Here is a 144,179-nt window from a genome sequence, read left to right as displayed (position 1 = left end):
TTGGAATTGGTCTTAACACACAATTATTTTTTCTTTCACAGCAAGTTTTTTCTACAGTTGCTGGGTACCTCAATGGGTTCTAATGTTGCTCCAGCCTATGCCTGCTTATATATGGACCAGTTGGAGGAACAAATGGTTTATACTGATCCTGAATTTGTAAATTGTTTGGCATGGTGGCGTTACATAGATGATCTATTTATTGTATGGTGGGGCAGCATTGAATCCATTGAGTCATTCTGCAACAGAATACAGGAGAGGTCACCTTCTGTTAAGTTTACTGCAAAATATCATGCTAATCAAATTGAGTTTCTTGACACTTTGGTTATGCGTACTGGAGATCACTTTGAGACAGATATCTTTAGAAAACCTACGGGCAAAAATGCCTTATTGTCCTGTCAGAGCCATCACCCCCCTAGGGTTAAGAGTGTACCCAAATCACAATTCCTTAGGGTCAAGAGAATAGTTTCCAATTCCTCGACTTGTTCAATAAGCTTAAATGACATGCGTAACAGGTTTCAAGAAATGGGTTATTCCCCTGAGGAATTGGATGCTATTGACCTTCAACCTAAGGCTAAAAACCGGGTTACTACTAAAACGGCTTTTGTTTCTGAATTCAATAGTATTAGTGTTAAATTACACAGAATTATTTGTAATAACTGGTTCATGTTGAGGGATTCCATGCCTAAATTGAAGAGTTTAAACAGCCTTCTTTCTCAGCTTATAGAAAGGGTAACTCATTGGGAAGACAGTTAGTAAGGGCTAAAATCATGCCCCCTAAAGTTAAAAAGAGGTTGTTCAGACCCGTAGAGAATACTACTTTTCCCTGTTTAAATTTTTCTCATTGCCACAGTATTATAAAGGGCAATGTGATTAGTCACCCGTTTACTGGTAAACAATTTCACAATAAAGGTCACTTTACATGCCAGTCTTCATATGTGGTGTATCCGCTTAAATGCCCTTGTGGCTTATTGTATGTAGGGGAGACTTCCCAGATACTAAAAGAGCGCTTAACCCGACATAAGTCTACTATTAGAAACCCTAAGATGAGACACCTTCCTTTTTTTTTTTATTTTTATCTATTCTTGCCAGGAAGCTACCTACCTTGTTCCCATATCTATAGTATTGTGTACATAGCTTTATATTCTCTTTGATTTCATTTTGGATAAAGTAGTTATCCCTATTTTTTTGCCTGAATATATTTCTTCCAGTTATCTACAGTTTTTTTCGTGGATATATTTAGAATACTTATTAATTAGACAATTGGTTACTTGTTGTCTATATAAATTCATTTTTTTCTTTAATCTTATTACAAATGTCACGATTTCGCCTCTAAGTACCGCTTTTGCGGCATTCCAAAATATATGGGTTTTCTCAAGGAAGTCACTATTGAAACTATTATAATCTGCCCATTTCTCTTTCAGAAAGTTTATAAACTTAGTATTGTTTATCAGATATTTCGGGGGGAAAAAGTGATTAGTCTTCCTCTCCTTTTGTTTAGGGTTCAATGCGATTATGATAGGGGTGTGGTCTGAAATTGTTATCATGTCGATGTGAGCTTCTTGAATACAATCAGCTAACTTCTCTGAGATAAAAAAAAAGGTCTATCCTGGACAAAGTTTTTTTAGCTCTCGAGAGACATGTAAACTCCCTTTCGTCTGGATGCATATTTCTATAAATATCTAATATTTTTAAATCCTGTTGGAGTTTTTTTATGGCATGGCTTTCTCTCTTTCTTCTTGCTAGTGTAGTTTTATCTAATATCTTCTCCCCTAATAGTTGGTCAGTACTTCCTCTACTTCTATCCAGAGTAGAATTTGGGGCCATATTGAAATCTCCGCCTATAATTATATTATTACCAGGGTACTTAAATAATTTGTCCCGAATGTTCTGCCAGAACCCAATGTTTTCCTCATTTGGTCTGTATATGTTACATATAACAAATTTTCTATTTCCAATTTCTACTTCTATTATAATATATCTGCCTTCCTCATCTCTTACTACATTATCTATTTTGTACTCTAGTGTTTTGCTAATGAGAACAACTACACCTTTATTCCTTTGATGACCTGGTGTATATATAACTTCTTTAACCCATCCCCCTTTCAATTTGGCTGCTTCCTCCCCCTTCAGGTGTGTTTCCTGTAATAATAAAATTTGAGCTCCCAATTTTTTAGCATATCTCAAGATAGATTTACGTTTGATCGGGGATGTGACCCCCACATTCCAAGACACAATTTTAAAGTTAATTTAATTTTATTAGAAAAATTACTGTCTCCACTAAGGGAGGCCTTCTAAAGCAAGCAGCAGAGGATGAGGGGGGGGGGGGGAGCCTCGAAGAGGGGGAGGGATGAGGTGGGGGACATTAGGAGGGGATAGAAGAAAAAAAAACAACAACAAAAAACACCCCTCATCTCTTCCTTCAATTTTATTCTGTACATTTATATTCTTAAAAGCATAAAATAAATACATTACTACCATTATAATGATACAATCAAGATCCACAATCATTATAGTTTCTCCAGACTATCACCATAATTTTTCCATTTTTATGAGAGGGGACATCAGGTGAATCAACTTCGATTTATGGTCCTGGATCAGGTACTTAGGTGAACTATAGGCTTTGACAGGGGTAAAATGTTACTTAGGAAAGAGGCTATGTGGATACATAGACTTAACACTATGCATCCTAAGGGCCTCAATAGAGAATACAATTTGGCTAGTTTACTTTAAAGATTAAGAATAATTGCTAGTTGGAATATTTTGTCTGTTAGGATTTAAATTCATGGGATCAGTAATAAAAATAGATATTTCACATTACCTTAAAGAGTTATTTAGAAGGTTATTGTCAATATTAAAATAACACTAAAAATTTAAGAATTAAAAATTCCTTCATATATTTCTTAGTCTAAAGATTATGTGTTAGGTCATCTCCCTTCTTCCTCCTTGTATATGAGTTTTAGTTATTATTTTTGTTTGTTTACAGGGATTGTGAATTATTATGGCACGTTAAGTGTATTGATTACCTACGGGTGATTATGATGTCAGAGAGGGAGGGGGCAAGTTCTTTCGGCTATTTAAGGGTTGGACAGTGAGTCCATTTGTAATGAGCCTGAGGAGGGGGTGCAAGCCCCGAAACGTTGCTCTGTTCTACTGCTGCCCTAAATGAAGTAAAATATTTGGATTTACTTTGAACTTAGAGTGTCTGCCTATTTTTTCTACTATATATATATATATATATATATATATATATATATATATATATATATATTACACTGTCTTGAACGCACATGAGAAGGGTGTGGTTCTTTTTTCCTAGTTATTGTTCAGTATGCCTTCATTTAATAAATAAAAAACGGCTTTATTTTTAGAATGAGTAAATTAAATATATATATATATATGTGTGTGTGTGTGTGTGTGTGTGTGTATATGCAAATATTATGCGAGTAATGCCTAAATTAACCAAATGAATAACATAAATAACAAGATAATGAAGCAAATTCAGTTTTATAAATAAATGTGTAATTATTTTTTTAAAAAAATATGCTCTATCTACATCATGAAATTAAACAATTGTGTTTCATGACTCTTTAATCAAATAATTTTGCCATATAGGACTAGCCAAAGTACAACATAAACTTACCTTCAAATACTTTTGTCCCTAAAGCAGACAAACTATAAATGTTCTCAACCAATTAAAATGTGGACTTGCACAGAGACATAAACATTTGATGAAGTAAATTTTACTGTGTGGACAAATGTTCTTTCTAGATTGTACCATTGACATTAGAGTGCTGTCCATGTTTCAGGGTCATGGTATGTAATATATATATATCTTTTTTTCTATCGCTTTCACTCTCTAGATCTCTCTCAATATATCTTTATTTTTTTCTAGATCTCTCTGTATTTTTCTATTTTTTTAATCTATCCATTTCTATATATCAATCTCTATTTCTCTCTCTCTCTACATATATCTTTAATGTTCTCTCTTTCTCTCTCTATCTATTTTTATCTTGCTCTCTCTATATCTTTATTTCTCTATTTCGCTCTTTCTATCTCTTTTTTTTCTCTTTTTTTCGCTCTCTCTTTATCTGTTTTTCTTTCTCTCTATTTTTTTCTCTATCTCTTCTCTTTCCATCTCTATCTCTTCCATTTTTCACAAAATTAGAAAACAAATATTTAATTAAAATTGAGATTCACAACGTAATTATTGTTAATGATGCTATGGATAGCAACATTTCAACATAAAAATAACATCAACAACTTTAAAGAAAGTAAATATAGAAATAACAACTTAACATTATTTATTTAGATGGATAATTTTATTATATTATTTTTTTTAAATTGAATTGAAAAATCAATTTATCTTTGATAGCTTGATATCTTCATTGAGATCTCAAATTCAATTACTTTATTCTCTGGTTGAAATCAAATTTGAGAGGTCAAAAACATGGTAATAGTTGTTATACAACCTATAAAATAGCTTTAAAAATATTCTTATCCAAAGCAGATCATAACATTAATTATAGCTACCAAAAAAAACATAAATTTTCTATAATCAAAATCCATTCCAACCTAACAAAAAATGTTATATCGAAATAAATAAAAATAACAAAGTTAAATGTCCCTTATATAACATAACTTAAAACAAAAACTAATCGAAGAATTGCAGGACCATCAAATTCAGCAGTATAATACCCCATATAAATTTGGTCTGAAGCTGGATAATAGCGCCTGATAGTGTTAACAACACATGAGAGTATGAGTCTGCAGTTGTAAGGTCCCAGATAACCGTGTATCCATAATGTGAACTGTCGATAAGCAATTTTTCTATAATCCCTGTAATAAAAAAAAAAATTAGTAGTAGTTTAAAAATCTAATAAATAAAAATGCAAACAAAATAGTTTGAATATATACCGTTCCTGAAGATCACGTACACGTCTTTGACCTGTCTGTCTATTTGCTGCCCTGTAGAAATGTAATCTTTGAAATATTATCTGTCTTGAAGTCGATCAAAATATTGGTCCGTGCAAATACACCTTTGGTCAGGTGATATCCTGTCATAAATATTTGGAACCTCTTTGCAACGTAGAGATTGCAATTTGATTGGCATGATCATGCATCTGCCACAGTCACACCAGTCAGTGTTCTCAATCCGCTGAGATGCATAGGATGAACTGCTACCGTTACTTAATTGAGTTGCAAGTAATTTATATCTCTCTACAATTGGATCCCAAAGATGTAGAAGTGATGGATCCATAGGAAGTGGCCTACTTCTTTCAGCTTTATTTTGCTCTCTCTAAAATATAAGCAATTGAGAGAACAAATAAATATAATTATATTGGATGTTTCAATAATATTTACCATTCGTCTTGCATCTTTAAAAATTAATGATATTATTATTAATTAATTTATGAGTGAGGACATGTAGGGGGTGATCAGCATTGGTAATGGCTTTGTAGGTCATTGTGATATCTTTTTATTTAATTATGCATTGAATGGTGAGTCATTGTAGAAAATCAAAGAGGAGTACAGCAGAGAAAGAGTGTCGGTAGAGGTGGATCTGAATAGCATAGGCATTTAGGATGGATTGAAAGTGGTAGAAGCAGGAGAGAAGAAGACTAGTTATTAAGTTATTACATTATTCAAGCCTGGTTAATAATAGTGAATGGATTAGATGTTTATAATTTTCAGCACTATAGAAAAGGACTCATTTTTGAGATTTCACTTAGTTCGTTGCAAGAGAATGAGGATAACTTGTATGTTGGTTATGAATGACATATTGGATTAAAGTGTAAGTACTGGGCAGCGTACTTTTGGTGATGGGGAGATATTCATGTCGTAAACAGTGATAGTACAGTTAGAAAATGGAATATAATTATATGAGTGTATTAAAAGATGCACATTTTTGAACAAGTTGATTTTTAGGTGTTGAGGGGCCATCCAGTAAGAAAAGACAGTTAAGAATTCTATTATTTTACAAAGGACAGAAGGGGAGAGTGTAGTGGGGGATCGGTAGAGATGAGTATAATCAGCATTGAGTTGATAGTTGAAGCCATAGCCACTGATAATTTTACACATTGAGGAAGTATAGATAGACAAGATTAGAGGGCAGAGAACAGAGCTTTGAGGTATTCCAAAAGACAGAGGCAATTAAGAGGAGGATTGACATGAAATTGAGACTGAAAAGGACTGATTAGAGAGATAATAGTGGATCGAGTAGAGGGATATGTAACAGAGCCCAAGGGAGCTGTGAGCCCATAGGATGTGGGTATGGTTAAAATAGTTTCTGATATTAGCAGAGTCCCATAAACGATCTGCCAGGCTCCTTGTTGACTTAAGTCTGTGCAATAATTGTATAGGACTGTCCTGAGGAGATACCGTACACCTTTATTTATGACTTGCTGGGGTGAGTGTCGAGGCAAGCATCTTGTCTGGTCTTCACAGACCGCTTGTGTAAAGTTACTGGCATAGGTCTGAACAGGCACTAATAAGTCACACCGGCTTTCCTCCTGACTCAGATGCAGCCTATACTTGGTAACATCTTTCTCGTTCTGACAACCGTCTTATTCTCTTCGCTAGTCGGATTACTCAAATTTGCAGCATGCCTCCTCTCTCCACCCGGGTTATTTGTCGTCACGATTGGTCTGTCAGAGGCTTCAAACAATAGGTCATTGTGCACTTGATCAAGCGGGTGTATTGCCTTACTTACAAATATTTCAGATACCTCCTCGGACTTAGGCGGCTAGGTCTCAATTCTCCTTGTAGATCACTGCTCCAGCTTTCCAGATCTCTGTAGCGGGGATCTGCTTCAAGCGTATAGATCTGTTGAACCAGCTGCGTTTCTTGAACGCTCGTTCCGGCAGTAAGATGTTCCTGTGTTTGGGTGGGTAGGTGCCTGTCCAGTGGTGATAGTCTCTGACCCAGTCGGCACCTCCACAACACCCTGTGTAGACAAAAAGGACCCCTCTGTAGCCCACTCAGAGGGAATTACATGGTATGACGGTATTTTGAGGAGCATAGTGCTAAGATCCTTTCATGTTGCTGAAAATGCTGTGTGATCAGGCTCTGTATGGCTTGTCCCTATATTTTCACTGCCTCCATGTTACTTCTGTAATTGGGGTTACGATATCCTGAAATAGGATAAATCTTCAAAGTTGAGAGGGGGATAAGTTTGCAGAAGCCCCAGACCTGTGCTTCACACCTCACACCGGCCTTGTTTCTTGAGATCCTCGCGCTGCTCAAGCTCAGCAGGTTGAAAGATGGCTTCTAGGCCTATGAAGATGAGTGTCGCACAGCTGTCTCAAAGCGCATAGGAATAGCACTGTCAGATCATCCACTCTGAACATCTTTCGAATCTCAACTAAACAAATGTTGACATAGGTATGAAATAATAGAGATTTGCCGTAGAGAACCCACAAAAAATCTTTCATATTTCAGGAGCTTCACAAAGACGTTACTCTCCGCAATGAGAGCAGGCCCCATATATTACATTTTAAAAATAAATAAATATTTGATTTCATGAATTAATTACAGCATGCATTTCAAAGAAAATTAAATTTTTAATACTAATAATACATTATAAAATCTATAGTGGATTAAAATGACATGCTCTATCTGAATCATATCATATAGGAGATCATGGAAAGAGGTGATATTATAGCAAATTGCCAGTACGTTAAAGGACTTCTTATAAATGATGCAGTGGGTATTCAATACAAACTTTGAAATACTAATCAAGAACAATGCGTCATAATTTCAAGATGAAGGCTAGTATATTAATGATTATTTGGAGAAAAAAAATATTTTCTGAAAGAGTGATAGCTTTATGTAAAAAGGTTACTCAATAGTTGTTATAGACAAAACAATGTGGAGAATGAATCAGATAGAGCATGCAATTTTAGGCAACCTTAAAGGGACAGTCAAGTATAAATTAAACTTTCATTATTCAGATAGGACTTTTAATTTTAATTGACTTTCCAATTTACTTTTATCATCAAATTTGCTTTTTTCTCTTGGTATTCTTAGTTTAAACTAAACATAGGTAGGCTCATATGCTAATTTCTAAGCCTGTGAGGGCTGCCTCTTATCACATGCTTTTTAAATCTCTTTTCAACACAAAGAGACAGAAAGTACACGTGGGCTATATAGATAACACTGTGTTCAGGCACAGAAAGTTATTTAAGATCTAGCACAATACAATGCTAAATTTAAGACAATAGATAATAAACAGTCACAGTCATGTGATCAGGGGGCTGGAAGAAGGTTCCTAGAAACAAGGTAATCACAAAGGTAAAAAGTACATTAATATAACTGTGTTGGTTATGCAAAACTGGGGAATGAGTAATAAAGGGATTATCTATCTTTTAAAACAATAACAATTCTATGGTTGACTGTCCCTTTAAATGTACTGCTATTATAAATATTCTTCGTTCTATTAGTATCTTTATTTTACAATGAAGAAGTTAAAGCTTAAGGGCCGGCCTATTTTAGGTTCAGCACCGTGGATATGGCTTGCTTATTGTTGGCTACATTTTGCAAATCAAAAAACAAACATAACCGAGGTTCAGAATAAAAAATGGGCATGCTACTAATCTTAAAAATCATGATTTTTAAATAAAGATAGCAAGAGAAAAGAAAATAATTGATAACAGGAGTAATATATAAAGTTGCATTTATATAGCACTCTTTTGACGTTACACTATAAGTGCACATCAATGAAATATTAACTGTCGCCTGACAGCCTATGAGAGACTTTGATTGACTGCTTTATAGATAGTCACTGACCAAGAAAGCTTGAGTGCAACAGTAATTATCAGAAATAGATTGAGATTGACAGTCACTAACAGTGACTACTTGCTAAATAAGACAATGCAAGAGTAATAGTCACTGATATAGCCTAAGACTGACAGTTAATTAAAGAGGACGGTTAAGAACAGGCAGCTTGAGAGAAACAATGACAGAGGCAGATCAAGAGACATCTGTGACATATTTTGAGAGAGGCTATCACTGACATTAATAATAACAGATGAGTGAATATCATAGATAAAGACAGCTTGAGAGTACTAAACTCTGAAGACCACTTGCGAGTGATTGAGAATGACAGTCAATGGCAAAGAAAAACTGAGCATGAAAGTGACATTGAATGACAAAAAAAAAAAAAATTGACAGTGTTAATCACCAACAAATAAACAGACCAAGCCAAAGTTAAGCAAATTTTGTAAAGATGATTTAGAAAGATCAGTACCATCAGGGGGACTAAATCAAACTAAAATCTGTGATGCTCATGCAGTTAAACTATGTAACTAAACCAATTATGTATATGCCAAGTGTTATAAGGTTAGAGGTTAAATACTATATACGGATAAGCAGATTATTTAATTCTAATATTGGAAAGATGTATGTATTTAAAAATATTTAATTAGCAAAAGATAAAAAACACATGTGATAATCAAATTAAAAAACAACAACACAAGAACAGGGACTTCCGTTTGGGGGAGGAGCAAGCAAGGTGCTGCACGTTGGGCTGCTCCTGCTTACAGCTTGAATCAACCACTCCCGCCTTCAAATGGCCCTTGGCCGTGGATTTCATTCCGGCTTGGGCGTAGGATTTTGGGATCCACGAAGTGGAAGTCTGTTATTGACGATCCTTATGCTTCGTGGCGGAAGCAACCTGCTACAATGTTGTTACTTGGTATACTGACTGGCATAATCAGAATGTAGTGGCAGTTTTCTTAACTGTTGCAAACAACACCTGACTACCTCTACACAGATTTGATACTTTGTAAGAAGAATGTTATGCCCTGCAGCGGCCTGCCTTGTTCTTTCCTGATAAATCTGCAAAGCGTAAAAAGTCCCCTAAGGAAAAGTTCACTGTGTCTATCTGTTTGGTGATACTTAGGAGGAGGAGAGAGGCCGGCTGGTTCCCTGGTGAATTATCGGTGGTGAAGCCCCTGTTACATTGGCTCATAAGCAGCAGTAGCGATATCGGGTAGGACGGCCTGATGGGATTAAGGCCCCTAAGGAAAGCAAACAAAGCTTGGACCTAATACTGGCAGGAGAAAGCCGGTGAAAGTCATATCTGAGCCTGGGGTTGTGTGCCTTACCTACCTGTATGCTGGTGGAGACGAGATGCCTGGTGGCTCCCTGGTGAGCGTATAGACCGAGGCGACAGTGACAAAGCCGGTGGTGGTTTGGCGGATGAATCCAGACGTCCTGGAGCGCTGCGACGGTAGCGTGAAGCGTAGTTCCAGTGGAGAGGTATACCCCACAGAGAGTTGGTAGCAGGTCTGGACTACTGAACGGAGGAAGTCTGAGGGCATGTCAAGTAAGGCCTTGTGGGCAGAAGGTGATTCCCAAAAGGACACAGTCTGAGACTGAGTGCAGGAAGGTCTGGCGATAGTACACCGGAGTGCTCCCGCCTGTACAACCAAGGTACTTTGTTTATGATTACCGTGATGGCAATGTAACTCAAACACGAGCCCTGAAAGTAGGATCAGTAGAAGGAAAGACGCTTGGCCCTCTTGGGGTGCGTGGAGCACGGGACATATTGAAGGGGTAATATTCCTGCATGGTGACTGTATGAGTTAATCATTATTGGGGGGTCAAGATTACATCATGTCGATAGGAGACTCCTCCTGAGTATTCTTACCACATCTGTGTTGTATCTGAAGGTGGATGGGAACTTTTTTGTTGCCTTCATTTGCAAGTTAAAACGCAATGTATAAAAAAGTATCATCTGGACCGGTGGACATTTGAATATCCAAGTCTAAGTAATTCTCAGTAAATTGTTTATGTTTATAGATACCTAGTACTGTATGGTTCCCTCTAGGTAATCTACCTGAAGTCGTTACTGGATATCTTTAAATATGTTATAGAATATTGACATAAGAGGGTAATGTTTTTCCTATAGGTCCAAGATTATAGTGTGTATTATAAATATGGTTTAAGTGGGATAATCTGTTGTTTAAAAGCTAAGGATAGCAGATTATATTGCAAACTATGGTTAAATGACATATTGCACTGCCTGAGGGTATATACTTAAACCCATAAATAAGGTCTTTAGTTCTCTGGAATATGATTCTCAGCTAAGTCATATTGCTTAAACTGCTTGTTTTTTTGTTTTTTTTAAGTTCTTAGTGTGTATGTCAGGAATACTAATCAGGTTGTAAGATTCTTTCGTTATTGTGTCAAGGCTAGCAGATACAATTGAAACACTGTTAGAAAACTAATCTGCTAAGATAAAACTACAAGATTAATTATATGGGCTAACCTGGCAATAGATATGTCTAAGTGCAAACGTTGAAATCTTGATGCTAATAAATAGATATATGCATAGAGAGCTTAATAACTTTTAAATCAACATTAGTTGATTCCGTAATATACTTACTCAGGAGGTTAGCGGTATTTATAAGTGGGATTTAGAATAATTCAAACTCCTTAAAAAATTATAAATACTTAGAACCTAGGAATCTTTCAGTTAGGTCACTCCCTTTTTTTTGCACTCTTCTTTTTCTTTTTTTTTCTTTCACGTAGACAACGGTCAGTTCTATCTGGCTCAGTAGCACAGGCACGTGTTTTTCACTTTGTCTTTTTTTTTCTTTCTTTTTTTCTCTTTTTTCACTTTTCTCTATTTATTACACGTTTTTAATATATATTATATTATAATATATAATTTAATATAATATCTGTAAATTTTGTGGCACAGTCACTTTGAGTGGCCTAGTAGTGAGTTTGGGTAAACTTCTGTATATATGGATAAATTTATACTTACAACTCGGAATTCTTCTCCTATTATGCCTGCTAAACAGAAAGATAACAAAATGGCTAAACGCACTGACCAGACACTAGACTCATCACAAACTCAGAGCGAGATACACATTGATATGCAGGAACTCGTTCTCCAAATTACTAAGTCAATTACACCACAACTGGATAGTATGAAATCAGATATTAAAAACGATATTTGTAGTCTCACGGCAGAAATAAGGCAATTTTCTACAAGATTATCAGAGGTGGAGACTAGAATCTCAGACATTGAGGATAAACTTAACTTGGCTGAACCTAGTACTGTTGATTATATGGCGTATATGGCGCGTGTTGATAAGCTGCAAGCTAGAGTCGAAGACCTGGAGGACCGATCCAGGCGCAACAATCTTAGAATTATCGGTCTTCCAGAAAGTGACACTTATCAAGATTTGATGTACTTTGCTACGGTCACTTTATTTCAGAGTCTTGGAATTAATTCACCCACGCCAGTACTTATAGAGAGGATCCATAGAATAGGGGTAGCACATTCTGTGAGAAAAGATAACAATGTTAGTAGACCCATTGTACTGAAGTTTTTAAATTTTCAAGATAAAGTAACTTTCCTTCGGCAGTATAGGAAAATGTATCCACTTATGATAGACCAACACAAGATTTTAATTTTCCAGGATTTCTCTAGTGAGACGGTAGCAAGGCGCAAAGAGATGACCCCGTTTTGTTCTAAACTCCTAAATGCAAATTACAATGTCAGGATGATATACCCGGCTAAGTTAGTATTATCAATAGATGGAACTCAGAAGGTATTGAACAATTACAAAGAAGCGCAGGCTTTCTGTAAGGACCAGGGTATACAATAAATATAGTGAATCAAAACATACTATTGACAGGTAGTCAGGCCCTGATATGGAAGTTAAGACTGTATGGAAGATAGTGAGTTTATGGTTGTTTCTGTATGTGGTTCATTGGTATGTGGATGTGTTTGGTATGTATGTAGGTGAATGTCTGTGGTATAAGGTTCCCTTTTTTTTTCTCCCCCTTTCCTCCTGCCTCCTCCTTTTCTACTGCCTTTATGCTTATTTCCACTGATAGTATTTTGAGACTATATAGCTTAATTATACAACTAAAGGAATGAAGGTGGAAATGAGCCCTATAAAACTTCTCTCATGGAATGTAGGTGGGATAACCTCGCCAATTAAGAGGAAAGCTATTATTAGATTGCTCGGGACATATAAACCCGATTTAGTAATGCTGCAGGAAATCCACCTAAAAGACTCTGAGATTACGAAGTTAAAAACAAAATGGGTGGGAGAAGTTGTTGCATTGGCAGGGGAAGGCAGGAAGAAAGGATTGGCAATCTTGATTAACAACTATTAACGTATGAAATATTTGGCACAGAGCAGGACACTGGAGGTAGATTCCAAATCATGAAGATAAAAATTAATTCAGTCTGTTTTACAATTTGTAATGTATACGGGCCTAACGTCCTAGATACACATTTTTGGAATGGTTTAATAAATAAGTTACTGGGATATATGGGGCAGAATTTAATAATTGTGGGAGACCTTAACCTAACACCCCTACCTAACTTAGATAGAGTCGGGAGGAAGGAATCATACAAGGGGGACCGGAAAACACGAATATTCCAAAAGTTATGTGCCCAACTTGGGGTGAGGGATATCTGGAGAATCCATCATCCAGACACTAAGGCATATACGTGTGCGTCATCAAGTTTTCAAAGACTCTCTAGAATTGATATGTTCCTAATTGCAGAGAATTTGCTTGGCACTGACTGTAAAACTGACATTAAAGATATTGTGCTGTCAGACCATGCTATTATTTCTCTGGAGTTCGGCTGTAATGTATTTAAAAGGGAGAGTAATAACAACTTATTCTTCCCTAAATACCTAGTAACTAACAGTGGATTCCAGAATTTCCTTAAAAATAAATGGACTGAGTATCACAGTTTTAATGAGAATTATCTGGTGAAAACTGAAACCTACTGGGAAGCAGCGAAGGCTGTTCTCAGAGGGCACATTAAAGTTTATTTAGGCATATTACAGACAGAGTTACAACTCTCAAATACAGTCAGGAATTGTTATAATACATATATAGCCCTCAGATCCAATGATAATTGGAAGAAGTATAGTGAGGCTAAATCTCAGTGGAACATTTTTTTAAAACAGAAGGCTGTGCAAGAGGGTTTAAAACAGAAAGCGTTATATAGAGGATTTACCGGTCGGGCTGCAAAGTATCTGGCTAGAATTGCTAAACCAAAAGATAGTAACCGGATTACAGCTATCAGACAGAATAGCAACAGATATACGCAGACAGAAGAAATAAAGAAAGTGTTCTATAAATATTTCCAAGGAATCTACAGGGCAGACCCTCCCAATTATGTAGACAGAGAGGTATTCTGGTCTAGGTTAAAACTCCCAAGAATCTCATCTGAGGAAGCTCGAGATTTAAATCTGCCAATTACATTACAAGAAATAAATACGGCAATTAAACAAGCTAATCTGAATAAAGCTCCTGGACCTGACTGTCTCCCGATAGTTTTATAGAATGTTACAGGAGGAGGTGACCCCAATTCTATATAAATTATTCAACAGCTACTATGGCCCGCATTCAAGTTGTTCTAGATACTTCATAGCATCCAACATCTCGCTTATTTTAAAGAAAAATAAGGACCCGGAGAGAGTTGAATCATACAGACCTATATCATTATTAAGTTCAGACTATAAGCTATTGACATCGATTATAGCTACTCGATTACAACCTGTCCTTAGAAATATTATACACGAGAATCAAGTTGGTTTTATGCAGGGGAGAAACCCAGTAAAAAGTATTCGTAAAACTATGCTGATTTTAGATTATTTTTGGAACAATCTATCAGAGAAAGTAGGGGACAGGCTGAGTGCTGCAATAGTGGCGTTGGATGTGGAGAAAGCATTCGACTATATAGATTGGGGTCACCTGCTCACGGCGATAGATAAATTTGGAGTTAGTGGCCATTTTGTTAATTTTATTAAGTTGATATATAGTAACCCGGTCTCCTCTATCATTGTAAATAATGTATCTACAGATTTTTTCTCCCTTCATAGAGGTACAAGGCAAGGATGTCCCTTGTCCCCCCTCTTATTTAATATATCACTTGAACCATTGGCTATATTGTTGCGTGATCAATTAGAGGGTATCTGCATCCGGGGGCATAAGTTTATTCTCTCACTATATGCAGATGATTTACTGCTTTTTCTTAATAATCTGGAGGCTAATCTACCGATATTGCTTAAAATATTGCATCTGTTTGGTTCAATATCAGGTTATAAAATTAACTCAAGTAAATCGGAGTTACTATGGATAAGGAAACCATTAAAAGGTAATGTGACGCATCCTTTTAAAGAAACCAAGCATATAAATTATTTAGGCATAGTCCTTAGTAATAACCCGTCAGAGTGGTATACTTTAAATTTCCCATCTTGTCTGCAGGAAATACAGAAACACTTGGATAACTGGATAAATCTTCCGATTTCGCTTATACCACGTATTATGTTAATCAAGACAATCTTATTCCCTAAGCTATTGTATTTGTTACAGAATATTCCTGTCTTGCTTAAAAGTAGAGATATCGTTAGATTTAATCAGTTATGTTCTAAGTTTATTTGGAAGGGGGGAAAGCCACGGATCACGTTAAATAGGTTAATGAATGTTAGTTTGGCCGCTGGCCTGTCGTTTCCTAATATCAAATATTATAACTGGGTCACAATATTAAAATATGCTATTGATTGGATCACTGAAAAGGAGTATGTCACCCTATATCAGTGTGAATCTAGTATTGTTGCTCCATTTGACCTAAAAGCTATATTGCACTGTCCAATTAGAAATCTCCCCTGTAATATTGATAATTTGATAACGTTCAAAAATATTGTCAGGGCGTGGCAAAAATATTGCCTGGAAATTAAGGTTATTCCATTTGCGACTGAATTTCTAACAGTCCAAGGAAATCCAGAATTTCAACCGGGGTACCAGTCTCAAGTTTTTCAGGGTTGGCGGGAGAGAGGCTTAAGATATGTTGCGCAGTTAGAACCTGGTTTAATCGATACATTTGATACTCTTAGACTTAAGTATGGAATACAGAATAAGGAGTTTTTTGCCTATCTCCAAATACGGCATTATTTAACCTGTGTTCAAACAGAACTCAAGCCTAACTGGACTACGGGTCCGTTAGTGACTGGGATAAAAATCTATCAAGCGGGAAGGTTTTCAATATCTAACTTTTACAAGATCTTGAACGCCAGTATTAAAACTAGACAAATTAAGTATATACGGTGAATATGGTTAAGATACTTCCCAGAGATAGATATCATAGATATACAGAATAGTCTTACAATAATCAATGATTCCTGGGTCCCCACAGTGTGGCGTGAATCCCAGCTCAAGGTACTATATAATGTATATATTACTCCAAGTAAAATGACCATGTGGTATAAAAAAGTACATCTGTGTACAAAATGTAGTCTAGAAAATGCTGATATTATGCATTGCTTGTGGTCCTGCCCTAAGATTATGCAATTTTGGAACAAGATATTTTATTGGATTAGGCGTGTAGTTGATCCTAGAATAAATGTAGGTCCGCAAGATGTAGTGTTCCTTACTACACGGTCGACTGGTGGTAGGGAGTATAAGCTTATCAATATATTATTGATGCTAGCCCGTAATATTATCCTGAAAAATTGGAAGGCTGCGCAGGCGTTAAAATTCTCTGATTTTAAGAAAGCAGTCATCATGCAAATCAAGCCTTCTTTCATAAATGGGAGGGTATTATTAAGTCTCTCCCGAATACTACTCAAATCCAACTAGTTCGCCCATTGAGCAACTCCATCTTTGTTCTTCAAAATATACTCTCAGGGCATTATCCCAGAGAATGGTCAATTAGCTAAGAGAGGATGCTGAGGTCCCCCTTTTTTTTTCTCTCTCTCTTTTTCACCCTTTTTTTTATTGGTGCGCTATCTGGAACTTGGGTTGACTGGACTGATATGATTGTGTGTGTGTGGATGGTTGTTGACTGTAGACATGATACTTACATGGATACATGAATATAATTCAGTATAGATCTTGGTTAAAGCAGACAGAAGACTCAGATAATCTAGTGTAGACGACATTTAATTTAGACAGAAGATGACCTTTTTTTTTTCCCCTTTCTCCTTCCCTTTCCCTTCCTTTAAGTAAGGCATGTGTATTGAGTCTTTAGGGTTAAGTAGGAAGGGACTGGGAATTCATAATTGAATATAAAGTTTTCATCAAACTGATTAATCCATTTTGTTGTATCAAGACGATATATTGTTTATAAAATGTGACAAGTCTGTGTACTTAAATGTCCATGTGTTTGAAAATCAATAAAAAAAGAAATAAAAAAAAAAAAAAAACAACACATTTAAAGCTTCAAACCATAAAATCACATATCACAAAATGCAATTCATAAAAAGTAATTCATAAACATACTTCATACAATAAAATAGTTAATAAAAAACAGCAATAACCTAACCACCGGGTTACAGATTATGAGAGGAGTGCCCAATGTTAGACATCCTACACAAATGAGTTAAATAAAGTGCAGTAAGCAAAACACAGTCTATTATTGTGTTTATAAATGTTGATGTATGCAAAAGAAGAGAGATGTCGCAAATATGACACTTACAATGTCTCTGGCGTTAATGTTGCTCCGGCAAAGGATAATTCCTATGCAAGAGAGAAGAGACAAGAAAGACTTGTCACAAGCGGGGTAAAGTTTCCAAATAAGGTTATTTACGTCTTACTTACACCAGGTGGTGTCAGACGTCTCTCAAAGTATAGTCACCAACTGGTTCCAGACTCTTGCAGGCGGGACTCTTTAGGGGTAGCATAGACCGCTGTTTGGTTTAAACAAGAACACAGACGATTTTGCCGTCAGCATCTAGGTAATGTCAAGTACAGATCCTCAAATGGATCAAAAACAACAACGCGTTTCAACTAGTACGCCTTTGTCAAGCTCTCCCTACATTCGTAACCTAGTGCCTTTTTATAGGGGTTTTCATTAATTAATTAGAGTTCCAAGTGTAATTTATTAAAACACATCTTGCTCTAACAGATTAGTAATTAATACTTTTGATTTTTTTACATTATGTTGAGCAAAAAGGGGGATAAATTATGTTATCCATCGAAATTCATTAGATTAATGAATATGTTGCCACAATAATAAATATATTTAAATAAAATTAAGTAGCATATATAAAAAAAAGGAGTCTGATTGGGTAAACATTCCTTATAAAAGGAACTGGGAACGACATGTTTACAGTCTAATAGAGGATCCTCAGTGCAGAGTAATTTACATACCTATAATACAAAGATGCATATATACATATGCTTAATTATTGTGTATTAGAATTCAGAAATTAATTATTATAAGTTATTCTAACTGTAATCTACCATCATTAACGATTTTAGTAGGGTAGGTTTCATTAATAAGTTTCGAGACTACAGGTATACCCCGCTCATACAGCGGGTTAGGGACCGGAGCCCCGCTGTAAAGTGAAAACCGCCTTAATGTGAAACAAGGCAGTTTTAGATTTCTTTTCAGTGTTTAAAATCGTAAAAACATGTTTGAACTAACATATATTAGGGGTGCAATAGTGCTACGTTTAGTTTAACACTAGCACAGCAAGTATTCAATTAGTATTCAATAAATACTGTACCTGTAAAATAGTGACAATTACTGTAGTAAAATTTGCCAGACTATAGCACTGAGACACAGATTGCACTGCAATGCACTTAACAGAGTGAACTAAGCATAACAAAATGGTGCCAGTCACTTTTCTCGCAATCTCACAATGATTTACAGCACTGTTTCAAAATGCTTGGAGGTTGAACTTCAGCTCCACAAAGCGCTGTATTAGCGAAGCGCTGTAAAGTGAAGCGCTGTAAAGTGAGGTATACCTGTATTTGAAATGGAACATTAATTTGATACAGTTATTATGTTTGTTGTTTGGTATGACCTATTTAGTGGTTATTGCAACATTTTTTAAATATTTTCTTATACCCTATCTAGTGCTATATATTAGTCCATTAGTTCGTAAAAAAAAAAACATATTCAACAATATATACACTGTTATGGACCCTGAAAATATAAATATATAAAATGATAATAGATACATTGATACATATTTGTTGCTAGGAGCAATTTAGGTAGTTCTTTATTTCTTTTCTGATCATAGTTCTCAATTAAACACCCAAATATAATTTACAAAAAATCCCAAAAACCTAAAATCTATCCTAGCACCTACAGAGATTAAAAGAAAAAACAATAGAGATCAAGATCTTATGGGTAAAGTAATTAATGGTTACTTGCCATGCCTCACATGCAAGGCCTGCAAGCATGCAGTAAAAACAAAATAAATAAAGTCCACTGGGAATGGAAAGAGCTATTAAATTAGACAACAAATTAGATGTTCCGATAAAAACGTGGTTTACCTTCTAGAATGCATTTGTGGTTTACAATATATAGGCGAGTCAGAAAGACCCCTTAGAGATCGTATTAGAGAACACATCCTTTCAATTGAGAACTATGACCAGGAAAGAAATAAAGAACTCCCTATCCCAAAATATTTTTATAGTTGTAACAAATCAAATACCAAATGTCTAAAATATACTGGAATAGCGAAAGTTAATAAGAATTGGAGGGGCACTGACATACACAATAGTTTGCTAAAACTAGAGAGCAAATTGATTTTTGAAATGAAGACTCTGACCCCTAAAGGGTTAAACCAGAAATTTGAGTTGAGATGCTTTAATTTAGATTAATTTTTAAATTAATGAATTAAATTTATCCAAAGTATTGTAAATCGCTCCTAGCAAAAAAAAAACTTATCAATGTATCTATTATTATTTTATATATTTATTTTTTCAGTGTCCGTAACAGTGTATATATTGTTGAATATGTTTTTTACGAACTAATGGACTAATATGTAGCACTAGACAGGGTATAAGAAAATATTTAAAATATGTTGCAATAACTACTAAATAGGTCATACCAAACAAACATAATAACTGTATCAAATTAATGTTCCATTTCAAATAGTCTCAAAACTTATAAATGAAACCTACCCTACTAAAATCGCTAATGATGGTAGATTACAGTTAGAATAACTTATTATAATTAATTTCTGAATTCTAATACACGATTATAATTAAGCATCTGTATATATGCATCTTTGTATTACAGGTATGTAAATTACTCTGCACTGAGGATTCTCTATTAGACTGTAAACATGTCGTTCCCAGTCCCTTTTATAAGAAATGTTTACCCAATCAGACTCCTTTTTTATATATGCTACTTTATTATATTTGAATATTTATTATTGTGGCCACATATTCATTAATCTAGTGATTTTCGATGGAAAATAGAATTTATCCTCTTTTTTGCTCAACATAATGTCATAAATCAAAAGTATTCATTACTAATCTGTTAGAGCAAAATGTGTTTTAATAAATTAGAATTGGAACTCTAATTAATTAATGAAAACCCCTATAAAAGGCACTAGGTTGCAAATGTAGGGAGAGCTTGACAAAGGCATAACAGCCGAAACGCGTTGCTCTGTTTTTGATCCGTTTGAGGATCAGTACTTGACATTACCTAGACGCTGACGGCAAAATCGCCGGCACTCTTGTTTAAACCAAACAGCGGTATATGCTACACCGAAAGAGTCCCGCCTGCAAGAGTCTGGAACCAGTTGGCGACTATACTTTCAGAGAAGTCTGACACCACCCGGTGTGAGTAAGACATAAATAACCTTATTTGGGAATTTTTCCCCGCTTGTGACAAGTCTTTCTTGTCTGTCTTCTCTCCTGTATAGGAATTATCCTTTGCCGGAGCAACATTAACTCCAAAGAGACTGTGTCATATTTGGGACAACTCTCTTCTTTTGCACACATCGATATTTATAAACGCAGTAATAGACTGTGTTTTGCTTACTGCACTTTATTTAACTCATTTGTGTAGGGTGTCTCTAACATTGGACACTCCGCTCATAATCCATAACCCGGTGGTTGGGTTATTGCTATGTTTTTTATTAATTATTTTATTGTATGAAGTATGTTTATGAATTACTTTTTATGAATTGCTTTTTATGAATCACTTTTTATGAATTGCCTTTTATGAATCACTTTTTATGAATTGCCTTTCGTGATATGTGATTTTATGTTTTGAAACTTTGTGTGTTGTTGTTTTTTATTTTGATTTTCACATGTGTTTTTTATCTTTTGCTAATTAAATATTACTTTTAAAATACATTTATCTTTCCAATATTAAAATTGGATTATCTGCTTATCCGCATATAGTATTTAACCTCTAGCCTTATAACATTTGGCATATACATAATTGGTTTAGCCACATAGTTTAGCTGGATAAGCGCCACAGATTTTTGTTTGATTTAGTCCCCCAGATGGTACTGATATTTCCAAATCATCTTTAATACTGCTATTCCAATGTGTTTTGGAGAAAATCACCCGTATCTGTTGGCCTTTAAACTATAACTTTGCAAGCTCAGTTCTAACTTTGTATAGTATAAGCAAATATGTTAACAAGATCAAAAAAAATTATTTGGATTATGTATCAACATCATTTATGTATGAGTACCCTAAACTTATGTGATATTTTGATAAATCAAAAAAAATGAGACTCGTAAAATAATTTTAAAATGTTATTGTTAAGGATATATTGCAAGATAACAGCAAAATTATAATTGTGGAATAGACTTAAAAAATAAAATAAATTATGATTTGAAGAACGCCAACTAAATCCAGCAACTAACAGAAACAGTTTATAAACACAGATTTAGTTGGTGACGCTTCAAACATGCATCGTAACCAGCAATACATTTTAGAGTAAAGATAAGGATGTTAGGGATTATATTATTGATATCCAGGGTAGAAAGCCTGGAGAACCTATAGCATCGATTTAGGTCTCAAAAGCGCAGGCGTTATTCCCATCTTGCTGCTGGTAATTGCGGTGTCAGTAGTAGCAAATGTGCATGCGCTATTGGTGCCGGTTTTGTGCGCATGCTAATGAGGAACAATTCTGCTGATAATAATATGCATAAACAGAGAATCCGATTGGATCATGATTGCATACACGTAGGTCTGACAATAGTGGGCTGGATATCATGACGTGATTGGCAAAAAATAAAATTTAATTTTCAAAGAGTTATAGGTCGGTAAGTTTACTTTAATACATTTTAGTTAGAATATGTATTTTGATTATACAAAATTGGGCAAGAGTTTGTAATCCTTTAAAAGTGAGCTGTCCGCTATATAAAGTGAAAAACGAGAACTTTAGCGCCCTGATAGTTGGGAAAAGGAAACCCCATACATCTGGACAGGCCCGTTAGCAATTGTGGCATGTACCGGCAGTAAAAGCATCCAAAAGGAGATGGAGCGGAGCATGTGGATTAGCTGTCCTTAAATAGATTAATCATCCTCGGCAAACATAAGAAAAGGGAGCTTCGGTGGTGGAGATCGTGGTCGGGCCCTGAGAGTCAGGTAAGAAAACCCTGTACATAAATAAAGGCCTGTCAGAACTCGAGGCAATCAACGGCTGTGAAGGCTCTGAAAAGAGAAGCGGAATGGATCTCAAGGTTAAACAGCCTTTAAATAGATGAATAGCCCTTAGCAAAGGCAGTAGATCGGAGGAAGTCCCACAAGGAGTGAAGTGACAATACACATACTGCGTTGCGAAAACGAGCAGGAGGGGGCAAGCGGCCTGTATAAATATCTATATCATAAGCACAGGCCACAAATGATATAGTAAGCTATAACATCAATGGCCAGACCTTTACCCTATAAGATAGTGTAATATACGCAAAAGGAATAAATATAATGCATTCTACCGTGCACTACTTATAGGGATCTGGTTAAGGCCCATACAAACTTGCTCCATTGTTTGCCTTCATATATGCTAACAAGGCTTTTAGAGTAGCCCAGGTTAAATTCTCCCACTAAGCGTTCGGTATTAATGAATTGGTTTAAAAAAGAAAAGGGTAACATCTTAAACATAGAGAACCAAAATTTAAATCAAGAGCTTTTCCTACAGTTTACCTTCTGTCTCATAATAAGAAAACTAATGGAGTGGGTATCTTGTTTCACAAACACACACACATTTTCAAATGTTGGAAAAACATGAAGATAGAGAAGGTAGACACCTCATATTAGTGGGTGTTTTATTCAATCGCCCGGTTACACTAGCTAATATATCTTCACCTAATGTAGGACAAGGTCAATTTTTCCATAAAATATGTAATAAACTATTGGAAGTACAGAAGGGAGCTTTAATACTTGGGGGGGGGGGGGGGGACCTCAATGTAGCTTTGTTACCTCAACAGGACTGTTCACAGGGATGAAGTATAATCACTACCAAAATGAGAAACTCGATTCTACAGAACCTTAGGGGACTAAAAGTAATATATGGCGTCTACATCACCCCAAAGCACGTAATTATACCTATTATTCAAATCTGGCTCGTACATATTCCCATATTGACTTTTTGTTTATTAACCATGGACATTTACCTTTGGTACAAGACTCTAATATATCCCCAATATCCTGGTCAGACCACTCTTCCATATCTATGATATTGAAATGGCCTTTCTGTACCCTTACATTCATTCACTTGGAAATTAGATTTGGTTGGCTCACAAAGCAGTACTAAGAGGGACACTACTAAAGCAAAAAGCCATAATTAAACACAAATTCACAGCAAAATATAAAACCTTTCTATTGGAATTAGCCCACAAACAAAATCCCCAAAGAAAAGACTTACTGGAGTCCTTAAATGAATACAGAAATGTACTCAGAGCACATCTCCATGCAGAAGCCTGTAAGAAAGCCTTGTATCTAAAAAATATATTTTTCCATGGATGGAATAAATCAGACACTTTACTTGCTAGAGCATTGAAATGGAAAAATTATCCAAATTAAATTTTTAATATTTCAGATAGACAAAGAAATAATGTAGTAGAATCTAAAGCTATAGCAAACAAATTTCGGAAGTTTTATGGAGGCCTTTACAATCTTCCTTCTCCAAATAACCCTTCCCATATTGATTCCTTAGAACAATACCTAAAAAACACAGAATTACCCACAATTCAAACTAGTGATACAGAAATCCTTGAAGAACCAATTACCCTTCAGGAAATATTAAATGCCATAGACGATTTACCTTTAAATAAGAGCCCAGGTCCTGATGGCTTCTCAAATAAATACTATAAATTATACAGAGAATCCTTAGCTCCACAACTTTTAGCACTTTATACACAAATAGACCATACCTTCAGAATGCTTAGAGGCACATATAACCGTGCTGCCCAAGCCAGGTAAACCAAATCATTTAACATGTAACTATAGACCCATTTCTCTATTGAACACTGATTTAAAAATATATATAAGGTTGGGTTGGGGGAGGCAATGATCCATAGAATCCAAAGCATATATAAATCCCCAACAGCAAAGATTAGCATTAATAATTTATTATCAGACACCTTTTCTATTCATAACGGTACACGACAGGGCTGCCCACTTTCCCCACTTCTATTTAATATTAGTATGAAAGTATTGGTTTAAAGAATTAGATCCAATCCACAAATATCGGGAATTAGAGTTGGTCCTCTGGAATATAAGTTATCTCTTTACGCAGATGATGTGCTTCTTAGACTCTCTTCCCCACAAACATCTGTTCCTGAAGTGCTAAGAATTTCGACAATTTGTTAGATTTTCAAAATTCACGGTAAACAAACGAAAATCAGAAATATTTAGTGTAACTCTTCCAGTCACTACATTTCAAAAATTACTATGGACTTGTCTGTTTAAACACTAACCTAAAGCTCCCAAATATCTAGGGATCCTCTTAACACCAAACCCAAAAACACTCCTAGAATTAAACTTCACTAATCTAGCTAGGGTTATCCAGGAAGATTTCTACTCTTGGAAAGGTTGTCCATTTTCTTGGGGGGGGGGTTTACAGATTTTAAAAATTAATGTCCTTCCTAGATTGCTTTATGTAATATAAGCAGCCCCTATACCCATCCCACAATATATACTATTTCAAACACAAAAACACTTTAAATAACTTTGTATGGGGGAAAATAAAACCAAGAATTAAGAAAATGACAATGTATCGATTAGTAGGGGGGGGATTAGGACTGCCTCAATTGGAAACATACTACCAAGCCACATGTTTGCAAAGAGTTCTAGATTGGCACCAGAATAGCAGACATAAGGCTTGGATCCCTATGGACCCTCACATATTACATTCCCCTTCCCCAGGAGCCATGTAATAATTAGCAAAGCAAAACAGACCTCGGTGGATAATGCGTATCAGTTACACCGACATGTGGGACATAATTATATGGCATGCCCCAAATATTTCTACCTTGAGGTCCCCCCTATCCCCTATCTCGCCAAATGCAGAGTTGTTGGGTGGATTGGAATTTCAAAAGCATAGTGCAGACAATTGGGAAATGGGATATACTGTACCAATTACTAAATTACTTAGGGAAGGTAAACTAAGAGAGAGACAAGAATTGGTGGATATATTAGGGGGAGGTTTCTCACATTGGCTGAAATACCATCAGATACAACACTACATTAGTACGCACCAATACAGAGATGAAGAGATGCCTTAACCAGACCCCTAACTCATTTTGAACAGTTTTGTTTAGTCGAATCTCTGTTGAGTAATACACTATCTTGGGCTAGGCAATTATTAATAACAGCTCAAAATACTAAATTTCCGGAATATACTGAGAGATGGCATAAAGATTTGGGTAGAACTTTTAAAGATTCTGAATGGAATCGCATTCTAAACAATGCTAGGAAATCATCTTCATCTACAATGATTTTTGAGGCGAATTACAAAATTCTTGCACGCTGGTACCTTACACCGGTCAGATTGAAAAGCCTCTTTCCAACCTCTTCGGATGTGTGTTGGAGGGGGTTTGGGAAGAAAGGTACATTGATGCATATATGGTGGGAATGCTTGAGGTTAAAACCCTTCTTGTCCATAATTGAGAAATACATCAAATTAATACTAAGTCCATTCACACCATTTTCATTAGATCCAACAACAGCCTTAATGAACTTAATGCCCTCTTGTCCATGCAGGCTTAGACTGAGATCACTGAATTTAGCTAGATCCCTAATAGCAAAATTGTGGAAATCTCAAAATTGCCCTGACATAAACAGCTGGATCACCCATATGGATAATACATTTACCTTAGAAGAATATGGATATTACAGAACTAATAAATTGGCATTTTTTTCACCATCTGAAATTTACATGGGACTCTAGAAAAAGAGAATTATTATCAGACATCCCCTCATTCGCACAACTGGGGGGTAACATAAGCTACCCATATATATTTACTCTTATTGTCACAGAAACAACAAGTGGAGGATTGATCAGGTTGCCCTAAGAGTAATCTGGATCTCGCCTCCGTCTACCCGTTTATCCCTAAAATCCTTTCCTATACCTTGTCAAGGGCTTCCTATATCAAGCTTGATTAATAGCCAGATTATGAGTTTTGCATTATGGCTGCTCACAAATAAGGGAAACAACGTATCAGCGCTACTGCTGTGGAGAAATTATCATATAAGGATATTATAATAATATATTGTGGTGATCACAGTATGAATATCTATCTCCCAAAACTAAAATCTGAAAATCCTGGAGATATATGACACACTGTATCTTTAAGATTTACCATGTAATCCTAAAAATCACAAAAACAGGTTAAAATGGGGTGCTATGATACATATAATACAACACACTTAAAACAAACCATAGATAAATGCAGATAAAAATGAAATGAGCTTCAATATAATTGTCAGAGTCAATTTCCAAATAGCCGAGTCTTAAGCTGAAAAATAGATCTTACAATGTGTGAACGGTCCTCACCAAACAAACTGGTGTCTGCTGCTCTTCTAAAGGTGTATCATAATGGAATCCTTCAAGCAAGGCAAAAACTGAAAAACAGGAACAGAAGAGCGCAACCGGACTCAAGTGAAGATAAATATTAATGAGTGCAACACTCTAAAACAATAAAACTGCAGGCATTGTGCGTACCAGAGAATAATAAAACATGAGCATATAAGACACAGAGCCTTAATGATATAACACACAGGGTCTTTGTCAGTGTAGCCGGGTAATAAGTCCAGTCCTCAGCTAATCTTTCTGTGTGGCGTATATGCGGCTAATCAGCTGTGAGTTACTGCAGAAGCCGGTTCCGGTATGTGCCGGAAGTCTGTAACTGTCACTGCCGATGGAGTTTCTCAGTTTGAAAAATCCTCGATGGCCGTTTCGCTCCCTACCGTGGGAGCTTTGTCAAGAGGTTGCTACCAGTTGCCAGCAAACTCAACATTATATACACAATGCTAAAATTTAATTGGCTAACAATGGGTATACTTAAAAAATAAATAATATGTTAAAACACACAAATTGCAGAATTACTTGCTATTTGGAAAAATAGATAATATTATATACATAAAACATACACAAAGCCTATTAAAATGCATGATTGAAACAAAATAAATAGTTAAAAAACAATATAAATAAACAATTATATGGTGAAAATTTAATGTATCACTTGTTTAAAAATTAATAAAACAGATCTATTATATGTTAAACGATTTTTAACCTGATAGCGATATTAGTATAAATTGGGATTATTAGAAAGAGATAAATATCTCAATGAGAAATGTATTGTGAGTCCTAAATACATAGATAAATTCTGCCAAAATGAGCTACCTGAATCTAACACTATAATGTACAAGAAGTGAAGACAGTAATGTCAGGATAGAGTAGGATTATTTTACAAATTGAAGTATGTGGTGTAAAGTATCAATGAAAATTAATGTGAAGACATATATAAACACTGAACCTAGCATATTTCCATACTACTATATTAGAATGGATATAAAATTCTAATCTAGTTAGACCAAAAATGCCTGAATATCCAGATCTATATTCAGACCTTCTGGATGTAAACCTTGGAGGGTATAGATCCACAAGGTCTCCCTTTTTCTAAGTTTTAATAATCTATTGTGGTCTAATTTGTTAGGTGCTATCCATTCAATCACTTTAACGGTTAATCCTTCAGGGTTACTGTTATGAGCTATCCTGAAATGTTTTGAAACACTATGGTTTTCAAACGAATTTTCAATGTTCCTAATATGTTCAGATATCCTATATTTTAGCTTTCTCTTGGTTCTACCAATATAAATTTTACCACATTTACATGTGATTTGATATACAACATATGTACTATCACATGTGCAACTATTTCTACATTTAAAAGATTTTGATTTATTATAATTATAGAATGTATCCTCACTATTCACATATGGGCAAGTGCTACAATCTTTCTTTTTGCACTTTATCAATCCCTTTTTTGATGTTAACCACATATTATTATTGGTATTTTTTGGACGTTGTTCTCTTAATTTGCTAGGGGCTAACATGTTTTTTAAATTATTGTTTCTTTTATAAACAAATTGAGGTTTTTGATCTATTTGTGTTCCTAATACAGGGTCCTTAAGTAAGATATTCCAGTGTTTTTCTAAAAAAATTTGAATATCTTTATGATTTTCATTATAAGTTGTTATGAACCTGATATTGGATTTTCTCTGTTGTTCAGAGTTGTCTTTCTTTTTATATTCTATTAAATCTTATCTGTCCATAGTTTGTACCCTTTCATTGGTCCTATTTATCAACTTCTCTGATTAACCTTTTTGTATGAATTTGTCAGCTAAAACTTTGGCTTCTTCATGATAGTCTTTTAAATTTGATCAATTTCTCCTTACCCTCTGAAATTGTCTATAGGGTATATTTTGCTTCCATAACTGTAAATTACCACTATCTGCCTTTAAAAAGCTATTAGTATCCGTTGGTTTTCTGTAATTAGTTACTTTAATTTTTTCATTTTCAGAAAAGAGAATAAGGTCTAAAAATTCAATTTGTTTATCGGAAATTTTCCCTGTGAATGTAAGATTCATATTATTATTGTTTAGATGTTTAATGAAGTTTTCAGCCTCACCAAGGTCTCCTTCCCAAAGGATAATAATATCGTCAATGAACCTGTAATATTTTACTATGTTGTTAATATATGGATTGTTATTATGGCTGCTCGCTAATTACTTGTACATTATTTTCACCGCTCACCTTTCATAGCGCTGCTATTACAGGATTGCAAAAAGCAGGCTTGTGCGGGTAATATGATTGGGTTGCGCTCCATACTTCACCCAAATACAAGCGCTGCTTTCCCCATAGACATCAATGGGGAGAGCTGGCAAAAAAAAGCCTAACACCTGCGATCGCGGAAACAAAAGATCTGTAACGCAGCCCCATCAATGTCTATGGGGAAAGAAAACTTTAAACCTAACACCCTAACATAAAAACCACGTCTAAACACCCCTAATCTGCCGCCCCCAACATTGCCGCCACCTACATAAAACTATTAACCACTAATCTGCTGCCCTTAACATCGCCGCCACATAAATAAAACTATTAACCCCTAATCTGCCGCCCCTAACATGGCCGCCACTTTACATTAGTTATTAACCCCTAATCTGCCGTCCGCCCACACCGCCACTATAATAAACCTATTAACCCCTAAACCTAATCCTAACACCCTCTAACTTAAATATAATTAAAACAAATCTAAATAAAACTTACAATTATTACCTAAATAATTCCTATTTAAAACTAAATACCTGTAAAATAAAACCTAAGCTACCTACAATATAACTAATAGTTACATTGTAGTTAGCTTAGGTTTTATTTCACAGGTAAGTTTGTATTTATTTTAACTAGGTAGACTAGTTGGTAAATAGTTATTAACTATTTACTAGCTACCTAGTTAAAATAAATACAAAGTTACCTGTAAAATAAAACCTAACCTGCCTTACACTAAAAACTAACATTACAGTAAAATAAATTAAATTAATACAATACAATTATCTAAATTACAAAATTTGGATGGGCATTGTCCTTAAAAGGGCATTTAGGTCTTTTACTGCCCAACCCTAATCTAAAAATAAAACCCACCCAATAAACCCTTAAATAAAACTAACCCCCGATGATCCACCTACAGTTTTCGAAGACCGGACATCCATCCTCATCTAGGTGGCAGAAGTCTTCATCCAAGCGGGCAGAAGTCCTCCTCGAAGCCGGCAGAAGTTTTCATCCAAGCGGGCAGAGGTCTTCATCCAGATAGCATCTTCTATCTTCATCCATCCGGTGCGGAGCGGGTCCATCTTCAAGACATCCGGCGTGGAGCATCCTCTTCTTCCGATGGTCAAAGAAGAATCAAGTTTCCCTTTAAGGTACGTCATCCAAGATGGCATCCCTTACATTCTGATTGGCTGATAGAATTCTATCAGCGAATAGGAATTAAAGGGTAAAAATCCTATTGGCTGTTGCAATCAGCCAATAGGATTGAGCTTTCATCCTATTGGCTGATCCAATCAGCCATTAGAATGCAAGCTCAATCATATTGACTGATTGGATTGTTTACCCTTTAATTTCTATTGGCTGATAGAATTCTATCAGCCAATCGGAATGTAAGGGACGCCATCTTGGATGATGTACCTTAAAGGGAAACTTCATTCTTCGTTGACCATCGGAAGAAGAGGATGCTCCGCGCCGGATGGATGAAGATAGAAGATGCCGTCTGGATGAAGACTTCTGCCGGCTTCGAGGAGGACTTCTGCCCACGTGGATGAAGACTTCTGCTGCCTGGATGAGGATGGATGTCCGGTCTTCGAAAACTGTAAGTAGATTGTCGGGGGTTAGTGTTAGGTTTTTTAAGTGTTTTTTGGGTGGGTTTTATTTTTAGATTAGGGTTCGGGCAGTAAAAGAGCTAAATGCCCTTTTAAGGGCAATGCCCATCCAAATGCCCTTTTCAGTGCAATGGGGAGCTTAGGTTTATTTAGATTTTTATTTGGGGGGTTTGGTTGTGTGGGTGGTGGGTTTTACTGTTGGGGGGTGTTTGTATATTTTTTTACAGGTAAAAGAGCTGATTTCTTTGGGGCAATGCCCCGCAAAAGGCCCTTTTAATGGCCATTGGCAGTTTAGTGTAGGCTACGTTTTTTTTATTTTGGGGCGGGCTTTTTTATTTTTATAGGGCTATTAGATTAGGAGTAATTATTTTTTATCTTTGATGATTTCGTTTTTTATTTTGTGTAATTTGGTGTGTTTTTTTTTGTAATTTAGATAAATGTATTTGATTAATTTATTTTATTTTATTGTAATGTTAGGTTTTAGTGTAAGACAGGTTAGGTTTTATTTTTCAGGTAAGTTTGTATTTATTTTAACTAGGTAGACTAGTTAGTAAATAGTTATTAACTAGTTACTAACTACCTAGCTAAAATAAATACACACCTGTTAACCCCTTAATGACCACAGCACTTTTCCATTTTCTGTCCGTTTGGGACCAAGGCTATTTTTACATTTTTGCGGTGTTTGTGTTTAGCTGTAATTTTCTTCTTACTCATTTACTGTACCCACACATATTATATACCGTTTTTCTCGCCACTAAATGGACTTTCTAAAGATACCATTATTTTCATCATATCTTATAATTTACTATAAAAAAAATATAAAATATGAGGGAAAATTGAAAAAAACACACTTTTTCTAACTTTGACCCCCAAAATCTGTTACATATCTACAACCACCAAAAAACACCCATGCTAAATAGTTTCAAAATTTTGTCCTGAGTTTAGAAATACCCAATGTTTACATGTTCTTTGCTTTTTGTGCAAGTTATAGGGCCATAAATACAAGTAGCACTTTGCTATTTCCAAACCACTTTTTTCCAAAATTAGCGCTAGTTACATTAGAACACTAATATCTTTCAGGAATCCCTGAATATCCCTTGACATGTATATATTTTTTTTTAGTAGACATCCCAAAGTATTGATCTAGGACAATTTTGGTATATTTCATACCACCATTTCACCGCCAAATGCGATCAAATACAAAAAATCGTTCACTTTTTCACAAATTTTTTCACAAACTTTTGGTTTCTCACTGAAATTATTTACAAACAACTTGTGCAATTATGGCATACATGGTTGTAAATTCTTCTCTGGGATCCCCTTTGTTCAGAAATAGCAGACATATATGGCTTTGGCGTTGCTTTTTGGTAATTAGAAGGCCGCTAAATGCCACTGCGCACCACAAGTGTATTATGCCCAGCAGTTAAGGGGTTAATTAGGGAGCTTGTAGGGTTAATTTTAGCTTTAGTGTAGTATAGTAGACAACCCCAAGTATTGATCTAGGCACATTTTGGTATATTTCATGCCACCATTTCACCGCCAAATGCGATCAAATTGAAAAAAAAGTAAAATTTTTCACAATTTTAGGTTTCTCACTGAAATAATTTACAAACAGCTTGTGCAATTATGGCACAAATGGTTGTAAATACTTGTCTGGGATCCCCTTTGTTCAGAAATAGCAGACATATATGACTTTGGCGTTGCTTTCTGGTAATTAGAAGGCCGCTAAATCCTGCTGCGCCTCACACGTGTATTATGGCTAGCAGTGAAGGGGTTAATTAGGGAGTTTGTAGGGAGCTTGCAGGGTTAATTTTAGCTTTAGTGTAGAGATCAGCCTCCCACCTGACACATCCCACCCCCTGATCCCTCCCAAACAGCTCCCTTCCCTCCCCCACCCCACAAATGTCCCCGCCATCTTAAGTACTGGCAGAAAGTCTGCCAGTACTAAAATAAAAGGGTTTTTTAAAAAAAATAAAAAAATTTTTTAGCATATTTACATATGCTAGGGTGTAGGATCCCCCCCTTAGCCCCCAACCTCCCTGATCCCCCCCAAAACCGCTCTCTAACCCTCCCCTCTGCCTCATTGGGGGCCATCTTGGGTACTGGCAGCTGTCTGCCAGTACCCAGTTTGCAAAAAAAAGTGCTTTTTTTATTTTTTTGGGGCTTTTTTCTGTAGTGTAGCTTCCCCCCCCCCACACAGACAAACCCCCACCACCTTGCTGATCTTTTTTTTTTTTTAAATATTTCGAAATTTATACATTTTTTATTAAATCATTTTCTGTAGTGTAGCGGTTCCCACCCGCTCCCTCCCCGTGCACGCGCCCGCCCCCGCCCTCCCGTGCACGCGCCCGCCCCCGCCCTCCCGTGCACGCGCGCGCGTCCGTGCGCGCCCCTGCTCGTCCCCGCCCACGATCCCGCCCCCCCTGCACATAACCAGGGCCATCGATGGCCGCCACCCGCCTCCCGGTCCGGCTCCCACCCAACAGCGCAGGGAGCCACCGATCTCCGGTGCAGAGAGGGCCACAGAGTGGCTCTCTCTGCACCGGATGGCTACCAAAGGTTATTGCAGGATGCCTCCATATCGAGGCATCACTGCAATAACCGGAAAGCAGCTGGAAGCGAGCAGGATCGCTTCCAGCTGCTTTCCAAACCGAGGACGTGCAGGGTACGTTCTCAGGCATTAACTGCCTTTTTTTTGAGGACGTACCCTGCACGTCCTCGGTCGTTAAGGGGTTAAATAAAAATAAAACCTAAGATAGATACAATGTAACTATTAGTTATATTGTAGTTAGCTTAGGTTTTATTTTATAGGTAAGTATGTATTTAGTTTTAAATAGGAATTATGTAATAATTGTAAGTTTTATTTAGATTTATTCTAATTATATTTAAGTTAGGGGGTGTTAAGGTTAGATTTAGGGGTTAATAGGTTTATTATAGCGGCAGTGGGGGTGGACGGCAGATTAGGGGTTAATAATCTTTAAATAGTGTTTGCGACGCGGGAGGATGGAGGTTTAGGGGTTAATAATTTTATTATAGTGATGACGCTGTCAGGGAGAGGCGGAATAGGGGTTAATACATTTTTGAAGTGGCAGCAATGTCCAGAATGGCAGATTAGGGGTTAATAATTTTATTTTAGTGTTCGCGATGTGGGAGGGCCTCGGTTTAGGTCTTAATAGGTACTTTATGAGTGTTAGTGCACTTTGTAACAGTTTAGTTATGATTTTTATGTCACAGCTCTGTAGCATAAAACTCATAACTACTGACTTTAGATGGTGGTACGGATCTTGTCATTTTAGGCTGTACCTCTCACTTTTTGGCCACGCAGCAAAACTCGTAATACCGGCGCTATGGAAGTCCCATTGAAAAGAACTTTTCTTAAAGTGACGATGCGGGACGATCTAAAAGGTGTGCGGTGCAGCTATTCTGACAAGACTTGTAATACCGGCATAACAATGCTTTTTCACTCATAACGCAAAACTCGCAATTACCTAAACTAATACATTCTAAAGTTACAAAAAATAAAAAAGGCTAAGATTACAGAAAATAAAAAAATCAAATGACCAAATTTAACAAATTAAACCTAATCCCCCCCAAAAATAAAAACACCCCCTACTCTAAGAATAAACTACCAGTAGCCCTTAAAAGGGCTTTTTGTAGGGCATTGCCCCAAGATAATCGGCTCTTTTACAAAAAATATACAAATTCCCACCTAACATTAAACACCCCCACCCCCCAAAATAAAAGAACCTAACACTAAAAAAAAACTAAAGTACCCATTGCCCTGAAAAGGGCATTTGTTTGGGCATTGCACTTAAAAGGGCATTTAGCTCTTTTACTGCCCATCCCTAATCTAAATAAAATAAACCCCCCCAAAAAAACCTTAAAAAATCCTAAATCTAACCCCCAGGTTGTTACTCATGGATCCTGAAGTCCGGCGGAGAAGGTCCTGAAGACCGGCGACCCTGGAACTGACCGCGGAGCGATGGAGCGTGGAGGATCCTCTTTGTACAATCTCCGCCATACACTGAATAGTGAATTTAAGGTACGCGATTAAAGATGGTGTCCCTTGAATTCCTATTGGCTGATTTGATTCTTCTAATTCAATTCAGTTTATATTAGCCAATAGAATGAGAGGACATATCGTTGAATCTATATTTTTGGGTAAGGATGCAAACTATGTTTTTCAGTTCATGTAGTGCGTTGGAATTTGGTTCCAACCATTTTTTCTTTCATTGTTCATCCAAATTTAAATTTACATGTTTACATGAACATATATGTTTTTCATTATTCCACAAATTAATATTTAAAATGTTAAAGGGAAGATTTCCATATCTCAGATATGGAGATTTCCTCATTACGTTTACACAACATGTATGATAGCTGAAACCTATGAAGATAGTTGTTCACAAACGTTTTCTTGCTTACTGCTAGTACTTTTTTACGTAGGCTTTTCGAATAGTGCCACACATGATATTGGTGCTTTATTTGTGAATACACCTCTCGTATTAATTTTTTAATGCTGACATGATAATCAGTTGCTACAACTAAGGCTAGCAATCTGTCATTGATAATGCTATTAAGACATCTTCGGAACGCCTTAGCTTCCATAGCCACTGATGAGTTTGTCTTACTAACTTGGGAAATTGTAAAATCTACAGTTTTATAGTTTTGGCCTCCATCATTGTATATACACAATATTTTGCGGAAAAACTGGGCTCTCGCATTGCCCATCTCCACCGTGTCAAAGATCGACCCTTGAGAGAAGTAATTGTTGGCGTTTTTCTTTTTTGTTTGTTTTTTAATTTTTCAAATTAATATCGATTGTTGGGAAAATTAATGTCTTCTGCACTTTTTAATAGGTTTGTTTACTTAGAAATTGTATGCTTATATATTTTAAAACCTATAGTAGGCTTACTATTCCAGAGTGTGGATTTATGACCATCCTCAGATTCACCGATCACAATTAACATTGTCCCGAGACAACGTTTTTGAATAAACAACACAGGAACATCACAATCAGCTATAGCTCTGTAAGGTACAAGTTTTAAAAGAGCATCAATACAACTTTCAAAAACAATAATAAAAAAAAAAATCTCCACATATTCATCAGGTGTTGGTTCTTCTCCTGATTCTGTTGTTGTTTTAGGATTATAAATTGTATAGATTATTTTATCTTCATTGTCATCAATCAAGGATAAATCTGTTATATTGATTGAAGTATCTTGAAAAATTTGTAATTCTTCATTTTCACAATTTAAATTTTTACAAATGTTATTTTCAAGAAAACCTGATGTAACAGTACCTATATCTTTGTCTTATTTATATTTAGCTATTATTTGCTTTGGATAATCTTTGTGATAATTTTCTCCAGCATTAGAAACCATACCTGTCTGAGTTGATGAATTTGTAGGATGTTTTGTGATATCTCTCATTGTCTAGGTTTATGCATCAACCTGTCTTTTTCTGTCAGTTGTGGTTGAAGAGGTTTCATCCCTAACATTTTTCCAGTTTAAGTTTTACACTTAATATGACATGGAAAGGATTGAATTCAGTAGTGATATCTCTATACTCTTTATTTTCGGGTATTTGTACTTGTATCTCTCATTGTTTTATTTAAATGATGACAACAATAACTACATGTATTAGGGTTTGGGTTAGAATTATGACCAATCTATCATTTCTTCATAAAGTTAACCATCTTTTAAGGATTTTTTTGGGGGCCATCTTGTAATTGATTACAAGTTGATGTCCATAATAATTTGTTCTTATTAGAGTCAGATTTGAAAAAGGATATTTGGTTGGTATTGTATCTTCTTTAAGATATTTCCTTACATCATGTGTGTAGTAGAAAAGGTCACTGAGATGTAAAGAACATTACCTAATTCTTATGGTATTTGTTTTTTTGAAGTACAATTTTTACCATATCTTCTAAAACAAGATTATATTGTTTGGTCTGTTAAAGCCAAATATGTATACTTTCCTGTGATTTAGAAAAACATGCAGTGATACCGCAGGATTCCATTTGCCTTTCCTAGTTGTGCTATTACAGCCTTTTACAATATACAGTCTGACCTTTTGCTGGTATCTAAATAAATCTATAAAATATAGAATAAAATATATTCAATATTAATTTAATATTAATTCAATTATGCTCTATATCTATACAGTATCTATATTTCTATCTATTAAAACATATATATCTATAGTTACATGTATCTCTGTCACTATTGCTTCATGATTTTAGGTCTAAGAGTTTAAAATGCTGGTGCACATAATAGCAATGCTTTTATTAGAAGCATTTTGCTAATGCATGTATGGGATTTAAATTTCCCCCCGGTCCCTTTAAACACAGCACTTGCTCACAGAGCCTAATGTGCGTGTATCACTTGTAAATGACTCAATTTGTTATTTTCTGACACTATATAACCCTCACTGATCATCTGAGCAGCTACAGTATTTGAAATGCTGATGTACTGAGAATATCTATCTATGCTTCACATGCACTTTCAGAGAAAAAATATTACTAAAACAGTGAAACATTTTACCACTGATATGACCACTCTGTGCTTTTATCTATGTTTTTTTTATTATTTCTTATTAAAAGCTAAATTTTAACCCCTTATTTCGGGGAATGATTACTTTCATCCACCCTTATAATACATACTTAGTGTTGTAGAGTGCTATTTATATTGCAAATATGTTTTTATTCCAAAATGTAATTAATCAATGGGCATCATACCTTATTGCAATCTGAGTTGACAGTCTTGTTTATTGGAAGACGTGTTTTTTGATATATTTATATATATTTATATATATATACATAAATAGTAAGTCCAAAGAGAGCACTCGCCACTTACTATTTACATATAATGTGAGATGCACCCCAGCTTTGATGGATTATAGTGAGTGCTGGACCTTTTGTACTTTTATATATATATATATATATATATATACATACATACAGTCGTATGCAAATGTTTAGGCACCCCTGACAATTTCCATGATTTTCATTTATAAATAATTGGGTGTTTGGATCAGCAATTTTCATTTTGATCTATCAAATAACTGAAGGACACAGTAATATTTCAGTAGTGAAATGAGGTTTATTGGATTAACAGAAAATGTGCAATATGCATCAAAACAAAATTAGACAGGTGCATAAATGTGGGCACCCTTGTCATTTTGTTGATTTGAATACCTGTAACTACCTAGCACTGATTAATTGGAACACACAATTGGTTTGGTGAGCCCATTAAGCCTTGAACTTCATAGACAGGTGCATCCAATCATGAGAAAAGGTATTTAAGGTGGCCAATTGCAAGTTGTTGTTCTCTTTGACTCTCCTCTGAAGAGTGGCACATGGGAGCCTCAAAACAAATCTCAAATGGCCTGAAAACAAAGATTGTTCAACATTATGGTTTAGGGGAAGACTGACAGCTTAAATCTCTGTGATAGCTTTTTGTAGTGTCCACTGTGAGGAACATAGTGAGGAAATGGACCACAGACACAGTTCTTGTTAAGGCCAGGAGTAAAATATCGGAGAGGCAAAGGATGTTGAGAACGGTCAAAAACAGCCCACAGACCACCTCCAAAGACCTACACTGTGCATCATTCAACAATTCAGCGTATGGGAGAGTGATGTGGAAGAAGCCTTTTCTGCACACACGCCACAAACAGAGTCGCTTGAGGTATGCAAACACACATTTGGACAAGCCAGCTTCATTTTGGAAGAAGATGCTGTGGACTGATGAAACGAAGATTGAGTTATTTGGTCATAAAAAGGTGCGTTATGCATGACGGCAAAATAACACAGCGTTCCAAGACAAACACTTGCTAGCCACAGTAAAATTTAGTGGATGTTCCATCATGCTGTGGGGCTGTGTGCGTGGCCAGTGCCGGTACTGGGAATCTTGTTAAAGTTGAGGGTCGCATGGATTCCACTCAATATCAGCAGATACTTGAGAATAATGTTGAGGAATCAGTCACAAAGTTGAAGTTACGCCGGAGCTGGATATTTCAACAAGACAACAACCCAAAACACTGCTCAAAATCTACTCTGGCAATTATGCAAAGGAACAAGTACAATGTTCTAGAATGGCCATCCCAGTCTTGAATATCATTGAAAATATGTGGGGTGATATGAAGCGGGCTGTCCATGCTCGGCAACCATCAGACCTAACTGAACTGGAGATTTTTTGCAAGGAGGAATGGTCATCCAATAAACCTCATTTCACTACTGAAATATTACTGTGTCCTTCAGTTATTTGATAGATCAAAATGAAATTGCTGATCCAAACACCCAATTATTTATAAATGAAAATCATGGAAATTTTCAGGTTTGCCTAAACATTTGCATACGATATATATATATATATATATATATATATATATATATATATTTAGCGCTGCGGAATCTGTTGGCGCTCTACAAATAACCGATAATAAAAAAAATATATATATATATATATATATATAGCAGTGGATGTGAAAATATGGCATTGTCATATTTGATATCAAACTAAAAAGGATGATCTCATGGGTGAACTACATATAGGGGTATATATATATTTATATATATATATATAAAATACAATTTATAAAGAAAAATAGAGAGAAAGAGAGAGATAAGTTGAAAAAGAGAAATATATATATAGAGAGAGAAAGAGAGAGAATGATAGAAAAAGAGAGAAATATATATATATATATATAGAGAGAGAAACAGAGAGAGGCATATAGAAAGAGATATATATATATATATAATAGAGAGAGAGGGACAGAGAAAGAGAGATTTTTGAGTTTTAAAATGTATTTCACCATATCGTACACATTACACAAAATTAAAAACACTAATTATTTATTTTTACAAATGCATAATCAAATTTTCATTTTCAATATCACAAATTACATTTTCTATATTCTTTTTAGAGCTAAATAATTCCAAATCATGAATTATCTTATAAAATGTATATTCTACCTTTACTCTAGATGCTACTAATAAACTAAACACGTGTAATACATTATTTTTTCCAACACCAGTTATCTTCTCTACTTTTAAGAATAGCCAACTTTGCCTGTCCTAACAAAAAGTTAGCTAAAACAATGTCTTTAAAAAAAAAAAAATAATGAAATCCAAAGATAAAACTATTACCTGAAAAGTCAAAATGCAATATATAAAATAGGTCACTTAACAAATTAAAGAGACCACCTAGCCTTGGACAGAAAAGAAACATATGATGAATAGTTTCAGAATTTTTTCAGGATTAATATGACTTAAAAAATAATTTGTAGCAATTATACCATGAATTATACGCCACTGCAGATCTCCTGAACATTTTTGAATGGGGGGTTTATATAAGGTCCTCCAACCAGGTCTTACACTTGGTGAAACATAAAGTTGTTATTTCTACTTTGTATCAGTGAAAGGTTTAAGCTGATGAAAATAACAAATCTTAAAACAGACAAGGAAAAAAGAAAGATTCCTCATTCCATAAAAGTTTTAAAAAATTTCAAGCATTTATAACTGCCATAAAAAGGGGTGGCATTGGTTACCTTTATTTACCTCAAATATATTAGATACAACTGCTGATCATACCCCAAACTACCTACTCTAGTAGTGTAAAACTAATATATCTCCAAGGAGCATAACCATCATAAAACAAAAGTCTCAAAGCCTGACCACCTTCACTTACTGGCAAAAACTAAACACTTTGCTTAAGTCAATGATTTGATAAATAAAAAACTCCCTCTCAATTCAAATGCATAACTTCATCTGAGCCTAAAACTCCTAGAAACCAGATCTGTTCCACTCTAATTTCCAGCATATGCAGATACTATTATAGAAATGTGTATGAGGTAAACTAAAACCAACTAGATGTTGTCTTAATTTAATCAGTAATGGCTCAATTACAAGAGAATACAGCATTCTAGAAAATGGACATCCCTGCCTAATGCCAGTTTGAAAAGGAAAAGGACTACTAAGTTCACAATTAATCTTAAGAATGCTAAATATATTCTTATATAAAACTTGTATAGCAGATATAAACTGAGGACCAAAACCATAAGCATCCATAGTACTGAAGAGGTAATCATGCTCAACTTTGTCAAAAGCCTTCTGTTGATCTAGTGAAATTATACCCACATTAATATAAAACAATTTGGAAACGGCTATAGAATCCCTTAATAAAGAAATATTATCATAGAAACACCATTTAGGAATATTGTAGGTTTCATCATGGTGCACTACAGAACCTATAACGTCTCTCAAACGCATTGCCAAAGCTTTAGAATTTTTTTTATAGTCTGTGCACAACAGAGAGACTGGTTTCTAATTTCTTATGTCAGTCAAAACAGAGTTAACACTGCATGCCAACAACTCAAAGGCAGCTTTCTATCCTGAAAGGATACCTTTAGGACCAGGAACATCGTCACCAATTATAGTCCAGAAATGCTTATAGAAATCCACAGGAAGCCCATCAATTCCAGGGACCAGGGTGCAAACCATTTAAAGTAGGTCAGCTTTTACAATGTTAAACGTTTTTTAAGGCCCTCCATATCCTGATCTTTGGGAGAGAACAGAGGAGCTGATGTGTAGCAGAATCTGATCCATTACAGATTTTTCTCCTGAACAGCTCTGTATAGAAATTCACAACAAAGTTCCTCATCTCCTTTTGTTCAGTGAACTCAAAACCATTTGAGTCCTTTAAAAAGTGTATAACTTTCTTTTGTCCTTTTTTTTTCTCAAGTCCAAAGAAATACTGTGATGACATATCCATCTCTGTTGCAATATTAAAACTAGATCTTAATAGCACGCCCTGAACCCTACTATCCAATAGGTTAGCTAGCAACTGTTGTTTTTTTTTTTTTTTGTTTTTTTTACTTTGAATTTGCATACAACCCAACATTAACCCCTTAACGACCAAGGACGTACGCCACACGTCCTCAAAAAAAAGTCAGTTAATGACCGAGGACGTGTGGCGTACGTCCTTGGTCTGGAAAGCAGCTGGAAGCGATCCTGCTCGCTTCCAGCTGCTTTCCGGTTATTGCAGTGATGCCTCGATATGGAGGCATCCTGCAATAACCCCCCTTGGCCATCCGATGCAGAGAGAGCCACTCTGTGGCCCTCTCTGCACCGGACATCGGTGGCCGGTATCGTTGGTGGGTGGGAGCAAGTCTGGGAGGCGGGTGGGCGGCCATCGGTGTGCCGGATGAAGGGGAGGGGGGCGGGATCGGGGGCGGGACAGGCTTTGGGGCGCGCACGTGCACAGGGGGCGGCGGGCGGGCGCGTGCACGGGGTGGGAGCGGGAGGGAACCGCTACACTGCAGCAAAAGTTAAGTTAAGAATAGTAAAAAAAAAAAACATTTAACTAAATAAATTATGATCTAAGGGTTCTGGAAGGGGTGGGGGGTTGGTCTGGGGGGGGGGAGCTACACTACAGAAAAGGGCTATGAAAAAACGAATAAACATACTTTTGTTACTAAACTGGGTACTGGCAGACAGCTGCCAGTACCCAAGATGGCGCCCATTAAGGCAGAGGGGGTGGGTTAGAAAGCTGTTTGGTGGGGGATCAGTGAGGTTGGGGGCTAAGGGGGGATCCTACACAGCAGCATATGTAAATATGCCAAAAAAAAACAAAAAAAAAGCCCCAATATAGCTTTTATTTTAGTACTGGCAGAGTTTCTGCCAGTACTTAAGATGGCGGGGACAATTGTGGGGTGGGGGAGGGAAGAGAGCTGTTTGGGAGGGATCAGGGGGTCTGATGTTTTAGGTGAGAGGCTGAGCTCTAAACTAAAGCTAAAATTAACCCTGCAAGCTCCCTACAAGCTACATAATTAACCCCATCACTGCTAGCCATAATACACGTGTGATGCGCAGCGGCATTTGGCGGCCTTCTGATTACCACAAAGCAACGCCAAAGCCATATATGTCTGCTATTTCTGAATAAAGGGGATCCCAGAGAAGCATTTACAACCATTTGTGCCATAATTGAAGAAGCTGTTTGTAAATGATTTCAGTGAGAAACCTAAAATTGTGAAAAATGTAACGTTTTTTTTTATTTGATCGCATTTGGCGGTGAAATGGTGGCATGAAATATACCAAAATGGGCCTAGATCAATACTTGGGGTTGTCTACTACACTATACTAAAGCTAAAATTGCCCCTAAAAGCTCCCTACATGCTCCCTAATTAACCCTTTCACTGCTGGGCATAATACACGTGTAGTGCGCAGTGGCATTTAGCAGCCTTCTAATTACCAAAAAGCAACGCCAAAGCCATATATGTCTGCTATTTCTGAACAAAGGGGATCCCAGAGATTAATTTAAAATAATTTAAGCCATAATTGCACAAGCTGTTTGTAAATAATTTCAGTGAGAAACCAAAAGTTTGTGAAAAAATTAGTGAAAAAGTGAACATTTTTTTGTATTTAATCGCATTTGGCGGTGAAATGGTGGCATGAAATATACCAAAATGGGCCTAGATCAATACTTTGGGATGTCTACTAAAAAAAATATATATACATGTCAAGGGATATTCAGAGATTCCTGAAAGATATCAGTGTTCTAATGTAACTAGCGCTAATTTTGAAAAATAATGGTTTGGAAATAGCAAAGTGCTACTTGTATTTATGGCCCTATAACTTATAAAAAAAAGCAAAGAAGATGTAAACATTGGGTATTTCTAAACTCAGGACAAAATTTAGAAACTATTTAGCATGGGTGTTTTTTGGTGGTTGTAGATGTGTAACAGATTTTGGGGGTCAAAGTTAGAAAAAGTGTGTTTTTTTCAATTTTTTCCTCATATTTTATAATTTTTTTTATAGTAAATTATAAGATATGATGAAAATAATGGTATCTTTAGAAAGTCCTTTTAATGGCGAGAAAAACAGTATATAATATGTGTGGGTACAGTAAATGAGTAAGAGGAAAATTACAGCTAAACACAAACACCGCAGAAATGTAAAAATAGCCTTGGTCCCAAACGGACAAAAAATGGAAAAGTGCTGTGGTCATTAAGGGGTTAAATAACTATCAAAGGCTTTTTGAAGTTGCAAAATTTCCTGCTCCAAAACTCTCATGCTATTATTTACACTTGCAGACATTTGCTGACTATACTGTTGACAAAAAAAACCTTTTATTTGAACTTTTTCTATATCCCACCATTGCATTAATGTTGCAAAATGATTTTTTCTTTCTGACCATTGGTTCCAACAAAAGGCAAAACTTTCTAAATATTGCATATCCTTTAAAAGCTGACAATTAAAAATGCCAAAATTAAAGGATTCCAAAATGTTCCTTTTTTTTTTACTCCACTTAACTACCTAAAATCGATTACAAATAACTTAAGGATTAAAACGTACCTGATTTGAATTGTAAACGAGTATTTCTAGCGTCATAAAAGTATATATAAATTTCTTCAAATCGCGTCACCCAAGCCAAACCCCCTTTTACAGTGTCTAAATTAGAATATCGTTAGTCCAATCGCTATGCGTTAGCTTGCATATAATTACCGCATGGATTTGTCATTGCGCGCATGCGCAAATCATTCCGCCGTTTAATCGCATGCGCATATTGCCTATTTAAATGCAAACGCCAGTAGAAGGCATCTACTGGCATAACGCATGCGCAGTCAAAAAAGTATATCGATTAAATAGGTATTCTATCACATAGCGTATCTGTCTTTTTTACGATCCAAGCTTGATAAAGGACTTAGAATTTCTTATCTCTTAGGTATAATTTATGGGCGTTATTTTCATGTTTCATTTCAGCCCATAAACTCGATAAGCAAGCTATTGTTTTGAATTTTATTATTCATTTCATTCCAAGCTTGCCGCATTGAGTTCGTGTGTTGAAAAAGACATCATTTTAAAGGTAAACTATGTTTTGATTTTCTTTTAACTTTGTCGCTATGTATGAATATATATTCTCAATTGTAAAATAATAAATAATGAATGAATATATATTAATAAATCTATATATTTGGAATCAAACATCGCCATGTAATTACTTTTTTTAAATGCTACTATGTACATTATATAATCAATAGACATAGTATAAACATATTTTATTCTATTATTCAAAATTCAATACAAATGCTACTACAGCAGCGCATTCATGAATTTTAGTCTAATGATTACACATGCGCTCTTCTTTCTAACCTTCTTCAACAATCAACACTAAAACAGTGTTTTGTATTTGTTCATTTTTATTCACAATTGTACATCAAATATTGCAAAATAACAATCCAATTTAATTGGATTCAAATTTTGTATATATATATATATATATATATATATATATATGCACCTTCGATTATGAAGACATATAATAAAGCAAAGGAGAATTATTATCCATTCAGCTATATTATGAATCTGCCTGAACATTACACACACACTCCAATACACAAAAGCATACATATAATTAAAGATATTTATACATATAAACACATGAACACACACAAATATAATCATACTTGTGTACAACTTAAATCAGAATAATATACATACAAGCATTACATATTATTTTTTTTATATATATATATATACATATCTAGATATACATACACATACATTAATTTTTTTCATCACTCTACACACTCACATGAATATAATTATATTTTCACATATAACTATAGAGATATACAGATTTCCATACAGAAACATTCTATTAAAAAAATACACTCTTTTTCACATAATAGCATAAATATAAGAACTATCAAATATAATTTTACACATATTCACATACATTCATACATATTCAAGCATATGTGTGTCCACATACACAAAGAATAAGATATTTAAAAGCATGCATAACTAATCAAAGATTATACATACATGCATACATAAAAAACACGGAAGGGAACTGCACTCTCATACCGGACCGGGTACACATCACATGACCCTGCAACATGCTCAGCCCTGGGTGCCACTGGCACTCACAGGAAGCTGTGCTGTCCCCAGAGCCACAAGCAGTTGACCCCAGACAGGTCTGGGTGCAAGAACCATAGGGAAAATTACAAAACAAATTAATACAACACACAGAGAAAACCCAGCACTCACTTACAAGCTCTCAGCTAAGATTTAAAAGCAAAAATGGAAAGGTTAGTCACCGCATCTGGCCAAATGGGACAAGCTCAGGTACCACGTCAAGGTCCTCTCCAATACCTGAGACCCTAAAACAGCCACACAATGCAAGCTTTCAAATCCAAACAAACTGAAAACAAGGGAAGGGTGCACAGGAATATGTAACCACCCTAGACATATACAAAACACGGAAGGGAACTGCACTCTCATACCGGACCGGGTACACATCACATGACCCTGCAACATGCTCAGCTCTGGTTGCCACTGGCACTCACAGGAAGCTGTGCTGTCCCCAGAGCCACAAGCAGTTGACCCCAGACAGGTCTGGGTGCAAGAACCATAGGGAAAATTACAAAACAAATTAATACAACACACAGAGAAAACCCAGCACTCACTTACAAGCTCTCAGCTAAGATTTAAAAGCAAAACATACATACACACTTAACTTAAATACCTACTGTACATACATACCTACTGTACATAAATACATACATACATACTTCTTGTACATACATACCAACTGTACATACATGCAAACTGTACATACATGCAAACATACATACCTTCTGTACATACATACCTATTATAAATACATAACTAATGTACATTCATGCCAACATACATACCTTCTTTACATACATACCTCCGCAAAATACATACCTACTGTACATACATACATATTTACTGTACATCAATACATACCTACTGTACATACATACATATTTACTGTACATCAATACATACCTACTTGTCATACATATCTACATACTGTACATAAATATATAAATATCTACTGTACTTACATACATAAATACATATCTACTGTATATACATACATACAATTATACTGTACATACATACATACATATTGTACATAAATGCATTTATCAATAAATATCTAGTGTAGATATATATATATATATATAATAAATACCCACAGTATTTATATACATATATACCTACTCCACATACATACATACATGCATACCTACTCTACATACATACTTACCTACTGCACATACATACATGCATACATACTGTACATATATTCATACCCAATTTACATACATACATACCTACTGTACATACATGCATACATACATACATACACACCCAATGTACATGCATAGATACCTACTGTACATACATGCATACATACTTACCCAATGGACATACATACATACGTACTGTACACACATGCATACATACAGACCAACTGGACATACATACAGAATTTTTCTACAAACATACATACCTATTTAATGTACATACATATATACCTAGTGTACATGCGTACATATATACTTACTGTACATACATAGATATAGACATAATGTACATACCTACATATATAATGTACATACATACATATCTACTGTACATAAATACTTAATTAATGTACATACATATCTACTGTACATACATACATACATACATAATTATTAAACATACATGCATACCTACAGACATATTTACTCTAAATCGATATATAATACATCAATACTTGTTTTACATACATACGTCAATAAATACTTTACATACATATATACTGTACATATTTGTTAAAAAATGTAAATACATCCATACATACAGACATATCTATTGTATATATTTATATAATACATACCAACATTATTTACATACATACATACGTACATACATACTTTACATACATGTCTACTGTACATACATAACTATTGTACAAACATGCATACATACAGACATATCCACAATACATATATACATAATACATACCTAAATTATTTACATACATACGTAAGTAAATACTTTACATACATTTGCTAATGTACATACATACATATCTACTGTACATAGATACATACATACATAACTACTGTTCATACATGCATAAATACATATATGCTGTACATACATACATATATAATGCACATAGAAACATACATTCATACAAAAAGGACATTGATTCATACATACTGTACATACATACATATATACTGTACATACATACATACCTACTGTTCATACATGTATAAATAAATACATACTGTGCATACATAAATATATTCTGCACTCACATATATTCATACAAAATGGACATAGATTCATACATACATAACTACTGTACATACATACATACTATTGGTATATGCTTAAATACATATATACTGTACATACCTACATATCTACTGCACATAGACACATACCAAAAGATAGATTCATACATACCTACCTTACATACATACATATATACCGACAGCATTTCTACACATACATACATAGTTAATGTAAATACATAATTAATGTACATACATACATAACATACATACGTACTGTACATACATACATACCTAAGGTACATACAAAACAAACAGAAATAACTACTGTACATACATACCGACTAAATAAATACATACCTACTGTATATACATGCAGACATAAATACATATTGTACAGACATACATACATAACTATTGTACATACATACATACTGTACATACATACATAACTATTGTACATACATACATACTTTAATTACACACATAGCCTATTTAAAAACAAGCTAGCATAACATTCATCAACAATATCAAATTGAAAATTATTACAAAATAAAAGTTTTTTGGATAATTACAGGTGTTCTGTATTTCATTCACAGTGTGGTTTGTGTAAGTTTAATCTGTCATTGAAGAACTGATTTAGCTTTCACTTCAATAAACAGATATAGTTTAGAGTATATATTATAAAATTATTAAATATTATATTGATTTACTATAATACATGCACATTCACACAAATATCTTTATCTAAAATATTAAATCTATTTTTTTAATAAAGTATGGTGATTATTATTTAAAATGTCATTAAAAATATAAAACATTTTTAATTAACAATGTCCTGTTTATTATTAAATTGTTTATCTGTTATTTAATTTCTATTTATTACAAAATTTCAATTATTATTTTTTTTTTTAAAGTTTAATAATACATTTTTTATAAAATATTAATTGTAATTATAATGTATTTTATGGTCTCAAACTTTTAACATTGTTGATTTTGAAATATAGATAATATTAATATGCTCATTTTAAAATCTACAATACTATCAAAATTTTAAATACTAATTTTTTTTATTACATTATTTTTATTTTATTTTTTATATTTTTAATAAAAAGTATATGATTTTCAAATTTATAAACAAACAATGAAATATAAATGTATTGTTTAAATATTTTCTAGAAAAATATTTTTTTTTTTTAAGGGACTACAGGAAAATTGCATACAGGCAATTTACATTATGGGTTTATGGATATCTGGGGCCTTTCAATCGCAGACCCATACCTTCTTGCATTGTAAATACCATACGTCAACAATTTCCAGCACCGGATAGAATCTACATGGGATTTTATAGAGTTGAATTTGATGGTCCTGCCGAAGAAATGTTTTTTGACTAATTTTATTTTCAGTTTTTAATATTGATATTTTTAATTTTGAGAATTTATTATTATATCATATTTGGTTTTGAACATACTTATACACTTGTTATATTTGTTTTAAAAGTTTACAGTTTATATTTATTTTTTATCTGTATACCTTATTTTATATTTATGTTTATTTTTTTATATAATTATATATTTTAAGTTGTGTTTTCAGTTTAATATTTTCTACTATTTAAATTTTTTAGTTTTTATTATATTTTGAATAAAAATATCTAAATTATTAGTATTCTATTTATTTATTGAATTATTAATGATATACCTTATTATAATGTTTTTCTCATTATTTTTTATTTTTCCTGAATACATTTACTTATTTTTTTATTTAAAGGGACACTAAACCCAATTTTTTTATTTCATGATTATGATAAAACATGCAATATTAATCAACTTTGGAATTTACTCCTATTATAAATTTTTCGTTGTTCTCTTGCTATCTTTAGTTAAAAAGCAGGAGTGTGATGCATAGTAGCCGGCCCATTTTTGGTTGAGAAGCTAGGTTATGCTTGCTTATTGGTTGGTAAATGTAAACAAGCGCTATTCATGTTGCTGAACATAAAATGTGCTGGATACTATGATTTACATTCCTGCTTTTAAAATAAAGATGATAAAAGAATGGAAAAAAATGGATAATAGGAGTAAGTTATAAAGTTGGTTAAAATGTCATGATCTATCTGAATCATGAAATAAAAAAATTGGGTTCAGTGTCCCTTTAATTAGGATTTTAATAATAATATATAATAGTAATTATTATATTCCTAAGATGAATATATTAGACAAATAATTATTACAAAAGATATATCTATATCTTCTATAATTTTTTTTATAGAAAATTAAAAAATACATTTAAATCCTTTTACCCTTTTTTGTTTTTAAGTTTTATTTAAATGAAGAAAAAAATCATCAGGATTAATATTGAGCATTAAATTATAATTAAATATATAATATTATTTAATTATCAATTATTATTATTTATCTTGATTAATTTATTTATTTATTAACAAATTATCCATATTTTTAATATCATTTTTGGTTGATAAACTGTGTTATGTTTATATTATTTTAAGATAAATGACAAACAAAAAATCAAGTGCTATCCATGGTCGTAAAAATAAAAAGGTCTGTCTGCTAAGATGTATAATACTCCTTTTAAAATAAATTGAACCTGAGAATAAATTAAATTTAAAAATAAAAGATCAGTTGAATTTTTTTTAAAAAAAAAAGTTTTCATATATTAATTTTTAAAAATAAAAATTGTCCTCTACATTTAATATAATTTAATAATTCATTAACAAAATTCAGATTTCAAAATAATGATTGTGAATAATAAAATCGATTTTATTATGATCACTATCAATTCAAATAAATATAATGTTTTAATTGTTTTATGAATAATTACCTATTTCTAATAATTATTGGATTTTTAAATTTAATAATATAAATTAGATTGCCATATTAAAAATGATTTTACTATGTCATTAAAAATGTTGATACATAGAAGTTCAATAAACCACAACATTTTTTTATTTATTCGTGATTAAAAAAAAAACAACTAATTTTAAATCAAATAATATTTTAATAATATATAAAATCAACATAAATAGATCAAAATAAAATGTGAGGCTTTTTGTTTCATATTTAAAAAAAAATTGAAACAAAATAAATTACTAGAAAATATAAAAGTAGATAGTATGTTTTCATGTTGAAAACAGATTTAAAAAAATGAACAATATAATAGTAATATATAAGCTAGACCATTAATTCTCATTTCCTCTAAACAGCCTTTTCCTTGATAGTCTAGAACAATGTGAATCAACTAATTGCGATGTTGTTGGTCTTTGAACATGTGCTATATTTGGCGGTAATCATGCAACTTGAGAATGAAAGTCATATTTCAATTCGCCATTGACTATCTGAAGAATGTCAAACATTATTGGCTGAAAGAACTCATTATTTGTATTTTCATACACAGCTTTCACGTGCCACTGCTTACTCATTTTAGAGTAAAAGGGTTTGAATCTTTCGGTTCCTTTTGGACGACTTACTCTTGTTGGTAACAATAGCTTGAGGACGATCCACATTTGCGTTGTGTGACATGACTGCCAACTGTGTTCTTGCATTCATCCCATCCATCAAAAAATGGACCCTCTTTGGACGATATTTCAGGACCATACTGTGAAATACTTCTATCTGTCCAGTATGACAGTAGTCTTTCAGGTACGCAAGATCCTTTTCAATGAGTGGGTCCTCTATGAATTTACATAGTTCAGCGTATTCCATCGATTTTTTATCAAGCCATGGACGCTCAGCAATCTCTTCCGGTGTAAGCTCCTTGTGAAGACATTGCTTCACCACTGATTCATTGTCCCAAGAGTGTACATTCAAAACATGGTGTAATACAGAGTGCCAAAGTTCGCTTAATATGATCTTGTCCCCTTTGCAGTAAGCAGCACTATACCACAGATGGTTTGAAATGAGAGGAACCCAATGTTGGAGTGATTGATTTTCTCTTTTTTTTTGGCTAAAGTAAACAGTTTTTTTTTAAGACTTTTGTTATAATGCCACAAATCAAATTGGTGCCTGATTTCTTTGTAATCCTCTCTCATTATTGTTCTAATTGACACGTGACGGTCAGTGGCAATTGTCATTATATATCGAGACCTTCAGCAACAACATTGGTGACAATTCTTCGGAATGCTTTGGCTTCCATTGCAACCAAAGACGTTGTTTCGGACACCTGTATAATGTTGAAATCAATTATCTTTTTTGTAGTATCCTCCATTAAAGTATAGGTACAGTACTTGGCTGAAAAACCAGGACTGTCGCATTGACCGTCACCCATAACTGTAACATATTTTCCTTTCAAATTGTTTATTATAGGTTGTCTCTCCAAGATCCACGCTCTCTCTATCGCTGGAAAAAAAGTAACTCTTTTGAAATTTGTAGTAAGTGGTTTCTGAGAGGAATGTTCATAATGTTAAAAAATTCAGCAATTTTACTATAATGGTTACCAGACAGTATTATAAATGCACAACTCATAATATTTCCAATGGCTTTTTCCGAAATGAGGCTGGCTGTCCCAAAATTTTAATTTATGTCCAGCAGTGCATTCAGTGTATAATGTAATGTTGGTTCCAGTAACTGTTTTTAAAATTTGTTCCAATGGAGAATTGCAGTGTCCACCGTAGGAGCACTTTATAAACTTCAAAAGTTCGTCCAGACTTTATTCAAATACAATAAATTTTTCGTGCAGTTTGTGCTTTTTTCTATATTTCAGAATTTAGATTTTTTTTCTTCTTCAGAAGATGGTGAGGATTCAGATTTTGGAACATAGGAAGTGTCTTTATCCTCCACATGTTCGGATGTTGCGGATTCTTCTAATGGATTGATACTGGCACTTAATGCACTTGTATCTAGTGGTTGAACTTCTTCAATGCTGTGGCTCAAAATAGGTGAATGTTGTTCAGGGATGATTATTCTTGGTATTCGTGATTCAACTACATTAATTGGTGTAAGTGTTGACCTCAAGTATTGTTTAGTAATTTGCCTTGGCGTGGACATAATTTGAAATGTAGATATTGATTCTTCTTCCTCAAATAATTTTTGAAATGAGGCAATTTCAGATATAAAAAAGTCATAAGTACCGGTCCAGGTCCCAATAGATCGAGATTGTATTAAATTTTTGGTAGTAGTAGCAACATTCTTTGTAATTCCTTTTTCTTTTTGCTTTTTTAATCTAGGCGAACGTCTTAAAATCTGATGTTCTATTACATTACTTCCTGTTCCTACACTCATTTTTTATGGTTTTTTGGGAAGAATGTTTGAAAAAATTGTACGTGACTTTTTTAAAAAATACGGATTTTCATCTTGAATTGTGAGTGTAGTAGATGGACGTTCAGTAGAAAGTTCATGTCTCTGACTATGTGAAATTTCTGCTACTTCTGTTTCAAAGCTATCCATACTCGACAGTGTGCTACTGTAATGATGATTGACTTGCCAAGATGGAAGCAATGGTTCTGGAGTTATTTCCATTATTTCTTCACTGTCGCTTTGTATTACATCGACACGTGAAGAGGAGACATTGACAATTTCACTACTGACCGTTGACGGTTGTTCGTTATCAAATATGAAATTTGATGTTTGTACATTATGTACGTGCAAAGTTGGAATAGCGTCCTTTTTCAGTGTTTTACGTGAACCTATCATTATATAACTGTCATTAGAAAAATGTTTAGAACATATCCGATAATTCACAGTACTTTTTGGCTGCATAATCTTTTGTACAATATTTTTAGGATTTGGCAATGCTTGTCCAGTAATTTCAATCCATTTACGTATCCTATTTGGTGATCTTGGAAGGCAGTGTAGGCTGACGTCTGGTGTTTTTGATCGATTGTAATGTTTAGAGGCACATCCCTTTACAAAACATTTCGGCATCTTTAAAAAAAAAAAAAAAGGAATTTGTAAAATTATAATTTTTATTTTAATAGAAAAAACAAATTAAAAAAATAACAAATTCAAAACAATTTAGTTATACTATAGAAATTTTTGGCAATAAATTGTAAAATTAAGACATTTCACAATTGTAATATAATATTATTTGATTAATGAAAAAGAAACATTGATCGCCATTATGTGGAGGCAAATAGTAATTGTAATTAAAATGTTATTATTGAATTTTTTTAAAAAAGATATAGCAATATATCTCTTATTTTTTTTTAAAATTGATGTTCTGTTTTAAATAACAAATCAATGAATATTTTAAAAAATATTTTTTTTTATATAACATAGTTATTATCTATATATGTAAATTATTTTTTTTATATATACTTTATTTAACATGTACAAACATATAAAAACATAATTGTTAAAATTTATTTACCTTATTACTTCAGACAAGATCTGGATTTTATTTCAAAAGTACATGAAATTTCAAAAAAGTTTCAATTGAATCTGAATAAACAAAAAAAATAAAAGAACAGATCAATTATCAGAATACTTTAATCATAATTGTAAACATTGAATATTGAAATAAAATAACAAATAATCTTTTATTAAATTTTTTTGGGGAGTACTGTTTAAAGGTATGTGTGTGTGTCCGTGTATGTGTGTGTGACGGTCTATGTGCGTGCGTGCTTAATTATTTATTTTTAAATATATCTATATAGAGCTACATATATGTATTTTAAAAATATATATATATTTATAAGGATAGAGAGAGATAAAGAGAGAGTGATACATTTGTATATTAATCTACAAAGACAAAAAGAAATTTATATTTATATGTTATTAAATATCATAATATATATATTTCTATATTTATGAATAGATAAGTACATAATTAAATTGAAGGGATAATATATTCATTATTCACAAAGGAACATTTAATTGTAATAAAATGTTAAATGTTTGTAGATCAATTACAATTTTTTTAAAAAAAATAGTAGTATTCTAAATTGAAAATAAAGTTGGTCAGAATAATATTCGATTTTATAAGCCATTGATGAATGTTTATTATAAAATGCTTTGAAAAAAATGTTTAAAGAATAATTATCGAATGTAAAGGTGGGCCATATAGATAAGACTATTTACATACAAAGTTAATTTTCTAAAATTAATCCAAACACAATGCTAAGTGAAAGTGAATAAATAGTTAAGGGACACTCAATCAAAATTAAAATTTCATTATTCAGATAGAGTATGTAATTTTAAACAACTGTACAATTTACTTCCATTAACATAATGTGCACATTATTTTTAGATTTTAAGTTTTTGAGTCACCATCTCCTACTGAGCATGTGCAAGAATAAGTGTGTATGCATTTGTGAATGGCTGATTGCTGTCACATGGTACATGTATGCTTTAGAGATTGGCTGATGGCTGTCACATGGTACAGGGGGAGTGTAGAAAGACATAACTTAAAATTGTTAAAAAAAATTACTCATTTGAAGTTCAGACTAAGTGCTATTGCATTGTCTTGTTATCTTGCATTTACTGATTATGCAAATCTACTGTGTTGACTAGTCCTTCAAACAATAACAGTCATGTAATCTATGTACTTGAAAAATGTGGTTATATAAAAGATAATAACTTATGTCTAAATAAAATTTATACAACTTGGTTGAATGTGAATAATTTTTTTAGGCAAACTAAATGTATTTTTAGATTTAAAGGGACCAGAATTTTTGTTGTTTAAAAAGAAAGATAATCCCTTTATTACCCATTCCCCAGTTTTGCATAACCAACACAGTTATAATAATACACATTTTACCTCTGTAATTATCTTGTATCTAAGCTTCTGCTGACTGCCCCCTTATTTCAGTACTTTGGACAGACATGCAGTTTAGCCAATCAGTGCTCACTCCTAGGTCACTTTACGTGCATGAGCTCAATGTTATCTATATGAAACATGTGAACTAATGCCCTCTAGTGGTCAAAATGTATTCAGATTAGAGGCATTCTTCAAGGTCTAAGAAATTAGCATATGAACCTCCTAGGTTTAGCTTTCAACTAAGAATACCAAGAGAACAAAGCAAAATTGGTGATAAAAGTAAATTGGGAAGTTGTTTAAAATTGCATGCCCTATTTAAAGCATGAAGAAAAAAAATTGTACTTGACTGTCCCTTTAAAATTAGAAAGTTAACTTAAAGACTCTCTTTGTAACTAATCATCTCTTGTAATTCATTCTATAGCATGTGTATTTATGTTTTACTTTTGACCTTTTTAAATAATATAATCAAGATTTAAAGTCTAGAGTCTATATTTACAACAGTGTTTCCATGACTACAAATTGCAAAAGCCAGATGTTTGGAGGCCACTAGAGAGAGAGATAAGCTATTCATGAGATTTTGTGATAAGATATTTTACAACTGAAAGAAAAATAATAAAGTAAATAACGTTTTAGAAACTGAACAATACAGAGGAGACAGAGTGAGAGAGAAATAGAGATAGAGAGAGAGAGAGAGACTGATTAAAAAAAAATAACAAACAATCTTATTTTTTAAAAAAGATATATAATATATAAAACATTGATACTTATTTTAAAATGTTTATACATTTTATAAATACATTTTTGAAAATGTATTTAAAATTTGTGCTAAATAATCCAGTATTTTGAAAGTTATTTTTTGTAATATTGATTATGCTATAAACAGTGGAAGCTGCTCTATAGGAGCACTTGAGCAGTGAACCCCCTGACTCCTGATGAACAAAAAAAAAAAAAAAAGTGAGAAATAAAAAAATAAAAAAATTAAATTTTAAACCTTTTTTTCTGATTTAAATAAAAAAAATCTCCATGCTCCACTGCAGTTTTGACTTAAAACATTTAAAATTTCCGTTTTTAATTATTTAGGCTGAAAGTGGAATGGTCTTTTGCCTTATACTTTTATCTATCGCACATGCTGTGCAGTGCGATAGATAGAAGTATAGGCAAAAGCCCTTTCCACTTTAAAACTGCATTGACTGCAGCGTCACCTACAGGCCAGCCCATAGCCTTCTTAAAGAGCACAGCTCTTAGTGTGCGAGAGCCAGCTGTCACGTGACACACGCAGACTAAGAGCTGTGTGTGGGAGGAGGTGCATCGTGGGCTTCAATCACAGGGACTCAGGGAGGCGTGACATCGGGCATCATCTCATCGTCATCGGCTGGCGGGAACTACTGAAAAGGAGGGAGCTGCAGCAAGACTGAGTGCCTGTCAAGTGAGTTTTTTTCCATGTGGCATGTGTCACAGTGTGATTGATGTTATGTCTGTCAAGCAGGGCCGCCATCAGGGTGACAGTGACTACAGTCAGGGGCCCTGCCATTCTAAGGGACTGACATAGCACATGACCGGCGTAACTGCTCTTTATTTTTTTAAAGAGTTGAGACTGTGAGCAGCTGTTGTATAAAAAAATTAAGCCTGATTTAAAAAAAATTAAAACAGGGGGATCTGGGGGGGGGAGTGGGGGGGCAATGACATTACTGAAATTGAAATCGGCTGCCTGCAAACATCAAACAGTGATGATGTTAGTAGTGTTGTGAATGGTTAGGGGGCGGGACAATAGAGTGCACGGGAACTTCCTGGAACTTACTGGGCCCTGCTATGAGGCAGGAGCTGATGGCCACACTGTCTGTCTCTCTGGAGGACTCAGCAGGGTGGGAAGCTTGATCATTTTTGAGACTGACAGTATTGAAGGATTCTGGCTTGGAAGACAGCAGCAGCAGTAGGTAACTGTATATTTATAATATAAGGAATTGGAAAGGAAGGATTAAGGAGTCACACTGTCACAACAAGGGACTACACTACACACTATCCCCCCTGCTCTGGCACACAGACAGTAGTCACAGTATTATACTATTACAAGGGACTTTGTGGCTAACATGATTAACCCCTTCTATACTTCCTCTAAAATCTATGTTACAGGGAAACAATGTGCAGATAATAGTGATTTGTTTAAAGGCATAAGATATTGTTTTACTTTAAGTTAAAAAGAGATTATAAATAATCACAATAAATTAAAGTGGAGTTTGGGTGAAATAAAGAAAACATGAATCATTGGAGTGCATGCTCTAGGGGTTAGATTTTGTGAATAGTATAAGAAAGATGATGTGAGTTCATAAGATACTTTTATAAAGCAAAATTGTGTGTGTATGTATATATATATATATATATATATATATATATATATATATATATATATATATATATATAAACTTGTGTACAGAAATACCCTTGCCAAGTTGCCAATGCCATTATCCAATTTCTTAATGTTTTTGCTATGGGTGTGTATGTGTTTGCAATGGCAGCTATGTCCCCTATACTCTATTTTGTGCTGATTAAGAATGCAGTACTTTGTGATATTGACTGTGAGATTTGGAAATCTAATAGCCAATAAATAACTTAAAATTGTCTCCTTCTTACTACTGCAAACTACTCTGACACAAAAATAGACATGAATGCTTTGTGCCCACAATAGACCTCTATTTGATGGCATTTCTAAAAGTCAAATAAAAAGCTTTTCATCAATGTAAGCTTCCACATGTCTATGATAATATAATATATTCACTTTTATAGCTCTGTTGTATCACTAATTAAAAAAAAAAGGTTTTTGTTGTGTTCTGGTGGATATTGCCTATAATATGTATGAGATTTTGGCCAGAGTCCTGCTAAAAAAAATAAAACACTTATCCTCATGTATAGTGTGTGTGTGTGTTTTATCACTAGGCCCATTTTGTTAATTGTTTAACTAGTGATGAAAAGGTTAAAAAGTATGCCCTTGACTTCAGCAGATTGCTAAATATTTCTTCTTTACATGGAATTATGTAAAGCAACTATTAAAATATTACATTTTTATATGCTTAAAAATGATGGCCCATTGTCAATTGGGGGGTTCTTTTTTAATATAAAATATCTGGCTTTTTTTCCCTATTGTAAGCCTGATTATTCAACTGCTATATTTATACAGAATGTGCTTATATTTGCACGCTGCAGCCCAAGTGTCTGAATATACTGGCCTGAAATTTTAAAGGTTGATAGAAGAGACATAAGATGAGAGCAATGATTCTAGTGACTTTCTTAGCACATTAATTTTTAAGCATTTTTGCGGAGTTATGTTTTAATTTTTGTTTTAAATGTCTTTGGTGAATCTTAGGATTGGTGATGACGATAAAAATCGTATTACAGAAGTAACATATTTTTATTAAGAAGGAATTATTGGAATTTCTAACATCCAGTAATTCTATTTTGGGTGGCTCAATCATTTTAGTATAAAATATTACTAATATCTGTTTTGAATATTAACATGGTATAAATTGTTTATCTTTTTAAACAATAACATTTTTTAAAGGGACATGAAACCCAATTTTTTTCTTTCATGATTAAGACAGAACATATATTTTTAAACAACTTTCCAATTTACTTCTACTATATAATTTGCTTCATTTTCTTGTTTTCCTTTGCTGAAATGTATATCTTGGCAAGCTTAGGAGCAGCAAAGAACCTTTTTTATGGATGTCAATAGCTTTAGCTTTCTGTTGGGAGTCAAATATTATATATCATATCAAGGTCTTAGAAATTAGCATATGAGCCTAAGTTTAGCTTTAAACAAAGAATACAAAGAGAACAAAGCAAATTTGATGATTAAAGTAAATTACTGGGGCAAAACTGGGGCAGTATAAGGACTTTATAAATATAAATAAGTATATATATATATATATATATATATATATATGTCCTTATACTGCCCCAGTGACAAGACCCTTGTACCCAGTACATGTATGTGTATATATATATATATATATAAATATATATATATATATGTGTGTGTATATATATATATATTTATATATATATGTGTATATATATGTGTATATATATATATATATATGTGGTGCTCTTGTCTTTCAATATACACAGGTTAGTTATGTACATACCTCACACACAGACTTTAGCAACACACAGTAATTCACATAACACACTGCCCTCATCTTGTACATAAGGATGTGTTAAGGTAACTGGCAGAGTGTGTGTGTCTGTGTGTGTGTGTATATATATATATATATACACACACACACATTAAAATGGGCAGAGCCATCTGAGGGGCGGGGCTAGTGCTCCCCCATCTTCAAAAGTCACCAGCCGCCACTGGCTATAAATAATATGTCTCATTTTAAAGTGTTGGTCAATCTTAATAATTCTGTTCATGAGACAAGCATTAATTGTAAATTATCATTATTTCAATGGTTAATTCTCTTTGCTAATCGTGACTATATAATTTACATTTATATAAAAATATTTATGCATACTTTTAGTAACATTCCAAATACATTTTTTTAATATATTTCTTATTTTCAAGTGTCTTTAATTGTTAGTAAGTTGTAGACTGTGACAAGGCTAAAGTTTGAGTGATCTTTATTTACAGGGGAATTCTTATTTCTAAGCGTTACTATCTAATTGTGATTGATATAAACATTGCTCTGCATACTTTCCAAGCAATTCACAATCCCATAAAAAATTTATATTGTTCTTAATTTAACTTTCATTCTTAATATCTTGTAAACGGATTAAAAAATAAAGTTTATCTGCTTGTTATTTCCAGGGGAACTCAGTTTGATAACCATTACGATCTAATTGTCTATGATATAAACATTGCTCTGCATACTTTAGTTGAAATTAACAATTCAACAAATATTTTTTTTTTATATGACTTTCATTCATAATATCTTCTCAACAGCTTAAAAGATAAAGGTTATCTGCTCGTTAATTCCAGGGTAACTCGTTTTGATAACCGTGACTATCTAATTGTCTATGATATGAACATTGCTCTACATACTTTACTTGTAATTCCCAATTCCCCTAATAATATTTTTTTTTTTTAAATATGACTTTCATTCATAATTTCTTATAAACGTCTTAAAAAATAAATTTTATCTGCTCGTTATTTCCAGGGGAACTCAGTTTGATAACCGTGACTATACAATTGTCCCCATTGCACTGCATACTTTACTTGCAATTCACAATTACCATAATAATATGTTTTTTATATATGACTTTCATTCATAATATCTTATAAACGGCTTTAAAAATAAAGTTTATCTGCTCGTTTTTTCCAGGGGAACTCAGTTTGATAACCGTGACTATCCAATTGTCCATGATATTAACATTGCTCTGCATACTTTACTTGCAATTCCCAATTCCCCTAATAATATTTTTTTTTTAATATGACTTTCATTCATAATATCTTATAAACGGCTTAAAAAATAAAGTTTATCTGCTCGTTATTTCCAGGGGAACTCATTTTGATAACCGTGACTATCTAATTGTCATTGGTATTGACATTTCTCTACATAATTGCCGTAAAATTCGCCATACACTGAATAATATTATTAGTTTTATTATGACTTTCATTCATAATATCTTTTAAACATGTAAAAACATTACGTTTAAATGCTCGTTATTTCCAGGGGAACTATTTTTGAGAAGCGTCGCTATGTATTAGTCACCTAGATATGTATTGGTATTCAGAATATGGTGTAAATAATATATCAAATTGCTAATATATGTTTTTTTAAATATGTCTTATATTCGTCAATATAGAATTTATGCTCGTTATTACTAGGGGAATTATCGCAGCTAGGCGTTCACATCTTACCTGTTCGAGACCGCTGTAACATCTGTTAAGAGAAAGATCGATTACAGCGGTCTGCAGCTCAACAGGATGGTGACGTTGAAGATGACGCGTAAAACAGATCGCGCATGCGCAGTACGGTGGTTTATGGCCATATTGATAACGCAGGTTATCAGGGACTATTGGTTACGGACATCAGAACTTGTAAGTGTAGGTTTGGAAAACTATTAATTTTTTATTAAGAATATCCAGAGAACGATACAAATTTTATAATTGAAGCATATTGTAAATATGATTATTAGATATGTGTTAATCGTTAGAAATAAAGTTTTTTGCAAGGTTTAGTGTCCCTTTAACTATGTGAGAAAGTCGATGGCAGAACTAAATTACAAAGAACCATTGCATGATCAGAAAAAAATAGTAACAATCTGACAATCAAAACATCAATAAATGCAACAGCTTCCAAGAGAGTTTATTGTGGAATCTTCAGACACTCCAAATTGTTAGATAAAAAACCCAGATTACCATAAGATGTCTGGGGAAAAAACACATTCTTAGTATGTTAACACTTCCTAGTAAAGTAACTTTAGTAGAAGAGGAGAAAAAAAAGTGTTGATTGATTTTATTTCCTAGGTCCAAGAACAATAAAAATGTAGTATCCATAGGAATTTCAGAAATAACCTGCTTGTATAAGATTAATAGGAACAGGCATGGTAGTAACTGTAGCAATAGATACTGACAGAGCTATGTTCACAGAAATTATATAGCTGGTGGTATCAGTTATAGTCAAATGTCTGTGATTTGCCCTCATTATTATCTTACTGTTTTAATTTAGACACTAACAACCAGCCATCAGTACAATCTGGTGCAGGAAGCAGACACCTACAAACAGAGCTTTGGTTTTATCCCTGTATGTACTGGATCTCTGTACTATTCCAGTATACACAGCTTTCACTCTCCAATTACTGCTGCTTATAAAAAAAATAATAATTTGGTGAAGGTGGGCCTGGAGGGTGCTTAGGTCATGTTGCACATACTGTACATAAGAATCCAGCTTAACCAGGAGGCATTTTAAAAAAACAACTAGCCTTTCAGTTGTATCTAAAGCTTGCGAAAAAATAATATATATATATTTATATGTGTGGTGCTAAATAAGTGAATTCAGGACTTTTAAAGCCTTGTAAAAAAAACAAACACGAATGCTCACATTTCATAATATAACACTAGAGGGCTGTGTTTCTTAAGTTTTCTCATGCAAATGAAACAATCTTTAGTCATTCATAAATCCCTTCTTAGCACATTGTTTTTAAACTAAAAACGATCTAGAGTAGTGTATAGGTGCTATATGTTATGTAAATATTCATATAATCAAGTACGTTTCACATCACATTTTTATAAAGTTTCCTCTTTCCTATTTTTGATGAATGTTGATGTTTATTTGATGCTATAATAAATGCTGGATAACCTCAAACTTCACTATTACTACACAGACACCCCAAGTGCTGCACTCTGTGTGTATAAGGAAGAACACAAGTCAATGCCTGCTACTAATCTGGTGTTGAATTGTTCTGACTGCTGAAGTTCAGTCAGAATGATTCAACACCAGCTTAGTAACTAGCAGTGACTCCTCACTTTTCACTCCTCTCTCACCTTTTGCTGCTTTATTTCTCACTGCCCGGTGTTCTGTCAGACCAGCTGGCTGCCCACTGCACTGACTCCACGTGCTGTTGCTCCTGCCTGCTGCTGTATTGTATCTTCAGCATTGTGTACACGGCCTGGGTGGGTGGAGCAAGAGCTATGGCTGGTGGTGTGTGGTGATAATATGTGAACCGGAGTCATCCACACAAAGGCCGGTCCACATATTGCAGATGCAGGGTCTGTCCCAGCTGCCGGTATAGTCCAGGACTTAGTCTTCTTCCACTTCACATGATAGTGATGACCCGGTCCCCGCACACATTAGTCACACACTCCACCACCACAGTATAAATGTGACAGACGAGTGGCTCCAGTCCAGAATCCAGCAGCCAAAAATAAAAAAATATCTTGCTACCATGATGCATGCAGGGAACACATGCTAAATTGCCAGACTCACGTTTGTGGAGTATGCCGGGTGCTCAGTAGCAAAGCAAGCAGCGCTGCATGTTCATCTTTGGTGTGTAATGTAACGGTTACTGTAACCCCTCCCCCATGCAGTCAGTTTTAGCCAATGAGAGGACAGAGCCTCTCTTTTTTTTTTGGACATCTGAGACTTAACGGTCGAATGGAAACTGAATGGATTCCTTAAAAAAAATGTTAATAGGGGCAGGCTGAGCATGTGTGAAGTTCTCTCAAACAGGGCAGATAATAAAAACGCCCTTATATGATAAATATTTTTATTTTGTTATTATTATCTTAAACTAACCCCCACCCTCTGCCCCTCCTAAAAAAAATATAGCCTGGCTAGCCCACCACCATGCATTTGCATTTTATAAAAAATATTATTATTTTTTTATATTTATTTTGTTATTTATTTATTTAATTTTTGCTATAAAAAAACGGCTCAAAAAAACAGGGAGGGCATTGCCCCTCCTGCCCTTATGAAGGAGCCTCCACTGTCCATGTACTTAGGTGGGAAGAGTGCTTTTTGTGGTATCCTGTCCAGTTTCTATGCTGGAAATTGTTCTTAAAATGCTTGTTTTCTGATACACAGCACCTCTAACACTCTAATTTTGATAAATGTATAAGTTTGCTTATTTACATTAATATTATAAGTGGTACCATTATTTTCTTTTGAACTGTATGTTATTAAATACCTGGTAATCCAGGGTTCTCAATAGAGCACACTCTCAGAATTACACTATGGCTAATCTATATGAAACTGATTAAATAGACAACAAAAAAAGGTTGGCAGATTTAAATGAAGTGTTTAATACACCATACGATTTTCCCAGTACTAACATCAAGGATAGAATGGAACAAGTATTAAGAGATATACATAAATATATCCATAAACAAGTCTGGTGGAATCAAAACTTTTTTGACAAATATATTGAGAAAAACTGATACTCAGAGGGCTAAGAATTCAGATTTTTCCAGCATTCAAATTCAAAGACCCCAGTTTAAACAATGAATGGGAAGAAGCATTGCCAGAATGTTCTGTTAAAATGATAATGCAAAATATGACAGACTGGAGGCAATCATAAAAGAACAAATAAAAACAACTAAAAGAATTTGAAAGCATGACAGACTTTGAGACCAGATACAAAAAATATCAGAAAGAAATAGATAATTATGAAACTGAAATTCAAAACAACAAACAGATCAAACTAAACAGAGATTTATCAGACTTTTCTAATAAAAGAGTTTACAAATGGGGCAAGAAATTTGGACCAAATAATAATAAAAGACCATTCAGAGTGCAAATTATAGAAAGCGATATCTCTGAAACGGAAAGTGAAGAATCTGACACTAATAACAGTAAAAATGAACAAGACACTCCGTCTACCTCAAATATAGAAACAAGACAAGAAAGGAAGAAAAGGAAATATTTTTTAGAGGAAGGTGCATCTTCAAATGGAAACCCACCAGGAGAAGAAGCAGGGGCAAAAACAAAACAGGTCAAAACCAAAGACAAATCGAAGGGAAAAGGCAAGTGTTGAAAACGCTACAAACGGTCAGAGAGCCCCTTCTCAAGGATGAGACTGACTCACTAAAAATTGTAAACTTATCTACCAAACTGCTTTCACATGATCATACAAACGTGCTATCAAAAGGCATGTATTTATGCCCAAGCACATAGTTAGAGTTAGATGTCTTTTATCACCTCAAATTTATCTATTTGAGAAAACTAGTCCTCAAAAAACAATTTATGAGGAAAACAGATACCGATTATGAACCTGGACTACAGATGAAATATCTACGTTACAGGTAATGGAAGAATTATTAGAAACAAATGAATTAGTAAATCCTCAAGAAGATTGGAGGGAACAAATAAAAAATAAACCTAGCTATGTACCAAAGATGAACCAGTCCAGAAATATCCAAGTATTCAATGACATAGTATGTGACGAAATTACTGACACCTAAACCAAAGGTACAGAATCTGACTGCCAATGAAAAAGCAGCACTAACCCAAATCCAGAAATGGGATGATGTCATTATCGGTAATTTGGATAAAGGGGGAAACATTGTAATTTGGCCTACTCATCTTTATTTGAGAGAAGTTAAACAACTAAAAAATGAGAAATGTTACAAACAGATACTATTTAACCCATCAGCAAACTAACTCAAGGAATCTGAAAATATTCTGATTAATGCATACAAAGATGAAATTATAAGCCAAAAAGAAAATAAATTTCTCACAGTTAAAAATCCAAAAACATCAACATTTTACATAAAGTTCATAACGACACAAAAAATCCACCAGGACGTTCCATCGTATCTGGAATGGGCAACTTAACAGAGAAACCTAGCCAGTTTATCGACTACCGACTAAGGGAATTCGTACAAACCCTTCCATCATATGTCAGGGATACCATGGGGGTACTCCAACAACTAGAAAATGTAACATCTAAAGATAACACTCTTCTCATAGCCACCGATGTCGAAGCATTATATTCAACCATTGGCCATTACCTGGGTATAAAAGCAGTTGAAAGCTTCCTCACAACATCCTCAGAGGAGGGCTTCCTACATGATAAATTTATCATTAAACTCCTGGATTTTGTTTTGAAACATATTTTTTTCATATTTGACAATCAGTTTTACCTCCAAATCAGAGGTACTGTGATGGGGACCGCATTATTATTATTATTATCATTTATTTGTATAGCGCCAGCAAATTCCGTAGCGCTGGGTACAATGATAGGGGTATACAATGACAAAGATTTGTGATAAAATACAAAACATAACAAGACTAAACAAATCTAGCACAGGAGGATGAGGGCCCTGCTCCGGAGAGCTCACAGTCTATAGGTTTAGGGTGCAGAGACATAAGGTTGGGGTAGCTTGTTACATCGGTTGTATTTGCAGCATTGAGTCAGGCAGTTCATGTACATGTATTAGCTTGGTTCGGATGCGGGATGGAGGAGAGATGGTAAGCCTCTCTGAATAGGTGGGTTTTCAAGGATCGTCTTAAGCTATACAAGGTTGGAGACAGTCTGATGGAGTGGGGTAGAGAGTTCCAGAGGACAGGAGCAGCACGTGCGAAGTCTTGGAGGCAGGAGTAGGATGTAGAGATAACAGGAGTGTAGAGATGTAGGTCAGAGGTTGATCGAAGAGGACGGGATGGGGAGTATTTCACGATGAGAGAGGAAATATAGTTGGGAGTTAGACTGTTGAGTGCTTTTTAGGTTAGGGCTAATACTTTAAATTGAATTCTGGAGTGTATGGGGAGCCAGTGTAGAGACTGGCAGAGCGGAGCAGCTGATGTAGATCGTCGACTTAGGTGGATGAGTCTAGCAGAAGCATTCATAATAGATTGGAGGGAGGAGAGGCGGTGTTTTGGAAGGCCATTTAAGAGTAGATTGCAATAATCAATGCGTGACAGGATGAGGGAATGAATAAGTATTTTTGTAGTTTTTTGAGTAAGGAAGGGATGAATTCTGGAAATGTTGCGTAGGTGTGAACGGCAGGATTTGAATATGAGTTCTGAGTCTAGTGTGACCCAAGGCAGCGGACCTGGGGTGAGGTGTTGAGAATAGAGTCTCCAACCATCAGAGAAATGTCAGGTGTCGGATGTCTCGAAGAGGGGGGGATAAGAAGCAGCTCAGTTTTGGACAGATTGAGTTGGAGGTAGTGTGAAGACATCCAAGAGAAAATTGCAGAGAGGCAGTCAGAAATCTGGTTGAGTAAAGAGGGAGAGATATCAGGAGAGGAAAGATAGATTTGGGTATCATCAGCATATAGGTGGTACTGGAATCCAAAGGAGGCTATAAGTTTTCCAAGGCAGGATGTATAAAGAGAGAAAAGCAAGGGACCCAAGACAGAGCCTTGCGGTACTCCAACTGAGAGAGGCATAGGGTCACAAGATGTGTTGTTAAAGGAAACTGAAAACGAGCGGTTTGAAAGATATGATGCAAACCAGGAGAGGGCTGTGTCTCGGATGCCAAATGAATGTAGTATTTTTAGGAGGAGAGGATGGTCAACTGTGTCAAAAGCTGCGGACAGGTCAAGAAGAATTAGTAAGGAGTAATGGCCTTTTGCTTTAGCTGATAACAGGTCATTTGTTACTTTAGCAAGAGCGGTTTCTGTTGAGTGTTTAGGGCGGAAACCAGATTGTAGTGGATCAAGTAAGGAGTTAGTTGTGAGAAATTGAGTTAGCCGATTATAGACTAGTCATTCCAATAATTTTGAAGCAAAGGGAAGTAAGGAGACCGGTCGATAGTTAGAAGGCGTGGAGGGGTCAAGCGAGGGCTTTTTTAGGATTGGTATGATTGACGCATGCATGAATGTGTCAGGAAATGTGCCAGCAGTGAGAGATTGCTTAAAGAGATGAGTTAGGGTCAGGGTTAGTGAAGCAGAGAGCGAGGGAATAAGTCGTGAAGGAATAGGGTCAAGTGGGCAGGTTGTTTGATGAGCCGAGGATAGGAGTGCAGAGACTTCTTCCTCTGTTACAGGAGGGAAATAGCATAGATTTTTGTTAATAGAAGGGGTGGGTAGGATCGCTGGGTTTGCGGGGTGCGAGGTGCAGATTTCTTTTCTAATGGTGTCAATTTTATTTTTGAAGTGATCAGCAATAATTTGAGCAGTGAGGTTGGTAGTGGGCGGGTGGGCAGGCGGACGTAGAAGGGAGTTAAAGGTTGAGAACAGTCTTCTGGGGTTGGATGCGTGAGATGACACAACGGAGGAGAAATAGACTTGTTTGGCCAGGCTGAGCGCAGAGTTGTAGGACTTAAGGGTGAATTTATAATGTTGGAAATCAGCAAAGGTGCGTGATTTCCTCCACTGCCGTTCAGCGGCCCGTGAGCATCGCTGAAGATATCTGGTCTGTTTAGTGTGCCACGGTTGCCGTTGAGTGATTGATGTACGTCGAAGAATGGAGGGTGCAGTTTTGTCAAGTGTTGATTTTAGTGCCGAATTATACTGTAGAGTCACGAGGTTTGGACAAGAGAGGGATGAAGTGTCAGAGAGCAGAGGACTCAGTTGAGTGGAAAAGTCTGTGAGATCCAAGTCATTTAAATTCCTGTGAGGTAGCAGCTTTTTGGGGGCTTACAAAGATGTAGCAGGTAGAGTGAGAGAGAAAGTTAATAGATGGTGGTCAGAGAGAGGAAAGGGGAAGTTAAGGGAGTTGGAAACAGCACAGAGATTTGTGAAGACCAGGTCTATGGAGTTGCCTTCACAGTGTGTTGGAGATGTTGTCCACTGGGACAGGCCTAAAGAGGTGGTAAGGGATAGAAGTTTAGAGGCAGCAGGCATGTTAGGCTTATCAAGGGGTATGTTGAAGTCCCCTAAGATGAGAGAAGGGACATTAGAAGAGAGAAAATGTGGAAGCCAGGCTTCAAAGTGGTGCAGAAATTGTGATGCTGGGCCAGGGGGCCGATAGATAACTGCAACACGAAGAGCTATAGGGGAGAAGAGGCGTATAGCGTGAACTTCAAAAGATGAGAAGGAAAGAGAGGGGGGTAAAGGAATGCAGTGAAAGGTACTGTGTGGAGACAGGAGAATTCCTACTCCTCCTCCTTGTTTGTCTCCAGGCCTGGGAGTGTGACTGAAGTGCAGGCCGCCATAGGACAGAGAGGCTACAGCAGTTGTGTTAGAGGAGGAAAGCCAAGTTTCAGTGAGGGCTAACAGGTTAAGTGAACGTGAAATAAATAGGTTGTGAATAGATGTAAGCTTATTGCATACCGAGCGTGCATTCCAAAGGGCACATGAGAATTGGGGTGTACTAATAGAGGTGCAGTTAATGAGGTTTAGAGGGTTACGTGTGCAAGGTGTATGAGGTGTCATTTGGGGTTAATGATCTGAGGGAAGTAGAGGGTGGAGCTGGGTTAGGTGAGACATCCCCAGCTGCAAGAAGAAAGATGGTGAGTGAAAGGAGATGAGAATGTGTCTTATGTGAGTGTTTAAGTTTAGGATTAGTAAAGCATGGCTGGCTGAGGGATGTGTGTTACAGAAGCATTAGTTATTTTGTTGTGAAGAGCTTATTTCCCAGCAGCAATGCCTGAACCAGCAAGCCAGCGCCTAAGAAGGGCTCCAAGAAAACCGTAACAAGTATCATTTCATAAAGGGTTAACTCTTTTTTTTCAGCTTTTAGAAACTATTGCCTAAATACACATTTGCTGGCCTCAGCTCTAAGTTTAGGGATAACCAATCCCATTGTCTAATCACCTCTGGAACCAGACTGCTAATTGATAAGATGAACTTGTAAACTTGTTATCTTAAGTACTGTAATCCTATTGTGGCCTGTCAAAGGACAGTGCTCTCTATCTAAATGTGTGATGGGGGATTTTGTGCTTCCCCCCCTCTCCCCCTGGGAGTGCCCTGTGTGCATGTAACCTTAATAAAAAGCAGGCTGGGCATCCCAGTCCTGAGTTCTTGTTTGACCCTCAATCGCAGCGTTGACTCGTTTTTGTGGGCAGAAGGGTATCCTAGCTGTACTGCAGCTAAGGGAGATTATTCTATATTTGCGAGACTCATATAGAATACTATGGAAAGCAGCTTCTCCCCTCTTTAGCAATAGGGATCCAGGCTACTAAGCGGTCCATCTCTCAGCGAGACTAAGGGTAACCGTAACATTTGGCGGCAGCGGCGGGATTTTCCTGGATTTCCTAGGAGAGGTACAGAACGGATGGAGAGCGCTTACGAAAAATTGAAGCGTACAACCCTAAAGGATTTACTTGAAAGCAGTGGGGGGTACGCCAGCAACCGGCCGAGGAGAGAGCTGATCGCAGAATTGACCAAACTGGATCAGAGCTTCACAATGGCGGAAACACCGACCACGATTAGTGACGAAAAAACCAGGATTGGTCGGGAAAGGCTCTCATTATACGGGCCGAACCCCTCCATGGAATTGGTACAGCAGTTGATGGCGGAGGCGGACGAGGATATACAAGAGACTCGAGCCCACGAACTCAACCTAGCGAACGCACACCGCAATGCTGAAGCCCCGCAGGTAATCATCCCTGTCGAAAATGCTGGGAGGCCCAAGATACCCTATGCGGCATTTCGACCCTTTCTAGAGAGCGAGACAGGGATTGATGAATATTTGGCGGACTTCGAAAGGCAATGTGCCCTGCATCAGATTCCCAACAGAGAGTGGCCCACGATATTGTCTGGGAAACTATCCGGACGAGCCCTGGAAGCCTTTCGTACTCTGGGTGCTGAGGAAGTGACACAGTATGAGCTAGTTAAGGAGACACTGTTGCGACGGTACGCTGTAACTCCGGACACGTATCGCCGACAGTTTCGGGGCACGGAAAAGAAGCCTAACGATACCCATATGGAATGGGCGCACCGAATGCGGAGAGCGGCAAATCACTGGCTGAGCGGAAGTAAAGCGGTGACTGGGGAGGAAATTTTACAATTGTTTCTCTTAGAACATTTTTATAATGGCATGGAACAGCAAGGGAAGGAATGGCTGCGAGACAGGCGGCCTTCTACCTTAGAAGAAGCAGCCAAATTGGCCGATGAACATTATGACTCCCGTCTTCACGAACCCATGAACTACCGAGCTCCAGCACGGGTCGAACCCAGAGAGGTTTACCGTGCACCCCCTCGTGCTGAATTCCGAGCCCCAGTGCCCACAGGGCCCGTCCGACACTCAGGACCACCCAATAACAGCTCTGAGCGTCCCAGACCGACTTGCCACCGATGCAAGCAACCAGGGCATTTCATGGCTAGCTGCCCCCTTAATACGCACCAGACACCCAGGAATTACAATTACCCCTCTGGGTCCTATCGTCCGGCCCGGGCCCTCTGTGTTAACCAAGAGGCCCCTATGGAGGGATATGTGGGGCCGCTTCACGAGGCAGACCCTGTATATGCTGCCTCAGATAACCGCCATCGGCAGAGGGTATGGCTCGAGGGGCGATCTACCGAGGGATTGCGAGACACAGGGGCTACTATCACGCTGGTACAGAGTCATTTGGTGCCAGAGCACAAGCGATCCGGACAGACTGTGGCCGTTAGAGTGGCGGGGGGGATGTGTACAAAATTCCAACAGCTAAAGTGCATCTTGATTGGGGAGCGGGAAAGGGGGCTGTGAACGTGGGCCTAATGGATAATTTACCTGCCGAAGTACTACTGGGCAACGATTTGGGCCCCATGAATTCTGCCTATGCTCCAGTATGCAACAACGAGGCGGACCCAGTGACTACACGGGCCCAAGCCCGGACGGAGCGAGAGCTCTCACCAGTGCGGGAGACACAGGTAAGACCTACCCCGACCTTGCCTGACAGATTAGGCCCCATACCCTGGGACACCCCAGATGCTTTCGAGGCAGAGTCTAAGACTGACCCGACCTTACAAAAGTACCGGGAACGAGCAGAGACCGGAGGGGGCGGGGCAGATAACGAAACATTCTTATGGGAAAAAGGGAAACTATACCGCTGGACAGAGAAAAGGGGACAGCGTAGGCGACAGCTGGTAGTGCCCCACAAATACCGTCAAGAAATCCTCAAAATAGGCCACGACATCCCCTTAGCAGGCCACCTAGCCGTAACCCGTACCCTGTACCCTACACCGCATTACTCACACGTTCTTTTGGCCAGGGGTGCACGCTGACGTTAGAACTTACTGTAACACCTGCGATGTGTGTCAACGAGTAGGAAGGCGAGGCGATCACCCTAAAGCCCAGCTAGTAAATATGCCCATTGTAGAGGAACCCTTCAGCCGGGTTGCTATTGACCTAGTGGGACCACTGGCTACCCCTAGTCCCTCCGGTAAGCGCTACATTCTTACCGTAGTGGACTACGCTACCAGGTACCCAGAGGCTGTCGCCCTATCCAACATACAAGCGGATACGGTAGCGAATGCACTAGTACAGGTGTTCTCCCGGGTAGGATTTCCAAAAGAAATCCTATCCGACCGAGGTACCCAATTTACGGCTGAATTAACCCAACAACTCTGGCAGGTTTGCAAAATTAAGTCCCTCCTGAGCTCCCCATACCACCCCCAGACGAACGGGCTGTGTGAGAGGTTCAATGGGACCCTCAAGCAAATGCTCAAGACGTTCACTCAGGAATACCGAGACTGGGAACGCTTCCTGCCGCACCTCCTATTTGCTTATCGGGAGGTGCCCCAGGAAACGACAGGGTTCTCTCCCATCGAGTTGCTCTACGGAAGAAAGGTACGGGGACCCCTAAACCTGATCCGGGAGCACTGGGAGGGAGAGATGGAGGCTGACGGTGTCCCCATTGTGCCATACGTGCTGGAACTCAGGGACCGAATGGAGCAATTAGCCAAATCCGTGCGGGCTAATCTCCAGTTGGCCCAGAGAAGACAGAAAGTATGGTACGATCGGGGGGCCCGAAAGAGAATCTTCACCATAGGACAAAAGGTGTTAGTACTTAAGCCGGTGAAGACAGACAAATTGCAGGCGTCCTGGCAGGGTCCCTACCAGATCGTAGAGAAAAGGGGAGACACCACTTATGTGATAGCTAGCTGCCATGACAACAATCTTAGAAAGACATTCCATGTAAACATGCTCAAGGAATATTTTGAGCGACCAGAGAACGTGACGGCCGTATGTTGTTCCCCTCAGGAAGACCCCGACAGTTTACCCATTCCAGACCTATTAGAAAAGAGTCTCCCCACAGGTATAGTGGCGCAGGTTCAGATAGGGGACCGACTTAGCCCCACTGAAAGGGAGCAGCTCAACCAACTCCTCCAGTCCAAACACCTCACCAGGGTACACTACTTTAACCACCCACCCACCAGGTAGATACTCCGGGACAAGCTCCCTTGCGCCAGGCTCCGTACCGAATCCCCGAAGCAGTTAGGACAGGAATGAAGAAGGAGATCGATGAGATGCTCCAGCTCAGGGTAATTGAGCCCTCCGATAGTCCATGGGCCTCCCCAGTTGTCTTAGTGCCCAAGAAAGATGGGACCACCCGGTTCTGCGTAGACTATCGGAGGCTCAATGAAAATACCCTGACGGACGCTTACCCTATGCCCAGGGTAGACGAGCTACTCGATCGTATAGCCAGGGGAAATTACCTGACCACTATTGACCTCTGCAAAGGTTACTGGCAGATTCCCCTGGCCCCGGAGGCTATCCCCAAGTCGGCATTCGTCACCCCATTCGGCTTATATCAGTTTAGGGTAATGCCGTTTGGGATGAAGAATGCCCCAGCTACATTCCAGCGCTTGGTGGATAGGCTCCTGGATGGCTTCCAGAGTTTTGCTTGCGCCTACCTGGACGACATAGCGATCCACAGTGAGTCCTGGGAGGACCACTTAGCTCATGTGGGAATGGTTCTGGATCAGATCCGGGCTGCTGGCCTGACTCTGAAGCCAGAAAAATGCCACTTTGGGATGGCCAAGGTACAGTACCTGGGTCACCGGGTGGGGTGTGGAAAGCAGCGACCAGAGCCGGCCAAAATAGAAGCTGTCGCCAATTGGCCCACCCCCATCACTAAGACTCAGGTCCTAGCCTTCCTGGGCACGGCAGGGTACTATAGACGGTTCGTACCAGACTACAGCACACTTGCCAAACCCCTGACTGACTTGACCAAGAAGAACTTACCTCGACAGGTCCTGTGGTCTCCCCACTGTGAAACGGCTTTCCAGGCTCTCAAAAATGCTCTAATTAACGCTCCTGTCTTGGCGGCCCCAGCCCTTAACAAACGTTTTATCGTCCATACAGATGTTTCCATGTTCGGGCTGGGAGCTGTCCTCAGCCAAGTAGGCGAAGATGGAGGGGAGCATCCAGTTGCCTACATCAGCCGGAAACTCCTGCCCCGCGAAGTCAGCTATGCAGCGGTCGAAAAGGAGTGTTTGGCTTTGGTGTGGGCATTAAAGAAATTTACTCCCTATTTATATGGTCAGGAGTTCACTCTGGTCACCGACCATAACCCGTTGGTGTGGCTGAACCGGGTCTCTGGAGATAACGGCAGGCTATTACGTTGGAGCTTATCGTTGCAACCCTTCAATTTCACCATTACTTACAGACCTGGGAAACAGAATGGCAACGCCGACGGGTTGTCCAGACAAACCGACCTCAGCCCCGCATAACCAGCGGTCTGGACAGCCTTAGTCTGCCCCGAAAAGGGGTCTGACCGTGTCTGCCAGAGTGTTCCACAGAAAGGGAGCACTGTTACAGAAGCATTAGTTATTTTGTTGTGAAGAGCTTATTTCCCAGCAGCAATGCCTGAACCAGCAAGCCAGCGCCTAAGAAGGGCTCCAAGAAAACCGTAACAAGTATCATTTCATAAAGGGTTAACTCTTTTTTTTCAGCTTTTAGAAACTATTGCCTAAATACACATTTGCTGGCCTCAGCTCTAAGTTTAGGGATAACCAATCCCATTGTCTAATCACCTCTGGAGCCAGACTGCTAATTGATAAGATGAACTTGTAAACTTGTTATCTTAAGTACTGTAATCCTATTGTGGCCTGTCAAAGGACAGTGCTCTCTATCTAAATGTGTGATGGGGGATTTTGTGTTTCCCCCCCTCTCCCCCTGGGAGTGCCCTGTGTGCATGTAACCTTAATAAAAAGCAGGCTGGGCATCCCAGTCCTGAGTTCTTGTTTGACCCTCAATCGCAGCGTTGACTCGTTTTTGTGGGCAGAAGGGTATCCTAGCTGTACTGCAGCTAAGGGAGATTATTCTATATTTGCGAGACTCATATAGAATACTATGGAAAGCAGCTTCTCCCCTCTTTAGCAATAGGGATCCAGGCTACTAAGCGGTCCATCTCTCAGCGAGACTAAGGGTAACCGTAACAATGTGAGATAGGAATAAAGTTCATCTGTGTTGTAGAGGGGGGAAGGTAGAAGAGGAGAAATATGAATGTTCTGAGTGCTGTTTGTGAATGGAAGTGCTGTGACTTTAAAGAGAATGGAGGAAAAGGTTAAAGCAGACATTATAAAGTGTAGCATGTTTGCATTTAATTTGGGAAATTTGAAAAGTGCTTATCTCTGTTGTCCACTCACTTATGAACTAGCACACTCCGTTGTTATAACTCTCTCTACCCTTATGAACTAGCACACTTAGAGAACTACACACATGCAATGCTGCATTGATCTAACAAGTTGCTTGATGTAACAAGTTGGGGATATTCAATTTAAAGGTAATAAGTCACATGATCCTAATTAGCATAGGTCATAAATTAGAGCAGGATCAAACAAGGCCTAACCAAACATTGCAGATGGCACCTTTCTTATCAAAATGGAAGACACACAAAAGAAAGCTTTTTTTTTAAAGGTAATACAGACATACCAGAGATAGATAAAGTTTTGAGGTGGGAATATGCAGTTCTAATATGTGTTGCAGTTTTAAAATGGAGTCCTTAAACACATACCAGAGATAGATAAAGTTTTGAGGGGGGAATATGCAGTTCTAATATGTGTTGCATACGCAAATCTGTTCCTGGGCTGGTGGGAACAACATGTAATATTCACAGATGAGAAAACCAAATACACATATCACATTCCCATATGGCTCAGGTACATAGACAACATCTTTTTTATGTGGGAGGGTCCCCATGCACTACTGGAGGAATTCCTAAATGATAACAACTTAAACATCAAACTTACCTGGTAAATTGACAACAAAGAGGTAACCTTCCTGGACTTAAAAATAAAAAAACAACCTAATGGGGAGATGCACACAGATCTTTATAGAAAAGATATTGCAACAAATACTATTCTGCACCATTCAAGTGCCCACTCCCCCCAAACAGTGAAAGTGCTCCCAACGGGAGAATTTGTAAGAGTCAGGAGGCACTGTACCAATATTAAGACTTACAAGATAAGAGTGAAAGAATTGGAACAACAATTACTTTCAAGAGGTCACAGCAAGAAATCATTAAAGAAAGCCCAGAGAAGGGCATTAAATATGAATAGAAAAAACCTACTAAAACCCAACATTAAAAGTAAAGATTAAAAAAACAGAATGATCATGACGTACAATGCTCAATCAGAGGAAGTTTTAAAAATAATGAATAAACAAAACTTTCTTAAAGCAGATCCAATATTTGCAGAGATCTTGGGAGGAGATAAAATTCAAGTAGGCTATCAAAGAACTAAAAACTTGAAGGAGATGGTTAGCCGGAGTCATTATGAGAATAAGAATAGAAAACTCAAAATTAACAGCAGGCAATTTAACATGCAGATCTTGCTTTGTGTATAAAAATGCATAAAAAATAAAAATGCATCCCAGATAGGTTTGGCACTACACATCAGGGGGTCGATCCGATAAAAATCGTCGCCCGCAAAAGTTGGCAACGCCAATATTTGCGCGGGTTTGGTATCCTATATACGGCGTAAGCTAGAAGTTACGCGCGTAGATTTCTGGCGTCGCCAGTAGTTTTTTGGCCCATAGACTGACATACAAAACACGTGCAATTTGCTATCCAATATACGGCGTAAGGACTTACGCGCGCAGATTTCACAAAATCTACTCCATTCTCAGCTCGCCACAAATTGAAGGTGCAGGAACCCTTGCACTGACTTAGAAACCAACGTAACTCTCTGAAGGCCTAACAAATGCATGCTTAACAATATACATAGCAGCAGCTTGATCACAAATAGTTAACCTCTTAAAAGCATTTATTATTCCTGCCCCTGCAAGTGTGTCAAACCAATCACAAACAGCACAACCTCTCACCTGCAGCCTTAAAACACCTGCAAATGCACACCCTCATTAGCCACCATGTTTCCCTTGCAGTATATTGCATTTAGAGTGAGACAGTGTCGTGGGGCACAAGGGGTGCTGGAACCCCTACAAGCCCCTGTTTTGGATGGTATCCCTGCTGCTGAGGTCCCTGGTCATGGTGCTGTAGCTGTCCCTGCTCCAGCTGCTGCTGCTGCCCTCCCTGCTCCTCCTGCTGTTGTCCCTGTTCCTGGTGCTCCCCATGCTGCTGTTGCTGCAGCTGGCCATAGGCCAGCAGGGCCTATAAGACTAAGGCATCAGCAGAGGGGAAGAGCACCAAGGGTACACAGGGTTAGGGTCACCCTGTTTGGGATGACAGAAGTGGAGGTCAGGGAAAAGTATCGCTTGACTTCTGCAAGCCTCATTAACCTATATGAGGTCTTGAAGGATGATATTGACCCTCAAGCGTATAGGAACCGAGCTCTGACTGGTATGCAGAAGCTGTTGTGTGTTGTACACTTCCTGGCAACCGGCTCATACCAGTCAACAGAGGGGCTTGTGTCTGGCCTAGCGCAGTCTACCTTCTCCAGGATTCTAGGGGAGGTTCTGACTGCTCTAGATAACCAGACACAACGATACATTCATTTCCCCCGTACCCCCCAGGAATGGAACCGTCTTAAACAAGGCTTCTATCGACTGGGGGGTATTCCCAGTGTCATGGGGGAAATTGATTGCACACATGTGCGTATCGTGGCCCCACATGAGGAGACAATCCTCTATATTAACAGGAAAGGGTTTCACTCATTGAATTGCCAGATGGTCTGCGATACCAATCTGAAATTCTTACATGTGTATGCAGGCTTCCCGGGGAGTGCACATGATTCCTACATCCTGCGCCAGACCTCCTTATTCAATATGTTTGAAAATGGAACACTCTCTGGAGGATGGCTGCTTGGTGAGTAACTTCATTCTGTCTGTATATTTCTACTAAAGGGACACTAAACACAAATTATAATCTCATGTTTCAGATAGAGAATACAATGTTAAACAGCATTACAATTCACTTCTATTATATCATTTTATTTATTCTTTAGATATCTTTTTTTTTAAAAATAGCAATGCACATAGATGAGACAATCATATGAGGCTTCTATGTGCAGCCACCAATCAGCAGCTATTGAGCATATCTAATATGCTTGTCAGCAAAAGTTATCTATAGAATGGAGAAAATGATCTAATCGAAGTAAATTATAAAGCTGATAAAAATTGCAGGTTCTTATTAAATGGACAGTCTAGTATAAATTGCACTTTCATTATTCAGATAGGACTTTTAATTTAAATTACTTCCATTAACAAAATGTGCACAGTATTTGTATCTTTTATATTTTTGAGTCACCAGCTCCTACTGAGCATGTGCAAGAATAAATGTGTATGCATTTGTGAATGGCTGATGGATGTCACATGGTACAGGGGGAGTTTCAAAATACATAACACTTTAAATTGTAATAAAAAATAACTTTGATATTAGACTAAGTGCTATTGCATTGTCTTGTTATCTTGCATTTTTTGATAATGAAAATCTACTGTGTTGACTGGTCCTTTAAAATAGATTTTTGGTCTAGACTAATACTGGCATAAAAGTAGATTGCTTATAATGCACAAATTTAATGTTCTTATTAAATCTATCTTTTATATGAAATTCATGTTGTGTCCCTTTAAAGCACATGATGTACCTGTAGTAATCCAAATACATATGTTACATGACAGGTGACGCAGGGTACGGCTGCAGACCATGGCTATTAACCCCCTTGGTGCACCCCATTACAGAGCCACAACTCAGGTACCATGAGGCACACATAAGAACAAGGAATGTCATTGAAAGGAGCTTTGGCCTATTAAAAACCAGGTTCAGGTGTCTGGATGTTACAGGCGGAGCACTACAGTATAACCCCAACAAAGTGTGTTCCATTGTCAATGCTTGCTGTATTCTACACAACATTGCTGTGGACACACGTTTGTTGGGGGACATTGACCCAGAGCAGCAGCTGGTTCCTGTACCTGAGGATGTGGACAGGGGGACACTGAGGAGGAATGAAGTGAGGGATTATGTCATCCGGGAATACTTCACCTGTAAGTTACTTATTCATAAGTACAGTAAACCGTAACATTCACATGTATTATGATGTTTGACAGTACCTCACCAACCATTGCATGTGTATATATCATGTCTTGCAGAATTACAAACTTCGGATTTCCACTGCATGTAAGTGAAACTACTACATCCCAACCCCCTTCCCTTAAAGGGACACTATACCCAAACATATTCTTTCATGATTAAGGATAGAGAATATAATTTTAAAAAACCTTCCAATTTACTTCTATTACCTATTTTGATTTATTCTTTAGATATACTTTAATGAAGACATAGCAATGCACACAGTGAAACAATCACAGGAGGCATCTATATCCAGCTACTAATCAGCAGCTACCAAGCATATCTAGATATGCTTTTCAGCAAAGAATATCAATAGAATGAAGCAACATAAATAATAGAAGCAAATTAGAAAGTTGTTTATAATTGTCTGCTCTTTACAAATCATGAAAGAAAACATTTTGCTTTCATGTCCCTTTAACAACCCTAATTACTGTATATTTCTCATTTGTTTCATTCATGTTTATTTCACTATCATTAAGAATGAGGATAATGGATATTTATACCTTATGTTCACACCTTCTTTAAATGCATTATTAGTTATATATACCAACGTGTCAATTTATATTGGATGTGAGAAACCTTGATTTACATCTTAGAAGTGAATATTACTATATGTACAATTCATACACAACTATGTGATGTGGTTTATCGAACAGGAATATGTCAGAAACATGATAATAATACCTTTTTGGCCCATTTCAACACAGTTTTAACAATATTACTGTACTAAAACACACCTCACATGGATGTGGATGACAATTATATGTTAAATAACAGAGGACAAGATTTAGGATGAAATAGAACAAGATTTATTTTCTTTTAGGCCTCTTAGATGAGGGGGCTGAGGGGCCTGGAGTGGGTCTCCTGCCTCTCCTGGGTTGTGTGGATCCAGTAGGAGTGCTGGTCACAGATGAGATGCTTGAGGCGATGTCCTGCTGGTGGGTGAAATGCTCCACCAACACACCCAACAGTTGGTTCTGTTCCCTCCATCTGTGGTCACTCTGGATTTGCATGTCAGAAATGACTCTCAGCATTTGCGATTGGTTTTGTACCATAGCAGTTACAGATGCTGCCATGTCCCTTTGCAGCTCAATGGAACGCTGTTGTAATCGCTGTTGGCTCCTTTGGAACCTGCGTTGGTCCCTCTGCATTCTCTCGCAGGTTGACGTTAGACTCTCACAGGTCAATGTTTGCCTCCTCTGTAGGGAAATGTATTCTTCACCCATGGCGGAAGTCAGTGGATCCATGGGCTCTTCCCCAGCAGGGACTATAGGCACTGGTTCCATTTCTCGATCCTCAGCTGGGGGTGCAGGCCCCGGAATCTCAGCTGGGGGTGCAGGCCCCGGAATCTCAGCTGGGGGTGCAGGCCCCGGAATCTCAGCTGGGGGTGCCGGGCGAGGAATTTCAGTTGGTGGAGCTCTTCCAACTGCTGCCGATGGTGCAGATGTCCGGATGGACTGATAGTCCCATTGGCTGCTGGTGTGCATCCACTCAGCCTGCTGGTAGAATCCCTGAGTGGCATGATATTCTTGTGGGGGGTAAAGACATCTACCCTTCGGGGCTGGCTTGGCTTGGCTCCCCCTCCAAGCCAAAGGAATATTCCTCCGACCAGGGCTCCTGCCAGGTATCCTCCTGTAATGCAGGCGGCATAACATTGGGATTCTCAATTGAGGCAGTCCAACCCATGTCATGCCTGGCATACTCCTGCTGGACTCTCCGGACCGGTGGTCGAGGTGGAGAAATACTTTGATCCGGTGTTGGAGGGGGGTGCATGGGCGTTGGCACCCTGGTGACTGGAGGTTCTGTGGAGGAGTCAAATGATGAGAGGGATTAGTACAGTCAGATATATATCCATGTGGGCATACAATGTACATGCTAGGGCCTATCCACATTCTCATGTCAAACTCTATAACATGCATGTGCACATTGAGATTGGTGATATGATGGGTTTTAATATGCAAAGTATACATGTATGTGCTTCATACAATAGTTCTGTGTACATGTCAGTGATGGAGAAAATGTGTTCTTTAAGTGACACTATGGTTGTGATGACTATAGTGTCCATTTACTGAAAAGTCTACATGTGGCTTGTGGCCTGTGTTACTCTGAGACATGTTAGTATTTCACTATTCCACCTCATATCATGAATTTCAATGTGTTAAGTAGCATTAAATGGACATGCAACCCATTTTTATTCTTTCATGATTCAGCTAGCCAAGCATGCAATTTTAAACAACTTTGTAATTTACTTCCATTAGCTAATTTGCTTCATTCTCTTGATATTCTTAGCTGAAAAGCATTTCTAGATAGGCTCATAAGCTGATGATTGGTGGCTGCACATCAATGCCTCGTGTGATTGCCTCACCCATGTGCATTGATATTTAATAAACTAAGATTATGAAAATAATGATGAAAAATAGATAATAGAAGTAAATTGGGATGTTGTTGAAAACTGTATTCTCTATCTGAATAATGAAATAAAATTATTTGGGTTTCATGTCCCTTTAATGTTAAATCTCATTGTATATTTTGTTGTTAGTAGGCAAAATACCATGCTCCTCATTGTGTACATGAATGTGTGACAATATAGGATGTTATAACTCAAATACATATAATACTGGTGTGTGGGATGTTACTCACCAGCATGCTGTGCTGATGTTGCAGCCCCTGAGTCACGAGCCCCTGGAAGTCCACGGACTGCTGTGACGCTCAGGGACCTACGAATCAGCTCCTGCCACTCGTTGTATTCCGCCTCATAGTGAGGCCCACCTCCTGTTGCCCTCTGGGACATTGCTTCCTGGCCCATCTTCTCCTTGACTCTCCTCTTACAATCATTCCACCTCTTCTTTAGGCCATCCACATTCCTCCTCTGTTGGGACACACCATTGACGGCCTCCACCACCTTCTGCCAAGCATCTTTACGCCTACGGGCAACTCCTTTGCCCTTCTCTTGTCCAAAGAGGGCAGTATGGTTCTCCAGGACAGCCTAGACTAGAGCGAGGTTTTCTGCAAAACTGAAGTTAGGACACCTCATACGCTCCTCGTCCTGGGCCGCCTGGCTCCCTCCCTGGGATGTCCCTGGTGTGGGTTCCTCCCTATCCTCTCCCTCCTCCCCCCTTCTATCCCCATGTGCACCCTCTATCCCTTTTCTAAGTGTGCCTGGCCTTGGGGCAACCCCACTCCCATCCTCCCTTCTGGCTCTCCCCACTCCGCTCACTCCCTGACGGGGACCCTGCTGCTCCTCCTGTCCATAATCCTCTCCCTGCAACTCCCCTTCCCTCCTCCCCCCAGCCCTAGCTCTCCCTGACATCCTCACACTACACACACTCACACTCACTCCCACTTCAATCACACACAATCACAACCAGACACTCAGCCTTTCAAACTGTAAAAGATAAATAAAATGTGTAAGGTGTTATAAAAAAAAAGTGTTGTGTATTTTGTATATGTGTGTATGCAAAATGTGTGCAATATGTAAAAAATTGACAGTAAATGTACAAGCTTATCAAATCCTCCAAATCCGACCTAACTAAATATTATGCAATGCGCCTCTCTCTCTACTCTAACGACTTTCTCCTACTCACTGTAGTGTGCTGTAGCTCCATGAACCAACCAAACACACTAAAGAAAATGGCGGCTGCGCAGGGGTTTAAGTATGAATTTTGAATCTCGTCATTACGTGGCGCATCTCTTAGAACTGGCGTTATTTTTTACGAGTCGTAGGCTAATTTGCATAAAACTACACTTTATTGAGAGTTTACGTGAACAAAATACAGGCGCAAGTACTTGCGACGACTAAAATGTGTATTTGCGCACATTTTGCCTGCTCGCCGGTTTTTCCTACTTACGCCAGTTTAGCATCTGACGGCGCTGAATATTGGATAGCTAGAGTTGCGAGCTGAAACTGCGGGCGACGCGGGTTCCCTCGCTTGCGCCGCAAACTATGATCTATATCGGATCGACCCCCATATTCAGGATTACATAGACTGTAATATGGACGGAGTCATCTACGGCATCACTTGTAAATGTAATCTGATCTATGTTGATATGACCTATAGAAAATTAAAGGTAAGAATACTGGAACATTTGAAAAGCATAAGATTAGCAAAGAAAGACCTTGAAGATGGCAAAAGATTGACAAGTGTGGCAGGCAATTCCTTACATGTCTATCAATCCAGAATGTCAGATCTAAGGTGCTTTGGGTTACAAAAATCTTCCTGGGAATTTTTTGTGAAGGCATAGAACAAACCCTATTAAAAGCAGAGATGTTGGATCTATCTATTAAATACAGTGCAACCCCATAATTATTGTTCTTTTTTTATAATTAGAAAGCATCTATAACAACCAAAAAATGACTAAATCCTATTGACAAGATCAATCATAAATAAATATTAAAGGGACACTGAACCCAAATGTTTTCGTTCGTGATTCAGACAGAGCATGCAATTTCAAGCAACTTTCTAATTTACTTCTATTATCAATTTTTCTTCGTTCTCTTGCTATCTTTATTTGAAAAAGAAGGCATCTAAGCTAAGGAGCCAGCAAATGTTTGGTTCAGAACCATGGACAGCACTTGTTTATTGGTGCTGTCCAATCAGCAAGGACAACCCTAGTTGTTCACCAAAAATGGGCCAGGATCTGAAACTTACATTCTTGCTTTTCAAATAAACATACCAAGAGAATGAAGAAAATTTGATAATAGGCGTTAATTAGAAAGTTTCTTAAAATTGCATGCTCTATCTGAATCACAAAAGAAAAGATTTGGGTTCAGTGTCCCTTTAAGAGATGCACAATTTCACAGAGAAAAATATTCACCACCTAAGAGCAACATTACTAAAATGGTTTGCTACCTTACAGTGTCAATAAACATCACAATTGTCACTTCTACAAGCCAGAGAAAATATATAACCATTTACTATCAAGATGATAGAATATTTTATTTTATTCAATTTCACGTAATTTTGTTTCACAGGTACACAATATGTGTATATGCACCTTATTTTAAGTGAATTTAAGCACACTGAGCACAATTATGACAATTAATAATATTACAGAACACAATGGACCTGAGATTAATAACCTTGATATCTGATCAATAGGGATCATATAATTAGCAATATCCAGAATATGAAAGAAAAAAATACAATAACATTTCATCTCAAATAATGCTAGCCAAATGCTATCAATATGCTAAAATAATTGTTCAGCTACAATATATACTATAACTTCAACTGTGTAATTTAAGTTTACTTTTAAACATCGCACTAAACTATTATTATATACCAAACTCACAATTGTGAAAAATGAAATCTAAGAGCATACAAAAGTATGAGATATGGATCACAAAGTAGAATCTAAACCGATTCACATATCTCATACCGAAACAATGGGAATGGGTCTCTAAAAATTCTGAAGATAATACTGGTGTATTCCCGTGTTAAATATCAGACAATACAGAAAGGAATAAATTGGAATCTATCTGAAATATAGTAAACCAACCTTTCCATCCATTGTAAATGCAGGATGGCTAAGATGTCACAATAGGAGGCATTACATTACGTAGGAAGTAAATAAAATGCTGCAAAATGGGCGGCGCCTCCACTTTTGAAAAAGCCTTAAGGCGAAACATGTTAAGGGAGGAATAGCAGGGTGTTTGGGTGTCCTGCTTTTTTTTTCTTTTCAAAGCAAAAGTGTAGGTATTTATTAGGTGCACTTTAACAACAATAAAGCAACAGACATATAGTCACTATGAATAAAGCAGACAGAAGCAGCAACAGCAGACACGTTTCATGCGGGACTACCGTACTTGTTCACTGCATACACAGCTAATCTGCCACCTGTCTATTTAAAGGCATATGCTTAAAGGGACATTAAACCCCACACCCTTCTTTCATGATTCAGATAGAGAATACAACCACAAACAACATCCCAATTGACTTCCACCATCCAATCTGCCCCAGTCCCTAGACAACCCCCGCCAAAGAAATAACAATGCACATGGGTAAGCCAATCACACGAGGCATCTATGTGCAGCCACCAATCAACAGCTACTGAGCCTATCTAGATATGATTTTCAGCAAAGGATACCAAGAGAATGAAGCAAACTAGACAACAGAAGCAAATCAAAAAGTTGTCTAAAATTGCACACTCTCTCTAAATCACGAAACAAAAAATGTGGGCTCCATGTCCCTTTAATTACAACAATCACAGTTAACTATTTACTGACTGATGCAGCATAAAACATTCTATTAATGAGAGAATATGAAAATCAAATGTGACACATACCTTCCATATTAGATAAAAGGTAATATGATTCCTAATAATTCACAACATTTACATACAGGGAGTGCAGAATTATTAGGCAAGTTGTATTTTTGAGGATTAATTTTATTATTGAACAACAACCATGTTCTCAATGAACCCAAAAAACTCATTAATATCAAAGCTGAATATTTTTGGAAGTAGTTTTTAGTTTGTTTTTAGTTTTAGCTATTTTAGGGGGATATCTGTGTGTGCAGGTGACTATTACTGTGCATAATTATTAGGCAACTTAACAAAAAACAAATATATACCCATTTCAATTATTTATTTTTACCAGTGAAACCAATATAACATCTCAACATTCACAAATATACATTTCTGACATTCAAAAACAAAACAAAAACAAATCAGTGACCAATATAGCCACCTTTCTTTGCAAGAACACTAAAAAGCCTGCCATCCATGGATTCTGTCAGTGTTTTGATCTGTTCACCATCAACATTGCGTGCAGCAGCAACCACAGCCACCCAGACACTATTCAGAGAGGTGTACTGTTTTCCCTCCTTGTAAATCTCACATTTGATGATGGACCACAGGTTCTCAATGGGGTTCAGATCAGGTGAACAAGGAGGCCATGTCATTAGATTTTCTTCTTTTATACCCTTTCTTGCCAGCCACGCTGTGGAGTACTTGGACGCGTGTGATGGAGCATTGTCCTGCATGAAAATCATGTTTTTCTTGAAGGATGCAGACTTCTTCCTGTACCACTGCTTGAAGAAGGTGTCTTCCAGAAACTGGCAGTAGGACTGGGAGTTGAGCTTGACTCCATCCTCAACCCGAAAAGGCCCCACAAGCTCATCTTTGATGATACCAGCCCAAACCAGTACTCCACCTCCACCATGCTGGCGTCTGAGTCGGACTGGAGCTCTCTGCCCTTTACCAATCCAGCCACGGGCCCATCCATCTGGCCCATCAAGACTCACTCTCATTTCATCAGTCCATAAAACCTTAGAAAAATCAGTCTTGAGATATTTCTTGGCCCAGTCTTGACGTTTCAGCTTGTGTGTCTTGTTCAGTGGTGGTCGTCTATCAGCCTTTCTTACCTTGGCCATGTCTCTGAGTATTGCACACCTTGTGCTTTTGGGCACTCCAGTGATGTTGTAGCTCTGAAATATGGGCAAACTGGTGGCAAGTGGCATCTTGGCAGCTGCACGCTTGACTTTTCTCAGTTCATGGGCAGTTATTTTGCGCCTTGGTTTTTCCACACGCTTCTTGCGACCCTGTTGACTATTTTGAATGAAACGCTTGATTGTTCGATGATCACGCTTCAGAAGCTTTGCAATTTTAAGAGTGCTGCATCCCTCTGCAAGATATCTCACTATTTTTGACTTTTCTGAGCCTGTCAAGTCCTTCTTTTGACCCATTTTGCCAAAGGAAAGGAAGTTGCCTAATAATTATGCACACCTGATATAGGGTGTTGATGTCATTAGACCACACCCCTTCTCATTACAGAGATGCACATCACCTAATATGCTTAATTGGTAGTAGGCTTTCGAGCCTATACAGCTTGGAGTAAGACAACATGCATAAAGAGGATGATGTGGTCAAAATACTCATTTGCCTAATAATTCTGCACTCCCTGTATATATTCTTCTATATCTATTTATCTGTAATACAAAATAGTTACATATTAGACATAATGAACAATTTGTGTTGATTTTTTGCACTTTTAGTCATTTTTTTCAAAAGTTATTAGTGTTTATATACAATGTTAGACAAATAAATTTACATCCGCCTCCATATTTATACCCCAAGGATTTTAGTATTTAAAGTAAAGATCCACTGTACTTCTTTTTTAATGAGATGGCAATCCCTATCTCCTCCTCTTTTAGAAAAGGGGACATGGTCAATAGCTTGAATTTATACTAATGATGCATCACCAAAGTGTTCATTTTTTAAATGTTTTGCTACTGGTGTATATACATTGGTATTCTCAATATCTCTAATGTGTTCCAAAGCTCTATCTTTTAGCATCCTAGTCGTTTTTCCAGTGTACTGTATTTGGCACCCCCTACAGGTGAGGGGGTAGATTACATTTGTGGATCTACAAATAAGTGTGTGATATATTTTATACTCATATATTTAAAATAGGTAGACTTTCTTTAATAATTTTACAAATACTGGAATTCCAAGCTATACGGAGTACTAAAGATAATTTTGTTGTCTTTCTTGTCAATCGTATTGATTTTTCGTATTTCTATTTTTCTTTCTTTTTCGTATTGATTTTTGCCTTTTTATATTTTAGCAGTTCCTCTCTAGGAATTTAATCTACCAGTTCGTTAGTATTCTTCAGTAATTTATCGTTGTAACCTCTAGCCGATAATCTCTCTTTCAGCTTTTCGCATTGTTGATGACATGTAAGATCATCAGAACATATGCGTTTGACTCTACTATATTGGCATTCTGGTATGGCTTTGAGTTACTGTACATGGTTGGGATGACATGGTTTATAATTTAAAATGGTATTACCACTCATGGGTTTTCTATATAAATTTGTTTCAATTTGGCCAGAGTTTAAATACATAAATATCTATATGTGTATACATGTTTGTAAATACACATTCAAATATATATTTATATATATACCTTTTTTTATTATTTTGTTATTGTTTGTTATCGCCAAATATCTCAATAAAAAATTATAATGTCCAATTACAGGTGAGAAAAAAACAAAACAATGTACATATTGCAGACGGTTAGGTTACAGTAGAATTCTCATGCATAACCTGAACATGTTCACATTGTTAGCAGCTAACTCTCTGTATGGATTCGCATGAATAGTATATATGAGCATAGAATTATAATATTATAACTGTAAGTTAATCGTATGATAAACAACGTTCAAGCATAATTATGGCTTTATAAGTCTTCTTAGAATAACAAACTCAAGTGCATCTTGATCAAGTTCACTTCTCTTGCTGCTATCTATATAAAACAACACTAATAGTATATATGGAAATATTATAATATTTCTTTTTTTAGAGAAGTCTGGAATACCTCCTATTGCGAACGGGGTCACTTTTGTTCCCAATTTAAAGTTTGTTGCATAAGGGAGGTTCTTAAATGATTAAATCAGTCACTCATTGACCCCTGGTAGGACAAATTGTCTAGCAGCTGATACTAAATATTTAAATTTCATTGGCTACTGGAAAACAAACATGCTAAATAGTACATTAGAGAACATTAATAAATAATATTGTAATATTATTGATTATAATTACAAAAAGTTACTGATATCAATACTATTATGTGGAGGAAAGTTATCTAGAGCCCCTGAGAGAAATGAGAATACGCTAGGTTTCTGGCTAAGCCATAAGAGAGGTGGGGAGTAAAATGGAATTCCATATGAGGTTGGCTATATTTTGTAAGCCACTGTTGTTAAAAGGACACTGGAGATAGTAAAGTAGTTGAGTACTACTCAACTGGCTATTACACTAATTGGGCAATAATGGTGTATGTTAGGGTACAGATAAAATACTTGGAGTTGAGGAAGAGATATGATCTGGCTTCTTATCTACATATTTTTATCTCAACTAGTATCCTTGATATAAACTGCACCCATATTAAGGCTGTCCAAAAAGTATGATCTATTAAAAAAGGTGACAGCTGATGACAGAGGTTAGAGAAAAAAAGCAAGTCAGCATCTGACAACATATATATGAATTAACTCACTGTTAACAGTCTATCACTGTATTAACATTCCAAATATTAGTAGGTTTTTAACCATAGAAGTACTCTGCAACCCTTTTACTCAATTTGAACTAATTTGTATAGGCTTTGAGACCTAGTTAAATAGGAGTAAATATTAGTATGGTAAAAAATAAATATATCTGGAGTCAGATATATATTTGCATTTCTAGTTATATAGTATGGTCAATGTAAATGATTATTTAGCATTGGCTTACCTGTATTCTTCAAAAAGGAGGACTTTTAACTGATGTGTATATTATATTTTTCTCATCTTGCTAAAGAGGCACTATCCAAATAACAAAACAGATACACTTTTGGTAGGCTTATTGTCCCATCTATATCACCATGGGGTCCCAGGATCTTGATATATATTTAGGGTTTGTACTGTGTTTGTAGTTAAATTCTCAAAGAGTTAACAACAATAAAGATACAAATGGGACCTGTGCGGGTATCGTCATTGACCCATAGTAGTCTTTTTTAAAGCCAACTCTCTTCATCCAGTGTCCCACATTGTTGACGTAACTAAAGGTGGTCTTGTCCGCTGTCTGTGGAAAACAAGCTATACACATGTTTAAGTGAACTGCTGTTAATTGCTCACCTCGACACATTGCTATCAGACTCCCCTTTTGATGAACTTAATGGTCTTGTGCTCCTCGCTATCAGATTGTAGTGCAGAAGCCAGCTGGTCACAGAGCCCCCTGGATGAAGTAAGAGTGACATTGCTATCAGGAAAGGGTCTATGATCTAGGCTCCAAGTCTTGTGTTTGTCCTTGAAATAGGGTTCGTTTTAGGCCCTGGTGAGTTATCTATAGCTGGAGTACTGAGAGTTCTGGAATGTTACGGGGGTTAGGCTTATGTTGCGTTGTGCCCATTAGGACACAATATGAATTATCCCGCAAGATAGACCTGGGGGTGAGGGTTGCGGAGTTATGAGTGGTCGCTATCGAGGCTAGGATCTATAGCCTGCTTTTCCCTTCCATCCCCATAAGTATTTCCCATTAGATTCAGCATATGACCATCTTCTCTCTCCCGGGGGCTGTCTGTATCCCCCGGTATGTGAGAGATCAAGGTATAGGAGTTACTCTGTGTCTGTTGAGGCTTAAGGGGCACTTTTTCCTATAGTTGATCAGGGTGCCATGTTCGCAGCATGTGTCTTATCAGCCTCCTCCATTGTCGCTGTAGGTTTACCCCCATATTCAATGACGGACTGCACGAAAGGTGTCAGGCTATGGATTCTGTTGAACATCTTTCTTTTGAACGCAATTAACAAGGCTTGCACTTCGCTATTGAAATGCTCCATTAATATTGCAAATAGTTTTGCTATGTATCTAAAATAACTTATTCTAACGAAGTAAGGGGTCTATGACTTAGCTGTTGACTGGTTCCAGTGTGTTCCAGTAATTAATACTGGCTGTCTATAGCTATCTGTAATCTGCAGTAACCGCAATCGCTTTTGTAAGTTATTCTATACTCTGTCTAAAGAGTATATATTGTTAAACATACTAGCAACACTGCAGATTATACCTATATAACTATAGCACTCCACAAACGGCTAGACTAGTATAAGTACTAAATACACGGCTATACCAGGAGACAGGACAATCTCCTTAGAAGCTGTTTACTGACAAGCTGTTAGCTAAGAGCGAATAATTATACCGCTACTGACTGATTATTTGCAGTGGACTATATTATTTCAGTGAGCAATGGGGAATTATATATTGTATACTTTTTACCCTATCCAAGTGGAGCATTTAAATGATGAGGATCAGGCTGACAAAGTTGCAACTAACCCGCCAGTACATAGAAATCTAGAGTGCCCTCCTTCCACATTTACTAGACAATAACGTGATAATCCCTATTTGGAATCTAACATTAACCTATTGGATCACAAATATTACCAGTGGAAGTAACACAAGCACCAGACCGATACCTTAGGCATTTGTATGTTTAAACCTAACACCCTAACATAAACCCTGAGCCTAAACCACCAGTCTAAACCCCCCTAATCTGCCGCCCCCGACATCGCAGACACCTAAATTATACTTATTAACCCCTAATCTGCCGCCCCCAATGTCCCCGCCACCTACATAAATTTATTAACCCTTAATCTGCTGCCCCCAACATCGCCACCACCACTATACTAAAGTTATTAACCCCTAAACCTCTGGCCTCACATCACTAACACTAAATAAATATATTAACCCCTAACTTTAATATAATTAAATAATTATAACTTTAATATAATTAAAATAATTCTTAATAAAACCTACTATTAATCTATTCTATAATTGCATTTGTAATGTCCGCCGCCGTCGGCAGTTGCGCACGCATCCTCAATGGAATGTTGGCAGTGCGAGGACAAAAGAATTCACCTGGATGCAGCTTCGCTGATTTCAGGTGAATTCTGAAAATGGCAGGTGGTAAAAGAATCTACCTAACGGAGCATTACAAAAGCAACATCTAATCGCCCACATTAAAGTATTTTTTTTTAAAAACTAACCACCCGCATCATGTATTAAAAAAAAAAAACACCACCCGCGCAAAATATAACCAAAAAAATCCTACACGAAGTATTAACTCCTAAACCGCAAAATCCCTACATCGCAATAAACCTATTAACCCCTAAACCGCAAAACCCCTACATCGCAATAAACCTATTTACCCCTAAACCGCAAAACCCCTACATCGCAATAAACCTATTTACCCTATTAACCCCTAAACTGCAAAACCCTTACATCGCAAGTACAGTACACTAACCTAAAAACACCTAACCTAACACCCCATTAAATAAACCTAAATTACCTACAAATTTACATTTACAAAAATTAAAAAAGCTAATATTACAGAAAATAAAAAAATCTAATTACCAAATTTAACAAAATTAAACCTAATCCCTATTAAAATAAAAAAGACCCCCCAAAATAAAAACACCAGGGCATTGATAAGATAATCAGCTCTTTTACAAAAAATATAGTCCCACCTAACATTAAACCCCCCCACCCCCCAAAATAAAAGAACCTAACACTGAAAAACCTAAACTACCCATTGCCCTGAAAAGGGCATTTGTTTGGGCATTGCCCTTAAAAGGGCATTTAGCTCTTTTTCTGTCCATCCCTATTCTAAATAAAACAAATCCCCCAAAAAACTCTGAAGTCCGGCGGAGAAGGTCCTGTTCCAGGCGGTGAAGTCTTCTTCCAAGCGCAACCTCTTCTTCCAGGAACATCCTGCGCGGAGCGGTGCTGAAGACTGAAGACCGCGGAGTTGAAGACCGGCGACTCTGGAACTGAAGACCATGGAGCTTGGAGGATCCTCTTCGTACGATCTCCGCCGTACACTGAATAGTAAATTCAAGGTAGGCGATTAAAGATGATGTCCCTTGAATTCCTATTGGCTGATTTGATTCTTCCAATTCAAATCAGCCAATAGGATGAAAGCTGCTCAAATCCTATTGGCTATTTAAATTAGCCAATAGCATGAGAGCAAGTGAAATTCTATTGGCTGATAAAGCCAATACAATTTCACTTGCTCTCAAAAATAAAAATACATTTATCTAAATTACAAAAAAATAATAAACACTACATTACACAAAATAAAAAAAGAAATTATCAAAAATAAAAATGAATTACTCCAAATCTAATAGCCCTATCAAAATAAAAAAGCCCCCCCCCCCAAATAAAAAAAGCCCTAGCCTACACTAAGCTGTTAATAGACATTAAAGGGGTCTTTTGCGGGGCATTGCCCCAAAGAAATCAGCTCTTTTACCTGAAAAAAAATACACACAACCACCCAACAGTAAAACCCACCACCCACACAACCAACCCCCCAAATAAAATCCTATCTAAATAAACCTAAGCTCCCCATTGCCCTGAAACTAAGTGTGCTTTTCATGATATCCTGTCCAGTTTCTATGCTGGAAATTGTTCTTAAAATGCTTGCTTTCTGATACTCAGTACCTCTAACACTCTAATTATGATAAATGTGTGTTTGCTTATTTACATTAATATTATAAGTGTTTCCTCGAGTATAACGAGTGGTGCCATCGGTTTATTTTGAAATGTATAACCCAAGGTATTGATCTAGGCCAATTTTGGTATATTTCATGCCACCATTTCACTGCAAAATAAGATCGTATTAAGAAAACAAACTTTGGGTTGCTCGCTGAAATTATTTACATACCACTTATGCAGTCATAACACAAATGAATGTAAAAGCTTCTCTTTGATCTCCTTTGTTCAGAAATAACAGGCAAATATGGCTTTGCCATTGCTTTTTGGTAATAAGGTTACTAATTGCAGCTGTGCACCACGCATCTGAAATTTCCGGCAGTTAAGGGGTTAATCGGGTAGCTTGTAAGGTTAAGTTTAGCTATAGTGTAGAGATTACCCTTTCACCTCCCACATGTCTCCTAAAGAGCTCTCTTCCCTTCCTCATTTGCCACTGGTCACCACCAACTTAGGTACTGGCAGACAGTTTGCCAATGGGAAGTTTTAGTGTTTTTTGTTTTTTCTACAGTATAGGATTCCAACCCCCACCTCCCTGATGCCTCTTAAACAGCTCTCTAAACCTCCCCCCTCTAACTAGTGTCTGCCATCTTAGGTACTGGCAGCTGTCTGCCATCACCCAGTTTACAAAAATTTATGTTTTTTAGGGGGGTTGTGTCTTTTTAAATACAAATTTTCTATAGTGTAGCAGCCTCCCCCTCTCTCCCCTCCAAGAGATCATTTTACCAAGTTTTTCCTATATATCCTGTCTAGATGCTCCCTTGACAAGATAAATAACAATATATTAATGTTACATGGTACACGCATATGTTAATATGTATTGTTACTGCTTGGCAATGCTATAGGACATCAAAGAAAAAGAAGAAAAAGATAGGGGCTATTATAGCACTCATACTTACTTATATGGGTATGAAGTTAGTTAAAAAACTATACTTTAATTAAATATTTAAAAGACATGGGGTAACAACCCCTACCATTAAACACAAACCACTACCAAATATCAAAGAAACTAACTAAAAACAAGCCAACAGTCACTTCTCTGTTTCCTGGCCGATAGCAGGAAACGTCGGCATCAGGTGGCTGAAGTGACTGAACGGCAAGATTCAAAATATTAAGAGCAAACGCGTTTCGGCTATGACCTAGCCTTTCTCAATGCTATATTTTTACTGATAGTTAGTAAACCCGAGGCTGCCGGGTGCGCGGACTTTTATACACATTCTCAAACCAATAGGATATTTATCCATTCAATTGATAGATATATATTTTAACATAGCAGCTGTCATACAAGTGATTCTCTCGATATGCTATTGTGGATTAATGCGCATGCGCGACACATCAATTTCACTTCTCAGCCACATAGCCCAATCCGGTGAGTAGGCGTCTTCCACCCAGCGTAACCATTGGATACTAAGAAGGCGTTTTCCTGGAAACTCACGCAATTGGCTAACTTTTGGTTTGAGAATGTGTATAAAAGTCCGCGCACCCGGCAGCCTCGGGTTTACTAACTATCAGTAAAAATATAGCATTGAGAAAGGCTAGGTCATAGCCGAAACGCGTTTGCTCTTAATATTTTGAATCTTGCCGTTCAGTCACTTCAGCCACCTGATGCCGACGTTTCCTGCTATCGGCCAGGAAACAGAGAAGTGACTGTTGGCTTGTTTTTAGTTAGTTTCTTTGATATTTGGTAGTGGTTTGTGTTTAACGGTAGGGGTTGTTACCCCATGTCTTTTAAATATTTAATTAAAGTATAGTTTTTTAACTAACTTCATACCCATATAAGTAAGTATGAGTGCTATAATAGCCCCTATCTTTTTCTTCTTTTTCTTTGATAACTAATGGTTACTAAGGGGTAGCACCGGAATCCACAGATTCTTTTTCTTACTAAATATTAGTGTAGTGCCAGTTTATCCCAATCCCAATAGATTGTAATCTTGTATGTGAGAATTGTACTCACATTTTTCTCGTAAACTAGAGCACACACTCCAACACACTTTGAATTATGGCCTCTTTTGATTTAGGGGCAGAAATGCTCCAATGGACCAAAGATATAACAAATCTTACAGCTGAACTTAGAAATAAAAGTACTACAGAGAGTAACAGTTCTGTGGAATGGTCTGATTCCTTAAAGAATCTTAAAAAAATCAGAAGGAAACAGATAAAGAAGCAATGGAATATAGGAATGTACAATTTTTATAAAGACAACAGTGTCATTCCTAGAGGCCTAAGATTGAAATTGTTTCCTTCTTTTAATGATTATAAACCTGAATTTAAAACTAAATGGGAAAGTGCCCTGACTGAATGCTCGCTTAAATTAATGGGATATTTAACTGAATATGAATTAGATAAATTAAATGACATCAATGAGGGAATTTCTAAACTGTGCGATGAACTCAAACAATATGAACTAAATGAAGAGTTTCAAAAGTCATACAATAAAACTAAGGGAGAAGTTGAGAAGTTTGCACGTTTTATTTCAGAGAGGAAAGAACGCAAGATTGATAGAGATCTTAATGATTATTCTTCTGACACAATCTACTCTTGGGGGCAGAATAAGACCGCCAGTCTAGATGTAGATACATCAGACAGAGAAGGTGATAGTACAGATGTAGATTTATCTGATGGCGAAACCTTACCTAGAACTATTCTGAAAAATAGAATTGTACCTCATGCAATTAACAATACCAATATCCCTTTAGGCGGAGAACCAGAAGGGGCCGCAAAAGTCGGGACCAGAACCCGCAGACAAGTAAAATTCAGTCACAAATCACAACACAAAAAGAAGTAGACATTCCAGAATTGAACATAATTAATCTCTCTGATGTTACTCTATCTAATGTACAAATATCTGTCCTAAAAAGAGGCCTTTCCTTCATACCCACATTAAAAAAAAAATTTGAGGCCATTAAGGATATTCACTTATTCACCCGAAAAATTCTCCTTAAAAAATATTTCAGTAACTCTGAACTTGACACCTTTAATGCGAATGATCAAGCTGCCATTAATGATTTAATTGCATTGTTAGATGAAACCATTAGCTGCAATTCAGACAATGAGGACATTAGTTGGCGGACTATCTTAAAAACTAAGTCCAAATTTGTACCTCCCAACCATACGTCGCATAACACACTGACCTTTCTTAATCTTGTATGTCAAGATATTTTAGACATACAGGATAACAGTGGCATTACTAATCATAATCTATCTAATGAAGAAACTATAGCCCTGAAACAATTGAAAAGTATGAAAGGTATACAAATAAAAAGCAGTGACAAAGGCGGCAACATTGTTGTCTGGCCTGATACTATGTATAGGGAGGAAGCATTACGTCAGCTTAACAATTCTTCTAATTATAAGTCACTTCTATGTAACCCTACAGAGATGTTTCTCAACAGCTATAATAAACTTATTCGTTCAGCTTTTGACAATGGTGTTATAGATCAGAAGGAATTAAAATTTCTAGAAGTAAAAGAACCAAAAACAGCCACTTTGTATTTGCTGCCCAAGATACATAAGGATGCACGTAAGCCACCAGGCAGACCAATAGTGTCTGGAATAGGCTCCCTTACTGAAAAGGCCAGCAAATACATAGATGCAAGATTAAGATATATTGTTGAATCACTTCCATCGTACACTAAAGATACGATGCATTTATTGAACAAACTTAATGAGATCAATATTGACAGTAACTCAGTACTGGTAACTTGTGACGTGGAATCGCTCTACACTAGTATAAAAACACATTGGGGATGTAGAGCGGTGTCATACTATCTTAATCAAAATACCAGTATGAGTGAGGAGGTCAAACAATTTTTATTGAATATGATAGAATTTATTTTGACTCATAATTTTTTCGTATTCGATGATAAATTTTATTTACAGACCTGTGGGACAGCGATGGGTACTGCGTGTGCCCCAACTTACGCTAATATATATCTGGGCTGGTGGGAGGAAACTGTGGTGTATAATGATAATCTCAAACATCTTACTAAACACATCTCCCACTGGTCCAGATATATAGATGACATTCTATTTATATGGAATGGTCCTGAGAATCTCCTGCATGATCTCATTACAACATTAAATGAAAACCCATTTGGACTATATCTTACATCCAACATACAAAAGTCTAAAGTGGAGTTTTTGGATCTCACAATTGGAAAGAATGACAGCTCAATTGTGACAGAAGCATATAGGAAACCCACGTCCACTAATAATATTTTGCATGCAAGCAGTTATCATCACCCTGCTACTATTAGAGGACTACCTATGGGTGAATATATACGCTTAAGGAGAAATTGTAGCACCATTGAGAATTTTAAAATAGCTGCTAGAGAACTGAGACAAAGGTTACTTGAAAGAGGCTATTCAAAAAAATTGCTTGCTAGAGCATATAATAGAGCATTACTGAAAGATAGGGCTGAATTACTCACCCCTAAGATTAAGGAGAAAAATACCCCCTTGAGATGTATTACCACTTATTCCGCACAAAGTGATCAAATCATCCAAATTCTGACGAAACATTGGCATGTCTTAACTAGGGATGACATATTAAAACCATTAATAACAGAGAAGCCGCTAGTGACATACAGACGTGCTAGAAATATTAAGGATACACTGGTTACGAGCCATTATGATAGAAATGCTAAGAAATTGCCTATATATGAGGGCTCTATAGCATGTGGACACTGTTCAGTATGTCAACACATGCTTAAAAAACAAAAAATAGTTGACAGATTTGGAAAAATTTGGAACATCAAACAACATATAAATTGTCAAAGTACAAATGTTATCTACTGTATATCTTGTAGCTGTAACTTATATTACATAGGAATGACAACAAGAAGCATGGGCACACGCATAACTGAACATCTTAGTAATATTAGAACAGCTCAAAGAGACTTAGACAAATCTAAACAAATTACCAGTGTCGCTAGGCATTTCCTACAATGTCACAATGGGAAAACCAGTGCCCTAAAATTTTGGGGTCTAGAGAAATTGAGGCCCGGAATAAGAGGAGGTAACACTGAGGATAAATTGTTACAGATGGAAACCAAATGGGTTTTCAATCTGAATACCGTCATGCCTCATGGTATGAATGAATATAACAATTACTGGGTATATATCTGATGGTATATGAGCAGCAAGAGATCATTCCTTGTATGAAGTGACATAACCAACTGTATTTAATCCTATAATTTGGTGAATTGGTGTTAATATATAAAGATACTAGTAACACCTTCATCTATATGAGTACACACAGATGTGGTTTATAGCACTGCTTACTGGTCCCAGTCTTCATACAATATATGTCTGACCAGGATCCTTATGCTCTAGGATTTCTGGTCAATATCATATGTTTGTAGATTGGGACCCAGAAAAAATATATATTTAAGTAATACTTTTCTTTCTTTCATGTAATTAGCAAGAGTCCATGAGCTAGTGACGTATGGGATATACATTCCTACCAGGAGGGGCAAAGTTTCCCAAACCTCAAAATGCCTATAAATACACCCCTCACCACACCCACAATTCAGTTTTACAAACTTTGCCTCCGATGGAGGTGGTGAAGTAAGTTTGTGCTAGATTCTACGTTGATATGCGCTCCGCAGCAAGTTGGAGCCCGGTTTTCCTCTCAGCGTGCAGTGAATGTCAGAGGGATGTGAGGAGAGTATTGCCTATTTGAATGCAGTGATCTCCTTCTACGGGGTCTATTTCATAGGTTCTCTGTTATCGGTCGTAGAGATTCATCTCTTACCTCCCTTTTCAGATCGACGATATACTCTTATATATACCATTACCTCTGCTGATTCTCGTTTCAGTACTGGTTTGGCTTTCTACAAACATGTAGATGAGTGTCCTGGGGTAAGTAAATCTTATTTTCTGTGACACTCTAAGCTATGGTTGGGCACTTTGTTTATAAAGTTCTAAATATATGTATTCAAACATTTATTTGCCTTGACTCAGAATGTTCAACATTCCTTATTTTTCACACAGTCAGTTTCATATTTGGGATAATACATTTGAATTAATCATTTTTTTCTTACCTTCAAAAATTTGACTCTTTTTCCCTGTGGGCTGTTAGGCTCGCGGGGGCTGAAAATGCTTCATTTTATTGCGTCATTCTTGGCGCGGACTTTTTTGGCGCAAAAAATCTTTTCCGTTTCCGGCGTCATACGTGTCGCCGGAAGTTGCGTCATTTTTTGACGTTATTTTGCGCCAAAAGTGTCGGCGTTCCGGATGTGGCGTCATTTTTGGCGCCAAAAGCATTTAGGCGCCAAATAATGTGGGCGTCTTATTTGGCGCTAAAAAATATGGGCGTCGCTTTTGTCTCCACATTATTTAAGTCTCATTTTTCATTGCTTCTGGTTGCTAGAAGCTTGTTCTTTGGCATTTTTTCCCATTCCTGAAACTGTCATTTAAGGAATTTGATCAATTTTGCTTTATATGTTGTTTTTTCTCTTACATATTGCAAGATGTCTCACGTTGCATCTGAGTCAGAAGATACTACAGGAAAATCGCTGTCTAGTGCTGGATCTACCAAAGCTAAGTGTATCTGCTGTAAACTTTTGGTAGCTATTCCTCCGGCTGTTGTTTGTATTAATTGTCATGACAAACTTGTTAATGCAGATAATATTTCCTTTAGTAAAGTACCATTGTCTGTTGCAGTTCCTTCAACATCTAAGGTGCAGAATGTTCCTGATAACATAAGAGATTTTGTTTCTGAATCCATAAAGAAGGCTATGTCTGTTATTTCTCCTTCTAGTAAACGTAAAAAATCTTTTAAAACTTCTCTCCCTACAGATGAATTTTTAAATGAACATCATCATTCTGATTCTGATGACTCTTCTGGTTCAGAGGATTCTGTCTCAGAGATTGATGCTGATAAATCTTCATATTTATTTAAAATGGAATTTATTCGTTCTTTACTTAAAGAAGTACTAATTGCTTTAGAAATAGAGGATTCTGGTCCTCTTGATACTAATTCTAAACGTTTGGATAAGGTATTTAAATCTCCTGTGGTTATTCCAGAAGTTTTTCCTGTTCCTAATGCTATTTCTGCAGTAATTTCCAAAGAATGGGATAAATTGGGTAATTCATTTACTCCTTCTAAACGTTTTAAGCAATTATATCCTGTGCCGTCTGACAGATTAGAATTTTGGGACAAAATCCCTAAAGTTGATGGGGCTATTTCTACCCTTGCTAAACGTACTACTATTCCTACGTCAGATGGTACTTCGTTTAAAGATCCTTTAGATAGGAAAATTGAATCCTTTCTAAGAAAAGCTTATCTGTGTTCAGGTAATCTTCTTAGACCTGCTATATCTTTGGCTGATGTTGCTGCAGCTTCAACTTTTTGGTTGGAAACTTTAGCGCAACAAGTAACACATCATGATTCTCATGATATTATTATTCTTCTTCAGCATGCTAATAATTTTATCTGTGATGCCATTTTTGATATTATCAGAGTTGATGTCAGGTTTATGTCTCTAGCTATTTTAGCTAGACGAGCTTTATGGCTTAAGACTTGGAATGCTGATATGGCTTCTAAATCAACTCTACTTTCCATTTCTTTCCAGGGTAACAAATTATTTGGTTCTCAGTTGGATTCTATTATCTCAACTGTTACTGGTGGGAAAGGAACTTTTTTACCACAGGATAAAAAATCTAAAGGTAAAAACAGGGCTAATAATCGTTTTTCGTTCCTTTCGTTTCAACAAAGAACAAAAGCCTAATCCTTCATCCTCAGGAGCAGTTTCAGTTTGGAAACCATCTCCAGTCTGGAATAAATCCAAGCCTGCTAGAAAGGCAAAGCCTGCTTCTAAGTCCTCATGAAGGTGCGGCCCTCATTCCAGCTCAGCTGGTAGGGGGCAGGTTACGTTTTTTCAAAGAAATTTGGATCAATTCTGTTCACAATCTTTGGATTCAGAACATTGTTTCAGAAGGGTACAGAATTGGTTTCAAGATGAGACCTCCTGCAAAGAGATTTTTTCTTTCCCGTGTCCCAGTAAATCCAGTGAAAGCTCAAGCATTTCTGAATTGTGTTTCAGATCTAGAGTTGGCTGGAGTAATTATGCCAGTTCCAGTTCCGGAACAGGGGATGGGGTTTTATTCAAATCTCTTCATTGTACCAAAGAAGGAGAATTCCTTCAGACCAGTTCTGGATCTAAAAATATTGAATCGTTATGTAAGGATACCAACGTTCAAGATGGTAACTGTAAGGACTATCTTGCCTTTTGTTCAGCAAGGGCATTATATGTCCACAATAGATTTACAGGATGCATATCTGCATATTCCGATTCATCCAGATCATTATCAGTTCCTGAGATTCTCTTTTCTGGACAAGCATTACCAGTTTGTGGCTCTGCCGTTTGGCCTAGCTACAGCTCCAAGAATTTTTACAAAGGTTCTCGGTGCCCTTCTGTCTGTAATCAGAGAACAGGGTATTGTGGTATTTCCTTATTTGGACGATATCTTGGTACTTGCTCAGTCTTTACATTTAGCAGAATCTCATACAAATCGACTTGTGTTGTTTCTTCAAGATCATGGTTGGAGGATCAATTTACCAAAAAGTTCATTGATTCCTCAGACAAGGGTAACCTTTCTGGGTTTCCAGATAGATTCAGTGTCCATGACTCTGTCTTTAACAGACAAGAGACGTCTAAAATTGATTTCAGCTTGTCGAAACCTTCAGTCACAATCATTCCCTTCGGTAGCCTTATGCATGGAAATTCTAGGTCTTATGACTGCTGCATCGGACGCGATCCCCTTTGCTCGTTTTCACATGCGACCTCTTCAGCTCTGTATGCTGAATCAATGGTGCAAGGATTACACAAAGATATCTCAATTAATATCTTTAAAACCGATTGTTCGACACTCTCTAACGTGGTGGACAGATCACCATCGTTTAATTCAGGGGGCTTCTTTTGTGCTTCCGACCTGGACTGTAATTTCAACAGATGCAAGTCTCACAGGTTGGGGAGCTGTGTGGGGATCTCTGACGGCACAAGGAGTTTGGGAATCTCAGGAGGTGAGATTACCGATCAATATTTTGGAACTCCGTGCAATTTTCAGAGCTCTTCAGTTTTGGCCTCTTCTGAAGAGAGAATCGTTCATTTGTTTTCAGACAGACAATGTCACAACTGTGGCATACATCAATCATCAAGGAGGGACTCACAGTCCTCTGGCTATGAAAGAAGTATCTCAAATTTTGGTTTGGGCGGAATCCAGCTCCTGTCTAATCTCTGCGGTTCATATCCCAGGTGTAGACAATTGGGAAGCGGATTATCTCAGTCGCCAAACGTTGCATCCGGGCAAATGGTCGCTTCACCCAGAGGTATTTCTTCAGATTGTTCAAATGTGGGAACTTCCAGAAATAGATCTGATGGCGTCTCATCTAAACAAGAAACTTCCCAGATATCTGTCCAGATCCCGGGATCCTCAGGCGGAGGCAGTGGATGCATTATCACTTCCTTGGAAGTATCATCCTGCCTATATCTTTCCGCCTCTAGTTCTTCTTCCAAGAGTAATCTCCAAGATTCTGAAGGAATGCTCGTTTGTTCTGCTGGTAGCTCCGGCATGGCCTCAGGTTTTGGTATGCGGATCTTGTCCGGATGGCCTCTTGCCAACCGTGGACTCTTCCGTTAAGACCAGACCTTCTGTCACAAGGTCCTTTTTTTTTTTTTTTTTTTCCATCAGGATCTGAAATCCTTAAATTTAAAGGTATGGAGATTGAACGCTTGATTCTTGGTCAAAGAGGTTTCTCTGACTCTGTGATTAATACTATGTTACAGGCTCGTAAATCTGTATCTAGAGAGATATATTATAGAGTCTGGAAGACTTATATTTCTTGGTGTCTTTCTCATCATTTTTCTTGGCATTCTTTTAGAATACCGAGAATTTTACAGTTTCTTCAGGATGGTTTAGATAAGGGTTTGTCTGCAAGTTCCTTGAAAGGACAAATCTCTGCTCTTTCTGTTCTTTTTCACAGAAAGATTGCTATTCTTCCTGATATTCATTGTTTTGTACAAGCTTTGGTTCGTATAAAACCTGTCATTAAGTCAATTTCTCCTCCTTGGAGTTTGAATTTGGTTCTGGGAGCTCTTCAAGCTCCTCCCTTTGAACCTATGCATTCATTGGACATTAAATTACTTTCTTGGAAAGTTTTGTTCCTTTTGGCCATCTCTTCTGCCAGAAGAGTTTCTGAATTATCTGCTCTTTCTTGTGAGTCTCCTTTTCTGATTTTTCATCAGGATAAGGCGGTGTTGCGAACTTCTTTTGAATTTTTACCTAAAGTTGTGAATTCCAACAACATTAGTAGAGAAATTGTGGTTCCTTCATTATGTCCTAATCCTAAGAATTCTAAGGAGAAATCATTGCATTCTTTGGATGTTGTTAGAGCTTTGAAATATTATGTTGAAGCTACTAAGTCTTTCCGAAAGACTTCTAGTCTATTTGTTATCTTTTCCGGTTCTAGAAAAGGCCAGAAAGCTTCTGCCATTTCTTTGGCATCTTGGTTGAAATCTTTAATTCATCTTGCCTATGTTGAGTCGGGTAAAACTCCGCCTCAGAGGATTACAGCTCATTCTACCAGGTCAGTTTCTACTTCCTGGGCGTTTAGGAATGAAGCTTCGGTTGATCAGATTTGCAAAGCAGCAACTTGGTCCTCTTTGCATACTTTTACTAAATTCTACCATTTTGATGTATTTTCTTCTTCTGAAGCAGTTTTTGGTAGAAAAGTATTTCAGGCAGCGGTTTCAGTCTGAATCTTCTGCTTATGTTTTTCATTAAACTTTATTTTGGGTGTGGATTATTTTCAGCAGGAATTGGCTGTCTTTATTTTATCCCTCCTTCTCTAGTGACTCTTGTGTGGAAAGATCCACATCTTGGGTAATCATTATCCCATACGTCACTAGCTCATGGACTCTTGCTAATTACATGAAAGAAAACATAATTTATGTAAGAACTTACCTGATAAATTCATTTCTTTCATATTAGCAAGAGTCCATGAGGCCCGCCCTTTTTTTGTGGTGGTTATGATTTTTGTATAAAGCACAATTATTCCAATTCCTTATTTTATATGCTTTCGCACTTTTTTATCACCCCACTTCTTGGCTATTCGTTAAACTGAATTGTGGGTGTGGTGAGGGGTGTATTTATAGGCATTTTGAGGTTTGGGAAACTTTGCCCCTCCTGGTAGGAATGTATATCCCATACGTCACTAGCTCATGGACTCTTGCTAATATGAAAGAAATGAATTTATCAGGTAAGTTCTTACATAAATTATGTTTTTTAGACCATAAATGTAATATTAAAAAGGTATTTACCGTTGGATTCAAAGTCATCGATTTACTAAGTATTATATTGATGCTTTTAATAGTGGAATTGAAAACCTATATTATAACCATAGATTAAATACCATTGCGTCACTTGTACATTTTTAAGCAGATAATATGTGACTTATAAGGTAGACACATTATTAGTGAGGGTTAAGCTTAAGACTTACCTTTCACACTAATCAGTATCGCTACACATGGATAGTTATACATTGGATCATATCCATAGAAATCCTAATAAATCTAATGATAGCCCCATATCTGTAATATAGTTTTTTTGCAGTGATAGGACATTTCTTTGTCCATTGTGTATTAACAAACTTCTAGCATATATTTTTAAGAATTTTTTTTTTATTCTAAAGTTTTGGACATGGTGTTTTAAAGATTTTTACCAGCATGTATGTATGTGTATGTATATTTATGCCCATTATTATTTAATGGGGAATAACGAATCCAATCTGATTCAGACTTAATATTATGCTTATATGATTTGGATAGATCACACATATATACTATTTAAAGTGGTAATCTAATGAACAGGAATTATCTAATATTCTAGCACCATTTAAACAAGGTTTTTATTTTGGATCCATAATAATCCGGTGCGTAACAAAACATAATGATGATAACAAAGATATAAGTTTTGTTAGATACTTATGTGAAAATCCTTTATCACAATAGCACAGCTTCCTGTGTGCAGTGTTTAGCGTAATTTGGTTTAATATATGGTTGAAAATAATATTGGTGCGGTGAAAGTTTCATAGCGTTACAACACTATTGAGCATTGGTATATGAATAATCGTTATATTTGAACCGATCGAGTGCAACATCTCATAACTTTATGGTATCCATGTTTTGAAGAGTCCACGATTGAATAGGATATTTATCCGTTCAATTGATAGATATATATTTTAACATAGCAGCTGTCATACAAGTGATTCTCTCGATATGCTATTGTGGATTAATGCGCATGCGCGACACATCAATTTCACTTCTCAGCCACATAGCCCAATCCGGTGAGTAGGCGTCTTCCACCCAGCGTAACCATTGGATACTAAGAAGGCGTTTTCCTGGAAACTCACGCAATTGGCTAACTTTTGGTTTGAGAATGTGTATAAAAGTCTGCGCACCCGGCAGCCTCGGGTTTACTATCAGTAAAAATATAGCATTGAGGGGCGTGTCCAAACTGCGATCCGGAGTGGTCGCACTTCTCTAGAGCTCCGGCTGAAATGCTTTAAAACCGCTGATTAAAGGCATAATTTTACAGCCACCTCACCTATTTCAGCTCATTGAACAACACCTAGCTCCTTTCAGAGCTCATTATCAACTTTGGGGCTGTATTTGTGATACCGGAACTCAGACTTGGACAATAGGGGCCTGGAGCAGCGGCTCATTACAGGCGGCGCTTCCCCCTCGGAGTACTCCGAGGTCTTAGGCCCTAACTGAGAGATCAAAACCGGGCAGCAATACTACCTAAACCAGCAAACTATGCTAATATCTCACGCACTCAAAGCTGAGAGAATGGAGGAAGAGAACAAGCTATCGGGGCTGGATGGGTTCTTTGAAAGGATCGATAACCTAATGCAGGCTCTGATGGAAAGGGCGCCATATGATCACCTGACAAGACTACTCGAGACGGGCAAGACACTTTACCCAGCATTAAATAAAGCTCTTTCCCCACCGTTCTCTGATTATGGCACCGCCATTAACAGTGAGACTAAACAACAAGAGGAGCAGTGTGAAATAACACCTCATCAACAGACCTACAACCGGCAACGAGAGGACTGTGGTCCGGACTTGCCGCCACAACTAACTACATCACAACATGAAGCTGTACATAATGCAAGGTCGCACATCTTCCACAAGCCGCACGCAACTGCTGAGAAACGACTCGACTCTGGAGATTTGACAAGAAAGAAAGGGCTGACTAGGATGCAGACAGAGTTGGAGAGTACTCGGGACCAACCGCCCAACAGCACTACACTGTCATGGGGAAGACTCCACAAATATGCAATTCAGATTTTATCTGACAGGGATTCCACAGACATGTCAGAATTAATAATCCCTCAACAATCGTGCAAGACTCAATTAGAGGGGACTCTCCTCAACCCACATGGCACTGGACATACTCCTGAGAAGGGAGTGGGTTAAGCTGCAAATACCCTTCCCGGTCAACACGCACTTTCATATTACAAATGCTCAGGCATGAAGGGTAAACCTGTTATATAAGTTTTAAGTGAGACTGCTTCTCAATTTTCATTAGTGTCTGTTCTAACGTTTTTTATTGTTGCATTTTTTCTATTTGTTTATTTTTTTTTTCTTTTCTCTTGTCTCTTTTCTGAGGTTAGAGGTGTTATAAAACATACTGGAAAACGAACATAATGATATACTTTAAGATAACCTTTTGAATTGCTATAGTGATAGGAAGCAAATAGGTTTTGTTATAAGAAATATTAATATCCTATCACACTGATCGCACTTTCTGTGTAGCACATCTGGACAATTAATAACAGGCTAATAATGTCTAATATTTAAGGATCTATCAACCAGCTTGATTAAGTGATCAAGGCTCCTCACCACACTATAATTTGAGAAACTGAACTGGAACACCACCTTCAGTACACTTTATATGCACTAGATGTTTTTTGCTGGGTTCTATTGTGATACCGTGCACGTTATATGTAATCGCAATTGTTTTGATGTCCGTATTGAGGGTTTGAGGGGGGGCCCCAGTGGGGACGTATAATTCATCCATGATCATACATATTTGTTTGAGCCGGAGGTTAGTGGGGGCCTCTGGCAGAACAACTTCAATGCTCACAAATTGGAGATTACCATCTCCCATTCCCTGTTTTAGCAGTATGCAAACGCTACACAACGCACGCCTTTCCTCATTGGCTTACGGCCGGAGCCATGAAGAGGGTACAGTCAAAAACCTGCATTGGGCATAACACACTCTAAAATAAATTATAACTTTCATTTGCAGTAAGACAATACTGTCCTTAGCGGGTGAAACATTGCAGGAACACTGCACATATTTAGAGCTATAATTAATATGTGCGCGAACAACACACAGCAGCTATCAGTGTAAAAGTGTGGAGCTATAAAAGAGGCACTGGTGGCCTTATAACGCCAAAAAGATTAGTGCGTGATTGAGGCTACGGAGCAGGTATCACATCCCAACAATTATAACTAAATCTAACAGCATAATGCAACACCATTATAACCATTATATCCCTGATATGAGCCATTACAAGCCGCACTGGCCCATAATATAACATAGAAATGCATCTTTAATGCGTAGGACCATATTACAATTCTTGCAGAATATAGAATTTACACTCTCTACTTATAGCACAAAAACAGCATCAAACCCTTCTTTTCAGGCACCTCATCCAATTTTAGCTAGCTGATCAATTTAATTGAGTTTTTGCTATCACCACAACCACTAAACAGTACGTTGCCTAATGACGTCAATCATTTGACTATATATCCAGTTAGAGGTTTTTTTTTTTTTTTTTTTTTTGGTTTTTTATTTTTTATTTTCCCTTATCTTTATGAACCTATTATGTTTTTAAATATCATCAAGTATTATATTCTTTTATTTACATAGTTTTTGGTTAAATCCCCTGAATAAATGTTTCATTTACAAATTAGTGGTCCAAAAGTGACCGCACAGCTTCTGAAGGGGGGGTTTCAACAGAGAATCATCTATTGCGATGGTTCTTGGCGTGCAAACAGTCTATGTGACGAGTATTAGTAAGTATAAACAGTACGTGATGGTTATATACCTTATGTACCGGATGACATTAACTAGGCTGTTAGAATAGAATTGTACATCTAGCACATCACGAAATGTATTTGAATAACTGTATCACCGCAAATGTTACATAATAACTTAACATTGTTTGGCAATGTACCTGTTCATATGTTTGCCTTTTTTCCTTTGTTATACCATTTCGATAATAAAGCTTATTTTGAAAACTAAAAAAAAATAAAAAAAAAAAAAAAAAATATAGCATTGAGAAAGGCTAGGTCATAGCCGAAACGCGTTTGCTCTTAATATTTTGAATCTTGCCGTTCAGTCACTTCAGCCACCTGATGCCGACGTTTCCTGCTATCGGCCAGGAAACAGAGAAGTGACTGTTGGCTTGTTTTTAGTTAGTTTCTTTGATATTTGGTAGTGGTTTGTGTTTAACGGTAGGGGTTGTTACCCCATGTCTTTTAAATATTTAATTAAAGTATAGTTTTTTAACTAACTTCATACCCATATAAGTAAGTATGAGTGCTATAATAGCCCCTATCTTTTTCTTCTTTTTCTTTGATAACTAATGGTTACTAAGGGGTAGCACCGGAATCCACAGATTCTTTTTCTTACTAAATATTAGTGTAGTGCCAGTTTATCCCAATCCCAATAGAGTGCTATAGGACACCCACAGGCATACCGGCGTGGAGTTTTACGCAGGCTGGTCCTGCTCTAGCACTATTATCCACAATATACTCTTTCTGCACTGTAATATGGACTGTAAAAAATTTGAACTTTGAATATGTAGGCGTTTTGCCATCAGGACAGAGGTTTTAGATTTGTAAACTGTATTACTTAGTTAACCTGTACAGAATTTTTACTAGCTAACTTATGGAAATTATACATGAGTATCTATTACTACCTACCTTGATGCTGTAGCCTACTCCCTACTACTATGCACCTTTTATTTAGCTGGAGTTACCCCCTTGTTGCTGCTTGCTAACTCACTTAGTCCCCTGTTTTAAGTTGAAGCTTACATTTTGAAGTCTTTGTGCAGGATTTGAAGTTTTTTCCCCCTAGAAGGTTTGAGTGCACATTATCTCACACAATATGGCCATAACAATGGTCCTCCATATACCTTTAGAGGACTTACTATATGAAGCTTGCTCTCCTCAATCCATTAATGACTGTATTTGCGCTTCAGTTATACTTTCTGCTTTATGAGGGCATCTCCTCAACAAACTTTTCATCTCATGTTAGGGAGTCTTATGTTATTACCTAGTTCTTAACTGGCATACAGGAATGCGGGCCAAACTACCTTTTGTCTTTCTTAATCATTATAGTTTCATTTCATATCTTACTAACAATAGTTCTAAAAAGTAAAAAAGAGGTTCTTCATTCGGGGTCCATGAGTGGCCCTGTCACACAACTGTTTACCTGCCTTACATTATGTTTATAGCATCTCTGTGGTCCAAAAGTGGCCACATAAATCTTATGGTGGGTGTATTGTTTGAATAGCGCTTAATGCCTATATTTAATGTGTAATCTGTCATTTATCTGTATTGTGTAATTGTGCGATTTCTTTTGGCAACCTACACTGTAACAATTTATTTTCCTTTATAACATGTATTGACAATTACCAATTGTTTGTTTGAAAAAGAACCTCAATAAAAAAAATTGAAAAAAAAACAAAACAGAAAGCAGCTCTTTAAAAGACAGTGGGGACGGCTCCAAATGATTTCTGTCAATTTTAAAATTGTAAAAAGGTAATTCTTCCCTTAGCAACACAAGGTGCATAAACATTTATAAATCATAATATAACTCCTCCAAATACAGCTTCAACTTTTAGTTAGTAATATCCAAAAATGAATTAATACTCAGCAGAGAATAACCTGCAGGTAGAGAACTCTGAGAATCAGAAATTTCAACATCTTCCTCACTCTCTGAATATGCTGCAAAAGCAGCTGGGGAATTACTAGCCACAGGTGATCCTTTAGTAGCCTGCAAAACTGGGGGGTTAACACTTTGTGAACTGCACTCATCAGTTTTATCACTTTCACTAAACTAATTACAGAATTATTACATCCAACTTTTTTCTCCTTATCAACACTTATTTTCCTAACGATACATGGAGTAAATATAAAGATGCAAGAGTATAAAGGGAACAATTTTTAAAGGAAAAATGGGCACGTGAAGAGTTAAAAATCAGGGCTATGTATCAGGGTACATCTGCCAAACATCTGGCCAAGTTGGTGAAATTCCGAAAAAAAACAAATACCATACCCGCCATCAAAATAGGAGAGAAAATACACACCAACACATCAGAAATAAGTGAGGTATTTTTCAAATATTACCAAAGTTTATATTCCAGGCAGAATATAAACTCTACAGTTGAAAGAACAGTTCTGGCAGGGTTTGAATATTCCGCAAATATCCCAAGAGGCCTTGCAATTAATAAATGTGCCTATTACTGAAATAGTGATAAACACAATCAAAAAAGCTAAATGTGGCAAGGCTCCTGGGCCGGACGGCCTCACTGCCGAATTTTATAAAATTACAGCAGAAGAGATAGCAGTTACATTAACTAAGTTGTATAATGATTATTATTTAAGGAAAGATATGAACTCAGCCTATTTCTCGGACTCTATAATCACGTTGATACATAAAAAAGGGAAAGATCCAGAAAATATATCCTCATATCGCCCTATTTTGTTGTTAAATCATGATTACAAAATATTAATGTCATTGATTGCAGAAAGATTGAAACAGTCGATTGCAGATGTGATACACCCAGATCAGGCTGGATTTATCCCTGGTAGAAACTCAGTTCGCAATATGCGCAGAGTACTGACTGTAGTTGATTATTTATATCAGGTGGGCCAGGACGCCGGAGGGAAGCGCAAACAGTATAAGGAGAAAGATATCGCAATAGTGACCGTAGATGCTGAAAAAGCGTTTGACTCTATTATATGGAACCATCTATTTACATCACTAGAAAGGTTTGGCTTCTCCGGTGCCCTGGTCGACCTGATTGGATTAATATATAATAAACCAAAATCACAACTCCTAGTAAATGGTGAACTTTCACAGCATATTATCTTAGAAAAGGGCACACGACAGGGCTGTCCACTGTCGCCGCTACTCTTTGACATAGCACTAGAACCTCTTGCAATTTATATTAGAAAAGAACTGCACCCGGTTAAGATCGGTACCCAAAACGTTTTGATCTCATTGTACGCGGACAACATTTTATTATTTCTGCAGGATACTTGTACTAGCATCCCACAGTTTATGAAGATTATCGATAAATTTAGCTCTTTTTCAGGTTATAAAATAAACCCTAGCAAATCTGAAATATTATGGGTTATTAAAAATAGGACTAGTGTCTGTGATATTTTCAAAGAAGTACAATGTATATGTTATTTAGGGATTAGAATTAGCAGAAACCCTAAGGATTAGTATCAATTTAATTATAAAGAGTTCTTTGAGAAATTTCAGTATGATCTTGGCAAATGGAACATATTTTACTTATCATTGTCGGCCATAACAATGCTGATTAAAACGATTATTTTTCCCAAGTTGCTTTTTTTGTTACAGAATTTGCCGCTTTTGATCCAGAAAAAGGATATAGATAGGTATAATAGAGCATGTACAGCTTTTATTTGTGGGGGGAAAAAGCCACGTATATCAATGCTAAATTTAACTCAAGGGAAACAATTTGGGGGATTCTCCTTACCCAATATAAGGTACTATAACCTTGCCACATCAATAAAATTTGGCATAGATTGGTTGATTAAGGCAGAATATGTTACTTATTATACGTTGGAAGCTGAAATAATTAAACCATTTGATCCACAGGCAATATTGCATTGCCCATACAGGCAGTTACCAAGTAACGTAAATAGACTAGTAACATTCTCTAACATAGTCCTAGCATGGCAAAAATATTGTAAGTTGTTGGGACAGGAATATCAAGTCTCATCTTTTCTTCCTATTATTGGTAGCGCCGAATTTTCACCTGGGCACAACAATATAGTTTTTTGTGAATGGAAAGAAAAGGGCCTTAGCCATCTCTCACAGCTGAGAGTGTCGCAAGTTAGCATAACGCAATCGTACGAGAATCTGGCCAGGGAATTTAAATTGCCCTCTAAACACTTTTATGCATACTTGCAAGTTCGGCACCTGATAGATGGATATATAGGCAGATTTGGGCAGGATTGGGCCCAACCAAATATTGATCCTGGCCTTATATTCTATAAGGCCGGAATCCGTTCTATAACAATATGGTATCAAAACATAATGAGGTGTATCGGGGATGATCATATTAATCAGGTTAAAGTGAAATATCTAAAGTATTTTCCCATACTACAAAGCAAAGATATACTTGATATTATGACGCGGACAGTAGAAGCTACAGACAGAGTCAATTTGAGGGAGTCGCAATGTAAAATAATTAATAACTATAATTTAACACCAGCAAGGATCAGTAAATGGTCACAGCAACAGAATCTTTGTCCAAAATGTAATAAGTCAGACGCTAACCTGATACACTGTTTTTGGAGTTGCCCTAAAATATTACAATATTGGATGAAAATACAGTATTGGCTAAATAAAATGATAAAGGTTAAGGTAGAACTAAACCCACTGCAAATTTTCTTTTTATATCCAGCTGAGAATCCTAGTGACAGACACTTTATAAATTTGGCGATTTTGACTGCACAAAATATAATTGTAAAAAATGGAAACAAAAAGAGTCTCCAAGTATAAATGAATTTCAAAGTAATATGAAAATGCAGATTATAGTTGAGCAACAGGGTTTGAAACTAAGTGCAGAGAAACAAATCAGGGAATTTTTAGAAAAATGGAAAAATTACATCCGTTCATGGCCCCTATCATCACAATGACAATTTATAGAATCTTTTCAAGATACTTTACCTTTTTTTAACTTGATAGTAGCGGGAGTATTGCCCCTACAATAGATATCCCCTCGTTGAGAACAAATTTTTGTTTGTTTGTTTGTCTCTCCCTCTCCACCCCCTCCCCCTATCTTTTAGAGCTATGAACCTGGTCTTGGTAATTTAAATTGTTAGTAACTGTTTATAAGATTTAGATTTAATGTCTAATATTAAGGCATGCAGCAGGGGGAACCTTATTTCATAAAAATGACAGAAATGGAACAGTGGTTGATATGTATTATTTGTGATTTCTGTTTTTTCTGGATTATATATTTTGTTTATTTTAAGTACATGATGAACTCTTGCTTTCCCCCAGTAAAATAAATATTTAAAAAAAAAAAACACAACACTTATTTTCCAGTGCTATATTTACATAAACATCTGGACCCTCCCAGAACCTATTTTTTTATATATATATAAAACAGCTGGATCCTACTGGATCCATATCTAACGTAGACAAACAAACTCAAGTGTTTTTCACACAAACTCATGTTGACTATGCTGTATCCAATGCTCTTTAAAGAAAAACATCTGTATCCTGTCAACCCTTTTTTCCCCAGAAAAGCAATAGGATCCATGCCTAATTTAGACAGAGATACATACAGATGCAGGTCTTTTCCATACAAACACATCTAGACAGTGCTGTTTTACACAAAAACATTTGTATCCTTCCACTTCATGCTCTATTATTTATTTATGCACTTGGATCCTTCCAGATGCATATTTTATTTTCATAAATACACTTTTTTTAAAAAAATATTTTATTTACAACCGGTACCAAGTGCAGACAATACAAATATAGTCCACTATACATCATGCAGGATGCCAAAGTGGTGGATTAATTTAACAGTGATCTATAAAAAGAAAACCGTAAACAATATCATTTATGAACTGAAGGACGAAATTCAAACTATAAATTGCACAATCGGCATTTCAGTAAAATATAATCTAACCCGCAACCTAGGTACTTTGGTACAGGTTTTTTAAGAATTAGACACTAACAAGGTTAGACCAACCATCATTAATATCAAAGCACCACATATAACAAAACAGGACAGAACAAGACAACATGTAAAAAGGGAAAGAGAAAAAAAAAAAGGGGAAGAAAGAAAGCCCCCCCCCCCCCGTCCCTGCCAATGGCATCAGTATCTTCTACTTAATTAGGCAACTCTCCTCTGAGGCATGCTTCTTGTACATAAATTGAATTACGAAACGGAAAGATGTATTGTTTCTGAATGGCAGTTGGTAGACTTTGAATAAAGCTGCCCCACTTATTAAAAAATCTCTTAATCTCTTGCTCTGAGTCAATGGAAGTATCATATTGTTCAATAACTAATTTCAAATGTATATTGGTAATAAATTGTGAAAAATTTGGAGTTTTTTTGGATTTCCATGAAGATAATATGATATTCCTAGCACATATTATAAAATTAATAAAAGTGGAGTTGAGATTAGACATCTGAGGTGCATTCTCCCTTAGCAAAATTATATCTTCTTTCTTTAAATTTACCTGTTGTTTAAAAAATTTTGAAAGACAGAAAGATATTTTAGCCCAGAAGTTAAGTACCTTTGGGCACTTCCACATACAGTGAATTAAATTTTCACTAGGGAAGCTGCATCTCGTGCAGGCAAAAATGTGGTTTTTGTTCCAGAAGCTTAGCATGTGAGGCGTTATATAAGAGTGATTTATTAATTTTAATTGCGATTCTCTCCAGGCAATTAAAGGTGTAGCGCGGCACGCTCTCCTGACACTGTCGCTTAACATCTTTTCATTAATCCCTGAAATTTCAGCTGCCCACTTTTGTGTCAGAATTGTAAGATTCTCCTTCCCCTCACTATGCAATAATAACATACCAATAAGAGATGGAGTGCATACCTGCTCGACAAAGGGCAATCCCTGTGTTAAGTCCCTCCCAGTTTACCACGTGGGGTACTTTCTTCCAGGCAGACAAAAAATGTCTAATCTGTAAATAGCCGTAGAAATCTTTATTATCTATTCCAAATCGAGATTTGATATCATCAAAGGCATAAATGTTACAATTTTTTGGGTCCATACATTGATAGAAATACTCTAGACCTCTTAATTTCCAGTTTTTAAAAACCTTGTTGCTTAAACCCTCTGAAAAGTCAGGGTTGCCTATAATAGGTAAGAATTTGGAATATCGAAAATCAACCTTTAGGGATTTACAGACTTTTTGCCACGCAAGAATAGGGTTTTTGAATGTCACCATCTTCTTCATCAAGGTTGGTAATTTTGGTGTCTCTAGATGGATTGCAGCTTTGAGCGAGAAGGGCAAGAAGAGATCATTTTCAAGGTCCTTTAAATGAAAATGACCCACTTCTAGAATCCAATCAGGGATAATTTTGATTAAACATACCCAATTATATTTTTGGATACAAGGGAAATTAAAACCTGCCGCAACTCTTTCTTGGGAAAGTCTATGTAAGGACAGTTTAACTTTCTCTTTCCCCATAAGAAGTTTTTAAAAGCTTTATTTAGCCTTTTTATGTCCATAGGTTTTAAAAATAAGGGCAAGTTCTGCATGATATATAAAAGTTTGGGAAGGATTATCATTTTAACCAAATTAACTTTGCCTGCTAAAGTGAGGGGGAAATTACTCCATCTTAATAGGTCGTTTTGCACTTTATCTATTAATCCTGTCCAATTTTCTTCATACCACTTTTTCGGAGAAATGTTAACATTTATACCTAGATACCTTAAGCTTTCGACTTCCTTAAAGGGGCTTTCTCCTCTATAGTTATCACTCTTTTGAATCCACAATATTTCTGATTTTTGCGAGTTCACCTTATATCCCGAAAAGGTACTAAAACAATGAAGAATCTTCATAAGTTTTGGGATATTTTTGCTCGCATTACTGATAAATACCAAAAGATCGTCCGCATAAAGAGATATTTTGAGTTCCCCAAGCCCTACCTTTATACCGGACAGACCATTTCTCAGGGTGACAGCCAGCGGTTCGATACTCAAATTGAAGAGCAACGGCGACAATGGACACCCTTGTCTGGTCCCTTTATTTAATTGAAAGTTCTCTGAAAGAAGACCATTTATTATTAAGGCTGAGAATGGCTTATCATATAGATTATGGATAAACTTCAGAAAATGACCCTTTAAGCCAAATCGTTCCACTGAATCAAATAAGTGGTGCCAGTCAATTGCATCGAAGGCCTTTTCCGCATCAATAGCAATAACTGCCTGATCATTACAGGATAGCGCAGGTTCCAACTCCTGCGAACTGTAGTAATCTACTGTTAGGAGCAACTTCCTTAGATTAGTACATGATGATCTATCTTTCATAAACCCGGTTTGATCAGTGTGAATCAATTTAGGCAATAGCTTCTGGAGTCTTGCAGCAATTATTGATGTTAGGATTTTATAATCTGAGTTAAGCAAGGAGATTGGGCGATATGCATCTAAAGCTTCAGGATCTTTACCTTTTTTTGGAATTAGCGTAATTATCGATTTTGTGAATTCTTTCGAGAAGTTTGATCCTTCCATATAATAATAATTAAATAGCTCAGCGAGGCTTTGTAGGATATTACCCTGCAGAATTTTATAATACTTGTTTGGTAACGTGTCTGGCCCTGCCGCTTTATTGCAGGCTAACTGTTTGATAGCTTTCTCAATTTCTTCCTGCGTTATTGGGCAGTTCAGTTCCACTAAATCTTGTACTAGAAGATATGGAAGCTTAGAAGATTCCCAGAAAAGTCTCTTATTGTTCTTTATAATAATTTAAAAACTCTGCACTAATATCATTAATTTGAGGTAATCTTTTCTTGTCTTTTCTTATCGCTAGGATTGACCTAGAACCCTTAGATGTTTTAACCAGATTAGACAAGCATTTACCCATTTTACCTCTGTGTCTATAATAGTAAGCATTCGCTTTTAGGACTTTTATAGCTGTGTTCTGCTGCAGAAATATTTCCCTCTCCTTTTTTGCCTTTAGATATACACTCCATCTCTCACTCGTTCGCTCTCTAAAGTAGGCATTATACGCGTTAACCAATTGATTGGAGAGTTGGGTACTACGTTCGTTATTTCTTTTTTTAGAGAGACATGATAGGCTTTTATTTCTCTCCTTAAAACTGCATTGGAGGCTTCCCAAAGAGTCTCAGGCTTCTGAACTGAGTTTTTATTATAAAGAATAAATTCTTTCCATCTTCCATTTAACCAGTTCTAAAATTTAGGATTGTTGGAAAGAAATTTTGAGAAGCTAAAAGTTACATACGATTTATTTATCAAATCAAATTGCATTTGCAGCATAATAGGGGCATGATCAGATAAAATAATTGTGGAAATAGATGCCTTTGACACCTTACCTACAAGTTTTCTAGATATTAAAAAATTGTCTATTCGTGAAAGTGTTTTATGTGTTTTGGATTCACATGTGAATTCTTTTGAATCAGGGTTCTGCAGTCTCCAAATCCACTAAACTTAAACTTAATGTTTTTTAAAAAATTTTAAGGAGATTTGTCTCGGATTTGTAACTGTTCTTTCTATTTTTTTTCTTTTACTCTGTGTAGGCGGTCCAAGGGGTATTGCATAATTAAATTAAAATCTCCTGCAATAATAAGATTGCCATCTATAAATGCAGTTAACTTTTTGGTCAAATTATTCCAGAACCCTTTATCTCCATTATTTGGGGCATATATATTACAGAGAGTATATTTCTGTTTAGCTATTACTATTTGTACAATAATAAACCTATCATCCTCATCAATCTCTGTGTGTGTTATATTATAATCTAGGTTTTTATGAAATAGTATTGCAACACCCTTTTTCCTTTTAGTGCCTGATGTGGCCACCACCTCGCCAACCCAACCTGTTCTCAACTTATAACTTTCATTAACTAACAAATAAGTCTCCTGGATAAAGGCGATTTGAGCTTTACAAAAATTTAAATGTTTTATTATGGATTTACGTTTAATAGGCGATGTTATACCGCCCACATTCCATGATACTAAATTAATATCCCTCATAGCCTAGGTTATATATGCAGGAAGAACCATACAGGACCCCAGAAGAGAGAGAACAATAGGGCAAGGGGGGGCGAGGGGAAAAGGAGAAGAAGAGAAAAAAAAAAGGGGGAAGGTGGGGGGAGACAATGTTTGTTATTCTTTATTCCAGCAACTCTTAGCCATGACATGAAATAAAACCTCCACAGATTCAGTACTTTTTTTACCAGATGTGAGAAAAATTTTTATCTCACTAAGTTTTCCTTAAAGGAACAGTCTAGTCAAAATTAAACTTTCATGATTCAGATAGGGCACGCAATTTTAAACAACTTTCCAATTTACTTCTATTATCTAATTTGCTCAATTCTTTAGATATCCTTTGTTGAAGAAATAGCAATGCCCATGTGTGAGCCAATCACACAAGGCCTCTATGTGCAGCAACCAATCAGCAGCTTCTGAGCATATCTAGATATGCTTTTCAGCAAGTGATATCAAGAGAATGAAGCAAATTAGATAATATAAGTAAATTAGAAAGTTGTTTAAAATGACATGCTCTTTCTAAATCACGAAAGAAAAAATTTGGGTTTCATGTCCCTTTAAGCATTGCTATACAGCCTAGTTAACACAGAGCCATTCCTTATCAAATCTAATACTGCCTAAGCCTCGGCATGTTCTAGAAAGTGGGTAGCTTCTAACTTATTGTTAAGCACCTGCCACACTCCTGCTTTTAACACTTTAATTTTTGCTGGATATAACAGGAAGGCATTATAGCCCTTCTCAATCAGGCGTGTACAATAAGGGGCCATTTCTTTTCTGCAGTTGGAAGTTTCTAATGAGCAGTCCTGAAATATTAACATTTTCTTGTACTTAAACAGGACTGTTTTTTTTTTCTTCTAATAAGTCAAGATTTCTACCTTGTCCTGGTAATGTGAGAGTTTAACTATAATTGGTCTTATCAGCCTTGTGCCATCTGCTTTAGTTTTCTCAGGCCCAATTCTATGAATTCTCTCTACCCTTATCTTTGACCTAGTGTTAGGGATTTCTAGAAGGAACGGTTACGTTTCGTGCATAAACTTGTTAAGATTCTGAAATTCTTGGGTCTCGGGTATCCCTAAGATTCTTAAATTATTCCTTTGGGAATGATCTTCTAAATCATCTAACCTTTCTTGTAGTCTTTTTATAGTACTATCATAATATTTGGTATCTTGGTCTCTGGAATTGATCCTATCTTCTGTCTCAGAAATTCTCGCTTCAGCCTCATCTAGGCTATTATTAAATTGTCTTACTTCAGAGGATAATGCTGCAACGTCCTGTTTTATTAAATCAAGGTGGGGTAACATTGTGGCTGAGATCTCTTTCACTAACTGTTGGACATCTGAGTCCGGATGGGCAGATATACTTTCTTCCACTATACTATCTTGAGGTAAAGGATTGTGGGTTTTAAGTTTGTTTTTATCTTTTTTGGGTGGCATTGTGGGCGATTTAGATTTAGCCGAGTAGACAAATTTCTCCATAAAAAAAGAGTAAAGGAGATAAAATAAAAGTGTAATTAAAGGAGTATATTCTGCTTACTAGGTGATGTTAAAATTATTTTATAAATAGTGAATGATTAAGTTATAATTTTATATATAGTGAGTGTATAGGAGAATATTTGTGAGGAGAAAAAAATGAAAATATTTAGTTTTCTATAATTGATTCTGTGATTACCAGTAAAGAACCAATGTGCACAAAACTCCGTATATATCAAATAAATGTGTACTTGTTAAACCCCCTAAATTCCAAAAAGGTTTAGCACCTGAGAAATTATCAAAACATAAGTTGCTCCCAAGGTCACCATGCAAATCCTCATTAATAATATGACACTTTTCAAGTAAGTTTTTTGACTCACTTAAATGGTATTTTTTTTTTTTTCCTTTTCCCTTCCCCTCTCTTTCCTTTCTTTTCTCCCCTTTCCTTCCTCTTTTTTTTTTTTTTTTCAGTAAGCAAAAATACTTTTTTTTTTTTTTTTTTTTTTTAAGTTTTCAAAAGTTTATTGAAATCAAAACAGTTACATCAAAATACGACGCTTAGAATAAATAGCGTTTTGAAACATTACACTTCAAATTTGTAAATAAAATAAAATAGGGGGGGTGGGGACATATAGATGAAATCAAAATATGGCTACAATCAATAGATAACAAATAGAAAGTAAAAGAGTCTCTTAGCATACATTCCGTTTCAACAAACATTGGTTATTACTTTATCAATTTTTGAAATAATAATTAGGGTAGATCTATGTATGTGTATCTCAGTGTGACTGTGAGGAGTATTTTTGTATGTATGACTCCCACATAGACGTCATTTGGGCATATAGGTCTGTGTTTTTGTTTTTCATATAGGAATATCCCTCTAGGGAGATTGTGCGGTGGCACTCTGAGTGCCACTGAATAAGGGACGGTACGTCCTCAGACTTCCATTTCCTGGCTATCAAAATTTTAAAGCTGTTGCTTAAAATGTATAGTAGTTTTTTTGATGGGGTAGGGAGTTTTTTTGGAACTTTGTTAAAAAGCCACAAGCATGGGTCTGGGGGTATATTTACACCCAGGATTTCACTTGTCTCCTTAGCTATTTCTAACCAGATGGGCGCTAATTTATTACATTGCCACCAGACATGGGACATGTGGCATTCCTGGGACCCATATCTCCAGCAATTTGCCGATTTAAGTCTATATATCTTTTTGCACCTTTCAGGGGTCAGGTACCACCTCTGTAAGATTTTTAAGTTGAGTTCTACAAATTTACTTGAGACTGAAGTTTTTTTAATGTTGGTAAAAATCTGTAAGGCATCTACATGGGACATGTCTATGCCTAGTTCTAGGTTCCATCTGTCAATGTAATATGGAAGTGAACCCTGCGACTGTTGCGACAGCATTGTATGAATGATTGAGAGTGCGTGTCTAGTCGGGGTGGGTTTATTGCAAAGAGATTCAAATGGTGTCATTGATCTTGTTAGGTTATTGGATTGGGGGTGTGAGGTAATGTAAGAGTGACATTGTCTGTAGAAGAGCCAGTCTTTGAAGACAAAGAGGCCTGCAGAAATTAGTTCCTGTATGTTTGGGGAGTAGGTTTCATTTCCAAGGTGATAGATTTGCAAGGATCGAGTAGGTGTGCCTATTAATTTAAGGGCTATTGAGAGGCTGGGTCGGAATTCGTAATTATGTGTTAATGGTGTGAGGGGCGAAAATTTGGATGAAATGTTGGGGTATTCTGTAAGGATCTTGTCCCAGATTTTAAATGTTTCTGAAATTGATTGGGAGGAGAATTTTAAAAATTTAGTCCTGTCTTTTGGGGTCCAGCATAACTGCCCTAAATGATGATTTTGTGTAAGGTCATGTTCTAATTGAACCCAGGTTTTGTCAGCTTGGTTTGAGTGCCAGTCTATAATACGCTGTAAGAAAGTGGCTTGCCTGTATCGACGGAAGTCCGGGACACCCAGGCCTCCCATCTCCACAGGGAGGAGCATAATTTTTTTACTAATTCTGGCTCTGTTGTTAGACCAGATGAAGTTCAAAATATTCGACTGTAGTGAATCTAGGAAACTTTTGGGGAGGGGAATAGGCAGTGTTTGAAAAAGATAAAGGACTCTTGGAAGAATGTTCATTTTAATAATGTTAATCTTTCCTAGCCAGGAGATATACTTTCTTTTCCAAGAGGAGAGATCTGTGATTATCTGTTTAAGCAAAGGTTTATAATTTTGTGTGAATAGTTGGTCTGGTGTTGGGGTGAGTTGAATTCCCAGATATTTAAGTGAGTTTTGTTGCCAACGAAATGGACATATCTGCTGGACTGAGTGTATTTCAGATTGTGGGATATTAATATTCATGACTTCTGATTTATTTTTGTTGACTAAAAAGTTGGAAGCCCTACCAAATTCATCTAATTGACTGATGATGTGGGGGATAGTGGTTAGAGGATTTGATATACAAAATAGGATATCGTCCGCATACAGCATGACTTTATGGTGCGAGTTTTGAGTTTGTATTCCTGTTATGGACGGGTGATTACGAATCTTTTGTGCAAGGGCTTCTATTGCGCATGCGAATAGTAGTGGGGAGAGGGGGCAGCCCTGTCTAGTGCCGTTCGTAATACTAAAAGGGGCTGAGAGGGACCCATTAATGCGGACTCTAGCAGTTGTGGTGGAGTACATAGCAAATATACGGTCCAGGAACTCTTGTCCTATGTCCATTTTCTGGAGTACCGCTCTCAGGAACTGCCAACCAACGCGGTCAAAAGCTTTTTCCGCGTCAGTCGACAGAACCAGGAACGGGATGTTTTTATTAGTGGCGTATTCTATAAGCTGAATGATCCTGACCGTATTGTCTTTCGCTTCCCTTTTGGGGACAAATCCAACCTGATCATTTCCAATCAGCTGTGGCAGAACCGTATTTAAGCGTGTTGCAAGCATTTTGGCGTAGATCTTGAGATCTGTATTTAGAAGAGAGATTGGTCTGTAATTTTCTACAAGTTCAGGGCTTTTACCAGGTTTAGGTATGATAGAGATGTATGCTTCTAACGTCTGTGTGGAAAATGGGCTGTTAGGTGTGATAGAATTGAAAAGGGTAAGTAAGTGTGGGGCTAATAGGTCAATATACTTTTTGTAGTAATAATTTGTATAGCCATCCAGGCCTGGGGCCTTTCCAGTAGGAAGGTCTTTTATAGTATTTCTAACTTCGAATAGGGTGAAGGGATTTTTAAGAAATGCTTGCTGGTCTTCTGTTATTACTGGGAAGTTTATGTCAGAGAGAAACTGGTTTATATAGTGTAGGGGGTCTTGTGATTTGCTTAGATGGGAGTTCTCGAATGTAGTGGATAGGTTATACAATCGTTCGTAGTAAGTACGAAAGGATTCAGCAATAGCTGCTGTATCGTAGTATGTTTTATTTGTGGATTTTATCGAAAGGATGTAGTTACGGTTGGTGTTACATTTCAGTCTTCGGGCAAAGAGCCTACTACACTTATTATCTCCTTCATAGTAGGATTGTTTAAGTTTCAAAGCTAGACTTTGACATTCTTTATCTATAAGATGGGCTGTTGTCAGTTTTATGGCTTTTAGTTCCGTTAGTAGCAGTGCATCTGTAGGTTTTTTTTTAAGTTGGGTTTCCAGATCATTTAATTTATTTAAGGAGTCATGAAGTAATTGTCTCTGTTGTTTTCTGTAGTGTGATGAGATGCTGATAAGTTCTCCCCGTATTGTTCCTTTATGTGCTTCCCAAATGTTCTGAAATGAGGGGATCAAGCCTACGTTAATGTCAAAGTACTCTTTGATAGTGTTTTGTATCTTTTCACTGTATTGTGGTAAGTCTAGGAGTTCGTCGTTAAGTTTCCAGAGATAAGCTGATATGGATGCTGTGGGCCAAGCCATTGTGCATAGTACCATGGAATGGTCTGACCAAGATAAGGGGGTAATGGTTGAGTGCGTGGAAATTGATAGTGTATTAACATCTGTTAATATATAGTCTATGCGTGAATAACGCGAATGTGGGTGGGAAAAGAAGGTGAAGTCATTTGTATCAGGGTGATGAACTCTCCATATATCGTGGATAGCTAATTCTCGAAAGCGTTGCTTTATAAAGGAGATGGTCTTATGTGACGTGGATGAGGTGTGGTTTGAGTTGTCCCTATGGGGGTCTAGTGTGATATTAAGATCACCGCCTATAATTAGTGTGCCTTTAACGACTTCCAGAATTTTCCTGGATAAAGAAGATATAAAGTTATCTTGGCCTGTGTTTGGGGCATACGCACTTACTAGTGTGGTAACTGTATTATATAGTTTCCCAACTAGGATTAGATATCTGCCTTCAGTATCTTTGTAGGAATCAAACAGTTGAAAAGGTATTCCCTTCTTAATCAAAATTCCTACTCCATTAGTTTTAACTTTATTAGAGGAATAGTATGAGGGACCAAACTTATAGAAAAAGGTTTTTGGTTCTTGACCTTTTAAGAAATGTGATTCCTGTAAGAATATGAAATCATCTTTTTTACTTTTAATGTCTCTAATTGCTATATTTCGTTTATGTGGGTTGTTTAGGCCCTTGGCGTTGATTGTTATGAAGGACAATTCCCTGTTAATATGAGTGGTTTTATTCATGCTGTCTAATGTCTAAGAGGGAGTGTATGGTTAAGGAAAAAAGGTAGTGGCACCAGGGGTCGGTCAAATCTCATGTCTATGTGTTGTATGTGAGACATCTTATAACACTGAGACACAGAACTTATACATTATTCATCTGAAAATATAGAATGCATTAACTCAACAATATAAATCGTTCTATTAATAAAGTAACCATAAGAATAATTAACTGGGATTGGGGGATGGTAGAAAACCATAGGAAAGATTGAAATTACAGTCATTTCAATCAGAGGTCCTACAACAGTTAGGACATATATAGTATGTTATAAAGTAACAGTGTAAACAATGTGTATAGAAAGTTATATGTATAACCCTTTCAGTTTTAGTTAAACAGACCTTATCAAGGTCAACATAAAGGTAAAAATTACACACAAACTTCATTTCTGCTTATTGTAACGACTAAAGTCCTAGATAAACAGTAAACCTTGACCTAGAAATGCTTAGGAGGAAGAACAAGTTATGCATAGCAAATGGAAAAATATTATCAACATATCAAACGTTTCATTATAATGGTTGGATCTCACCAAATATGAGAAGTCCATATTGTCCTTAGCCTGAATCAGTCTCTAGATGAGGAAGGGGAAGTGTTCAATCTGTCCTTTCTCTTTTTATGTGACTGGACTTTGCTCCATGTTGTTTTTTGTAGTTTGGACAGGTGAGTTTGGAAACTTGTAGCCTGGGGGCTTTCCTGGGATGATGATGGGGGACCGGGTGGTTTCAGATGGATTCCCAAGCCTTTGGAAAGTTTGTCCAAATCTTGTATCCCTTTGTAGATAAGGGTTTGTCCATCGTGAGGTACAATGAGGCTGAAAGGAAATCCCCAGCGGTATTTGATGTGTTTGTCCTGAAGCACTGATGTGATGAATCGGGCTTCTCTGCGTTTTTGAATGGTGCTTTGGCATAAATCCGGGAATATTTGTAAGTCGTGATTCAAATATGATATCACGTGAGATGATCTTGCCTTCTGCCAGATGGTTTCTCTATCAGTAAATCTGAGGAACTTTAGGATAGTGTCTCTGGGGGGAGCGTTTGGTGGCGGTGGAGGCCGGAGAGATCTGTGCGCCCTTTCAATTTCCATTGGTGGAGCTTGCTGGTTGCCAATTAACTGCTGAAAAAGGCCTTGTAAGTAGGCCATCATGTCGGTTGGTTTAATGGACTCCGGTATTCCTCTTATACGTAAATTGCTCCTTCTTCCCCTATTCTCTAAGTCTTCAATTTTTTCTTGCAGAAGTTCCAATTTTGACTCATGTGTGTTGGTTTGATTATGTAAGAATCCAACCGCCTCGGTTGTAGTATCTTGTATGTCTTCCATCTCCACTATTCTTTCACCCATTTCAGACATGTCTCTGCGCAATGTAGATAGTTCTTTAGTGATTAAAGATTTAAGTGACTCAAAGTCATCTTTAGATGGGAGTTTTGCGATGTCCTGTTTAAGTTGGATTAAATAGTCTGGGGGTGGTATTGTGTCAGGTGCGGTACCTTGTTCTGGAGTGTTAGGTTCTTGCAAGTCTGAGTTAGGTGCTTGAAAAAAGGAGCTAACCAGTGAATTATTGATAGGCTGGTTTTTGGCGCTTTTGTCTCCTTTAGTTTTACTCTTAGACGTCATGTTTTTGTTAAAGTTCATTAAGTGCTATGTTCAGGGCGTATATTTATCGATATAAAATTGGGTCCGGGCTTCTTCACATAAATTGTTTATTTGGATGTCGTTACTGTCTCTTTTAAATGGGTTTATTCAGGTTTACTGCATTATCTTATATGCATAGATAGGTTGTGCAGTCCGTATTGAAGTAGCGTTTCTATTATCTTTTAGGGCACCTCTCATCTAAAGGTTGAGGTCTCTATAAGCATTGTGGTGTGAGAGAGGGTTTCACAGATGCGTACCTTTTGCAGCAGCATTAGAGATCCGGTCAGTAAGTTCTTGTTGTGCTGTGTTAAGATGGTTCGTTTGTCAGGCAATAATTTCTCCTGCGTATGCTGAAGATCCAATATGGCGGCGGTGCGCACCTCACCTCTCGTGTCTCTCGAAGTTGCGAGCTGCGTTGAGCTCGGTTAGCCAAAGAAGGACTCACATCTAGGTCTCTTAGGGTTTATCCGTGATTTGTGAGAGTTTGGTGGCAATTAACACTGTTTTATTGCTAAACAGTCCTACTGCTGTAACGGAGCTGTGCTACTGTGCGGCCATCCGCTTTCCTGGCCAAGCTCCGCCTCTTCCTTCCTCTTTTCTCCAACATAGGTGTGTCCGGTCCACGGCGTCATCCTTACTTGTGGGATATTCTCTTCCCCAACAGGAAATGGCAAAGAGCCCAGCAAAGCTGGTCACATGATCCCTCCTAGGCTCCGCCTACCCCAGTCATTCTCTTTGCCGTTGTACAGGCAACATCTCCACGGAGATGGCTTAGAGTTTTTTAGTGTTTAACTGTAGTTTTTCATTATTCAATCAAGAGTTTGTTATTTTCAAATAGTGCTGGTACGTACTATTTACTCAGAAACAGAAAAGAGATGAAGAATTCTGTTTGTATGAGGAAAATGATTTTAGCAACCGTAACTAAAATCCATGGCTGTTCCACACAGGACTGTTGAGAGCAATTAACTTCAGTTGGGGGAACAGTTTGCAGTCTCTTGCTGCTTGAGGTATGACACATTCTAACAAGACGATGTAATGCTGGAAGCTGTCATTTTCCCTATGGGATCCGGTAAGCCATGTTTATTAAGATTGTAAATAAGGGCTTCACAAGGGCTTATTTAAACTGTAGACTTTTTTTGGGCTAAATCGATTGATATTAACACTTATTTAGCCTTGAGGAATCATTTATTCTGGGTATTTTGATTTAATAATATCGGCAGGCACTGTTTTAGACACCTTATTCTTTAGGGGCTTTCCCAAAGCATAGGCAGAGTCTCATTTTCGCGCCGGTGTTGCGCACTTGTTTTTGAGAGGCATGGCATGCAGTCGCATGTGAGAGGAGCTCTGATACTTATAAAAGACTTCTGAAGGCGTCATTTGGTATCGTATTCCCCTTTGGGTTTGGTTGGGTCTCAGCAAAGCAGATACCAGGGACTGTAAAGGGGTTTAAAGCTTAAAACGGCTCCGGTTCCGTTATTTTAAGGGTTAAAGCTTCCAAAATTGGTGTGCAATATTTTCAAGGCTTTAAGACGCTGTGGTGAAAATTTGGTGAATTTTGAACAATTCCTTCATGTTTTTTCGCAATTGCAGTAATAAAGTGTGTTCAGTTTAAAATTTAAAGTGACAGTAACGGTTTTATTTTAAAACGTTTTTTTGTACTTTCTGATCAAGTTTATGCCTGTTTAACATGTCTGAACTACCAGATAGACTGTGTTCTGAATGTGGGGAAGCCAGAATTCCTATTCATTTAAATAAATGTGATTTATGTGATAATGACAATGATGCCCAAGATGATTCCTCAAGTGAGGGGAGTAAGCATGGTACTGCATCATTCCCTCCTTCGTCTACACGAGTCTTGCCCACTCAGGAGGCCCCTAGTACATCTAGCGCGCCAATACTCCTTACAATGCAACAATTAACGGCTGTAATGGATAATTCTGTCAAAAACATTTTAGCCAAAATGAACCCTTGTCAGCGTAAGCGTGGCTGCTCTGTTTTAGTTACTGAAGAGCATGACGACGCTGATATTAATATCTCTGAAGGGCCCCTAACCCAATCTGAGGGGGCCAGGGAGGTTTTGTCTGAGGGAGAAATTACTGATTTAGGGAACATTTCTCAGCAGGCTGAATCTGATGTGATTACATTTAAATTTAAATTGGAACATCTCCGCATTTTGCTTAAGGAGGTATTATCCACTCTGGATGATTGTGAAAATTTAGTCATCCCAGAGAAACTATGTAAAATGGACAAGTTCCTAGAGGTGCCGGGGCTCCCAGAAGCTTTTCCTATACCCAAGCGGGTGGCGGACATTGTTAATAAAGAATGGGAAAGGCCCGGTATTCCTTTCGTCCCTCCCCCCATATTTAAAAAATTGTTTCCTATGGTCGACCCCAGAAAGGACTTATGGCAGTCAGTCCCCAAGGTCGAGGGAGCGGTTTCTACTTTAAACAAACGCACCACTATTCCCATAGAGGATAGTTGTGCTTTCAAAGATCCTATGGATAAAAAATTAGAAGGTTTGCTTAAAAAGATGTTTGTTCAGCAGGGTTACCTTCTACAACCCATTTCATGCATTGTCCCTGTCACTACAGCCGCATATTTCTGGTTTGATGAACTGCTTAAGGTGCTCGATAGTGACTCTCCTCCTTATGAGGAGATTATGGACAGAATCAATGCTCTCAAATTGGCTAATTCTTTCACTCTAGACGCCTCTTTGCAATTGGCTAAGTTAGCGGCTAAGAACTCTGGGTTTGCTATTGTGGCGCGCAGAGCGCTTTGGTTGAAATCTTGGTCGGCTGATGCGTCTTCCAAGAACAAGCTACTAAACATTCCTTTCAAGGGGAAAACGCTGTTTGGTCCTGACTTGAAAGAGATTATCTCTGATATCACTGGGGGTAAGGGCCACGCCCTTCCTCAGGATCGGCCCTTCAAGGCAAAAAATAGACCTAATTTTCGTCCCTTTCGTAAAAACGGACCAGCCCAAGGTGCTACGTCCTCTAAGCAAGAGGGTAATACTTCTCAGGCCAAGCCAGCTTGGAGACCAATGCAAGGCTGGAACAAGGGAAAGCAGGCCAAGAAACCTGCCACTGCTACCAAGACAGCATGAAATATTGGCCCCCGATCCGGGACCGGATCTGGTGGGGGGCAGACTCTCTCTCTTCGCTCAGGCTTGGGCAAGAGATATTCTGGATCCTTGGGCGCTAGAAATAGTCTCCCAGGGTTATCTTCTGGAATTCAAGGGACTTCCCCCAAGGGGGAGGTTCCACAAGTCGCAGTTGTCTTCAGACCACATAAAAAGACAGGCGTTCTTACATTGTGTAGAAGACCTGTTAAAAATGGGAGTGATTCATCCTGTTCCATTAAGAGAACAAGGGATGGGGTTCTACTCCAATCTGTTCATAGTTCCCAAAAAAGAGGGAACGTTCAGACCAATCCTAGATCTCAAGATCTTAAACAAATTTCTCAAGGTTCCATCGTTCAAGATGGAAACCATTCGAACTATCCTTCCTTCCATCCAGGAAGGTCAATTTATGACCACGGTGGATTTAAAGGATGCGTATCTACATATTCCTATCCACAAGGAACATCATCGGTTCCTAAGGTTTGCATTCCTGGACAAACATTACCAGTTTGTGGCGCTTCCTTTCGGATTAGCCACTGCTCCAAGGATTTTCACAAAGGTACTAGGGTCCCTTCTAGCGGTGCTAAGACCAAAGGGCATTGCAGTAGTACCTTACCTGGACGACATTCTGATTCAAGCGTCGTCCCTTCCTCAAGCAAAGGCTCACACGGACATTGTCCTGGCCTTTCTCAGATCTCACGGCTGGAAAGTGAACGTGGAAAAGAGTTCTCTATCCCCGTCAACAAGGGTTCCCTTCTTGGGAACAATTATAGACTCCTTAGAAATGAGGATCTTTCTAACAGAGGCCAGAAAAACAAAGCTTCTGGACTCTTGTCGGATACTTCATTCCGTTCCTCTTCCTTCCATAGCTCAGTGCATGGAAGTGATCGGGTTGATGGTGGCGGCGATGGACATAGTTCCTTTTGCGCGCATTCATCTAAGACCATTACAACTGTGCATGCTCAGTCAGTGGAATGGGGACTATACAGACTTGTCTCCGAAGATACAAGTAAATCAGAGGACCAGAGACTCACTCCGTTGGTGGCTGTCCCTGGACAATCTGTCTCAAGGGATGATGTTCCACAGACCAGAGTGGGTCATTGTCACGACCGACGCCAGTCTGATAGGCTGGGGCGCGGTCTGGGGATCCCTGAAAGCTCAGGGTCTTTGGTCTCGGGAAGAATCTCTTCTACCGATAAATATTCTGGAACTGAGAGCGATATTCAATGCGCTCCAGGCCTGGCCCCAGCTGGCGAGGACCAGGTTCATACGGTTTCAATAGACAACATGACGACTGTTGCGTACATCAACCATCAGGGGGGAACAAGGAGTTCCCTAGCGATGGAAGAAGTAACCAAAATTATTCTTTGGGCGGAGTCTCACTCCTGCCACCTGTCTGCTATCCACATCCCAGGAGTGGAAAATTGGGAAGCGGATTTTCTGAGTCGTCAGACATTGCATCCGGGGGAGTGGGAACTCCATCCGGAAATCTTTGCCCAAGTCACTCACCTGTGGGGCATTCCAGACATGGATCTGATGGCCTCTCGTCAGAACTTCAAAGTTCCTTGCTACGGGGCCAGATCCAGGGATCCCAAGGCGGCTCTAGTGGATGCACTAGTAGCACCTTGGACCTTCAAACTAGCTTATGTGTTCCCGCCATTTCCTCTCATCCCCAGGCTGATAGCCAGGATCAAGCAGGAGAGGGCGTCGGTGATCTTGATAGCTCCTGCGTGGCCACGCAGGACTTGGTATGCAGATCTGGTGAATATGTCATCGGCTCCACCTTGGAAGCTACCTTTGAGACGAGACCTTCTTGTTCAGGGTCCGTTCGAACATCCGAATCTGGTTTCACTCCAGCTGACTGCTTGGAGATTGAACGCTTGATTTTATCGAAGCGAGGATTCTCAGATTCTGTGATCGATACTCTTCTTCAGGCCAGAAAGCCTGTGACTAGAAAGATTTACCACAAAATTTGGAAAAAATATATCTGTTGGTGTGAATCTAAAGGATTCCCTTGGGACAAGGTTAAGATTCCTAGGATTCTATCCTTCCTTCAAGAAGGATTGGAAAAAGGATTATCTGCAAGTTCCCTGAAGGGACAGATTTCTGCCTTGTCGGTATTACTTCACAAAAAGCTGGCAGCTGTGCCAGATGTTCAAGCCTTTGTTCAGGCTCTGGTTAGAATCAAGCCTGTTTACAAACCTTTGACTCCTCCTTGGAGTCTCAATTTAGTTCTTTCAGTTCTTCAGGGGGTTCCGTTTGAACCCTTACATTCCGTTGATATTAAGTTATTATCTTGGAAAGTTTTGTTTTTAGTTGCGATTTCTTCTGCTAGAAGAGTCTCAGAATTATCTGCTCTGCAGTGTTCTCCTCCTTATCTGGTGTTCCATGCAGATAAGGTGGTTTTACGTACTAAACCTGGTTTTCTTCCAAAAGTTGTTTCTAACAAAAACATTAACCAGGAGATTATCGTACCTTCTCTGTGTCCAAAACCAGTTTCAAAGAAGGAACGTTTGTTGCACAATTTGGATGTTGTTCGCGCTCTAAAATTCTATTTAGATGCTACAAAGGATTTTAGACAAACATCTTCCTTGTTTGTTGTTTATTCAGGTAAAAGGAGAGGTCAAAAAGCAACTTCTACCTCTCTCTCTTTTTGGATTAAAAGCATCATCAGATTGGCTTACGAGACTGCCGGACGGCAGCCTCCCGAAAGAATCACAGCTCATTCCACTAGGGCTGTGGCTTCCACATGGGCCTTCAAGAACGAGGCTTCTGTTGATCAGATATGTAGGGCAGCGACTTGGTCTTCACTGCACACTTTTACCAAATTTTACAAGTTTGATACTTTTGCTTCTTCTGAGGCTATTTTTGGGAGAAAGGTTTTGCAAGCCGTGGTGCCTTCCATTTAGGTGACCTGATTTGCTCCCTCCCTTCATCCGTGTCCTAAAGCTTTGGTATTGGTTCCCACAAGTAAGGATGACGCCGTGGACCGGACACACCTATGTTGGAGAAAACAGAATTTATGTTTACCTGATAAATTTCTTTCTCCAACGGTGTGTCCGGTCCACGGCCCGCCCTGGTTTTTTTAATCAGGTCTGATATTTTATTTTCTTTAACTACAGTCACCACGGTACCATATGGTTTCTCCTATGCAAATATTCCTCCTTAACGTCGGTCGAATGACTGGGGTAGGCGGAGCCTAGGAGGGATCATGTGACCAGCTTTGCTGGGCTCTTTGCCATTTCCTGTTGGGGAAGAGAATATCCCACAAGTAAGGATGACGCCGTGGACCGGACACACCGTTGGAGAAAGAAATTTATCAGGTAAACATAAATTCTGTTTTTTAATGCAAGTAGCTATGTAAAGACAAAAGCTGGCAGGATTTTCCCTTACCCGGCACAAAAGATTCAAGATCTGCTAGAACTTGACCAAACACAGTTTATTCTACCAGCTATCCCTCCTTAATTCTGCCCCTATATAAGATCTATGGTATAGCTGTAGGTTATAATAGCCGTTATATTCTCTATGAATGTTGTACATTTGTCAACGCTGTCAAATAAATACACTTAATGGTACTAAAATGTTTATATAAGAAATATATAAATTGGTGAGAGTGTGCTAGCAGCAGCAGCAGGGGATGTGTCACTGGTATAGGCAAATATATAAAATCAATAAAGCAAATAAGTGATAAAATACAAACACATTTATATCAATAAACACATAGGTAAAATCCTGAATTGGTTCGATTGTGCTAAACAGCAGCAGGGAATGTGTCACTGATATAGGCAGATGTTGTTTGAATATATTATGAAATCAATAAAGCAACTTTGTTATAAAATACAAACACATTTATTTCAATAAACACATAGGTAAAATCCTAATTTTATGACCGGTCTTAAATATTTAAGAACTTAAAGAGTAAAGGCAAGTATTTCAATAATTTAAAAATGCTATTGCATAGAGTTAAAAGAAAATTGGGGATTTACATATACAACTTGTTTGCAAGTTTAGAAATATAGTGGTACACCACTCTTTATGTTGCGGTAGTAGCTGAATAGCTGATATATCACCAATCCACCTTATTTTTTTGGTACAAAAGGTTTGACTGTTTGCACACAAAACAAAGTAAAGACACTTTGAGAAGAAAAGTAAAAAATATGTGTATATATATATATATATGAATCGTTTCAATAAACGACGAGTTCTAATTGTATTTTCCTTTAAATATACGTTCCTTGTGCCTGTATAATTTCTTAGTTCTGTAGTTTATAAAGTTCCCAGTTTCATTTTGATGTAATAGTTCGTAGTTTGAGAAAGCCACAGCAAGTGGTGAAACGCGTTGATGGTCCTACTGCCTACAGGAATCTAACTTTGCCCAACAAAAGGAACACATAGTGACCAAGGATTGCAAAGGATTGCATTGGCACTATTTTTCTTCATCCAAAACTACAGATACTCTCTGCGCAGAGTGGAAGCCGGATCTACTTTCAGGAGAAAAAATTGGCGTGTGACGTCAACGACTATCAGGGAGGCTGCAGCGTTACCTATGCCAGAAGGTGAGTGGAGGAGACATACCCACGAAGAGACCGAAAGGCATGCAGAGGTAAAGTAGCCGATATTGCCAATTATACACACGATCCAACTACGAACTATTGCTTCAAAATGAAACTGGGCACTTTATAAACTACAGAACTAAGAAATTATACATGCACAAGGAACGTATATTTAAAGGAAAATACAATTGGGACAAGTCGTTTATTGAAACGATTCATATATATACACATTTTTTACTTTTCTTCTCAAAGTGTGACTTTACTTTGTTTTGTGTGCAAACAGTCAAACCTTTTGTACCAAAATAATAAGGTGGATTGGTGATATATCAGCTATTCAGCTACTACCGCAACATAAAGAGTGGTGCACCACTATATTTCTAAACTTGCAAACAAGTTGTATATGTATATCCCCAATTTTCTTTTAACTCTATGCAATAGCATTTTTAAATTATTGAAATACTTGCCTTTACTCTTTAAGTTCTTAAATATTTAAGACTGGTCATAGAATTAGGATTTTACCTATGTGTTTATTGAAATAAATGTGTTTGTATTTTATAACAAATTTGCTTTATTGATTTCATAATATATTCAAACAACATTTGCCTATATCAGTGACACATTCCCTGCTGCTGTTTAGCACAATCGAACCAATTCAGGATTTTACCTATGTGTTTATTTATTGAAATAAATGTGTTTGTATTTTATAACAAATTTGCTTTATTGATTTCATAATATATTCAAACAACATTTGCCTATATCAGTGACACATTCCCTGCTGCTGTTTAGCACAATCGAACCAATTCAGGATTTAGCTATGTGTTTATTGATATAAATGTGTTTGTATTTTATCACTTAATTGCTTTATTGATTTTATATATTTGCCTATACCAGTGACACATCCCCTGCTGCTGCTGCTAGCGCACTCTCACCAATTTATATATTTCTTGTATCTTTCCATTATATATCTGTCTTTGGGAGCAGATAGGTGATAGTGCAAGGAGCAATTTGCGCACCATTAAGAATTCCATAATCCACTAAAATGTTTATATGCTGCTTTCAGTTATGCAAATGAAGAACCCAAGCATACTCTTTATCAGTATCTACTTAAACTCAGATGGTGGTCATCATTTAAGATAAGAAAAGGGTTTATGGGTACTGGCAGATAGTTGCCAGTATCTAAGATAATGGCTACAAATTAGAGGGGGGAGGGTTAGAGAGCTGTTTGGGAGGGATCAGGGAGGTTGGAGGGTTAGGGGGATCCTAACACTGCAGACAATATGGGTTAGGGGGGATCCTAACACTGCAGACAATATTAAAATATATATTTTTTTTTTAAATTAATAAAAAAAGAAGCATTACATTTTCACATTGGCAGTCAGTCTGCCAATTCTTAAGATTGGGTGTCCAGTGGGGCTGAAGTTATGGAAGAGAGCTGTTTAGGAGGGATCAGGTATGGATCAGGAGGTGGTAAGTGTCAGATGGGAGGGTAATCTCGACACTAAAGCTAAAATTAACCTTACAAGTTACCTATTTAACCCCTTTACTGATGGTAATAATAGAACTGTTGTGCACGGCTGCAATTAGCGTCCTTTTAATTACCAAAAAGCAATGGCAATGCCATATATGTCTGCTATTTCTTAGCAAAAGGGGATCTCAGATAAGCTTTTACAACCATTTGTGCCATGAATGCACAAGCAGTATGTAAATTATTTCAGTGAGAAATCCATTTGGTGGCATGACATATACCAAAATGGGCCTAGACCAATTCCTTTGGTTGTCTACTTATTTATGTATTCATTTTTTACAGGTAAATAAAAAAATATAACAAGGCTCGATTTTTGTTTCAATGGAAAGTTAGCAAAAATGCTAAAAATTCTACAGTATTTTGGGCAATTTTTTCTATAAAAGTCCCATTGAAGGTGTTAAACCATAATAGATATTACAATTCAGGATGCAAAAAGTTAAAGGACCAGTCAACACAGTAGATTTGCATAATCAACAAATGTAAGATAACAAGACAATGCAATAGCACTTAGTCTGAACTTCAAATGACTAATAGATTTTTTTTTTCTGACAATTTTAAAAGTTATGTCTTTTTCCACTCCCCCCTGTACAATGTGACAGCCATCAGCCAATCACAAATGCATACACATATCATGTGACAGCAATCAGCCATTCACAAATGCATACACGCTTATTCTTGCACATGCTCAGTAGGAGCTGGTGACTCAAAAAGTTTAAATATAAAAAGACTGCACATTTTGTTAATGGAAGTAAATTGGAAAGTTGTTTAAAATTGCATGCTCTTTCTCAATAATGAAAGGTTAATTTTGATTGAGTGTCCCTTTAATGGTCTGATCAAAGTAAAAAAACAGAGAAGAAGAAGACCTTTGTAATTTGCTTTTAAATAAACACAGGTAGGCACACATCCTTTTATAGTTTTTTTTTTCTTTTTTAAATAACTTTATTTATATGGTAAGAAGTTTACAATGCTCCACATAGGGCAATGATACATTTGATTAAACTTAAAGGATCAAGCATAAAGGAAACTAAATACTGTATATCTTTAATAAAAAAATTTAATATAATTTAGGATAATTGGTTGGAGACCCCTGAAAGAAGGCAGTATAGTGTGTCTTCATTTTGACCTCTTTTCTAATTTTATGCAAACCAGAACAAGAACATTTCTGCTGCAATTTGCAGACTATTTTGTATAAAGGATATTGACAAAACTGTTAGTAATCATCACTCAAAATACTCAATCAACAGCAATATAATTTAATGCTGGCACCTTAATGGCCATGGTAGCAAACATAGTATAGTAAAATATAAACATTATGAAGCATTCTTTAATTTTGTACAGTATATCCGGAACTGCATTTTTGACAAATACTTTCGGAAGTTTTTTCTTTTCTATTCCTAGACAATGGCAGTAGTACCAGTCTTGACAATGTCCTTCACAATACACCATTGCTACATTTTCAGTTGGTACCAAACATAACTCTTTAAGAAAGCATTGTACCCAGTTACCTTCAAAAAGTGAAACAACTATTTGAGTACAACACTCCATAGTGTTCTTAAAGCCTTGTGGACATGATCTGGACACCAAAATATTTTCATGTGTTTTGGTTCCTGGTGTAGTATGGATGTCTATAGACAGATAACTCTCTTTAGGGTATAAATGAGATTTCCCATTATATTTGATTAATTCAGCTGCTACCCAGCTTCTTATATGTGGCACATCCTTCTGTGAGTAGGATGCATTTAATGATGATGCAATAATATGTGAAATAGCACAAACAAAAACACCACAGTCATTACTATTTTTTTGGTTTGGTGTGTCCACAGGAGCATGGATTGACCACTCTTGTAAATTTAGATGATATGCGTAACTTAGAAGGTAAAGTTTATCCAGAAAATCCATCACAATTTTAATGTTGAAAACATTAAATCCATGTAACGAATCAAAATACAAAAACATTTTTTTTTTTTAAAGAATGACAAGAATCAAAATCCAGTGTACACCACGATCATTAACTGGGATCATCCAAATGTCTTTCTGAAGGACACCACAATTTAAGCAATGCTTGATGCACCTGTCAGACAATCTTTATAACAACATTGATTCCATAAAATAGCTGCTAAATGGAAATATGACAGCATCCCATCCAAGTTCTTTGCACAAGATTGCTTGAGAAGCAATGAACCCATCTATGACTCAGTCATTTAGCCATTCTGAATCTTTAACAGTATTTAAATCATATTCATACAAGCATATGTTCGAAATTGAAGCAACATGACTTTTTTTATATAACTGGGGAAATGTAGCATGATCCCACGGCACTAGTATTTCTGATTAAACTCACATTCCTCTTTTTCTAACGTAACAATATTTTTTAAAACACGCTGCTCTTTAGCAGCTGTTGAACAATCGTGCATGAGAGAAGTCAGTAATAGTGTTTTTTTTCTTGGATGACTGAAGTCACTTTTAATTGGTGTTGAAGTTAGTGGTTCACATGGAAAATGATCATGCATATCATTTTTTAAAGTCATATCTTCAATGGCTTCAATAGAATCTGCTGCAGGTATAACTATAGTTTTCTCTTGGATCCTTGGAACTTTTCTTCCAGATCTTTTTTTTCTGTCTTTTGTTTTCTTTTAGTTTTGTCATTAACAGTCTCTTAGGATTTTCTTGCTTATTTTGCATTCCAGTAGATTATTTTGCTGCAATTATATGATAGCATGTTCTTGTGGATGGGCAAGAACATTTCTCATTAGGGAACAGAGTCACTACATAATTATTTGCCCTAGTACCCTTAACAACAAATGCACCTGTTTGAGGACAAAGAGAAATCAAACCTCTTGAAACTGTAATTTCTGCAAGAACCTGTTTGCAAGCCAATGAAATAAATCCTCCTTTTTGGGCTGAGGAAGACATTCATCTTTGACAAGGTCAACTATTAGTTCTGGAGTACAAAATATTTCAGGAAAAACTGTATTTTCTGGGGATTTTGCACATTTTGAGAACTGTTCCATTAAATGATAATTGCCTAAATTACAAAATCCACGTAGTAGTTCACGATAGTAAACATTTTGCATGTAATATAAGGAAAGAACCATTGCCTCCATTGTCAGTTCTTTCCAATCTGAAAGTCTTTTTAGTGCAGCGTTGAAGCTTTCTGAAATATTGGTGGTAATTCCATTGCTCTTATAACAGATATTATATTTCTTTAGGATCCATTTTCAAAATTATGGAATGAAGTTCAATTGTATAATATTCCAAAAAAGCTTTGCTCCATTTTCTTTTCAACTTGTTTAATATTTTTAAATACTCAGCATCTGATTCTGAGTTCAGAAGATCTTCTGTATCTGACAAATACATTTTGACATCACTAGATGTTGCCCCATGTTTTTTAAGCCAGAATTTTATATCTTCTCATATGTGGTTCCAACATACTACTCTCTAACAATTTGGTAATTGATGATCAAAAGCATTTTCTATTGCCTTTCCCCTGTCTGTTACTACAATTGCTTTCTTTGATTTTAATCCGGGACAGCAGTTTAAAAGGCATTCAATAAATCTGTTGTGATTTTCCTCTTTTCTTCTTTCATGTAAAAGAAAGGCAAGTGGTATAACTGGTGCTTCCTCAAACATTGTATGTTGAAATACCAAAGTGGTGAGGTAAATGTCACCAAATTTGAAAGTTGTATCATAAGACAAGAGTACCGGTACATCTGTTTGTAACTGTATGATAGAATCAGATTCCAGTAAGACATCTTGTAAACACATAATAACAATTTCAGGAAAGAGAGACAAATTATTTATAAATCCTTATAGGAGTTCAGTAAGCTCATATATACTGTATAAGTCATCATGGCTTATTCGCCTCTTCCTTTTTTTAAATTTCCTTTTATTTCTGATTTGTTCTGCATCTCTTGGTTGTGCTACAGGAATATGCGCAGAGCTAGGAATTTTAGAATTACAAAGTTGATGGTATATTTTGGAAGGATTATCTTTCGTTTCTGTGATCTGATTAAGTAGTGATGGCATGGTTCTTATGTGTGTCCGTTGTATATGTTTTTTTGGGTTACCATGATGTAGTGGATTATACTCCTTTTCATCTCCAATATATTGAATAAGAACAATCAGCGATTTTTCATCAGCCAACATATATGCATATTGTGTAAACTGTCCAGCACCACATTCAGTTTTAATTTTATAATATATTTTCTTTATCTTTGGAGCTGTTTTGGGCCACAAACGAGTTCCCATATTTATCCAAGTATACTGGTCACATCTCCAGTCATTTGTTTTGCTGTCATTTCCAGTGTATGAAAACATATAGACATCACCACCACATGGTTTAACTGGTGGATTAGAACTCACTTTTTGAAGATCAGGGTGCTTTAAAATGTTATAAGCCTCTTCTATTTGAAAGGATGCACTTTTTTTTCAGTATATAGCCATTATCTTCTTGGAACCTGACTGAATTTTGCTGTTCTTTAACAGAAAATTATGTCTCCAGAAGGAAAAAACAGGGTTGTAAAACAAGCACTGGAATATTTTATTTAGCAACTTTGTAGCAAGCAGGGCAGGGTTTGCTGTAGTAACCTGTTTAGGTCATAATGCCTACATTTGCATTACCTTAATAATTTATGCACTACTAACAGGACAATAATTACATTAACATACGATTTTATTTATTTTTTTAAAGGAAGGACAAGATACAGGAAAAATTCAAGAGCAACTTGAAATTAAAATAGTGCAAGTATTGTTTATATGGGTTAAATAAAAAAATATTCCCTTTTCTAACTGTTATAATCTATGAACCATAAAATGTGATATCAAAGTTGTATTTGACACTGTTTCCTAAACCACTTGTATGTTTTACAGATCTTTTGTGAACTGTGTGATCAATATGCTTTATACAAACAGTCTGCAAATAGCAGCAGAAGTTTGCAAGCTGTCTTTTCTAGTTCTAGTTTTGTTTACAGTTACTAAACATAAAATTAGATAAGAGGGAAAAAAAATAAGACACATTCTTCTGCCTTCAGTCATGGGTATCCAGTAGGGTCGCCAGGTGTCCAGTATTCAACTGGACAGCCAAGTATTTTAGCAGGCTGTCCCGTAAAATCTGTGCAAAAATAATGGACGCTTAAATGAAACATAAAAATGTCATAAAATACATCAAAAATACACCACAAAGTATAGTTACACTCATAATGATTCTATCTAATAAAATTATTCACACAAAAGTAACAAAGGCTCAAAGATATGAGGTCTCAGATGTTGGAAAAAAAGGCAGGCAAAGTGTTTTAACATAGACATACAAACATATACATGTCTAAAGATGGATTTGAATATATATATATATATATATATATATATATATATATATATATACTGTGTGTATACCGTGTATATATATATATATATATATATATATATATATATACGGTATATATATATACAGGGAGTGCAGAATTATTAGGCAAGTTGTATTTTTTGAGGATTAATTTTATTATTGAACAACAACCATGTTCTCAATGAACCCAAAAAACTCATTAATATCAAAGCTGAATAGTTTTGGAAGTAGTTTTTAGTTTGTTTTTAGTTATAGCTATTTTAGGGGGATATCTGTGTGTGCAGGTGACTATTACTGTGCATAATTATTAGGCAACTTAACAAAAAACAAATATATACCCATTTCAATTATTTATTTTTACCAGTGAAACCAATATAACATCTCAACATTCACAAATATACATTTCTGACATTCAAAAACAAAACACAAACAAATCAGTGACCAATATAGCCACCTTTCTTTGCAAGGACACTCAAAAGCCTGCCATCCATGGATTCTGTCAGTGTTTTGATCTGTTCACCATCAACATTGCATGCAGCAGCAACCACAGCCTCCCAGACACTGTTCAGAGAGGTGTACTGTTTTCCCTCCTTGTAAATCTCACATTTGATGATGGACCACAGGTTCTCAATGGGGTTCAGATCAGGTGAACAAGGAGGCCATGTCATTAGATTTTCTTCTTTTATACCCTTTCTTGCCAGCCACGCTGTGGAGTACTTGGACGCGTGTGATGGAGCATTGTCCTGCATGAAAATCATGTTTTTCTTGAAGGATGCCGACTTCTTCCTGTACCACTGCTTGAAGAAGGTGTCTTCCAGAAACTGGCAGTAGGACTGGGAGTTGAGCTTGACTCCATCCTCAACCCGAAAAGGCCCCACAAGCTCATCTTTGATGATACCAGCCCAAACCAGTACTCCACCTCCACCTTGCTGACGTCTGAGTCGGACTGGAGCTCTCTGCCCTTTACCAATCCAGCCACGGGCCCATCCATCTGGCCCATCAAGACTCACTCTCATTTCATCAGTCCATAAAACCTTAGAAAAATCAGTCTTGAGATATTTCTTGGCCCAGTCTTGACGTTTCAGCTTGTGTGTCTTGTTCAGTGGTGGTCGTCTTTCAGCCTTTCTTACCTTGGCCATGTCTCTGAGTATTGCACACCTTGTACTTTTGGGCACTCCAGTGATGTTGCAGCTCTGAAATATGGCCAAACTGGTGGCAAGTGGCATCTTGGCAGCTGCACGCTTGACTTTTCTCAGTTCATGGGCAGTTATTTTGCGCCTTGGTTTTTCCACACGCTTCTTGCGACCCTGTTGACTATTTTGAATGAAACGCTTGATTGTTCGATGATCACGCTTCAGAAGCTTTGCAATTTTAAGAGTGCTGCATCCCTCTGCAAGATATCTCACTATTTTTGACTTTTCTGAGCCTGTCAAGTCCTTCTTTTGACCCATTTTGCCAAAGGAAAGGAAGTTGCCTAATAATTATGCACACCTGATATAGGGTGTTGATGTCATTAGACCACACCCCTTCTCATTACAGAGATGCACATCACCTAATATGCTTAATTGGTAGTAGGCTTTCAAGCCTATACAGCTTGGAGTAAGACAACATGCATAAAGAGGATGATGTGGTCAAAATACTAATTTGCCTAATAATTCTGCACTCCCTGTATATGTGTGTGTGTGTGTGTGTGTACATATGTATTTATGAATTTATAGGTGTATATATGTATTTGCAGGCATATATACACATATAAACATATATATATACATATATATGTGTGTGTGTGCATTCGAGCCCTTTGCAGTTAAGTAGATGAAACCATATTAAAGCATACTTATGCAATATTCATATCTAATAAAGTGTTATTCTATGTATTTACTGTAAATATTTCACATTTCAATGTTTTGCACATAGTTGAATATGTTCTATGTATTTCTAAATAGATATTCCCTTATTTATATATCAGTGTATGTGTATATATATGTGTGTGTGTATATATATATATATATATATATATATATATATATAAAATCATTTATATAGGTATAGATAAATATTGTACCAAAATACCATCATATATATGTAGAAATATATATTTATGAATATATAGAACATATTCTGTTATTTGAAGAACATTTGTTACAGAAGCATTAGTTATTTTGTTGTGAAGAGCTTATTTCCCAGCAGCAATGCCTGAACCAGCCAAGCCAGCGCCTAAGAAGGGCTCCAAGAAAACCGTAACAAGTATCATTTCATAAAGAGTTAACTTTTTTCAGCTTTTAGAAACTATTGTCTAAATACAAGTTTGCTGGCCTCAGCTCTAAGTTCAGTGATAAACAATCCCATTGTCTAATCACCTCCGGAGCCAGACTGCTAATTGATAAGATGAACTTGTAAACTTGTTATCTTAAGTACTGTAATCCTATTGTGGCCTGTCAAAGGACATTGCTCTCTATCTAAATGTGTGATGGGGGATTTTGTGCTCCCCCCCCTGGGAGTGCCCTGTGTGCATGTAACCTTAATAAAAAGCAGGCTGGGCATCCTAGTCCTGAGTTCTTGTTTGACCCTCAATCGCAGCGTTGACTCGTTTTTGTGGGCAGAAGGGTATCCTAGCTGTACTGCAGCTAAGGGAGATTATTCTATATTTGCGAGACTCATATAGAATACTATGGAAAACAGCTTCTCCCCTCTTTAGCAATAGGGATCCAGGCTACTAAGCGGTCCATCCCTCAGCGAGACTAAGGGTAACCGTAACATTTGGCGTCAGCGGCGAAATTTTCCTGGATTTCCTAGGAGAGGTACAGAACGGATGGAGAGCGCTTACGAAAAATTGAAGCGTACAACCCTAAAGGATTTACTTGAAAGCAGAGGGGGGTACGCCAGCAACCGGCCGAGGAGAGAGCTGATCGCAGAATTGACCGAACTGGATCAGAGCTTCACAATGGCGGAAACACCGACCACGATTAGTGACGAAAAAACCAGGATTGTTTGGGAAAGGCTCTCATTATACGGGCCGAAACCTCCATGGAATTGGTACAGCAGTTGATGGCGGAGGCGGACGAGGATATACGAGAGACTCGAGCCCACGAACTCAACCTAGCAAACGCACACCGCAATGCTGAAGCCCCACAGGTAATCATGCCTGTCGAAAATGCTGGGAGGCCCAAGATACCCTATGCGGCATTTCGACCCTTCCTAGAGAGCGAGACAGGGATTGATGAATATTTGGCGGACTTCGAAAGGCAATGTGCCCTGCACCAGATTCCCAACAGAGAGTAGCCCACGATATTGTCTGGGAAACTATCCGGGCGAGCCCTGAAAGCCTTTCGTACTCTGGGTGCTGAGGAAGTGACACAGTATGAGCTAGTTAAGGAGACACTGTTGCGACGGTACGCTGTAACTCCGGACACGTATCGCCGACAGTTTTGGGGCACGAAAAAGAAGCCTAACGATACCCATATGGAATGGGCGCACCGAATGCGGAGAGCGGCAAATCACTGGCTGAGTGGAAGTAAAGCGGTGACTGGTGAGGAAATTTTACAATTGTTTCTCTTAGAACATTTTTATAATGGCATGGAACAGCAAGGGAAGGAATGGCTGCGAGACAGG

Source organism: Bombina bombina, chromosome 1 (assembly GCF_027579735.1).
Source record: "Bombina bombina isolate aBomBom1 chromosome 1, aBomBom1.pri, whole genome shotgun sequence".
Lineage (NCBI taxonomy): Eukaryota > Metazoa > Chordata > Amphibia > Anura > Bombinatoridae > Bombina > Bombina bombina.
Note: the sequence above shows the minus strand (reverse complement) of the source record.